This window comes from Acipenser ruthenus, chromosome 4, assembly GCF_902713425.1.
Source record: "Acipenser ruthenus chromosome 4, fAciRut3.2 maternal haplotype, whole genome shotgun sequence".
Lineage (NCBI taxonomy): Eukaryota > Metazoa > Chordata > Actinopteri > Acipenseriformes > Acipenseridae > Acipenser > Acipenser ruthenus.
The window spans coordinates 87,736,248-87,839,733 of NC_081192.1; the positions used below are offsets into that span (position 1 = coordinate 87,736,248).

A 103,486-nucleotide genomic window follows, 5' to 3' on the forward strand; every position below is an offset into this window, starting at 1 on the left:
CAGATTGCAATCGGACCCCCTCCCCTCTGCAGCTCTGCTGACCAAGCACTGGATCTCCTTCGATTATAAGCACATGTTCAGATGAGCCGTTACTCATCTCTGGATGCACAAGGAAAAACTACTGAGAACTTTAATATAGCATGGAAATCTTTCACTTCACCCCACCTAAACCCCCATAAAAATGATTCTATAACAAAACCAACAAATAATCGCAGATTAAATATGAGTGGGTTTAGTTGTTTTGATCACAACAGGTTCTATATTGAACCACAATGTCAGATTGCTATTGATTGAGCAAACAGGGAAAGTTTTATTTTACATTGTGTAATTAACATGTTTTATTCATTTTTGTAATACCTACATATTTAAAACAACATGTTAAAGGGAATTACCTATTACCCATTTTCCACCCCGAAACCTGAATGAACCTGCTTGCAGAGGGAGGGGAGGGCAGTCACTGGGACAGCACAGTGCTTTACTACCCATTCTCCATACAGACCTGTGCACCTGGACAATTATGTGCATCGATGAATTGCGATACTTTCTTTACATGATATATCACATCTTAAAAGAGGTATGCATCATTTTCATTGTGATGCAAGATCACACCATAGCTCATTGTAGCTCACAAAGTGGTTCTTGAATGATGAATTAGTGTGTTTTATAGTTGGTGTGAATACATATTCTCCCCCGATATCATGTAATTTGTTGTTTTAACAAAGTGGTCCATCATTAAATTATCATTTGATCTTATTATGCATCATACTAACAGCCCATCAGGGTCATCACAAACAGAATATGTATTGTGACATCAGTGTATCATGACGCCCCTAACGATAATCAGGCATGGGTTTAACTGGTTTCAGATTGAGAGAGCTAGTTCTTCAAACTGTTCTTGAGGTCCCTGAGTAGGCAGTAGAGTTTCTCTGACACAGCTACCTGCAGACAGAGAGACAGACAGGACAGGCAGGTCAGTGCAATGGAATAAGAGCAGTGCAGCTATGGCGACTCACAGACAGGAGTCAACTCAACTGTAGCACAGTCGTTCTGTAGCATGTAAAGATTTAGTTAAGTGCACACACACGCCAGCGACCATCTACAGACAGCACAGGTCACTAATGTTTCACAAGGATGTTTCTGACACACTTTGATGTATGAATGCATAAAAGGTTGCACCAATAACAGGAAAGCCACACAGTATTTGTTGAACAGCTGCATTTCACAAAGGGGTGTGATAAGAGCGAGCACATGATTGATTTATTGACAATAAATCAAGTTAAGAAATTCTTCCTGCTTCCTGTGTGCTAGTTGAAGGTATTGGCCGTACTGTGGTTGCTGGGAGACTGTGGAATGTATACAGGCAGTCTCAGATTATGGGATGAGTCACGCCAGCTTGCTTTGGGGGCACTGTGAGGTGGATTTATGATAGAAAAAACACCACTCAAAAATAATTTCAAGGAAAATATAGGGGTTCTCTTATTGTGCTTTGAGGATTTAACACAAACAGTGGTCTGCATTTGCACGCATGATCTATGCTGTTAAATATACATGTTTAGATTCTGGTTTTCATGCAGACCTGCGGACCACTTATTTGAACCCGATTATGCAGATGTAGATTTAAAACACTGACGCACACACACACACACACACACACACACACACACTAGAGCTCTTCACCTTGTATCGCTCCGGCTGCTGTAGTCTCCTCTGTCCTGGGTGGAGCGTGCTCAGTGCAGCCTGGACTCGGGTTCGGATGTCAGCAGTGCTTGGAAGAGTCTGGCTGATCTGAGGGAGAGGAGGAGGAGAGCTAAACAAGCATGACTAACTCTGGACAGACAGACAGACAGACAGACAGACAGAGCTATGGCGTACCTGCCCCTGTGTGAATGGATGTCGTCCTCTATGGACAGACAGACAGAGCTATGGCGTACCTGGCCCTGTGTGAAGCACTGCTGATGGATGCGCTCCACGCGTGCTGCAGTCACCGTCTCCTCCTCCCACCCTCCCAGCACTCTGCACTGCACTGCAATCCCCTCCGCCGGGACTGGCTCCTCCCTCAGAGCCAGCAGGTCCAGGAAAGCGTGACCTGTCCAGCACACAGAGTCACCAAGAGCCACACAGAGACACCATGTTACTATAGAGGTACTACAGAGTTACACAGAGACTGAGAGTTACTATAGAGATACTACAGAGTTACACAGAGACTGAGACCTACTATATAGGTACTACAGAGTTACACAGAGACTGAGACCTACTATATAGGTACTACAGAGTTACACAGAGACTGAGACTTCCTATAGAGGTACTACAGAGTTACACAGAGACAGACTTCCTATAGAGGTACTACAGAGTTATTACAGAGACTCTTGAGTTACACAGTCAGACAGAGCCTCAAGTTTAGAAGACGTTGTGAAGACATTGAAAAAGACTTCTAGTTGAAGCATCTGTCATTGAATTCAGTACTACCACGTGTTTACTACTTAGGAATGATATATGTTACACTGAGTTACAACATAGTTACACGCAGCAGATACACAGCACCAAGAGAGTTAGTCCTGCTCTGTGTCTGTGCTCACCGTCCTGGCTGAACAGCCTGTAGACAGCCTTCCTCCCGGGCAGGGTACTCTTCCCAGAGTCCTCAGTGAGCTTCATCCGCGGGGCACCATTCACCTGAACCAGCTGGGACAGGGGAGAGGGAGAGGGAGAGGGGAGGGGGAGGATGCCCTGTTCCATTATCTATGGTCTATAAGACATGTAAACTCCTCTGTTTAGTTAACACCAATAAACTCATAAAAATCCACAAACTATAAACTATCACCTAAATGATCATTAGTCTCTTATGCCTTTTCCCCCCTCTATTTCCCAAATCAAGAAATCTCCTAAAAGATGTAATTCGACCCCTTTAACAATGAACATGTATACAGCACTGCACTGTTCTGTAAATACTAGAGATTTTCTATGACACCAGGGTAAAAGGGCACAGCACACAACAGGACAGGTTAACAAGGGGCTGTTCAGATAACAGAGGCGTTTGGATAATCTGGGTTTTACAGTTGAATAACGAAAACTGAATGAACTGACTGGCTGATATCTCAGTGACTGGCTAAACGATCACAAGCACAATGTTCCATCTTTATTTCCCTATCTCGCTAACACAGTGAAATACTGAAAATTGCATTTGTGAAGGACTTATATAGTAAGGTATAGGACTTGTTACATTTGCTCTCAACATGGCCTAACAGTGAATTAACCCAATTCGTGAATTATCTAATGGTGGAGTATCGAGGGTGCGCTGTACTAGTAAACTAAACTGGAGCGTGGTAGCATTTAAACTTGTTGTCGCTGCTGCACATCTAGTTCCCGTGGAGGGGTGTGGGTACCTTGTAAACACAGCCCAGCGAGGGCTGCAATGGGCAGGTCACCAGATGGGTCCCAACACCAACAACGTCAATCTCATTCTCCTGGAGAATGAAGCAATATACACTGAATACGAGACATAGACAACAGCAATAGACATCACAATGCAATACACAAAGACAACAGCAATAGACATCACAATGCAATACATATAGACAATAGCAATTTACATTACATATAGACAATTCCAATAGACAATAAAACAATACATAGTGGGTATCGTAGCACTGGGATAAATATGCTTCTTTCCTGTCATTAACCAGCCAGCTGCTTCCCCTATTGACTGACATGCTTTCAGCCACTAACATGACCCAGAAGACACTGTTGCGGTGACCCTTAAAGTGCAAGTGTAACAGATGTCCTGAGAATAAGGCACAGCAACTGATAACTTTCTTTAACCTACTGGAGTAGCAGAGAGCAGTCTTACCTGCCCATTCATCTCCAGCAAGGATTTCTCAGAGATGTTGTTGCTCCCAACAATCAGCAGAGACTGCAGCTCGGCTACCTGAAACCTGAGAACACAGCAGGAGCTCACTACTGCCACCTAGGGACAAGGATGGCTTCAAACACTGCCGCCAGTTAGAACACTGTGTCCAATTCTGGTCACCACATTACCAAAAGGACATTGTAATCCTGGAGAGAGTCCAGCGAAGAGCAGCCAGACTAATCCCAGGGCTTAAAGGCACGAGATAGGCTGATAGAACTGAATCTATTTAGAACAAAGAATTATAGAGGGGTTTGATTGAAGTCTTTATAATCTTAAAAGGAGTTGACAATCTCTAACCAGCATAGAAAACCAGGACCAGAGGAAACAGTTGAATATGAAGTCACTCAGGACAGAGGGTAGGAGACGCTTCTTTACACAGAGTGGTGAGGGAATGGAATGGGTTTCCATGTTGTTCATACTGAATCATTGGGATCCTTTAAGATCCCACTTGACACAGTTTTGAGATCAATCAGCTACTAGGAACCAGACAAGCACTGATGGGTCAAATGGCGCCCGCTCGATTGTAAATGTTCTTCTGTTTCTTATGTTCTTTGGGACATGGAGGGTTTTTAAATCACTGAGCACACATCTTTCAGTACTCAATTAAACAGTAAGCTGCTACAAAGGCCATTTCCTTAGTTTTACTGCCCCCTTACCTCTTTATGATGTTTCTAATCACTCGAGTGGTATTACTTGCAATTACTCAAAGACGGTGTCAAGGTACTTTCACCCGAGTTCAGGAGCTACTCTTTAGTTCTAGTTGCTTGTCGTAGTTATATGTAATGTAGGCAAGATCAGCCAAAATGTCTTCATAGAAGTAACCATCAGCGTCATCTAGTGATCTTGGAAACAAGTTTCCTTTAGTTTTGCTGGCAACACACTGCTATGCACTAGATCAGGGGTGCACAATTCCGATCCTGGAGGGCCGGTGTCCCTCCTGGCTTTTGTTCCAACTGTGTTCTAAATTACTTAATTAGACCAATAATTGGTAATAATTGGTCCAATTAAGTAATTTAGGGCAAGGTTGGAACAAAAGCCAGGAGGGACACCGGCCCTCCAGGACCGGAATTGTGCACCCCTGCACTAGATGGTCCTGCCGCTTACTAATATTAAGACTCTTTAGCTGATCTAGCCTAGATTACATATGTCTATAGCAGGCAACTAGAACTGAGAAGCAGCTCCTGAACTCAGTCAAAGCAACAGAGACTATTTGAGCAATTGCAACAAGAACCACTCAGAATTATTGCAAGGACACAGAAATATAAAAAGAAACTGAAATGTAAGTTTCTTTTAGTATTTCTCAATTCAGCATGATTGAGTGTTTAATAGTTATGGATAACTGCAAGAACATCAAAGAAAAGGGGACAGTAAACAAGAAGACTTGTCCACCAACCTGGAGCTGCAGGCCAGGAATATTCGGCGCAGTTCCACTGACTGCCCGCAGAGGTCCCCGCTGTCCAGTCGAACCCCGATCGGCTGGTAGTGCAGCTGGCACAGCGCCAGGGCGACGGCGCAGAAATTCAGCACCCCGCTCCTGAGGGTCATAGCAGGGAGGGGAGAGGGAATTCGCACAGGGTCAGGGCTTTACAATGACAGGACAGGGAGGAGACACTCCTCCAGCACTGATGTGCTGCTAACTACTGAAATAAACCACTCCCCTTTTAGAATAACCACGGTAACACACAATGCAAAAAATCAACAGCAAACTTGAAATAAGCGCAAATGTAAAACAGAAAGATGACTGTAAATACTAAAGCACTGGAAATGTGTGTGACAGTTTAAACACAAACGGGTTAGACTTTTAATCTACAGCCTTAGTTTAAAAATAAATAAATCAATGACAAATAACTGACTGAAACATCTCAGTATTATTAACAGAGATGTGGTTCGATTCGTTTTCATTTTATAATAAAGATATTATTAGAAATGACTAGGAAAGTGCACATAGCATTATCAACCAAGAAGATAAACCCTGAATTTAACAGAAGTCACGGGTCCCCCTGTAAGCACCGACTCAAACTGCAAGCTAACGTACATGCGGTCCGTGCCAGGGGTGTTACATCGCTGATTTTCCAATGGTATGCTTTGCATTTTGCTTTAATCAGACGTCTCTGTGCTGTACAGTGCTTGCCTATGCTTTACCATGCTTTCACTGTGCTTTATTAATTTGCTGTGCTTTTACTATGGGAAACTTTCATAAAGGTACATTGTGTTGGTTAAACCTTAAGAATAAACATGCTGGCCATTTTTGTAACTAACCAAAAAAAAAAAAAAGAAAATCCCAATTAGAAGCCCTTCAAGAGCGCAGTTATTAAATATTCTTTTCTTTCAAGCTTAGAAATTCACGTGCTCAACAACTGAGCTGCAGTACCTGTCTTGGTTGACAGGTGACAGCAGAGGGTCTGGTAGAGCACAGCAACAATCTGATCATTATTTTTCAGTATTATATTGGATACTAGAGACAAAGGGCTGTATTCATAAAATGACAAGTTCTGAAATGTTAAGCGGGGGTCCTTATCTAGGTCACTTAAGTAGACTCCTAACTTGCTGGAGTACTAAACTTTAATTATACATAAACTTATGATGTTTTATAGATATGGCTCAAGGGCTAAGATTCAGGTTTGTGTGAAGAATTATAAACTGCCATTCAATTAAATATACAACCTCCTTCCAGTGATTGCAGCCAACAGAACAGCTCCATAAATCTCTCCTGCTTTGCATTTCCATTAGTTACATAGGTCTCAAATGTGCAGTTTTGAAAGTATCACATGTTATAGTAAACATGTATTGTCATTTTAAAACACGATATCTGACACTAAGTTAAACACATTTATCAGTTTACATGCCATACTCAGGAAATCTGTTACACCTGCACTTTAGGGGAAGCAGCAGCTGGTTAGTTAATGACAGGGGTGACCAAGCTATCTGAAAGCAAGGTTTGCATACAGATTTCTTTAAGCTAGTGTACTACCATATTAAAATAACAATAGGTGGTTACTATAACATGTGTTTGTTTACATTTGAGGCCTATATAGTTTATTAGCTAGAACATCTTTAATGCCACCCATAAACAAACCTGGAGGACACAGATTCATGCTCACCTGGGTGAAAGTGGAAGATACGCCTGTCTGTCCGCTAGGTGTGCAACGATACAATAATGTCACTGCTGTATACCTATCACAATGTGCAGGTCACGATATGCTAGGTATCACAATACATGTGATAGTCCAGGTGGGCAGCTTGTATGATGCATAATAAGATCAAATGATGATTTAATATTATTTTGTCCCCTGCCACTATCGCTCAGCAGTGTCCTCACGTACCTCATGACGCTGTAGCTGTCAAGCAGCACCAGGAAGTTCCTGGGGAAGGTGAGTGCATAGGAGATGAAGGCAGCAAGCTCCCCCTCGTTCACCTCACTATGCGTCACCTGCAGGAGGGAGCAAACCCGGGGCAGCCAGGCCTGACTCAGAGACACCAGGTCAAGAGCCGGGCCCTCCCCCAGGGCTGGGGCCAGGGTCTGGGGAGAGACAGAGGAGAGGATGGGAGAAAACTCTTCACAGCCACAAGAACTGGGCATGCAGTCACAAAGACAAACCCGCTGCCTACTCTACTGGATCACAATATGCATCGCGATACACGTTCTGGTCATTGTGGGCTGCTTTGTGTAACAACATCATTAACGATGCACTGTTTTTTAAGCTTAAATGACATATTCATACCAAATAATATATAGTTATCGTTCAAGAATCATTCGGTTGACTCTAAGTAGCTTTGAGTGCTTTTGCATCGTGATATATCTGTCTAATCCCCCTTCTTTCCCCCCTCATCCACCCTCTCCCTGCCCCTGTCCCTATCCTCTACTCTCCTCTTCCCCTTGCTCCCAGGTACTCCTCTTTCCCCTGCCCCCGCCTCACTCCCCCTCTTGCCCTCTGGCCCCCTTCTCTCTCCTCCTCATCCCCTCTCGTTTTTATCCTCAGCATGACGTACGCGATGCCGCACTTCCTCCAGGGAGGAAAAGGAAGTGATGTAAGAGTGTGCCATGGTCCCTGACACTGGTATTCCAAAGAGCTGCCCGGCGAGCATGTTGCTGGTCATGTCAAACCCTGAAGAAACAGTTAAGGATTTGTCAGAAATTCCAGTACATCTTATCTTGTGTATAAAACACATTACCGTTACTGCCCCCCAGTAACATTAAAGGAATAAACATACTTTACCTTGTTCAGATTGCAGTCATTTAATTTCTTCCTTTTCTATTTCTGCAATGTTGGTAATATTTTCTTAAAAGGTATAAGGTATGTATGTTTTTTTGTTTTGTTTTGATGTTTGAACATTGGTATTAGGTGTGGTGTTCTATGCACGGGATGACAACCTGTATACAATTTTGGCAAATACTTCACTGTGATTGGTTGATTTCTGATATGTGATTTATGTAATTCTGAGCACAGAACATACAGTCATTTTTGTTATTTATAATAAGTTCATATGTTGGTGTGTGGGGTGTCCTAACTATAACAGAAATTATTTGGCACAGAACCCAAACTTATTCGATTATTGGGCTTGAGCGCTCCACAGAAATCAGATGTTGGCAATCGGGCAAGGTTAGTTGGTGTTGATTAGGCTAACTTACCATTCAAAATGAAACAGGAAACATCTGCTTGGCTCACCAACAGCAAGCCACACAAATCCAGCTGTTTCTTCACTTGTTTCTCTTGGAAAGGTAAATGAGCCCGATCAACACCAGTGGCCCTCACCTGATTGTCAGTATCTGATTTCTGTGGAGAGCTCGATCCGAATAATCAGTTCTACCCGACACATGCCGTACTGACTTATAGAAGAGCCCAGGATTAAGACGAGGTCCCACCCCAAGTCTTTCTGCACCCCTGTAGTGTGTGTGTGTGTGCTGTGTAGAGGGGGGGGGTTCTCTGACACTCACCCCCGATGTAGGAGTAGCGGGATGCAGACAGTCCCCCGTCCGGCCCCTGCGCTCTCCTCAGCCCCATCTCTAACATCCTCCTCTTCGGACCTGCGGCCAGACGGAGCCTCGCAGCGTTACTGGACACCAGGCTGAGACACACAACTTATTAACTCGACTTATTTAGACAGATCTGTCAGTAACATCCCATATTAAAAGTTTCCCACAGTAAATTTATAGTAAAGTGTAATAAAGCACAGTGCAAATATGGTAAAGCACTGGTATGCAAAACTGCAAAATTACTGTGCAAAAATAAAACTGCACATTTCAGGCATACTGTGCAAATGGAAGTGCACGGACAGTAAGATTTCTGGAATTCTTTTGTTAGCTACAACCATTTTAAGTTATGTTCAATTTAGCAAAATCAGACACAAAGGGATATAAAGGGAAGGCCAAAAGATAAAGCAAAGAGGTCTGAACAAGTGTAACAAGCAGGCTTGGTTTGGGTACACGAGGATCTGAATTGTGATTGCAGCAACAATATAATGAACACTTTGACCAGAAAGAAACAAATCAAACACTAAACATCCATTTTTATTTTAAAACATAATATCTGGTACAGCAGTTGGTTAACACAATCTCTGTTTGCACAAGCCATGCTTTCAGTTAGTCTTGCACTGGTTTAGTCCCCTGAAGGGTAAAACTGTCCCCACCCCTTCATGACCTTTTTTCCTGTCAATAACTAACCAGCAGCTTCCCCTACTGACACATCCTTTCAGCCAGAAACACGGCCCACCTGAGGTGACCTAAGAAGTGCAAGAGTAACAGATATCCTGCCAACAAGGCATAGAAACTGAGAACTTTCTTTAACCATGTGTATTTATTTATTTATTATTTATTTCTTAGCAGACGCCCTTATCCAGGGCGACTTACAATTGTTACAAGATATCACATTATTTTTACATACAATTACATTATTTTTTTACACATTATTTTTTACTTACAATTACCCATTTATACAGTTGGGTTTTTACTGAAGTAATCTAGGTAAAGTACCTTGCTCAAGGGTACAGCAACAGTGACCCCCCCTGGGATTGAACCCACGACCCCTAACCACTACTACACACTGCCAGATATGTTCTAAAATGAAGAGACAAGTGTGCTATAACTTGTGTTTCTTTCCAATCTGCACATTTGAGATCTATGTAGCTAACGGAGTGCAAATGGAAGATGTAAGGGATGGTTTTGTTAGCTACAATCACTTTGAAGGTAAGTGCTGGTCTGGCTCACCTGGCGTAGTTGACCAGACAGAGTAGACTGGTTTCCAGCAGCTGCACCACGGCCAGAGGCCCATTTACCTCCATTAGGGGCACCTAAACAAACAGGATGCATTCACACAGGGGCTCTGAAAGCCCTACAAAGCACCTGGAAATACTAAAAGAAACGTAGTAAGTTCAGCGACAAACATTTAGACTGGAAGTCTCTCAATCTTCAATGTTGAAATGAGTTTTGATTCCCATTTATTTATCACTGGGTGCTGTGGAAATCCACCCTACGATTGATAAAGTGTGAGGGTCTCTTAACGGTCTCATTAACAGGAAGGTGCGTGTGCTGACTGCATGTACAGTGCCTATAGAAGTCTACACCCCCTTTCAAAATTCTCATCTTTTGTTGCCTTATAGCCTGGAATTAAAATGCATTAAAATATTTTTATTTTTTTCATTTATCTACAATTCCTACCCCACAACCTACAAATTAAAAAGAAATATTCTAGAAATTTGTAGAAAATTAATTAAAAATAAAAACTGAAATCGCTTGGTTGGATAAGTGTCTACCTCCCTTGTAATAGCAATCCTAAATCAGCTCAGGTGTAACCAATCGCCTTCAAAATCACACCAAGTTAAGTGGCCTCCACCTGTGTTAAATTGTAGTGATTCACATGATTTCAGGATAAATTCAGCAGTTCCTGTAGGTTCCCTCTGCTGGGTAGTGCATTTCAAAGCAAAGACTCAACCATGAGCACCAAGGCGCTTTCAAAAGAACTCCGGGACAAAGTTGTTGAAAGGCACAGATCAGGGGATGGGTATAAAAAAAATATCAGTGGCCTTGAATATCCCTTGGAGCACGGTCAAGATGATTATTAAGAAGTGGAAGGTGTATGGAACCACCAAGACCCTGCCTAGATCAGGCCGTCCCTCCAAACTGGATGACCGAGCAAGAAGGAGACTGATCAGAGAGGCTACCAGGAGGCCAATGACAACTTTACAAGAGCTACAGGCTTTTATGGCCAAGACTGGTCAAAGTGTGCATGTGACAACAATATCCCAAGCACTCCACAAATCTGGCCTGTATGGTAGGTTGGCAAGAAGGAAACCATTACTCAAGAAAGCCCACCTTGAATCCCGTTTGAAGTATGCAAAAAAACACTCAGGAGATTCTGTAGCCATGTGGCAAAAGGTTTTGTGGTCTAACAAAACTAAAATGGAACTTTTTGGCATAAATGCAAAGCTTTATGTTTGGTGCAAACCCAACACAGCGCATCACCCAAAGAACACCATCCCTACTGTGAAGCATGGTGGTGGCAGCATCATGTTATGGGGATGTTTCTCATCGGCAGGGACTGGGGCACTTGTCAGGATAGACGGGAAAATGAATGGAGCAAAGTACAGAGAAGTCCTTGAGGAAAACCTGCTGCCCTCTGCAAGAAAGCTGAAACTGGGACGGAAGTTCACCTTTCAGCATGACAACGACCCAAAGCACACAGCCAAAGCTACACTGGAGTGGCTAAGGAACAAAAAGGTAAATGTCCTTGAGTGGCCCAGTCAGAGCCCCGACCTAAATCCAATCGAAGAATGGTCAAATATTGCCAAATCTAGGTGTGCAAAGTTGGTAGAGACCTATCCCAACAGACTCACCGCTGTAATTGCTGCCAAAAGTGCTTCTACCAAGTATTAACTCAGGGGGGTGCGACTTATCCAATTATGATCTTTCAGTTTTGTATTTTTAATATATAATTTTTTTCTCAATAAAAACTTTTTTCCCCTTAACAGTGTGGAGTATTGTGTGTAGATAAGTGGGAAAAATCCTCATTTAAATGCATGAAACTCTGAGGCAAAAAGTTCAAAAAAGTTCAAGGGGGAGTAGACTTTCTATAGGCACTGTATCCGCCTTTACCGGATGCACCACTCGGGAGCCCTATTTGACGTTAACCTAGCTGGTTCAAACGGCACTAGCTCAGTAACAGTCGTTTTAATGAATGAACGTCAAGAATCAAAGGCAGACTATCTTAAGAACATGGTTCAGTAATACACTATGCCTGACAGAGTAAGACTGCGCTAGTCTACACATCTCGTAGTTTGCAGGCTCCTTGGCACTTACTCTGTCGAACACCACAGATCCCTCGGGAAAGGAGCAGACAGAAACTCCGCTGGCGTCCATGGTGAGCAAATAACGGAAAAAACCTTCCTCCGTCGTACTGGGCAGAACACTTTTCAGGAAGGCGACATCTGAGAAAATTAAACAAAAAATAATAATAATAAATTAATCAAATATAAAGAATACTGCATAGGGTGCTGTACTACACAAGCCGATATTCACTCCAGGAAAGGTCTGAGCAGCTTTGCCATGAATGGGCTTACTGGCCGCTCTAACTTTGATTGGGTGAAAATCAGTTTGTATTTTGGGACCATAAATATCTGCTGTTAAGGCAAAAGGGGGGGACGTTGACTCAGAGAAGGGTGAAATTACAGGCATTATTGCAGGGGGAGTATTATTAACATGTGGTAGATAGAAGACGTTTACAATTAGGCATGCTTAAAATTCAAAAGGTAGAGCACAACACATAGTCATGCTAAACCATCAAGAAGTGCAGTTAACATATTTAATGACTGGTGAAATACAATTCAAAGCTGCTGCAGTATGTCCACTGTTTTGTCATTTCAAATCTTTTCACAAAACAAACATTAACCTTTAAAGCTACAGTGTCCAATGAAAAAACACATTTGGGTGTAAAATGCTACAATGAAATCCGCTACATTTAAAAAAATATATAAACATGTAAAATTTTCGGTCCACTAAAATAAAGGGCTTTACATAATCTCTGTAAGCAAAAAATTGCAGTGTCCCATGTGAAAAAACAACACAAAATAATAAATTAACACCCAAAGTAGCACTATAGTATTAAAATGTTCAATACAAGCTCTTGCAGTGTCTAAATATATACAGTTGTAGTCAAAATGTTACATACCCCAATGGAAATTTATAATTTCTAGAAATTTCTCAAAAACAAATAATTATAGGAAAAATCTTTTGTAGCAAAAGTTTTGCTTTTGTGGATGAGGAAAAAAAGTTACAAGAAATAGATGTCTGCAATTATTTATTTCAGCAATTTTTTTTAGCAAAAATGCTAATTCAAGGGTATTCATACCCTGACAAGGAAAATGAAATGAATAGCTAGTGGAGGCACCTTTAGCAATAATAACCTCTATTAAACGATTAGGATATTTGTCAATGAGCTTTTGGCGTGATTCTTTAGTGATATGTGACCATTCTTCAATGCAAAATTGTTCCAGTTAATTCAAATTCTGAGGACCTCTTGTGCACAGCCTTCTTCAACTCATACCAAAGATTCTGAATCAGATTTAGATCAGGACTTTGACAAGGCCATTCCAGAACCTTGATTTTATTCTTCTTTAACCATTCTGAAGTAGATTTTGATGTGTGCTTTGGATTGTTGTTGTGCCAAAGCTGAAGAAGATGATGCTGGATGATGATCCTGAGATCTACCTCATCACATTTGAGCGGGTGGCAATGGTGGCCTCGGGAATGGTGGGCCACCCAACTTGCCCCCTGCTTGATCGGGGAAGCACAGGCCTACCGAGCCATGGCGGATGAGGCCGCCCTGGATTATGATCAGGTCAAGCAGGCGATCCTCCAGCGACTCAGCATCACTGGAGAGACCTATCGCCACCAGTTCCGGGAGTACCAGCGTGCCCCTGGAGTCAGACCCAGCGTGGTGGGGCAACAACAGAAGGATCAGCTGATCTGGTGGTTGATGAGGTGGTTGAACTCATGGCACAGGAACAGTTCAATCATGTGGTGGGAGCAGAGATGCAAGCCTGGGTCAGCCACCACAAGCCACGCTGGAGGAAGCCATAGGCTTGGCCGAAGCCATTGAGGATTCTCTGCCTTCGCATCCAGGGCACCTCCTCCAGTCCTGAAGACCCCTGGCTCTGCACCCCCTCGAACCCCAATGGGCGCCCTCCCTCCACAACACTGGAGACCGAGGTTGGCCCCCAGCTGGGGTAGAAGAGGGCTCCCCACCCTGTTGCCGGCCATTGGCGCCCTTCATCCCAGTCTGCTACCAGTGCCATGAGTCCAGTCATGTCATGTGGAACTGCCCTGCAGTTATGGAGTGTGACGTGGCTTCCCGATTTCTGATACCAGAAGTAGGTAAGCATTGGGGTAATGGTTGGGAGGGACCTTGTATGGTTGATTTAAGGGTCAGTAGTGTGAGTACTCACGCATTAGTGGACTCCGGCTGCGGGCAGACTTTGATTAGGACTGCTCTTTTGGTGGGAGTGTCTTGGGAACCACAGGGAACTGTGGTTATCTCCTGTATCTATGGGGAAACCAAGACATATCCCACCATTAAAGTTTATTTGACTGTCAGAAGTCAGACAGGTCGCGTAACCGTGGCTGTCGCTCAAAAGTAACCATAACCTGTAATTCTGGGTCAAGACTTACTTTAAACAAATAATGATTCAAAAAGTTGTGTCAGTCTCCCATAGGACCCTCTGTTTATTTTTTTTCGGGCAGATCCGAGAGTGGAACAAATCGGCTTGCCGCAGGAAAATTTAGCCGCTATAGCTGGAAGCTGATTGGCTGTTTCCTAATAGTCAGCTAATCACAGCCTGTCAGAATGACTGGAGCTGGAGTCAGACACAGCATCTTTCAACAATAGCAAACCGAGACAGAGACAGTTCAGTAATATTGCTCCATTCAGATACCTGGCACTGTCCAGATAAACTATAAGCAGGTCTGACAAGTAAAAAAAGTTATTTGTTTAATATAGTGACTATTAGAAAATGATTCTGTATCATAAGCCAATCAGCTTCCAGCTGTAGTGGGCATTATTATTTGTTTATTTAGCAGACGCCTTTATCCACGTCGACTTACAGAGACTAGGGTGTGTGAACTATGCATCAGCTGCAGAGTCACTTACAACTACGTCTCACCCGAAAGACGGAGCACAAGGAGGTTAAGTGACTTGCTCAGGGTCACACAATGAGTCAGTGGCTGAAGTGGGATTTGAACCGGGGACCTCATAGTTACAAGCCCTTTTCTTTAACCACTGGACCACACAGGCTTCCATTAATACACAGTAGATACCCACTGGAACATCACCGCATCACCTGTGAATCAAATTTAAAATCAATCCGCGCAAGTACTGGCTTTTTCATTTTGATTGGCTATATTTTTAAGCGTAGATCACATCTATTGGACAGTAAATACTGAACAAAAAAACAATTGGTCCAGATTTATTTTGCATCGATGAATGCAACCAATCCTGTACCTGCAACTGCCGAGTCAGCCAATCACAGCCTGTCAGCTCGACTGGAGCTCAGACACAGCATGTTTTACAACAACAAACCAAGACATGGACAGTTCAGTAATATTGCTCCATTCAGATATCTGCCACTGTTCAGATAAACTATAAGCAGCTCTGACAAGTAATGTGTTTAATAAAGTTATTGAGTTTTTTTCTCTAATTATGTATGTGATCCTTTACAAGTTCAAGGTAAATGTAGGTTTTAAAGGGTTTTTTTTTTACAGAAAATAATGAAAAAAATAGTTTTCTTATAGCAATAGTGCCCTCTTGATGAAGGAACTATCGCGTGGTAGTTAAACTTGACTTTTGTTCGCACCCTCACCTTTGGTTCGAGACCCGACTCCAGTCGTCTTTATATACAACATGTACATACCCAGCCTTTCAAATCATAATTATTTATTATTATTATTTATTTCTTAGCAGACGCCCTTATCCAGGGCGACTTACAATTGTTAAGATATCACATTATTTCTACATACAATTACCCATTTATACAGTTGGGTTTTTACTGGAGCAATCTAGGTAAAGGTTACAGCTCAAGGGTACAGCAGCAGTGTCCCCTACCGGGGATTGAACCCACGACCCTCCGGTCAAGAGTCCAGAGCCCTAACCACTACTCCACACTGCTGCCCTGTCATTTCTACAGCACTATGTGTGCACGCCATTAATTAAGCACAGATAAAGGTCCAAAAGGACAATCAACCGCGTGCACATAGACCTCTAGCAACAAGCTCTTTGTCATACCTTCTACAAGACCTTCTAAAAATCACACTAGCCCTGGGTTTCAGAACTGCCCTAAATAAAGTCTGTCATTAAAACAATGAGGAGCCAGGAGTTAGAGCAAGATTAGAAACTCACATTAGCCCTGCTTCGCCCAGTCCTGGGTTTTAGAACTACCCTCAGTTACGTCTATTATTGAAATGATAAAGAGCCATGAGTTTAAGTAGTTTTGAGACGGTCCCTTGGCTTACCCTTACCTTGCTCCGTATACTTGAAGTTTTTCAGAAACAGCAAGCAATCTGTGAGTCCTGAAAAGAGCGAAAACTCGCCTCCAAAGGGATTTTCACGGAAAAATAACTCGAACACGGCCTCATCCTGGTGTCGGCCGCTCTTCCAGTACGTGTAAGCCATGGTGAACTGGTACTGGTCAGTTAGCATTGGCGGAACCCGCTCCCTCACATATTTCTCCAAACTCGCTGCACTTTTGCTAGCCATCTTTGGAGTTGCCAAACTACAACCGCTAGGCGGTCTGGGAGTTGTAGGTTTTTCATTTTTTTCAAAACGCAAGACCAATCAGTACAGTGTTTACATACCCCGACCATTGTTTCTTAGAACCACTTGGCCTTATTTGAAATTAATTCTTAAAAACAAACTCCTCACTGGACTATATGTCATTTTAACTGAAGGAGTCGTGTCCAAAAACGCCCTAGAAACTTATGTATGTGTTGTACTTCGTGCACCTTTACTATTAATTACACGTGTGTGTTTTTTATATATTTGAGTGTGCATTGCAGGAGTCGTGCGTCAGAAATGAAACTTGGTGTATGCCCGAATTTCTGACAATTTGAAACAAATGGACATAAACCCCGTGTAAGGTCCACAACTCACACACTCAAAATTCTACCAACTTTCACATCCTTGACCTTTATTATAGTAATATAAACAAAACAAAAATGGGGAAAATAAAACCATTCTAAACTTATTTACAGAAATATAGTCAAACAAAATACTGCACAGCTGTACCATATGGCTCTCGTTGCGCTCGCGCAGTGGTTTTATTTATTTATTTATTTTGGAAACCCAAACAAAAAACAACTCTAGAAAAAAAAAACTGTCCTTAAACGGGATATCTTTGGCAAATCATATTTTTTAAACCTTCTTCCCCCCCCCCCTTCAACATAACTATTGAACTTCATTAAGTCGGTATCAGTAAAATGTATCCTGCTGCCCCCCCCCACAAGCAAAGATACTTGCAATCTTAGCAGTGTCTGAGGAAGATCATTTCAATCGATACAGTATTTTGATAATGGGTTTGAAGTAAACTGTCAACGACGCCAAGAAGTTTCAATATCTCAATTTTATTTACAGTATTCAAACTTTTTTTTTTTTTTTAGGTAAGTGAATAAATATATTTTTTGTACAAACTCCACGTGTAATATAATCGGAAGCTTATTTAACATCAAATAACATACGTTTTTAGCATAAAGTACATTTTAATGGTGTTGCTATACACTATTTTATTTATCCCGTGCCAAAAATAAACCACTCATCTCTGCTCTTAACTAATAGCCTGTATCGGTAAATATATTTGTATTTTAAGCAATATAATCGATCATTCTCTAATTGTGTTTACCACCAGCTGAAGAAAGTACTTTATTTATTTTACACGATAACATTTTTCTAACAAACTGCTGCACCACGTTGTTTTGAGCAAATTATAGATCTTAATAATAGAATAATTCATACTGTGGTATATATTGTGCAACTTTAGGGTTCTTTTAAAGTTTTTAAAACTCTTACATAAAATACATAAAATTGCTATGCCTTTTTTCAGCTTTTTGGTGTAGTAAAATATGAAATACGAAAGTTCAAATCATTGTGTGAAAGGAAGTGTTTGACAAGCGCCTGGATACACAATCATTACACAACAGAAGCACATCGGCTCGGTGTGCAGTACGGGAGTTGTTCTTTTTAATGAGGTGGTGGGAACGCAAAGGGTCTTGTGCAGGGCTAGTTGTGTTTTTCAGTGCTGTACAGATCATTATTAACCACGAGTCGAATGGGTCAAAGTTCAAGTATATTTTCCTCTAGCGGAACGATCACTTTTTGACGTCACTACTGTGGTATTATCACTTTTTTTCGAATGGCTCAGGATGCAAATGTAGCTTTCATCCGTGTATTATTTACAAAATATAGCAATACAAGATACAGCAGTACCGTTGGTCTATTAACTTTTTGAACACCATATGTTTGCTCATCTTTTGACAAACTAAGGTAATTAACAATAATTAAGAACAACTGTCTTTCGTTGTGTGTGACGTCAGTAGCACGGCTCAAAAACAACCCAGGCTCTCCAACTGCACAGTGAGGGCTCAGTACGGCCCCAGCGTGGCTCGGTTGTACAGTGGAAAAGAGGGTTCGGGTTAGACATCTGCTCTCAAATCTTAAATTGAATAAGTATACCGTATATACACCACAGATTTAATTAGAAAAGTAAAACTAAAATAAATGTGTGTATATTTATATTTGACCAAAATTTGAAAAACACTTGAAACACATTGAAAACTGGAAAAATGAAACGTAAATTACAAAACAAACTTGAATGCTATTGGGCTCTAAACAGAAACTTTACCTTGACAGAATACCTTGTCAGAGTAAAAAGACTCAAAACAATGACAAACTCTAACCAAGTAAAGACTCTGTGACCACAGCCCGACCATTGAAACAGGCCGGCACAAAAGAAATCCTGGAATGCCAGAGAGAACAGGCCGTGCTATAACTGTGAGCTGGGAGAGGTGGAGACAGAGATGCACTGTTATCTTGATCCAAATACAATGAAATAAGGGACAAGTATTTCCTTAAATTCTCAAGTCAGATGACCCAATTCATACACCTGTCTGACAACAAAACTACCAATCCTGCTAGGAGAGCAGGTGCAGACAATAGCTGTCGGCCTGCCACAGTCTGAGGGACAGTGTAGACTTTTCACTGTGACCTGTGAACACAGCTACTGGTGTTACTGGGGTAACAGAAGACTGACAAGGGGGAAAAAGAGTTATATATGGATGTATATCTATATATAATAAAGCAGTGTCTGTTTGTTTATATTGGGAGATTGTTCTAAATATGTATTGGGAATGAGGGTTTTATTTGTTCATTATGTGTGTGGACATTATTGATTTCTATTGTGTTTAAATGCTTTGGCAATACAGGAGCATCCCTGTCATGCTAATAAATCTTATTTGAATTTGAGAGACAGAGAGCAATTCAATAAATAATTCAAAATTATGTAGCTAATTTTAAATGTGCTGTCATTTCCAATAGTAGGAATAACTGGGGTCTGTGAAACCAGCTGTAAATATAAAGCATATTGTTAACCACCAGTAGAACACCACAAAATGCAGGATCATAAAAGTGTAAACCCGTATCCAGTGAATCAATGTCTAAAGCATAATTTTGTCATTCAATATTCTTTATTATATAATGCTGAGGATCTTTCAACCATTAATGTCAACCATACCACTATTTAATTATTATTATTATTTTTTTACTGTGCTGCATTCTCTATATCACAAAAAAACACACACACACACACACACACACACACACACACACACAAGGTAACGCCATTCAACTGCAAAATCAGTTCAAAACGGTGACATCACAATCAGGAACCTACCTCAGCCAAGTACCTGAGCTGCAGCATCATTGAGGGTGCAGTTCATATAGTGGAGGTGGTCGCATTTGCGTGTTTCACCCTACATATTTTCCCCATATATCTGGAGAACTGCTTATTCAATTGCGATGAAACGTAGCATGAACATGCTTTAGCAGAAGATATTGGGAGGACTGGGAGGATTGTAGGGACACATGGAGGCGCCTGCCTGTACGTCACACTTCCATTTTTACATGCATCTTGAGAGCACAAGAAGTTGTTCCACATACTGTAAATCCATCATTAACAGACTTTACTATGATACCAACGCCTAACTTGCTTACGTAATGACATCTAGATCTAAAATACCACTTACCCAATTTTCATTAAACTATTCATTGCCATTTCCTATTGCATACTATTCTGTACCTACTTCAGCTTTCGTAATACTGATAACTCCCATTCTGAGTTTACAGCCGTGGTGAGGGATGGGTGTTTTCATGCTTGTTTTTGCACTGCAGCGTTATCAGGAAATACTTCAAATATATTAAGAATAAAATAAAAAACTAATTCAAATATAAAAACATACATTTTGTACTTCTTGGTTTTAAATCATTAACAGTAGCAACATTATAATCTGCATCTTTATTTGAGCACATCTCACAAGTGAATGTATGCTTCCTTACTAAATTATGCAATAGTCCTTTTTAAAACAAGTAATTTTTAATCCCTCGGCTCCAACCACGTGACCACACTGCCTCCCTCCCAGTTTAAGAATAGGACTCCAAATAAAACCACAATGAAACACGCAAACAAAAGGCTCTTGTGCTCAAATACTGAACCGTTTATTCGTGACAGTTTCCCAGGCAATTACAGAATATGGCTTTTTAGATCTTGTTGAAAGCAGCAACGTCGACGCTCTGCACCTGAAAAACAAAATAAAATGCAGATATGAGCACAGAGAGAAGGTACCAGCCACATATGATGGGGGGTGGGGTCACAATAGCACCTCAGAACAAATAACCACAAGCACCAGATGCTTTTTGTTTGGCTCTAACTGCCAGGTAAACTGTGGCTCTTCTAAAAGGCTGGGCAGCTCTACACCAAGGCATGTATTGAGAGAGACAGAATGAGAAACACACTTACGAGGTCCTCGAACTTGGTGATCTCCTCTTCCAGCATGTCTGTGCCGACCTTGTCGTCCTCCACCACGCACTGTATCTGCAACTTCTTGATGCCGTATCCTACTGGGACCAGCTTAGAGGAGCCCCACAAGAGACCTTCCGCCTGCACCGAGCGCACACACTCCTCCATCTTCACCATGTCCGTCTCGTCATCCCACTGATGAGGGGGGGGGGGGGGGGGGGAGGGGAGAAACCATAGTATAACAATTAGAGGCATCTGTGTTGGGAGTTAATTACTCTGTAGCATCATTTAAAAAAAAAGGGGGGGGATTCGTTTCTATAAACAAAAACATAAGTCAGATTGGATTACTTCCCAAGCGCAGAATGACTGACCAAATCTTTCCTTACAGACGCCGACTACCAAATAGTACAGCGGATATGTGAATGAAGTGTGCTGCCTTTAGCGATACAAGCATGAAATTTGGCACCCAGCTAGAGCATGTCCGAAGGAATATTTTTAGCTATAGGGCCACTGCAGATTTTTCCTGTGGCGGCAATGGCAGCCATTTTCCAAGCTGTCCACCATCCGTTCCTATTTTGCCCATAATCTGGTAGACTAGATCAAGTTGTGGGGTTGCAAACATGAATCGTATGTATGATTTAAACGTTATTTATATTTATAATGCTCACCAAGGATCATACAAGCTAATACAACCGATCTATGTAAGCGATAGTACCGTTGATGAAGGCTCTACCACGTGATAGATGATCGAGTCTTCATCGGGAGGGCTCTAAATCGGTATTAGAAAATCATTTACTTAATAGTGTTTTTCTTAAAAAAAAAAAAAATAATAAATTTTAAAAACTTAGGATTTACCTTCAATATAATATTTCGTCAGGTAACCTTCCACTGAGGAAAATAGTACTATACATAAGAAAATAGTACTATACATTACGTACTTACAATGGAAAAACACACATGTACAGAAGAATATAATATTTTAATAAATCAGATATTTTATTTATTGATTAATTTATTTTTGTCATGTTATTTTAGGGTTTAAGCTTTTTTATTGTAATTCATCTGGACACTTCCAGAGAAAGTAGTGTTTCTTTAGCAGACAGGAGGTTGGAGCACATTCTCCACCACAAAGGCAAACAGCAGTGCACTAGAGAGCTGCCTTGAGGCATTTGCACTGTCCTCTGCAGCCCTTCTTGCAATTGCAGCGCAGGAGTTCCCAACAAGCTTTCATAGCTTTTGGAAGAGTTGTCCAGCATATTTCCCAGCCACATTTGTCGTTCTTGTTCCACCCCCACTCACTTGGACGTGGAAGCCCAGGAGCCGCAATCATCTGGGCCCAGCAGGGACCAGCCTGGTACGCAGCCCTTTTCGTGTGCTGGATGAGTGCTGCCTTTGTCGGGGGAAGGCCATCAAGTGCTCAGGAGAGTGAAGAGCTGTTTGCGAATCTGGTTGACACACTCCCGGCTGCTGTTATGGTCATACAGTAAAACAACAAAAGCACTCCAGTGGTTTAAAACTAGTGTTCTATGGAGTCTGGTGTAGCACCCAAAGCACAGAATGCTGGTGTGACCTCGTCATAGGTTTTCCATGTGTCCCATGCAGTCTTCTTCCCCCTGCCTCCAAAGAATAACACTGTGTCACACCCAGTGAATGCATGGAACATTGGCAAAGAAACACATCGGTCAGGACACAGTGCCCTGGCAATTTGGTGAGCTCACCATTTGGCGTTCTTTCCAGTTCCAAAGACAACCCAAAACTCAGGGATGTCGAGGCGCTGGGCTGATGTCACTGCCAGAATTACCACAGCCATATCAACTGTGCGTACTGACACATTGGTGTGCCCTTGTTTCACGGCATCTTCCATGTGGAAGATGAGTCATGTATCTTCCTCTTCATGATTTCATGGAGCAAGACCTGACACATCTCGGGGCCCGAGTGCTAATGACTTGTTTGTTGGTGTCCATGGCTGCTGCACTGGTCGCCAGGAAGGAGGAGAACAGCTCCATCTTGTTGTCATAAATTCTGAGAAACTAATGCCAGTTTCGAGGAACTGCAATGGATGGCTCCATACGTCTCCGAACTCCCTTCCCTCTCTTGCTTCGTGTACCTGCTTTCAAACTCTCCGGGAAGTGCTCATCCCACACAACACCTACCCGGCTTGTTTGCTGCAGCTGGGATTCGATGTACGGCAGAAACACTTGTGTTGCATAATGATTGAATGTCTTGGTAAGGCCAGGTTGTAGCATGTTGACGATAGCATCAAGGATAATGACTTCAGTAGTGGGAATGGGAGCACTTGTGCAGGGACCAGATCTTCCAAGCAACCTACCAGGTCAGATTTCGTTCCAGTTCTCAGCTTGCCCATTTGTGATAACACGGGTGGACATGCCTGGTTTTCATTCTCAAAGAACTCATCAAGGTCTTGTGGCAGTCTGGCTCGCAGTGGTGACGTCACGGACCAGGAATTAGAAACCAAAACAATGGTTGGGCGGTTAAAGCGTATTTATTAATAAACAAAAATAAAAGATTTAAACAAAACACAAAACAAAAGGGCACGAGGGCCAAACGAATGAACAAACAAACAAGTAAGTGATGTGCTGGGAAATCCAGCACGTCTTAGCAATTGTTTTTCTAAATGTGGCTTTCTCTCTCCGCTCTCCCGTACTCTCCTCTACACTCTCAACCTAGAATGCAGAGAGCTGCAGGCTTATATACTCTGGCCGAGGGATTAACCAGTTGGTAATTATCTTATTATCCCTCGGCCAGAGTCTGCACGCGTTTGGTAAGGATGCATGACTGTCAGCTAGTTAAATAATCAGTAGCTGATCAGCCATGCATCCTCACGGGGTTTTTAAATATAATAACAAAAGACGCGGCGCTTTTACCCGCGCCGCAAACAAAAATACAAATAATAATAAATAGGGGCGGGACACTCCGCCACACATGCCCCCCCTTGTGCGCAGCACACATGGCCTTTTCGGCCACCTCCCCCCTTAGTCCCCAAAGTCCCGGTCAGCAGTCCCGGCGCAGGAACAGGGGCAGCAACGGGCCAAAGGTGGCGGCCACGGTGGGATGTCCTCCTCCCACCCAAACAGCCGTAGTGTTCCAATGGCCCGCGCACCGGCCAGCTCCTCTGGCCAAAAAATTTTTGGGGGTGGTCTCCACACCTGCCCCCCCTTCTTCATGGCCGACAGCTCCCCTCCGTGGGGCTCTGGCCACCCTTTCTCCTGCAGCGAAATTGCTGCGGGGGAAGCTGGTCTCCTGACCTCCCCCCCCTTCTTCATGGCTGACAGCTGCCCTTCACGGGGCTCCAGCCACAGTATTTCCTGCCGCGAAAGTGCGGCTGGGGGAGCTGGTCTCCTGACCTCCCCCCCCTTTTCCATGGCTGGCAGCTCCCCTTCGTGGGGCTCTGACCACATGATCTCCGGCCGCGAAAGTGCGGCTGGGGGAGCTGGTCTCCTGACCTCCCCCCCTTTCTTCATGGCCGGCAGCTCCCCTCCGTGGGGCTCCGACCACAGTGTAGTGACCCCAGGCGAAGCAGGATCCCTGGCGACCCCAGGCGAAGCAGGATCCCTGGCGACCCCAGGCGAAGCAGGATCCCTGGCGACCCCAGGCGAAGCAGGATCCCTGGCGACCCCAGGCGAAGCAGGATCCCTGGCGACCCCAGGCGAAGCAGGATCCCTGGCGACCCCAGGCGATGTGGAACAGGCAGCCTCAGGCGATGCGAGGCAGGCATCCCTGGGTGGTGCGAGGCAGGGCAGGAGCAGTCCTTCCCATGACGGTGGATGTGGAACCAGCAGGTATTCACCCTCTGCTGGTGGAGGTGGGAGGGGAAAGCAGTCCTCCCACAGCGGCTGAGACGGAACCAGCAGGTATTCACCCTCTGCTGGTGGAGCTGGGAGTGGCAAGCAGTCCTCCCACGGCGGCTGAGGCGGAACCAGCAGGTATTCATCCTCTGCTGGTGGAGGTGGGAGGGGCAAGCAGTCCTCCCACGACGGTTGAGGCAGAACCAGCAGGCATTCATCCTCTGCTGGTGGAGGTGGGAGGGGCAAGCAGTCCTCCCACGACGGTGGAGGCGGAACCAGCAGGCATTCACCCTCTGCTGGTGGAGGTGGGAGGGGCAAGCAGTCCTCCCACGACGGTGGATGTGGAACCAGCAGGCATTCACCCTCTGCTGGTGGAGGTGGCGGAGGCAGAGGCAGCTCTTGCTGCTCTGCTCCTGGTGATGGTGGAGACAGAAGCAGCTTCTGCTGCCCTGCTCCTGGTGGTGGTGGAGACAGAGGCAGCTCCTGCTGCTCTGCTCCTGGTGGTGGTGGAGGCAGAGGCGATGGGGCGGATGCTGGCCACTCAGAGGGAGGCTGTGGCGGTTCTGGCTCCCTCTGCTGTGGCGGCTGGGCTGGTGTGTGCCGTGCTCCCTTCAGCAGCATAAATAGAGGCTGCTGGGGAACATCAGCATCCTGCCCTTCTCCCCCCCAGAAAAATTCAGGGGGTTGAGCCTGTAACTCCTCCCCTTCTGGCTCTTGGGACTGCAGCTTGGGTCCTAAGGCTGTGGAAGCACAGACTTCCACCTCTTGGGCTATGGACGCACCGACTCCCCCCTCTTTGGGCTGTGGACGCACCGACTCCTCCCTCTTGGGCTGTGGACGCACCGACTCCTCCCTCTTGGGCTGTGGACGCACCGACTCCCCCCTCTTGGGCGTAGGACGTTCGGGCTCCTCCCACTCGGGCGTAGGACGTTCGGGCTCCTCCCACTCGGGCGTAGGACGTTCGGGCTCCTCCCACTCGGGCGTAGGACGTTCGGGCTCCTCCCACTCGGGCGTAGGACGTTCGGGCTCCTCCCACTCGGGCGTAGGACGTTCGGGCTCCTCCCACTCGGGCGTAGGACGTTCGGGCTCCTCCCACTCGGGCGTAGGACGTTCGGGCTCCTCCCACTCGGGCGTAGGACGTTCGGGCTCCTCCCCAGGCTGTGGAGGCGAAACCAGCAGGCATTCTCCCTCTGCTGGTGGAGACGGTAGCGATGGCTCCTCTCCCTCTGATGCTGGAGACGGTAGCGATGGCTCCTCTCCCTCTGATGCTGGAGACGGCAGCGATGGCTCCTCTCCCTCTGATGCTGGAGACGGTAGCGATGGCTCCTCTCCCTCTGATGCTGGAGACGGTAGCGATGGCTCCTCTCCCTCTGATGCTGGAGACGGCAGCGATGGCTCCTCTCCCTCTGGCGCTGGAGACGGCAGCGATGGCTCCTCTCCCTCTGGCGCTGGAGACGGCAGCGATGGCTCCTCTCCCTCTGGCGCTGGAGACGGCAGCGATGGCTCCTCTCCCTCTGGCGCTGGAGACGGCAGCGATGGCTCCTCTCCCTCTGGCGCTGGAGACGGCAGCGATGGCTCCTCTCCCTCTGGCGCTGGAGACGGCAGCGATGGCTCCTCTCCCTTTTGTGCTGGAGATGGCAGCAGCAGGGTCTCTCCCATATCCGCAGCCAGGTAGTTGAACACCATGGCTGCGATGTCTGGGAGGGAAGCTGGGTGGTGTTGCTGTTCCCAGGCCTCCCAGCGCTCCCCATCTCTTGCCCACAGGAGGTTGATCACTGCAGGGAGGGCTTCCTCATAATCCCTCCCCGGCTCCACCAGCCAGTCCCAGACTCCCTCAGAGGAGAGTGCATTCGTCCTCTTTGGAGGATGCAGGTCCTCCCTCACTGGACGCTCTGGCTCCTCTTTCTCCTGCCATGGAGGGGGTTGGTCTGGTGCCACGTGCCCAACCTCACCAACCGCGAAGCACCACTCCTCACCCTTCAGGCAGGTGAGGCAGATATCCAGTGTGGCAAGGTAAGGCTGATGTTGCTGCGCCTCCTGCTGCTGTTGTTGCTGCTGCTGCTGCTTTCTCCTCCGGCTACTTTTCCCCATTTTTAATTTGAAAAGAAAAACACGAACAAACAAAAAAAACGCACTTTTCAATCCTGGTCCGGCTGTTGGAGGCGTTGTTTGTCCCACGCAGGACACCATATGTGGCAGTCTGGCTCGCAGTGGTGACGTCACGGACCAGGAATTAGAAACCAAAACAATGGTTGGGCGGTTAAAGCGTATTTATTAATAAACAAAAATAAAAGATTTAAACAAAACACAAAACAAAAGGGCACGAGGGCCAAACGAATGAACAAACAAACAAGTAAGTGATGTGCTGGGAAATCCAGCACGTCTTAGCAATTGTTTTTCTAAATGTGGCTTTCTCTCTCCGCTCTCCCGTACTCTCCTCTACACTCTCAACCTAGAATGCAGAGAGCTGCAGGCTTATATACTCTGGCCGAGGGATTAACCAGTTGGTAATTATCTTATTATCCCTCGGCCAGAGTCTGCACGCGTTTGGTAAGGATGCATGACTGTCAGCTAGTTAAATAATCAGTAGCTGATCAGCCATGCATCCTCACGGGGTTTTTAAATATAATAACAAAAGACGCGGCGCTTTTACCCGCGCCGCAAACAAAAATACAAATAATAATAAATAGGGGCGGGACACTCCGCCACAGGTCTCCATCTCGTATCTGTGATGCAATGTACAGCCTGGAGAAGAGAGAACAGTCGTTCTTCAGGGTTGACAGCTGTAGCTGTGCTCTTCTGTTGGACTGGAGGCCGACTGAAGAGGGGGAGGTTGTTCCTCTTGATGGGATCAGCAATGGGCTTTGTTTGGTTGACAAGGCACTCTGATATAGGTGTCATACTGCTCTTGTCCAAGCTTCTTAATCTGGCGTACAGCGTCTATGACAGCTGGTTAGGCAAGTTCTCTGCTGTCCAGTACGAGGACATCATTACTGTCATCACCGAATGGATTCCCCATCTCTATGACACCTGTTAGCGATTTGACATAAAAAAAACACACTACACAACTCCAACAAAGGGAATATATATATTTGCCTGCTTTAAAGACTTTACTACAATCAGGAATAGGAGGGAAAATGTACACTGCTTTGCTACTCAGTGCAAGCATATTCAACAGGGAAAATCACAGCAAATGAAGCGTGTCAATCATACGCAATACTTTCCTATTGTTGAATTAATACCAGTATCTCCGCCCCATCAACCATTGTGTGTCGTCAGCTCAGCTGGTCAGAAACGACAAACTGAAAGTGGCAAAAGCTCACTAACAGGTTTCATGGTATTCCAATGAAGAACACCAGTGAAATACTGAAAGCTGAGTGATTTACTACAGTTATTTTGCGAGCCCCTGTCAGCAAGCCTACAGATAACCCAACACACCTCAACACAGAACCCAGGAGACAGACAGGAGGGTGGGAGGACAGAACAGGACGTACCGGCTTGACATCAAGCAGGATGGAGGACTTGGCAATGAGGACAGGCTTTTTTGCCTTCTTGGCTGCGTACTGCTGCAGTCTCTCCTCCCTGATCCGAGCTGCGTCAGCATCCTCCTCTTCATCGTCACTGCCAAACAGGTCGATGTCATCATCATCATCATCTTCCACCTCCTCCTTTTTCACCTCCACCTGCAAGGAATGACAAGTCAGTTCATAATGGCACCGAAAACACACAGCAGGGAATTCAAGCAGTTGTAATAATGCTTTCAGAAATCTTACCACTCACTACATAAGTCTCAAATGTGCAGTTTCAAAAGAAACATGATATCACAAGCATACATTTTTATTTTAAATACATGACATCTGGTTCAAGAAAGTTCTCAGTTTGCTTGCCTTGCAGGAAGTATACCGAACATCAAAAGAAACTTATCACTATTATAACACAAAGAACATACCTAAACCAGGGACGTTCTGAAACCCAGGACTCTGTAAAGCAGGCTTAGTGCGAGTGTGTCTGTCTGCATGTCTGACTCTCTATGTCTGACTCTCTCATTTCAATAACATACATAAACACGGGGAGTTCTGAAACCCTGCAGGACTGGGTGCAGCAAGGATGGTATGTTTCAAGCCCTGGGGATGTGGCTCAGATAGCGAGAGCCTACCTTGGTGCAGGGTGCTGCTGCTGCAAGGGTCGGTCTGCCCCCTGCTGGTGATTTCTCCAGCTGTGACACGCGAGTTTCCAGCTTCGAGATGGCCAGCCTTAGGTCTTCCACCACTGCAAGGAAAAAGATCATTTTGCACTGAAATGGCACTTCCATCTCTCCTGATATAAACAAAGTATGTTTGTTTAAATTAAGGCTGTAAAGGTTTAAATGGTAAACGGATATAAAAATGCTAAATGGCTGTAGAATTTTACTAAAACATTTAACGGAATGTAGATTGCTCAAGTTTCTTCATTTACAGGATCAGGATACATAGTAAAACAGTTTCAATTACCGTATGAGCAAATCAATGTCAAATTTGAAACATACTGAAAATATTACCAAAAATAATTACTTTTTCATGTTGATTTACATTGACAATGTGTCAGGATAGCTTAAACAGAAAACCGCCAACACAAAAGGCATAAAACGTTTAATCTTAAGCAGATATTTACAGCCAGCACTGCACACGGCAGGAGCCTACCAAAAGTACAGGGTGATTAGAAAGTAAGTTTACCACACTTACGTTCTAATCACCCTGTATATCAGCTGTATCAGCTGGGGCAGTGACTGTAAAACACCCACTGAATTTCTAAACATGCATCACAAAATCTGTCAAGCATATTTGCTAAACTTATGTTTCCGAGTGTGTGCTTTCCAAATCGAAACAATAAGAGCGTTTCCAATCCAGACCACGTTTTACAAACTGCGATCCAAACTTGGCTCAGCACTGCAGGTTTTACTATGAGCTTGATTAGCCCCAGCGTACAGGTACCAAGCTCAGATGGGTTTTACCAAACTAGTAAAACCAAGAATACATCAAACCGCTATGCAAAGAGAGTCCTGTTTCCATCCTTGTGGTCACGAGTTGCGATGTTCCAGAAACTCCTGTGGACATCCTTGCAAATGACTGGGGGAGATGCCAAGAGGCAAGGCCACACAAGTTACACTCCATATTAAAAATGAGTCATCTAACATAGTACCCATTCACAGAACAGTTACAAAACACAAGTGCACTCCAGTGTAACAGTAGCATGTGGTTTTCAAATGAGTTTTAAAAAAATCAGAGATTTAAATAGATGGCAGGGATTAAAATAAGATTGTTACTGCATAGCACTTCAATCCATTCCTGGTTTTACCAGGAGTTTAAGCTGTTATGATTGATAGAGATGTTTTTAATGCAGTTGGATGATCAGGCCAGGTTCAGTTTTTGCTCCAAGAACACAAAGTACTAGGACATAGGGACCTTTGAGTAAAACAGTATGTGTTGATTTAGACAGAAAAGGGACTATTCAAGTTTAAACTATTACCGCTGTACAGACTGCGGTTCTCCAGCTCCAGGCTGTTGATGCGGGACACCAGCTCGCTCTGTTCTCCAGCGGTACACCCAACGCTCTGCAAGACAAAACACTCGAGAGTTAGAAACTCATGCTAGCCCTGCTGCACCCAGTCCTAGGTTTCATAACTCCCCAAAATGAAGTCTGATGGAAATGATCAGGAGTCAACATGGAAATAAACTGAACTTGTGAAATACAGGGAGTGCTATTATGAGCACATCATCTGTTCTCATACCCAAGCACGGCTGAGGAAAGGGGAAGAGCATACAAAACAGCAGCTCCGCAGTGATGGAGACCACTTGCCTTGCCTTACAGGAAGTATGTTAATGCTTTAGTTCCAGGGGCTCACAAAATACTGTAATAAAATCACTCACCTTTAGAGTAATATTTATTTAAGCAGAGTACTTTATTGAAACATTAACTGTAAAAAGCACTGCAGGGCTTTTGCAACCTAAAATGTGAGAATTATTTTTTATTTTTTTTTGCTTTGGACTAGCAGCTGATCAAGTACAGCCAGAGCGGAGCTATCCAAGCTAAGGAAAAAATCAAATGAAACAGGCGTCAACCATACCCAACACTTTCCTATTGTTGACATCGGATGCCAGTATCTCTGCTCCACTCAATCATGGCGTGTCGTCAGCTCAGCTGGTCAGAAACAACTCCTGGTTCAATTTGTTATATAAAATTGAAAGGTTTCGTGGGGTTCCAGTGACGAACCCCAGTCAAATACGTTACTCTAAAAAGTCTATTACGGTACATTGTGAGTCTCCGAAAACAAAAAACGCTGAAAAGCCGCCTTGTGAAAAAAGCACAGAGAAAGGAAGCAGGGAGCAGATCCGGTAGGTGGCAGTGGGTCTCTTGGGTCAGCCTGGTGATCATCATGGTTTGCTCTTGGCTGCAAAAAGATCAGGCTTCCCCTAGCTTTAGAATGGCTTCCTGTACTTTCACCTCTGTCTCCAAGACTTCCTGAACCTGTCGTCTGGCATCTCTAAAACAGGAAACCCATTCACAGTAACTTTCACATTATTATTATTAAACTATATATTTCCTCAAACTCAGAATAAACAAAGAAATAACTGAATAGTGAGCTCTAATTATACTGTCTGCCAACTGTTTTGGGACCTCTTCCGAATATCAGGTAGGGCCATCGTTTACCCCGATCGCATCATTGACATGGCATAGACGCCACAAGGTGTTGAAAGTATACCAGAACATGCACCCGCCAGGGCAATGCCAAATCTTGTAGACCGGTCCTAATAAAAAGCGTCCAGACAGGATCTCCTTTCTTCAATGTAGGGCTAAAGCAACTAGACTGTATTACAGTCTACAGCTATCAATAGCCTCCCTGTGGGTGTGTGGTAGAACAACAACTTGAGCTCACTCAATACAAACTACAGCATGCGTTCTAAAAAAAACAACTGTATCAAAAGGTTCAAACAGTTTGGTACAAGTACTAACTACCTTGTGCCTGGAATCAGCTTCCTGCAAACTTCATAACTAGACTTTGAATCCCTCACTATCAATTATTTTAAATGATTCATTTAGGGATACTTTGGAGACTTCTTGTCATTGTCATGCTACAGGTGCGGTTTGTGTCCCTCATAATATCTCTGAACTGCTTAACTGCTGGTGGTGCTTTCTCTCCTTACTCATTTACCAGTTTTGTATGTTGTAACAAGTTCTGCTGCGGAGATGCAGACTGATCTGATCCGTCTGTGTGCCAGCGTAAGGCATGGAAACTGAGAACTTACTTTAACCTGTGTGGTTTTTTTTAATACATTGCGTTAATTCTAAATTCTGCTGCTGCTTCTGCAGAGTTGCTGATTGATCTAACCGAGAGTCCCTGGTAAATGAGGCTTCAGCCTTGATGGGTATTCTCCTGGTTTAATAGATAATGAAATGACATGAAAAACAGCATGCTAAAAAGGGAGAAAGGGCACTTACAGACCGAGCAGAGTGGCGGGGGCCCTTTGCAGAGACAGAGGGTGCTCCAGTGGGGTGTAAGGTGGTCTTCAGCTGGAAAGTGGATGGGGGTGAGGTGGATGGAGGTGAAAGAGTTGCTTAAAAGCCAATGACAGCAAAGAAAAGACAAGAGGCAGAACTAGGACAGGCAAACCACATGCAGATTGAAGTTTACACAAAAAAAAGGAGAGAGAGCGAGAGAGCGAGAGAGCGAGAGAGCGAGAGAGCGAGAGAGAGAGCGAGAGAGAAATCCCCCCCTTCCCCAAATAAACCAAATCACACCAGTCCACTGTTGCAAGAAGAAATGTATGGCTGAATCTTAAGAAAATCAAACAAAGCACTGCTCTTGTGCCTCCCCCTTGAATATTTTGATTTTTCACTCAAAGCAAAGCAAGCACTGTGCTATCATACCACATAGCACTGGGGTGCAAAATCATCAGCTCTACCAAGCAATCATTGAGCCTCCTAAAATCAACACACAAGTTCAAGTGACCATACACCAACATAATACTGATTCAACAGAACTAAATAAATAAATGACTTTCCGCCAAATCTGAAATCACAGTTTCCCCATCTCACAGCAGAGGATTAAAGCAAGCAGGCAACAAACAAACAAACAAAACACACACACACACACACACACACAGGTGATAAGCTTCTAAAAATTATCCTGGGAGCCGTAAATGGATGACAATGGTTTTAGTGGGACGGTAAATTGCACTCAAACTACAACCAGGCTACAAGTTGCTGTTTTTGAAAACTCACGAACTAAAATGACCCAAAATCTCTCACGTTTAGTCTTCCGTTAAAATAAAATGCAGGGAAGTCAATTTTCTAACAGGGTGTAGCAGTGGTGAATAAGCATTCACAAATAATGCTTAGAAAACAGTCACTCGGAACTGAAACCTCCCTTCATCTCCCCTGCAATGCCAACCCCACTTAATGGAGTTTTACGCTTGTGTTCTCCCTCTGTGCAGGATGCAAAGTTTATTGTTTGAATTTACTGAAACACGCTTTTTGAAGTGTAAAGACATTTTACAAAAATGTGGAGATTTATACTGGGTTACGACCCTGACTGAAGATGTCATTAGCAAAGGGGGCCGCTTGTACCAACGAGTTCAAACAGGTCATGTTTTACTAAACATTTTAAAACTAATAACAATAACAAACAATTACCGTAACGAACATTATCGTGGTATGTTGCTTAAAACATTACAATATATTCATAATAAAGTTGAGTTCTTATCTATAAACAGTAACACATTTAAAGCTTGGCGGTGTTTACATTATCGTCAGCATATTTTAAGTGCTTGAAAGCTGAAATTACTTTTTTTAAAACACGCTTTTCTTATACCAATACAGTACTGCGGAGCGGTAATCAGTTCGTTTGAAAACCAGACTTTAATCACTGACAATAGGTGCACAGGCGGTGATTCTGTGCACGCTCTGGGGCTCAAGCACCAATGGGGGAAAATAAAGTCCTGCATAGTGCAAATAAATCACCTGTTCTGTCAAATTATAGCGTGGATGCTTCACAAGCAGAACTGTTATTGCAGCGTTTAAAAATATAAAATTTATTTACACAAAGTCTCCCTGCTTTCTTGAAAAGATCTGCGGTTCCCTCGTTTTTCTTTTGTATTTGTTATGCTCTCATTAGCATCTAAACCTAGTAGATTCAGTGTTGTCATTTCTGGCAGATTCTACTGTACTTGCTGAAGCAGTTTTCACCCACTGCTAATTTAAAAAAAAAAAAAGCTACCTAGCTAACAATTTCATCCCGAGGGCTACAGTGAAAAGCGCAGTCTTTAAATTGGGACTTTAGTGAAGACCGCATGTGTACAGGAGTACGTTTATTATTGTAGATAGTAATTCATAGCAAGCCAGCATTTTTGTAAATAGCAACACATGTAATGTACAATAAAATAAACATTCTATGTGTCATTGGTGTCAATTTCAGGCGGAGCTTTGTGGTCGGCAAGGTGACACAGCTGAGAGAATGTTTTCCTCTGTCATCCCGTCTGGTGCTGTCACTGTCAGTTTCTCAGCAAAGTCCAACTTAGACACTTCACATCAGGACTAGCAAATTTCAAAAGGTACTAGTCCTTTGGACTAGTAGCACAATATTGTTATTTTCTAACCCTGGGAATGTATATGTATGCGTGTACGCCATGTGCATGTACGTGTTAGGCTAAGCATGCACCAATATAAAATAGCGTTAGCAATCAAACATGGATTTGAGGCTCAAATCTGATTGTAAAAAAGATATTCTGAAAGTCAATAAATACATTTTTGTGGGCATTTTAAAAAAGGGGGTCAATGATAAAACATTCTAGTTTAAAATTTAGGTTTTAAAACGATAGGTGCGTATGTATGCACTGAACACGTGTGTACGATTGAGAAAGTGCGCACACAAATGGTTTCATGATGGTGGATAGGGGAGGCGTGACAAGCACAGGGTGGCCCATTGTTTTGTATCCATGGGGAATACTTTTTCCTTGGTTTGCATTTAAACAGCAGGAGCCGTTTCAGGTCAAAATGGGTAGGCAGGGGATCCAGTCCAGTACAGGTTTTTAATCCTACCAAGGCCTACTTGTATGATGCATACCAAGTTCAAATGATCACTTAAATGACGGAGCTCTTTAAAAAGTTCATACTAACTATAACATACACACTTATACTTTGGTGAACTACAGCAACCTATGTTGTGGTCTTCTATCACAATACCATCGACACACTCCTCTATTCCAATACGATACATCAAAGCACAATGAATAGTTACACTCCCAGGTAATTAACTTCTGAACTGTCTGGCACAAAAACCCAGCTGGAACGCAGTGCTGCACAAACAGATTATTCGGATCGAGCTCTCCACAGAGCTCAGAGAGACAAGTGAAGAAACAGCTGCTTGGATTGTGCGGATTGCTGTTCTAAGCAAATCAGCAAGCACCACATACAAGAAGCTGTTCCTTCACTTTGAATGGTAAAATTAGCCCGATCAATCCCAATAAAATCGGTTCCTGCAGCTCTACTGGAAGGGATTAGGAGTGCTAGAATTGTGAGGTGCAGCTTCATGGGCTCCCTGCTTGCGTGTGTATCGTGGAGTATGGGCAGTTGATGTCCACGGCGCAGTGCATGTGTGCGAGGAGTGTCAGTGGGTCACGCTGCATGCACACAGATGTGAGAATGAGAGGGAGGGGTGTGAATGACAACGACAGATGGGGGAGATCCTGCTAGGGTGAGAGAGCGCAGTACTCACTCCGGCTAGCGATTTCTGGATATTCTCCCTGGCTCTGGCAATGTCTTGCAGGATTGTATTTGCGCCGTTCTCCTGCGGGGGGTGAGGGGGAGGGAAGAGGGGCAGAAAGAAGCAAGTCAAGCACAACCAGGCAAACGACTCTGCAGAAGAAACCATTCACACTACTGCTGCAGAGCCCCTACCAGGGCCTGCACAGAGACTCCATCCACTCCACTGCAGGGCCAACAATCCCAGGCCCTGCTCTACCCAATACAACAACACAACAAACATGTATTAACCCTGGCAAAGAGACACAGAGAGTTTCCAAATCAGGATGTCCAGTGGCCAAGTTCCTCAGCTGCTAGAAACTTGAACTTCACACACAATTAAATATCACACTCCTTCAACCCAGACTCTTTCCAGCTGCAGGACGGTATTTTAAATATATGGTCAAAAACAACAAATGAATAAATAGCAACAGAATTAAAAAGCCAACAAACAACCTTTTGTAAAAAAACAATGGTTTATCTACGGCATTAAGAGCTTTGCTCATTTAAAAAACAAAACAAAAAAACACAACAGCACAAAAGGCAACGGTCAAGTTTTAGTTCTGCATAAAACTACAGTTCTGATAATCACAAAAACATGTATTAATTCTCAGTTGGGCTGGCATTTTGACAGTAAACTTTGCATGCGCTGTACCAAATAGTCACAGGGATGCGTTGATTTTGCATCGCTTTAAATTCAGCAGCTGATCACACCAATTACATAAAGCATGCGCACACAATACAGTTCTGAAGGGCCGTGTCAGCTAGATCATGGTGATAACAATGGCATGGCTAATGACTGATTGTTTAAATATTACAATGCGCTACAGCATCAGTCAAAACTATGATGTGCTGGTGCCAGGCGGATGCCTGTTGTCTCATCATGCATGCATAGTACAGCAGTGGAGCCAATCCATAAGACAGGGAGGAAATGGGTCTCCTATAGAGCCCAGCCACCATACAGGAGAGAGACAAAGCAGAGAGACTTCAGAACACACAGGAGACAGAGACCCCAGTCATTGTGATTTTACATTTGAACAACTGTATTCATTTCACAGGAAATCAAGCTCATTTAAAATAAATGAAAGTAAAATACAATTACAAAAGCGGAACATATGTGCAAAGCAATGTTTATGTAAGATTCCTCATGGCACCAGCGGTTCACATGCCAAAACACCACCCAGATTGCTACATATAATAGATTAAAAATATCTGACAATCAACCAAGCTGGCCAGACGCTGGCAGCACGTACATAGCACAGCAGGTACATCTGCTTCCCCTTCGGCAAAACAGGCAAAATTAGAAAAAAATAATGAAATAAAAGAAATGAAAGGTGAAGCAAAACAGACTTGCCATTAAAAGTTACCTGAAGTATACTGCAGTTGGTACAGGTGGCACAGTTGTTTGTTGTACCTCATCATAGAATACCAAGCATTAAGGGTGCGTCAGTGGAATTGCACTGCTACAGAGTTGATTGGTTTACGTATACTGATGTATTTATTCATTTTATAATTGTCACCGTTTCTTTTCATTTTGCACCGCAGCCTAAATGTGGATGAGTACAACAGTAAATATGGAAAGGACTTAATAAATAGATCAGACTGTATAAACACTACAGCTGACCTCCATCTTTGACAATGATTAAGTTTAGAAAAGTTTTAACTAGGGATGCAATAGGGAGTTTAAATGTTTTCCTAGTGAAAAATACGCATGTCAGAATAAGTCAGCTGTAGTGTTTATACAGCAGGATGTGTGCAGTTTAAGGTTATTGAACTCTGTCTCGCACACTTTAATGTTGCAGTGCATCATAAAAATAAGGTGTACAGGACTTCTCACGATGGCTTTCACAGATATTTCCCCAATATGTTTAACATTATACATTTAGGAAGCTAAACGCAATCTACCACCGCTGGTTTAAACTCTGAACTAGGAGTATCCATCCTCTCCCCGGTGTCCTGTGGCATACCTGTGCAGTCTGTGTGCGGCCTGCAGGGGTGGAGGAGACGGGTCCGTTCATCTGCTCGTAGTACCGTCTCTCGGCATCGTCGTACCGGTACTTGTCGAACCAGATGTTCTCCTCAGCCAGGTGTTCTGCGCTCATGGTGCTGCCCGGGTTCAAGAGGAGAGCACAGTTAGCAGCATTCTGCAGTTCAACACACATCTCCCAGGACAACACTCCTTTAAGGTGTAGTCTCTCAGGCACATTGTGCCCAGATTCATCATATTTATTGGAGTTTTTACAGTCCAACAATTTATTTGGCGAGCAATGCATCCGATTAATTAAAATATCGACAAGCTAAAACGTGTCACTGCTAGCCAAGTCCACCAATCAGAACAAACTGGCAAGTGATGTTCCTACAAAAGAAATTGGAGGAGTCTGAGCCTGTTCAGAGTTAGTCAATGAGACAGAATGAATTTGGAAGGTCTGTTTTCACATGCCAAGTTGCTTTGAAGAAAGACACCTTTAAAGCTAAGGGGACCCTGGAACAACAAAGCAGTGTATTCTAAACCACAAAGCCACTCGCCAAAAGCACCAGATTCCAAGACATTTCAATGCATCTTATTTGAAGTCGTCTCGTGCTACATTAACTACCATATTGTGCTCTTCTCTTAATTAAAATACAATTGATAATAAAGTTAACAGGTACAGAGGACCCTGTCTCTCATGGTATAAAGAGCATCTTTTAAATGTCACACTTTGCCCACCCAAAGTATTAACCAAGGACCACCGTCCTTTATGCCAGCAGACCCTGGAACAGTAAGAAGTGCTCTGCTCTAATCTCAGACGAATCCCCTAGCATTTAATGGAACTCAGGTTGTACAGTTCTAGTGCGTCACTAGTTATGCTGTCAAATAAAAAGCAGAGGTTCATCGTTTTGGGCTCAGATCAGCCAAGGGTCCCCAACCAAACAGCAGCTGTCCTCTATGGTGGCAGCTCTGTCCTCTAAGCAGCAGAAACGGAGATCTTGCCTGCTTTACAGGTACTAAAAGACTTCAAAAGGTCTAACAGCAAGCTAAACAATCTCAACATTTTCATTTTCCAAAACCCTACAAAAGGGGAAATACAAATTTAAACTTTTTTTTAGTTCTATTCAAATAAAATTCTATTAAAATATTCTATATATACCTATCAGAATGCCCAAATTGCCTCTCTCTGGTGTTCTGGCTACAGGTCACAGCTATGCTATACCGTGCTCACTTAACAGTAACAGTAAACTGTAGCAGCACTATTTTACTTTACAAGGAAAGGCCATTCACCAAGTCAGATAGTGAAACAGAGTGCTGAATTACACTGTTAAATATAATCTGAATGGGTTTTGCTTCAGTGCAGACAAACAATTTAAAATAACCTACTCTTCCCCCACCCCTACCCAACGTTCATTGTTCTGTTTTATTCCAAAAGCCAACTCAGCATAGACAGAAAAAACTCCAGCACATCAGATTAGAGCAGCCTGACTCAACCATTTGTTTTATATCTGCTGCTTTCCCCTCTAGATGCTGGAGCACCAGGGCTTGAAACCAGGGCTCTGCTGCACCCAGTCCTGGGTTTCAGAGCTCCCCTTGTTTAGGTATACTACTACCGAAATTAAATGACCAGGTAGATGCCAGGAGTATGAACAATCAGGCATGAAAAAGTCTAAACAGGGACCTGATTGCTCAAACTCCTGGCACCTCATCATTGAAGTATACTCTACTTAGGCTAGTTCTGAAACCCAGGACTGAGCGCAGGACAACTGGGGGAGGAGTCCACATAATTAAGTGAATCAATACTCATTCGACATTGAGAAAGATTGAACTATTCAAGTTGTATGATGCAACTGAAAGGTTCAATTGGAGTACATTATGAATGTTAGTTTTATGGTAATTTATCAGTATTGCCAAATGTGTCATTAATTAGTAATTATAATAAGAATACCAAAAAGATAAAAGGGGAGGAGGTAGACAGTACTGGGGATCTGACAGCCAGCAACTCAACACAGGTAACTCAGTATTTGATCAGAAGATGCAGTAATCACATAGCTGACAGCTCTTCAGACGCACAGAGCTAACCTCGCTTCTTTAAAAAGTGATTGTAGTGAACACAATCATTTCATAAATCTTACCTGTTGTGCACTTTGATTCATTAAACGGGTCTCAAATGTGCAGTTTTGAAAGAAGCATGTGTTCTATATTGTATATTAATCTACAAACATAGATTTTTATTTTTAGCACATTGATGCCTGGGGTTTTGGACTTGATCATTTCATTCTGTCCTTGGTACATTCAATTTCCCTGCATGGAAGAACAGCAGATTGGAGTAAAAAAAAAAAAAAAAAAAATGGTATTTTCATTCAACTACTGGGGTCGTCAGGAGATCTGTGCTATAGACTACTCATGTAGCAATTAAAGCACCAAGAGTGAACGAATTTAAAAATGATCTTGAACAGAAAACTGTGCCATTCAAATAATGTGCAGGTTATAATATCAGGTGCCCGTCTCCAAGTACTACATGTTGCGGCTAAACGGCCAGGAGGGCGGAACCCACTATTCATTTATTCTTCATAACAGCAGTGTGGGCACTTGTCTAGAAAACTGAGCAGTACCAGACTGCTACATTTACCATATATGGCTATATAGGAGCATTTTAAATGAATTTCCACATGCAAACACCTTTAGTGATAATGCGATTTATTAACAGCTATTACTTAAACGTACATATGAGTGCCTTAACCAAGATAGATAAATCAGGATTTAATTATGCGTACAAGCAAATCAAGTCATTTATTTTGCTCACAAATAATAGAGACAGGTGACCAAGCAAGCGCAAGACTGTCTTAAAAGGAAGGCATGTAAACCAAGATTTATTTAACTGAGTGCAATACCAAGTATGTTTTAAAACGAAAAGAGGTTTGCCAAAACATAGGTTTCTTTCAAAACTACACATCTGAGACCAACGTAGTGCATGGGTGTGCATAGCATAGGAAACTAATACAATTATGGTGTTAGATACAACCTTAGGAGTGCAAAAGGATTGAAGGAACAGAAACTATCCTACTTTGCTTGCTGCCTGGGTGCCGGAGCAGCCAGCCCTGGCATTGAGGCCCCCACAGTCGGTCTAGCGCTGGACCTGCTGGCTTGATCAGAGGCTGCTTCGTAGTACCTCTTCTCCGCTGCGTCAAACAGGGGCTTGTTAAACCACACACGTTCGCTGTCCTGATGCAGGAAGAACCGAACGGATGCCTTGGAAAGGTGGCCTTGGACAGAGAGAGGGACAGATATCACATTACTCTCTGCTTCTTTAGCCTTTAGAACGAGCCGTCCGTCGTCCTCCTCTTCCATGGTCCCTTGTGAAACGCTGCCATTACTGTCAGCCACCGTCGCAGAGAAGCCAAACCCGTTATTACTCTCAGACCCCGATGTACGGTTGCATGCTCCGGCCTCCTTGCTGGCCTTCTTGTTCCTCCTGTTCTTTCTCCCCTTCTGCATGGAGGCTGCGGGGGAAAAGCCATCGCAGAGGCGCTCATAGTAACTCTTCTCAGCCTGATCGTAGATTGGTTTCTCCAGCCACACCCCGGAGACTAGCTGTCGTAAGCAGCTAGGGACCTGGGGCTTCCCGTTGATGGACTGGGTGGAGGGAGCGGGTAAAACCGGAACGGTATGGTTCGAGTGATCCAGGAGGGAAAGGCCCGGGGTGGCAGGCGTTGGGGTAGCGGTCAGGTAACCCTCGTCATCCGGGGTTTGCATGGCAGCAGTAGTTGAACCAGCTGTGAGGGGCACAATAGCCAGAGAGGTCGGGGTGGAGTAAGGAAGCAATCTTTCCATGAAACTGCGCTCCGCATCATCAAAGGCAGGCTTGTTGAGCCAGACGCAGTCCACTACATGGTGGCAGGCGACCACATCCCTGTTTTTGCAATGTGCCACGTTACAGTTTGCCTGGAGCTTAGGCTCCGGGGCCTTTGGAAGAGCAAAGTGGGACCGATAATCTGCCAGCTTCTTCTGATAAGCGCACTCCGCTTCCTCAAAACGGGATTTCTCAAACCAGACGGTTTCAGACATCATTCCAGCCAATGCCTGGCCTAGCCTGGCCTGCTGGCTCTTGATTTTGGGCGATCGTTTGCGTCTTCTTTGCTTCTTCTTGGTCGGCTCTCCGTTGAGGCTTTCTGGGGAAGACGCCTGGACCTCCCCACCACTGCCTGTGGTGAAGCTCTCCTCCCGCTTCTCGACATTAGTTTTCTCTCCCCCCTCCAGGGCAGCAGACGTGGCACATTCCTCGTGGTAGAGCCTCTCTGCCTCGTCGTACTTGGGCTTGTCTATCCATACAGTCTTCAGCAGGTAGGGATGCGGCTGCATGTTCATCTTGTTCCAAAGCGCAGCATTAAGAGGAGACAAGCACAGTGACATGGACTGGCTGCAGTAGCATTAGTATTACAATTCATTTTACTAGACATGCAGAGGAAAACACTGTAGATTTGATCCAGAAGTCTGGGCTCTCTTACCATCAAGAAAGAATCAATTAAGGGCAATTTGTTCCATCATAATTGAAGTCGTGAGTTTCTAGGCTGCGCAATATGCTTTCTACAGGGAATTATGCTCAGGACTGAAATGTGAAAAAGGTAGTTAACATTATCCGACAACTTTTCCCACATAATAAAAGGTTAGCACAATAGAGAGCGAGAGAGTGAGAGTGCATTGTACTTGCTGCACAACATTATATAGCTTTCCTAAAATTAGGGCTTAAGAACCACAAGATGTTACATTTGTTTCCAGGCAATATGAATGAATAAAAAATAAAAAAACACATCAAGTACATTTAGAATGTTGTCCTAAAACCCCACTTCTGGATCAAACCCAATACACCATTTCCAACAGGGAAGATGAATAAGAATGCTTTTTGCAACAAAACTGAGTATACGGAAATAAAACACTATAACACAGCCATTAAAGTAATGAACCTTTTTTTGCTTACCAGTGACAAAGAGAACATATGACACCCCAAAGCCAGACATGACAGTACATGTCTGTCTGTGTATATGGCCAAAACCTTGCGTCACCCTATAATAGTCTCAGTTTGATTCATAAATGTATGTGGTAGTCTGGCACTAGGGTATGATACACTTAGCATTACATTAACTCCTAAAACCAGATTAAACCTACTATTAATTAATATCTGGTGCTACTCAAGGTTTGTGAAAACAACCATTACTTTTTGTTTTGTTGTTATAAGTATTATTAGCATTTTTAGGGTTATTGATATTGAGGAAAAAGTGGTACAAAACTACCACCGCTTTCCTCCATATATAAGCCTGGCCACTGAAAGAGAAAAGATTCAATCCCACAGAAACAGAAAAGCAAATGAACGGAAACACACAATTCAACAGAAATCGTGATGACAATTAATGTGACAAAAAAAGCAAACTATAACAAATTAAATAGAAAATGCACAAAACATTAAATAAATGTACACTAAACAAACAATATATACAGGGCATGCCTAAAGCCAATTGAGTTAACATCCACACACAGTGGCTTCTCTGGCCGATGAAGAGTGCTGAATTTTGGTACTGGCATAGAACAGGCCATGGAAACAAGAAGTATCCACTGATGATGCCAATACCACATGGCCAAATACTACAGCTGCGTGCACACAGGGGTGTGCATGCAGCTCTAGTATTATATTTGAGAAAGTTGTTCTATTTGAGAATGCAATTCTTGAATTGTGTGAACATGCTTTGTAATATATTGGTTTCTGATGCATGCTGAGCTCTCCACAGAAATCAGGCGAGGGTCACTGGTGTTGATTGGGCTCATTGACCATTCCAGGTTTAACAAGTGAAGAAACAGCTGCCTGGATTTGTCTGGATTGCTTTTCTCCACAGAGAGAAAGAAAAGCAGCAATCAACAGAAATCCAAGCAGCGGTTTCTTCACTTATTTCACTTTGAATGACAAATTAGCTCAAACAACACCAGTGACCTTCACCTGATTGCAAGCACCCCATTTCTGTTGGGAGCTCTATCCAAATCGGTTCATGCAGCACTATGAAATACAATCAGAGTGATACTATGCTGAATGGATGAGCGAGAGGTATCAAACGCAGAGCTTTATAGCTACTCATAATGATATGCATTACGGTTGTTAAGAGCTCAGAGATTAAATGTTTAGAATGTTCCGTTATCAAAGAGATGCATGTCAAAATGGAAGTCAGCTGTGGTGTTAAATACAGTAGAGATGTGTGCAAAGTGTTTTATTTAACATTTTTCTATGTACACATCAGTGTTATGCACATGTAGCCTTGCACATAATGTCTCAGTGCATCACAGTAACAGCACCCTGGTGGAGTTGCTTCTCGTGGTGGTGGCCTTTTCTGATTGGTTACAAACATTCCCCAATATGTTAAACTTGCAACATTTAAAGTGTTTGTCTAATACAAACATTTAGGAAGATAAACAGAATCCAACATCCTTGACATACACGTTTTATTGCATCACTGTGTTCTCCTTGGCACTCTACATCGGCTAGATAACCGGCCACAGCATGTCCAGATAAATCCAAAGCCAAGAGACTTCATGCAAGCCCTGTGTACTGCGCAAGGCATGCTGCACCCACTCTTCATGTTCTTCAAATCCCATGCATGGCACGGAGCAAAAGCTAAGGCAATAACCTGGCCTACTGGGCCAATTCCTAGAGTACTTAACTCCAGTCTGTAAGTCTTCGATTTAACATCCAACTACAGACTGGCACTGGGAATCATGAGGATTGGCATGGAGAAGCTCAGTAAAACCCCACTGCTTGTACAGCTCAAATACCGGAGGCAGGCTGGTGTTGAAATGCAGAACAGCAGCACTGCTGCAGTGTGGACACAGGATGGGCTTGGCAATGCAGTGCTCCCCCCTTCATAACACTGCAGGTGGGAGCCATAGTTATGCCTTCTAATGAGAATGAAAGTCCTAGTGAAATGGCATTATGGGGTAAATGGGAGCCACGAGCATGCCGCCTCATAACATACAAAGTATAAAAGGGCTGCCTTCTAAAAAGGGGAGCACTATTTTCTGTAGTTATTTTTAAGTTATGGTGGGCTATACATATAGCAACTTAAAGCTACTGCCACCTGTTAAACTGAGCAGTTACAGAACCTGCATCAAGGAGACCCAAGGATATAATACTTACCTTTTCACCTCCTTTGGAAGCATTGAAAGGGGAAAAGAGAAACAGTGAAGAGGTGAATACAAAAAGAAAACGAAGACCTTCACCTGACTGCAAGCACTCAATCTGAATAATCGGGCCATGCAGCACTGTTATAATACCATCATGGAGTGGTGCGATTTATGATTTATCAAAGCCCCCTCCTCATTCACAGTCTGGACAGTTTTTATTAAAGTTGCACAGAAAATAGTCAATAGCAGCTTTCCCACGAATGGCAAAATGTAAAAACAGGAAAACAGAAATAAATCAATTACTGCGTTAAATTCGTCACAATGAATAGGTGAATTACGCGCGGTATTGAGCACTACTGTTAACCGACACAGGTCAAACCCCAATTCTTGAGTGATCGTGGCAGCCTAAACCGCTTTTTTAATTAAATGTGGGGTCCGTCCGTTGCTAGAAGCCCTACACTACAATACGGTACATCAAAGCACAATCTGAGAATACTGCAGTCAGACCATGGCAGATGCAGCTGCTTGTTACAATAATGCAGCGTATCATGACGCGGCCAAAATAATGCAGGAAACTGATCTATAGTATAGCCAAGGAGAACCAGGAGCCAAAGTACTCAATCACTAGACATAGCTAATGAAGAAGAAAAATAACCGATAACTTGCTATTTTAAATATTAGCTACAACGTTTCGATTTCTGCCTTCTTCAGACGTATCTATGCCTCGCTATTGTTACCATGTAATCTAAACACAGCAGTATAAATGGAGGCAACGTGCGTAAAGAAATATACAGTGGCCCGGGACTTTTGCGACACTCCCTTGCTTACGGCTCTGACACTCACCTTTATAAAAGCACACTTCAAGAACCACACATTAAAAATTCTTATAAGCCATACCCAGCGTGGCATTATAAACACCAACCAACGCTTTTCACAATGCTAGACTTATTATTTTTACTAATTATTTATTTAATGGCAGTGTCCTCTTACGTTCCTAACCGGACTACTCCTTACAGACGACCCCTGGCTCCACGCACACCGCGTGAAGATATGACAGGCCAGTTTCGACAGCGGCAATGGCAAAATAAAAATAAAAACATAGAAAACTAAGTTGCCGACCCAACGATAACCATAACCACCCCTACAGCTAGGCCGGTTCTCCCCGCACCTCCGGCACCCTAGTCCCATTTCGCTGTACTCACACTTAGCTGTTTTTCTGGGTTTTCTGTGCAGAGAATAAAGTGGTATAACTCGCCGACTGCTAGCTGAAGAGGAAAGGGAAGAAATAGGGCCAACCAAATCACCTCATTCACGCATGGGGAAGCCAACAACTTACAAAAATAATATTTCCCCGTATTTCTCAGAATTTACCACCAAAGGCAATATATCTTATTAGCATCAAATTAGTTATCTCGTTTCAAATGCATAGAGCCACGTATTTTGTTTAAAGGTATGATTATCTCTCCCCCTCCCGAGGTTGTTGGTACGTTCCGTGCCGATGACAGCACAGCGTGCAGCCTCACTATTTAAAGGTGTACACGCCATGTATCAACCATTGCGTCAGGTGTTCATTTGTAAATAAATTATATACAGGATATAGAATATAGAAAATATATGGTTAGACAAACTTGATGTTATTGTGTTTCTATCCGGAACAAAACATCTGTAATTGTTTTTTGATCGTGTCTGCCTGTCTTTCTGTCTGTCAAACACTGTACACGTCTTGATATTGCGCTATTTCATCCACCAAACCTTTATCATACACGCCTAGAACAAAACAAAGGTTTTGGCGGATGGGTCACCTCATCCGCCAACACAGCCTCATGTTTCACTCCTACGCTGATGACACCCAGCTCTACTTAAAACTCGATCCTGGTAGCACCTCTGCCATGGTCTGGCTCTCGGCTTGCATTCAAGACATCGAGCCTGGATGTCTGCCAGTTTTCTTCAGCTGAACACTAGCAAATCTGAAATCAAATAGGATCTAAAACTCAACTTAAGAATCTCAATATAGCTGCCCTGAACCTCGGAAACTGTCTGCTGCTGTCTTCCCCCACAGTACGAAGCCTTGGTGTACTTCTTGACAGCAACCTCTCTGTTGATGCCCACATCTCCTCCGTGGTCAAATCTTCCTTCTACCATCTTCGAAACATCTCCAAAGTCTGTCCCTACCTTCAAGAAGCTGCTTGATGAGATTCTGGGATCAATAAGCTACTAACAACCAAACGAGCAAGATGGGCCGAATGGCCTCCTCTCGTTTGTAAACTTTCTTATGTTCTTATGTACAACTTTATGTATTATGCACTGTCCACTGTATTTAATGTATTAAGCCTTTTCTTTTTTACTGTTTCATGTATTATGTATTTCTCTGTGTTTAAAGTATTATGGATGTTCTTGTTGATACTGTATCTTGTAAAGTGCTTTGTGATGGTGGTCCACTATGAAAGACGCTATATAAAATAAATATCGATTGATTGATTACATAATAGAGCTCCACAGAAAACACTATTTTTGTTTGATTTTATTGTATTAAGTGCTGGTCTGTAAACACAGTGAATGGATGGGGCCAATGTCCCTGTAAGACAATGTTCGGTCCTGAGACTAAACGGCTTGACAGAGAGCGAATTAATCTGAATCAACAATCTCCCTCCCGTCCTGGGAGGGCGCTGTACAACAGGAACTGTGGGCCTCCAGGGTCAGTCGGAACAAATTATTATTTCATACGGTCAAGGCGACCATTTGACAAGAAAATAAAAGGTCTTGAACTGTGAACTTTGTGTTTGTCGTTGACTGGAGCACCTGCATCACCCCTACATCTACGCACTACCGTGCACACGTTCAGTCCTATAACAATATCTCACGCTGATTTAGATTCATGTCCTGCATGATTAACCCTGAACAGGTCCCCATTTTAAAGTGTATGTCTCTTCGCTACGCGTCCATTTTTCAAAGAAACACATTATAGCAAACATGTATTTTCTTTTAAAACATGGTATTTGGTATTACATTTGGGTAAAGAAAGTTTATATGCCTTATTTCAGTTATACTTCCTGAGTTACCTCAGCAGTGTCCTCTGGGTTTTGTTACTGGCTCAAAGCATGTCAGTCATTAGGGGAAGCAGCTGGTTGGTTTCTGACCAGTACTGAAGGGGTGGGGACAATTTCACTCTTCAGGTGATCAAGAAAGTGCATCACTATCTGAAAGCATGGCTTGTGCAAACAGATTTATTTGACCTGGTGTAGTACCAGATATTAAATTTTTAAATAGATACATTTACTATAACATCTTTCTTTAAAAACAGGGCATTTGAGGCCTAAATAAATGAAGTATGAATTATCAAATTCTTTTATTTGCCACAACCACATGGTCCCTGCCGCACAGTGAAGCATATTAAACAACATGGTAAACCATGGGAAACTATGGGAAACGCATTGTATAACTGTGGGAAGAGCATGGGGACACTGCAGATTTACTGTGGTGAACTTTACGAAGGGACTAACACATTCATGGCTTTCATGTTGAATGAGTCAGTGTGAAGGCAGAATGATTTCCAAGGGGCTGATCTGCCCTATTTGCCCCCCAACTCGCGGGCCCTCTCAGTTGCCGCCTCCACAGCCCCCATGGCTGCAGCGCGAAGCCCCCCTCTCTCCAGAGCGTGCAGCCCAAAGATGGTGGTCCCACCAGGGGTGCAGACGTCGGCCCGCAGCTGTGCTGGGTGCTGCCCAGAGTCCCTCAGGAGCCTGCCGGCGCCCTGAAACACACACACACAGAGGCAGAAAAGTAACAAATTCAATCACAAGCGTGTCCTCAATGTTTAACACACACACACACACACACACACACACACACATGCAGAAATGTAACAAATTCAATCACAAGCGTGTCCTCAATGTTTAACACACACACACACACACTTTTATTAAAGAGCAAACAGTACTTCAGTTTTAGTTTCTTTTTTCACCTTTCCTTTGCCTTTTTGTGCTGTTTGCTATAATGCTGAGTAGTTCTGGCTACTGATCCATGGGGTTAAAGAGAGAGAGATCAGTGTGGTAAGCTGTGACAGTAACATTGATAAAAGACCACAATGAAGTACTGCAAACACATTACCACTTTATTGCGTCCTCTTCTAAAATTGTCCTGCGTATAATCCCATGCATTTATCTCTCGTATAACCACACACCCTATACATAAGCGAATGCACCTATTTGTGCCATTATATCTTATGTTAACACCCACAGCAACCACTCACCAGCACTGTCTGTGCTGCAATCCTATTGGCCAGAGTGCTGGGCATGCCCATCTTGACCGCACCCTCAGCCATCGCCTCTGCCAACATATACACCTAGGGGCGGCGAATCAGAACGCAGGATTCCAGAGTTAGACACTTGCACCAGCCCTGCTGCACCCAGTCCTGTTGTTCAGAACTTCCCTTAATGCAGGCTATTATTGAAATGATCAGGAGCAGGGGTTTGCATGGCCTCCTCTTTTATGCAGGGGAAGGTCAAGGGCTATGTTTGGATCCAAAATTTTGACCCCTGGGGTACTTTATTTAGTAACCCAATTGCTGGATCACTACAGTAGCCATGCATCTCAAATTAAAGAAACCCACAAAACCAAAAAAATAAATACAAAGAACAAAAATTTTAAAGTCGTAATTTTAAAGCATCTGGTACTGCACTTCGTTAAAGAACTTCCCCAATTTGCTTGCCTTACCCTGTTTCTGCTGCACTTCCAAGGTGTGGGGTACTCACATAGGCCACGCCGCTGCCACTCAGTCCTGTGTGGATGTCGATAAACGCCTCCGGCCCCTCCTCCACCAGCCCGCAGGAGGCCAGCAGCTCGCGCAGGAGCCCCGCCTCACCTGGCCCCGCCCGAGTCCCCCGGCAGAACAGCAGCGCCCCCTCCTGAACCACACAGGGCAGGTTTGGCATCAACCTCAGGACCATCGAGCCAGTCGGGAGCAGCTGAGAGTGAGGGACAAACAGGGAGAGAGGGGGAGAGAGAGGGGCAGGGGAGAGGGAGAGCAGGAGAAAGAGGGGAGAGACAGGGGCAGGGGAGAGGGAGAGCAGGAGAGAGAGGGGAGAGAGAGGGGCAGGGGAGAGGGAGAGCAGGAGAGAGAGGGGAGAGAGAGGGGCAGGGGAGAGGGAGAGACAGGAGAGAGAGGGGAGAGAGAGGGGCAGGGGAGGAGGGAGGATAGGAAGAGACGTGGGCAAAGGGAGAGGTAGAGTCAAGGTCAACTGTAGATATGAAGTTATTATAAATTATGTTTTAATTAAAAGAAAATAACACAGTACATGATATATGTCAGAATTCTGTATAGCTGGGAGCACTTCTAACGGAAAAATAAAATTGCCTTACCTTAAATATATAATAAGACAAAGAATTTGAATACTAATAAGAAGAAATTAAATTTTGTGTTTCTGGCAGAGCTTCACCTAGCGTGGGCAACTGGTCTAGTCTGCTAGCAACGCAATCAATCCGTCTGCAAGACGGGCTGCTCGGGTTTTTCAGCTGGGCGGCTGAAAAGTCCTGGGGAGAACCCTGAACACATTAAGATGTTCTGGGATATTCTGAATTCTGGTGTTTTCATTGGTTGTGACAACTGACAGAAGTGTCCAGTGTCTGATCTTCATGTTAATTCCAGCAGCTAGGAGCCCAGTCTCTGGTTTCACGCGCTGCTTGCTTGACTGGTCAGTTTTATAGGGTTCCTAACTTTGAGGTTCTCCTGTACTATGTTACTAGGGGTAGTGTACCCTGTGTGTCGCCCACTCACCCGCTCCAGGGTTGCTACAGTGACGCCTGCTGCCACGGAGATGATGATGTGCTGAGGGGTGATGACCGCAGAGACCTCCTGGAGGACGCTGGGAATTATGTGCGGCTTCACGGCCAGAAAGAGAACCCGAGTGACCCGCACCACCTCTGTGTTACAGTGTGTGGTCCTGACACCACAGTCCTGCAGGACAATATACAACAAGCAAGCACTTCACTGGTCACTTACAACACAGAATGCACAGAACAAGGGAGAAAAGCAGATCAAATACCAGGAAAACAACTTAATTAAAAACACAATTACAAACTGGAAACCTATAAAGCAACCCCAGTAGCATGTCAAATCAAATGGTTTGTTGGCGTGGAAAAAGATCTGCATCATCACCGGTATGTCCAGAGGTTTCAAAACAATGTGGCAGGGAGAGTGTTCATTTCTCTTCTACAGTGGTAGGAGGCTGTGTGGTCCAGTTGTTAAAGAGAAGGGCTTGTAACCAGGAGGTCCCCGGTTCAAATCCCCCCTCAGCCACTGACTCATTGTGTGACCCTGAGCAAGTCACTTAACCTCCTTGTGCTCCGTCTTGCGGGAGAGACGCAATTGTAAGTGACTCTGCAGCTGATGCATAGTTCACACACCCTACTCTCTGTAAGTCGCCTTGGATAAAGGCATCTGCTAAATAAACAAATAATAATCAGCTGTAATGGAACTTTATTGAGAGAATCATAGAATACAGCTTGTAAAGACACTGCCTGGAAGACAGGATGGTAGTGAAAGGTGCAGAGTACAACTCAAAGGAGGTTAGGATGAAGCACTGGTTAGAGTACTGTGTCCAATTCTAGTGAAGGGTACTGAAGGGATGTGGCCCTGGAGAGAGTCCAATGAAGAGCAACTAGATTTATCACAGGGCTTAAAGGAATGAGCTATGAAGAAAGGTTGTGGTAACTGAATCTATTTAAGAAGAAGGGGGGGGCTTGATTGAAGTCTTTACAATCTTAAAAGGAGTTGACAAAGTTAATAATATTTTAACAAGAGGAACATGCCCCCTCACCCCTCACCTTGAACTTCCCCAGATTGTTCAGTGAAGGTGCGCTCACCATCACATTGCCAGGACACACTTTACCTGATTAAACAAAAAATAGTTGAACAGTTTTTACACACCAAGCTACAAGCACACACACTGAAGGCACAGCAAGTACTACAATTACTCCACTACAGTATCTTAATATATAAAGAAGAAAGTTTGTCTGTCTGTCTGTTCCTTTATGCATTCGGACCCCACAGAAGCCAGAGCAACCAAACTTTGCATGGCCGCCTCTTTCATCCAGGGGAAGGTCGAGGGCTATGTTTGGATCCAAAATTTTGACCCCCGGGGTACTTTATTTAATAACCCTATTGCTAGATCGCTAGTAGCCATGCATCTCAAATTAATGAAACCCACAAAACCAAAAAAATAAATAAAAATAACTTTTTTTTTTAATTAAAAATGGCAAAAACCAATAAATAAATAAATAAATAAATAAATAAAGGTAAAGGGGTCCGAGCGCACTGTGCGACACCCAAGATCGGTAACTTATACGAAATCATAATGTTACCGTTCCCCAATTTGTCATGCATGAAATATTGAATTTCCCCGGGCAACGGCGGGTATTTCAGCTAGTTTACCATATGTTGATTAATGCCGGTGCGTGAAAGGAATCCGGCTTTCACCATTCAACGTTGTCATGTATAGGGCACCCACCCTAACAATGCAAAGTAAATATGGTACTTCTTAAAAAAGGAAAGGTGCAGGGTGCCCCTTACATAAAATTACTGCAGTATTAATACTGCGAACATTTAAAATATATTGTGTCCAAAACAGTGCATTGAACTGCATTATCTGGTGTAAACTGTTTAAAAGCAGGGTTTTTTTTACATACACGCATATCGTTTGCAGCTCAGCAAGTCCTATTGTTAGCTCCATTCAGTGTAATCATTGTATTAACGTAATGCTGTTTTTTTTCAGTAGATGTTCTTATAAAGGTAAGTGCTCATTGCTATCTACTGTACGTTCCTTTAAACCTTACATAAAACACAAAAATACGAAAACACGTGTTTTACAAATAGAAAATCAACATCAAGATAAATAAGCAAATAAACAGCAATGATGCTGTCCACTGTTTAGTGTTGTTGCTGCTGCGCGCCTTGATCGACGTGTTTGAATTTCTTACTGTTCTGACTGTATCTGAAATGGCTGCCCTGGTATGGAAAGGGTTAATCAAGTGGTTACGTGTTTAAAATATTAGCAGTGATGTGGTTTGATTACCGGCACTGTAAGAGGTGCATCCCTGTTTAATCCGCAGAGTGGGGATTGGAAACAAACCAGACAGCCAACAAGAACTAGGATGAAGTACTATACTGTGCTAGTGTCACGAAGTGTAAAAACTACAAAAGAATGGGGTATGACCACACAGCAAGGAATTCTATTTGAGAGTAAAACTGATCATGGCTGTGTGGGGCTCTGCCGCTTTAACCTGTGTGTTCAGCCCTGCTTGCTGTGGCTTGCCCGCTGAGGGGTACTGTCAGACACGAGTCTAGTTCTGTACTGTACAGTCTGGACGGGTAGCCCGAGTTCGCGGCGCTAGTAGTATTACCTGACAGAAGAATTCCCTGGGCGATTCCATGAGCCATCTTCCCTGCTCCGATGAAGCCCACTTTGATCTCTCCGAGGTCCTGCTCCATCGTCGGTTCAAATTTTACAGGTTGACTGCAGCACGTTTGGGAATAGGTTCAGTTACTTAATGTTACTATGAGTCTTGTCCCGTTCGCGGCTTTATTCAAGACTTAAGCCAGTACTACTCTTGATAGGCGTAATGCAACGTAGATGAAACCTGGATATATATATATATATATATATATATATATATATATATATATATATATATATATATATATATATATATATAGCCGGTGTTTAACTATTACTAAACTAGCACTGCCTAGCGACGAATCACAATTATGTGGCAATATAACTGAATGATATATCAGAGGGCGCGACAGCGTTTATAATAAATATGATTTGATTTGGTCCAAATTTGTAATCGAGTTGTTGTACTACAACACAACATTTAGAATGTCTCTGAAAAGTTACATCACATTGTTTGCTTCAGAGAGAGTCGTACAGTAATACTACTGGCTACCGCTACAGTAAATTACCCTGTCCCAAGTCTGAACTAGTTTTTGGGATTCACAGAATGGATTTTGGAGAAAAGATCACAGCGATCACGTTTAAACTTTAACTCGGAAAAGACACAGGTTTCCCGGATACCCTTCCCCTTACTGCTATAAAACGATACACGTGTGATTTGGTTGGACAATCAACGTATAACCCTGGAATTCAGACTTGTCAAAGCCGGCTGACGAGTTTCCCTGCGTTACACGTACGGAAATGAAGTACTGTACTGTATATCTATGTCTTAAAAGAATAAACTAACTAACTAACAAAAACGTTATTTATAAGATTTATAATGCCAGACACACACCTTAATACTAAAAGTTTAAGTTTTGTATTTTTGTACCAACAGGCCTTGCCGTACCTTCATTTATATGCTCAATTCTGATTGGCTCTCCACCAGACATTTAATATTTTCCCGGGAAATAAGAATTTTGCACAGGTGGTGCTGGTGATGTCAGTTCAGTCTTACGTCAGTTTGCAGAGAGCCAGCTTAAGAGTGTGGAGTGGAGTGTGCTGACCAGGTATTTGCGTGTTGGTTTGGGGTTCAGTGCGTGCTTTTCTGTAAGAAAATAAAAAAACTGCAGCTGTTCTGGTGAGTACTGTTGTTAGATTAAACTATTGGTAGTCTTTGTATGTGAAAACCGTTACTATTTATTAATTTACTCGGAGGGGTAAATCTAAATGCGTGTATATTTTACCGTGCACAATTATATAAGTGTGTTAAGCGATGCATGTTAGTTTCGGTACATTTGTTCTGCCAATGATAATGGTCAATCTTTGCAAAGAAAGTTTGATGTTGTGTTACTTTGTAAAGTAAATGATTGACTCACAGCGACGTGCTGGAATAATTCTATCTATCTATCTATCTATCTATCTATCTATCTATCTATCTATCTATCTATCTATCTATCTATAATTTTGAATAAACCAATTCTGTTTGTACACATTGTAAAATGCCACCTTTTTATATTTGATTAGTCAATTGTAAAATATATTAAAATAAACTTTATACATTTCCACCGGCGTAGATTTAGCTAGGGACCGTTGAATTGTCCCTACCAATAATTTTGATTAATCTGAAACGTCTTTTGTCAAGTCATTGTATCTGCTCCACAAAGGGTTAACTCTCTCAAGCCCCCCCCTCCTTACTCCTCCCTCCTCCAAAAAAACAAACAAAAAAAAAACCGCTAATTTGATTGGCTTAGGCCCTTCCATAATGCATCACTGTAACACGGACTCAGTGCGTGGCTGAGGTCAGGGACCAGCAGAGTGTGTTGTTTTCATTGAAGTGTGAAAGTGCACAAGGACTCGGGAGTGAAAAGTAAATCTCTGGGTTTAAAATAAAAAAAAATTCTAGTCATTCTTAAACGGTGTATATTGTGCCACAATTTTCACATTTATTTTAAAAAATAAGAATAAATATAATCAGTTTAATTCGATATTTAGTTTGTGTTTGTTGGTTAATGCGTTGTCACATTATTTCAATCCTCCTCTTTCCTCCCTTTGTAACTAACTTACTCCTTGCTTGATATTTTTGTATCGTGTGTGTAAAAAGCGAACACGAACATATGTATTTGATTGAACGGACAGTGTGACTATCCAGGCGGCTAAATAAATGCACTATATTATATAGGCAGTAATAAAAATATATATATTAAAAAGTCAAATTAAACGGGGGAGGAGGGGGGGGCAGATATACAAATAAATTTCAGTGGGGCGTGAGTAAAAAAAGATTGAGAACCGCTGGCTTAGGCTGGACTCTGGAAAGACGCTCATCTGATGTTGCCGCTTGCCGGTCAGTCTGATAGGAGTGTGAGTCACTGACTGAATGAAAGCCAGGTGCCGGGGCTGAAGGTATTGTCAGCTCGTCAGCAACATAGTTTGAGTGAATAAACCTACCGACCTACCTACCTACCTATTACGTTAGCGACCCATTGCTAGCTGCTAACCCCACGTCCTTGGTGGCTAGCTAGCTTGTTTCACAGCTAAATCATTGTGTGTGTGTGTGTGTGAGAGAGAGTGTCAGTGTGCGTGAGCATGTTTTGATATCGTCATCCAACTAACGTTAGCTAATCACTTCAATTTGGCTTTAGGTGACTAAAGCATAATAGCAACCAAAAAAAGAAAGATGGACATAAGGAAGTTTTTTTTTTACAAAAAGTCGAAGTGTAAGTAGGAAGATGTTATTAAAGTAATAAACACAATTGATAATGATTCTCATAGCAAATGAAAAAATAATGTACTAATGAAGTTAGCAGAGTCATACTTTCTCTCTAAACAGCATGCATCAATTTATCATTTTATCAGGCGAGTGAAGCAGTGCAACCTGGTAAAAGCAGTACAGAGGCAGGTGGAGCAACAGGGTCGCAGGTGAGGTCTGTAATGGCTTAGTGATTATAACAGTGAAAGTGTTAAGACTCAGTTTTGAGATATATTATTGTTTGAGGCACATTGTGATATGATAGTAGGCTAATGCTGTACAGTAATACTCAGCAAATAAAGTTAGCATAGCCATATATTTTCTCTCTATATGGCATGCATTAATTTATTATTTTATCAGGTGAATGAAGCAATGCACCCAGGTACGAGCAGCAGCACAGACACAGGAGAGGCAGGCAGAGCACGTGAGCGTGCATGTGCTCATGCTTGTAGCGCCAGGGGTATTGGTAGCTTACAGTAAGGCTGGGATAGGTTATAATTCAGGTTATTAGTAATTCTATAGCAGGGATGTCAAACCAGCTTCCAGGAGGGACACTTTATCATAGTGTTTTAAGTGTATACCAGCCAACTTCATGTCAATCAGATTGTCCTCGATTCATGTCCAGCATTCATTTCAAGCCACCAGAAGTTACCATTTAACAGCTGTCTCCTAAAAAATTTCTTCCCGGGGGGGCATGCATCGAACCCCCCTAGCGACTGTGACTCCGCCCCCCTAAAAAATTGTGTCCCCACCAATGTTCAAACCAAACCTACGCCCTTGTACATTTCTGTTCTCAGGACATTGGATTTTTAAGATGAATAAAAAGGATATAGGTTAGACATCCTAGCGACCCCAATTGTGTCATATCCGCAGTACTTCCATACCAAATATAGGGTTCAAAAGGATTTGTTTGATTTTTTAGCAGTACATGTAAGCGCATTGGGAACATTTTAAGCATGTTTTCAGTAAGGTCCCGCGCAACAAAAGTAGATTTTTATATCTGTATAATGCCAGTTATATCTCTCTATATGAAGTCCCAATGTTACAGTAAATAATTTGACAAGTAGCATTAATTCTCTATTTACATTTTTGCTGAACAAAAGTACACCTTTTATAAAGTGTACGGTCTGACCAATCGAGGTCCGATCTGTGTTCCATGTGTCTCCAGCAGGTTGAGGATGGCATTCTGTGTAAATTCGTGTCTCCTTGACCGGGCCCTGGTCCTCGGTGTGTTGTGTGGCCGTGTAGGTCTGGCCGTGGCGTTTTTCGGCTGGATGAAGGAGACGCCCACCACTGTGGAACCCCCTCCCGCGGTCGTGTCGGCGAACACGCACGGGGAAACTCCGCCATTCGAGATGACCACGGCAGACGACCGCTTCCTCGCCGAAGCCAAACAACTTGAGCTGTCCCCTCTCGACAGCTGTCACTACAAGGTAGCCTACCGCCGCTGCACACAGCACGGCTTTGCTGGAAGCTCGGTTATTAGAATATCCATAATTGCTGTTTATTGGGTGATTCACCAACCTCCACAATTCCCCTAAAAAAAGCATGTGTGTTTGTTTTAAGATTTTCACAATCTGCAGTAGTTGGAGAGATTGAGTTCTGCCAGCCGGCAATATTAACGGAGGCTGACAAACATAGTCCCTATTGAAATCGATTTGAACTCAGTCTGCTGCTGATGGAAATTAACAAGTCTGGTTTCAAAAAGCATTTGACTCTAATTTTAGTACAGCGTTACTCGGTGATGGTACAATATTCTATACTTTTTTTTCTGCTTCATTATCCAGACCCGATTACAGATCACCTGCAGACATTGTGAATAGATCACGTGATGTGTGGACATATACGACTATTTCTTGAAAGGTTAACTTTTAAATCTGCACTTATAATATTATAATGTCAAATTAGTGTGTTAAACATTTGATCATGGTTGAAATCCAATAGTTTACAGTGTTCTGCTTTTACTGTCAGTGGAATCTACTCTGCTGTTTCATAAGTCAAACCCTTTTATTATTATTATTATTTATTTATTAGCAGACGCCCTTATCCAGGGCGACTTACAATTGTTACAAGATATCACATTATTTTTACATACAATTACCCATTTATACAGTTGGGTTTTTATTTAGGTAAAGTACCTTGCTCAAGGGTACAGCAGCAGTGTCCCCCACCTGGGATTGAACCCACAACCCTCCGGTCAAGAGTCCAGAGCCCTAACCACTACGCCACACTGCTGCCCTTTTAATATTGTGTCAAAGAGATTGAGCAAAAAATGACTGGTGTCCAGCAAGATAAGCACCAAAACACAAAAGTACTGAAACAGCAAATTCCTTTTCTTGTTGCAGGTATTGTGGCGTTGATTACAGAAGTGTTCATTAATACCATGTGATCAGTGTACAGTAAACATTGCCTGCACATTGTTCTGTATGTTACTTTAGATGTCCTAACACCAATACTTTCATGTAAAACTTTTTCTGCTTTTATTTCCCAGTGGGGGATAGAAATTTGCTGTATGGCTGATATGTCAATCATATAACCAGTGTGACAATAACCAAAGCGATTCTTGACAGTATGATAATATTGTGTTGACTCGTTATATTCTGGCAGGGACATTTTAATGGGGTAATAAAAAACAGATGGTAACATCTCCTCCTTTTTTTTAAAGGTTCTCCATCGTTCCACAAGGTTAAACTTTTGTCTCAGCTTTTCAAAATAAGTTCAATATGAAATCCTAGATACCAAGAGTAAAACATCAGACCTGATTGAACCTGCTTGCAGAGGGAGGGCAGGGCAATCATTGTAACAGCGCAGTGCTTGTGGAGAAGGGAGTTTGTGGCAGTGGAAACGCCTTGAGTTGAGTAAACAGCAGCGGTAACCAGGCACTGTTCCTCTGGCGTTTCCTAGGTGATTGCCCAGCTGAAATCCTCCTGCAGTGGCCTATCGGAAGAAGAGATTGCCAAACTGGGCGTGGTCTTGTTCAACTGCCAGGCAGAGGTGGAAGGGCGCAAGACTTACCCCTGCACCCCAGAAATGGTACAGTTCACGTTCTCACATTCCAGCTGACAAGAAGCTAAGCACCTCTTTACTGTTGCAATCTACTTAGTATATAGTGAATAGTTTAGTGATGATTGGGTAAGTGGTATAAGAATTAGATGTCATTGGGTAAGTAAATGAGGTGTTAGTATCATGGTAAAGTATATTAAAACAACTGGTTTTACAGTATGTGAAATAACTGTAATACTGTGTTCTCAAGATGCATGTAAAAATGTAAGTGCGGCATAAAGCTGGATAAATGGGCAGACACACTGCCATATATCCCCCAGAATCCGTCTGCTAAATAATGTGAGTGCCAAGTTTCATGACAATTGAATATGCAATTTCACATGCGTACGCCCACCTCCCCTCTATCTCCTTTAATGGGGAGCTCCTCCACTGCTAGGGATAATAAGTAGGAAATTAAACAATTTAAACAGTTTTCTACTACAGAAAGGGTTTAGCCAGCATGCTTTCTGGTGAGCTACAAGCTATCGGCACCCATGTTCCAATTTGTACCCTTTAAGAAATCATAATTTTTCCCTAATGTTGCCTAGGTGTGACAAACTGGTAGTACTCTTGTTACTGTTAATTATAAAAAAATTCTTTAGAGGGCCTGACAGTTTAAAATGTGAATCTGCAATCCAGATGCTGACATGATTTTGTCGTGCCGTGTATATTTCACTGTAGAGCATAAACAACCCTTCAGGGGCTCATCCTCATTCCTGCAATAACTCCAGGACTGTATGAACACTCCCGGTGTCTTCTCTATTTACAGACGATCAAAGAGTGCACAGAGCCAATGGATGCAGACACCTGGAATGCCTACCACATCGTGAGCAACAGAGCGCGCTCTGTGTGCTACACCACGCGCCAGCAGCACTTCAAGAGGAGGGCAGAGATGACTGTCAACTCCCTCGTCGCCACGGCAACCAGCCAGCTGGAGGCCATGCGTGTGCTCAAGGTAGGACTGGCCTGTGTTCCTCTCTGCTGCGTTTCAGAAGTACCCTCAGTGAAGTAGATTATTGAAATGATCAGTGGCCAGGAGTCTGTGCAGTCAAACCCCTGTTAAATAATGTGCTCCCCCTTATTGCATGAACATCTATGGGTAAACCTACAGACTCTCAGGTGTCTCGTGCTGCAATGAGAATCAGTTACTTCGGAGCAGATCTACCAGAGGCAGGATTGAACAAACTCTTGTCACCTACCTGGGCATTTCAATAATATACCTAAACATGGGAGGTCAATGGCACTACACTCTCCAGATAGTCTGCAGGTGGGTGTTAAAGATGATGTCGCTTGCAGTGAACACAATGTAACAGCTGTCTGCCCCATAGAGGTGTGTAAACCGGGTATAAAAGGAGTCCAGCAATTCTTTAGACCAAGTTCAGTACCAAGTCGTATACACAGCACTGTTAAATGTATTCCCAAGTGCCGGTAATTCAATTAAATGTAATTTAATATAACTGTCCTATAAAGTCAAGGAGTGAAATATTCTTTCATTTTGTAATTGTATCTTAAAAATTAAGTTAATGTGCAAGTATGTCGCTAAAACCTTTTATTGATGCATAGGAACTATTTCATTCCATTGCTCCAATGTGTAATTCAGAACACGTTTAATTCTCATCACGAAATTCAAACCCAAATATTACGAAGTTACTTTGCCTTTTGAGAATGTAACGCAAGAACTAACATTTATTGTGTTGTGATACATCTGTTATTTGATCATTTTGTGAATTCCTTTAATGTACTGAGCAGCTTCAGTGTTTAAACACTGCTGGATTAGCAAGCTTGCTGGAGTTATTGGCACCTTGTTATCTATATCAGTTGCCAATGCATAATGGTCACTTTCATATAAACATAATTACGTTTAATTTCTTGCAAGGTCTTTACAGTATTATATATATATATATATATATATATATATATATATATATATATATATATATATATATATATATATAAACTGTTAATAAACCATATATATAGGAGGGAACATAGATGAAATACAAAATCATTCATTCTGCCCCTCTCCCTCACACTTTCCCAAACAGGAAGGGAATGATCAGTTGGGGGCTTGGGATTAAGGTAGTACAGAGTTTGGTATTAAATGGAGGTGATCCTCCAGTAGTATGTACTAGCTACTATGCTGTGATTCACCCCCCCCCCCCGATCCGTACTAAATTCAAAACTACACTGCAATTGACCCAGGCAGTTTTAAAATCCAGGACTGGGTGAAGCAGTGCTTGTGCGGTTATCTAACACTGAAATAATGTTTGTCCTGCAGGATGGCCAGGCTGAGCTGAAGGAGCTGACAGCCTCGTCTCTGGAGAAGGTTCTGAGCAGTCAGAGTTCTCTGCTTGAGCAGCAGGGGGCGCTACAACAGGGGCAGGATGAGCTGGAGTCCTCCATCGACATCAACCTGGAGCGCCTGGCTCAGGAGAAGGCGCTCATCGCCAGTGGGCACCAGCTCGTGGTGCAGCTCATCGAGGGCATCACACACCACATGGGTGGGTGAGGGAGGGGGGAAAGTCTGGGGTCAACACTGCTATGGGGAAGGGGAGTCTGGGGTCAACATGGCCACTGCCATGGGGGAGGGGGGAGGCAACAGTGAGACGGAAGGACATCTACTCCAAGATAGATACAGACCTGCACCCCCTCAACTGAATTCAATACGAGGACCCCCAAACACGATGGGGGGGTGGGGGGGGGGGTCACCTAACATGCCTTCGTTAGAGTTGTGTAGCTATATATATATCTGACATTCTTAAGCAATGATCAGGATCCCTTTTGTACAAATAATTCCTGAAAACAGTCATTCTTCATATAGGTTAAACAAGAAGTTGAAACTCTCTCTCGTCGACGGCGGGCATCGTGGAGGCGGTCGTACGTGTATGTCTGTCTGTTCGTCTGTCTGTATGTCGTAATTATATTTTTGCATATATAGTATCTAGAAAACCTCTTCTGCAATTGTGATAAATTGATATTTGCAATAATTTAATTCCTAAAACCAGGTTCTGGAGATGCAGAGTGGGACAAATCACTTCATATTCTGGTGGCCACTTGGCCACTAGCTTTCAAAACCTGGTGGCCAAGTGAACCTTTATAGTGGCCAACATTTTCAAATGGGGACAACATGAGGAGACGTGTATATGTTGCACACATGTTGCTTTTGTATGCTTTGCTTTCATGTAATGGGTGTTTTTTTTTTTAATTGTGGGAGGGATACTATATACAAACCATGTGCCAGAACTCCATAAAATTTCTAGGGAACTATTTACATAAAATGCCAGAAAATAGAACTATATTAATCAAATGCCAGAGAAGATAACTATATAAAAAAATCTGAGATCAACAGGGTGGTACAGATTCTGACTGTTAAGCAGAAAGCCATTATTACAGAACTGAAGTTCTGTTGTATATTCTGTAAACGCTTAGTCGCCGCTGTGGCGACTGGTAAAATCTACTGGTAAAATGGAAAGTCAGATGGGTGTTTGTCTGTGTCAGAGGTTGATCTCCTGTCTCTCTCCTCAGACTCAAACCTGTCTGGATTCCTGCGTTATCAGAACCGCACGACTCACTACTTCGTGCAGTTGATGGGGAACCTGCAGCGCATGAACAGCACGCTGGGGACGCTGCTACACTACATGGACAGGATGCAGGGCAGCGTGGAGAGCAGGCTGCAGCACATCCAGGGCTTCATCAGCTGGGTCGGTAAGGAGAGGGAAGAGGGAGGATCGCGGCTGCAGAGGGGTGTTGTATTATAATTAAAAGTGTCTCAAACTGTTTATAATTAGTGCATGTAATAAGGCCCGTTCGGGTGTCCGTATACGTCGAAATATACTGACGCCTCGGTGTTGTGCGGCACGAGACGAAGTCAAGTGCCTTCAACCCCCGAGAAGTCTGTATATTTGACGTATACAGAGACCCTGAAGGGCTTTATTGCATTTATAATCCAGGTCAAACAGTGGATTTAAAAAAAAAAAAAAAAAAAGTTGATTTTTATTAAATATCCTTACGCCAATAACGGGACCACAAAAGTAGTTCCATTCATAACTTAACTACAAACCAAGTTAAACCTGAGTAAGTAAATATTTGAATTGTACATTGCCATTGAAAAGATCCACCAGGAGGCGGAGATGAGATGACCTTTTTTTTTTTTTTTTTCTCTGAGTGAGAAAGGGATTGAAGTAATTTTTAAAGGTCTGTGTCGGAGAGGGTCGATAATGTGCACAAGAGTCTTTTTGTGTTTTTCTTCAGCGTTTACAAACCACTAAATACATTATTTGAACTGACAAAGTAGTGGGGAGAATATTAGATTTCCCCGGTTTTGTTTTCATTTAGATAGTGGTTTATTCCAGCTCAGACTCATGTAGCTTGAAATGTTATAGATTTCTCTATGAGCATTTCCATAGAAATCCCTTGGTATTTTATAAAGATTATTAAGATGTGTGTTTTCCACAGTTAATTTGAAGACTGGCTGTTTTGCTATCTTCCAATTAATTTAATTGTTCATCCAAATCGGCATGTGTACTTACTACTTTGGTATTTTTTTATTTTTTTGCTGGTAATTGGTCACTGTTTTACAGCTACTGTACATCTGTAACTGTAAACAAGATGGCTACCGGTACTTTAAATTCTGTGAGGCAGCGCAGTGATTTCTAAGGCTCCAACTGTCTGTATCCATCCAATATATGGACAACTGTAACCTTGCTTGACCAAGCACATTGCTTGTTTCATGTTCCATTGCCAGCCCTGGATTTTATTTTATATATATATATATATATATATATATATATATATATATATATATATATATATATATATATATTATATTTTTTTAATATCTATCTATAGATAGATAGATAGATATACACACACAATATAATATATAATGATTCCATGAATCTTGCCTGTTGTATCTTTAGTAATGGCTCCCAAGCACCCATGTTCTCTCCACCGTCCTGTGCTCTCTCTCTCTCTCGCTCGCTCGCTCGCTCTCTCTCTCTCTCTCTCTCTCTCTCTCGCTCTCTCTCTCTCTCAGGCGTTAACCTCTCTGCAGTGTCCACCTGTGTCCTGCACACTGGCTACTTCCTGCTGGCTGCTCTACTCATGACTTTCCTGCAGACTCCTGGCCTGCCCCGCGCCATGCTCCTAGTGCTAGTTGATCTGAACGCGCTGTCTGAGCTCAACCAACAACCCGCCATGGACTTCCTCAGCCTCACCATCCTCCTGGTGCTCGCCACCATTGATAAGGGCCACAGGGTGGGTACTGGGAGTCATTTCAGCCGTGTTGTAATAAAGGAATAGGTCAGTGTGGTTTGATGGCTGGAACGGACTCGTTTCTCTTCTAGCACTTTTGTCTAGAACTTTAAACACGGCCTTAAAATCTGCTGTTAAACCAAGCTGACCAGTGCCTTTCCTGCTGTGCTCTTTAGACAGTGGTGGCTGGCGGTTTGAGATTATGCTTTAACTGCTTTTGCTCCTGCTGCTGTGCTGGCAGGTAACTGGTTCCTGCTGCGGCTGGTGAGCGGTTGTTCTGCGGTGACCCGTCGAAGATCCCAGGCCGCCCTGCCTGCCTCCAGCAACGTCCCCTCCTCGGAGACCCTCAGACCTGCGGGCTGGCCCCTCGCCTCAACGCCAAACAGGTGAGGGGCTTTAGGGTGATCCAGCATTTGTTTTTGTGCAGTTGAGATCTTGAGGTTGAACCAGAGAGGTGAAACTCATGTTTGTCATAGAACAATTGGCAGTGTAAAAACATTTGGTGGCAGGGTTGTAATCTCTTTTAAATGCCGTCGTGAAGGCTGGGTGCAGACCCAAGCCAGTGGACTTGATCCTGCTGAACGAGTTGTGCATTTCCACGCCTTGCACCCCCTTGACATGCTTCTGTCTCTGCAGGGACCTGGCTGACGTGAAGGATGATCTGTCGGCGCTGGAGCAGTGAGGTTGTGAACGACAAAACCACGACCTGCAAAGCGGGGGATGGAAGTAAGACTCCCATTGCATAGCAGTGTGATCCATTCCTGGTTTTGCTATGAGTTTAATAGGACACACCTGAGCTTTGTTACCTCTATACTGGTGCTAATCAAGCTTGTAATAAAACCTGGAATGGGTGAAACTGCTATGCATTGTGGTCTTTTTGCTGTGTGTCTTGCATGAATGCAGAATACTAAGTGTTCCAAGGTTGTTACAAATAACAGATCAACTATTTCTCTCTTCTTCTTTACCCCCCCCCCCTCCCCAGATGAGGCGGACCTCTCTCTGCAGGGGGCTGAGCCACTGCCACCTCGGTTGTTGAAGATGCGCCCGCGATCTGAGGGGACCCCCAGTCACTCCACCCCACTGCTAAAGAAGAGAGCCAGCCTGCCTGTGGTGAGATAATGTGCTCCTTCCATAATCCAATAGTTTTGGTTAATTCGCTGCTGGGCCATGTTGACAGTAAATTGTACGAGTCCTATATTTTCCTGTACAAGTGCCCATCATGAACAGTGAGTTAATCAGTATTTGATGCAAGTCGGATAGTGAAATTAAGCAGGAGCTCTTCAACAGGTTATGCTGTATAACTATATAAATTGCATTGGTCACCTTTTCCACGTTGCTGTTCTTGGTGAAAGATTGTTCCTGGAGATGCCTCTTGAGAAATGGTTTGTCCTCCTGCCCTGTTAGATGGCGCTAGAGGGAGTTCCCCAGAGACACCTGGGCTCCCTTCTTGATGGAATCTCAGAATCCAGGCTGGGCAGCCCCAACCAGTCCATTGGCAGCAATGGGTGAGCGCACTGCAACTGTCATCATAATTGGTGGCTTACTTTGAATACTTCAGCATATGTATATTTTTATACCATTGTAGCTAAACTATAAATACATTATTTTGCGAAGCATACTGCATATCCTTTAAAGCAAACCATTTTGCAAAACTTAATTTACGAAATACTTCATGATGAAAGTAGACATCGGGTCTGAAGAATGCACTTCCATACACCCAGATCGCCTGACTGGGTCGACAAGCTCTGTAGATTACCTTGCAGGACCTTCAAATGCATTAGGGGGAGCTACAGGACAGTACTGATTTATGGCAAATGTAATCATTTGTGGCATAAATGCGATATGTCATTCGGAGGTGGGGTGGAAAGGATGATATACGGCATTCGTGTCATGGGCACTGAGTGGTGGAACGATGATAAACTTACCCGAAGGCTGGTTTTGTTTTCACCCCTTCTGCTCATGACACAAATCCTGTATCTCGTGGTCTTTCATAACACATCCTCTAAATGAAACCTTAGCAGTGTGTGTGAGATGTATTGAAGCACATTAAATAGAACGAATGGTCATTGTGAGTATTGAATTCCCCTTGAAAGGGGATGGACTGACCCTGGCTTGTTTTTCCTGCAGGTCTATGTCCTCTATGTCCGGCAGACAGTTATGCAGTGGCATCACCAAGACTGGGCTGCTCTGCAAAAAGAGAGCGGTGAGGGGGTGGGAATTCTGTCATGTGCATGAGGCTGGACAAGCATCCTACACCAGCTAGAACCTGCCACTACAACCTGCTCCACCAGACAGCACAGCTACGACCCTGGAGAATGAGATCCACACACGCAACCAACACTCCAGCACTGCTGTAGGCCAGGGTTGGAAGCTCTTGCTAGTCCTGCACCCAGTTCTGGATTTCCAAGAGGTTTAGGTATATTATTAAAATGACAAGCAATCGGAACCCTCTGCTAATCTGAACTGATTGCTCTTCATATCACAGCATGTCTTGCCTTTTTGAATCTGTAGGTTTGCTTATTGGGAGGTGCTGTTCGTGGAGCTATAGGGGAGGAACTGGTTTGATTACACAAACTCCTGCCTCCAAATCATTTCAATGTTATACTTGATTGAAGTTGTTTCTGAAACCCAGGACTGTGTACAGCAGGACTAGTGGGGGTTCTAACCCCATTGTAGGCTGAACTGACACCCTGATTTTGAGCTGGAAGAGAAGAAAGCCCTACAATTAGAGTGTGTAACTCAAGAAAAGTGATGTGTGTTTTGTAGTCTGTGTGTAAAAGGGAGGGTTTGTGGTTTTACTGATCTGGGACAAAGAGGACTCTTGCTGACTAGTGCACACCAATGGGCTGCAATGTAACTGGCCATACTGGACTGTCTTGACTCCCGGTTGTGCTCTGGGAGAGACTGCCACTGGTTGTGTTGTATCCATGTCCATGTGTTGTATAAAGAATTTTAAACTTACAAGCTGTAAATATGCCTGTCTGACATTCATCCCATCATCACACTAAATACAACATTTGTGCTTTCAGTAACATGAACAAGTAAAACTGCTGCCTTCTACCTCCCCTCCCTCCCCCCGATTCTGATAATTGGTAAGTTTCAATACAAGTGGTGAACTCATTTGTTTAATTAGACCTTTAATTGTTTTCAGCTCTTAAACTGTTGCAGAGTTCAAGTTACTTGTAAAATGTTACAGCTAACTTGAAATATGCAACTGTTTAAAGCTGAAAACAATTCAATTCAAATTAAGCAAACGATCGGTTCAATTAAGGGTCTCGTTAAGTAATTGAGAGCTCAATTGGAATGAAAACCAGCAGACAGAGGGGGTCCCCAGGAGCAGGGTTGGGAACCACTGATCTAGATAGATGCAACACAGAAAGGTGGTCATTGGCAAGCTAAAACAGTACAAGAATATCCAATTCTGTTGAGCGTTTAATAGATGACCCTTAGCAAGTTTAATTGGACAAGACTTTCTAGTGTACTCTACCAGGGTTATATCTGAAGCTCAACCAGGTGACTACCTTGTCTCTAAGGCTCACTTGGTTATCGTTACATGCATACTGCAACTACTGCAGCACACAATCCTGCAGCAAAAACTACAAAGGTCTTGTCTGTGTTGCACTGAATCAATTCTATGGTAAAACTATATCTGAACAGCCCTTTACTAACCTGTCTTGTGTGCAGTGCTGTGTCATAGGAGATGTGCTGTTCACCACTCCATCTTTGGTATGTAGAGAATAGTGCAATGCTGTATATTATATACAGTAAAGAATTGCATGCTATGTATACAGTGTGTGTGTGTGTATATAATTTTATAATAAAATACTTCCTGCTACTGAAAATGGAGTAACTACAAATTACATAATAACTTTAAGAAAATCACTTTGAAGAAATTAATAAACTGTTTTTTTCCCCCATTACTTTTATTAATTAAAATAAAACAATCCCATGAACCCAAGAATCTGTATTTAAAACACAAAACTACACTTCCCATTATCCCTTGGTGCTGCAGTGGATTCAAACTTCCTGTTCCTGCTGAAGACAGGTCTGGGATCAGTAGTTCGAGGCTCCACGGTGGTCAAAAGCTCACATACACAAACTGAGCCACACGATCATTTAATAAGTCCCTTGATTTGATTGGTCAATCCCAGCCCCTCAGCCAGCCTCCTAATTCATTATGGGCTGTTGGGTTCTTGCCATCGTCTGTCTTTCTACAGTGCACGCATAGACATTAGAGATAATATTTAATAAACTACAAACAGACGTTTTTCTGAACAAAAACATCCTGGTGGCATAATCTAAGGGAGTTTCCACATCTGTTTTTTAAATTTTTTTTCATGGGCTCGCCCTTTCGAATACATATTTACATTGGAACTCCACAAAACCTGTTAGTCACACAACAGGTTTCACCACTTTCAGTTTATGAGTCGTTTCTGACTAGCTGAGTTGAAGACACACCATGATTGAGTGGGGGCGAGCTAATCAAAGTCAACAATACAAAAGAGTCAGGTATGAGTGACACCCGTTTGATTTTCATCTCCGCCCAGTTCCTGCAACACAATGAGCAGTTTTAATCCCAATGTTTCAATAAAGAACATGTTGCCCTCACCCCACCACTCCCCATCAGAACAAGCCATTACAGACAGACTTCACATCAACTGCCTGGTCCAAACGATTTTAATCTTGTTGTTTTATACATTTCCCTTTCTGTAGAATTGTGTTCCTCTTGTGAGTTTCTGAATTCTAAATGATTTTGTGAGTTTCTAAATTATTTTTATTTTTTTTTATATTTTTTCCTTATAGCTTTCTCCAAACAGGCTTTCAGCTCAATTCAGAGTGACTGTGGAATGCTAAGCACCTAATTGTCCACGTGAGGCCATGGCTCCACTTATTCTTATACAAGTTTACCACAATAAATTTGCTCAGTAATTTTGGAGCTTTCCCACAGTTACACTATTAAATTTACTACAGTTTGCCGTGTTTTTTTTTATTTTGCTTAAACATACCTCTCTGGGCTTTACAATGCTTTATTACACTTTGCTATGCTTTTAGTAGGGTTGTATAGAATATACAGTTATAATAATAAAAACCTAAGCAACAAAATTTTCATGGTAGTTGAAGTCACATCGCCACTCCTCCAATAGGGGAGCTGGATCTTCATTTCCTGGCTGTGTCGTAGTTGGTGACAAACCAATCACACGTCTCCTTCATGGCTGAAAGAGAAAAACAAGCGACAAGCATGTCAGTGACATCACCCCTCCTCGCCCTGGCTGTAAATAGAACACGGGGAACAAACTGCAGGCATGTGTGAATGATCTCTAGTGGAGAACATATTGCTACGAACCAGGCTGAGCTCAAACTTTTAAAAATATGTTTCAAGGCTGTGATGAGAAAAAAGGAAGCAATCTGTGAATTGGAAACCGAATAACATGTGGCTAAGAAAATTAGTTCTGTACATCCTGTTTATTCTACCTTTAAAGTAAATGCAGAGTTTATGAATATAATATGTTACTAGTTATAGCAGGTCTGAAACAGTGTGTCCTTTGGATAGTTTCATAGTGTTTTCTATGTGTGTTTGAAATACAGAATATAGATATCAAAGTGGATGGGACATAGCCCGCCCCCTTACCTTGTTTGAAAGGAGTGAACTTAAACTGGGGGAGGTACTCCCTCAGCTTTTTGTTGCTGGCAGTTTTCTTGAACTGCCCGTCGGATTTGGTCCCATCATACTGGGCGGAGAGGTTAAGGAGGGAATAGGTTGCATGCAGCCTCCTCCCAATCACACCTCCACACTGGCCTGTCTTTGGAATGCATGTTAACGTAATGTTTAATGTCCAGGAGACTCCCGCAAAAGCATGATCGCGAGGACTGAGATGACTTTCAACAGCAACGAGTTTGTATGGCACCCAAAAATTGGTACTTAATATGGATTGTATAGGTGCAGTTTCAGAAGAGGAATTATATCGCAAATGCATTATGAAACATTACAGCTAGTACCACACTAGATTAAAAAAAGTTCCCAGTATGCTTGCCATGTTTCTATGGAAATGTTACACTTCCTAAGTCACCTCAGCAGTGTATTTGGGGTCAAAGCATGTTACTGGTTGAAATGAAGAGTCAATCAATAGGGGAAGCAGCTGATTGGTTAATGACAGAAGCTGTTGATGGGGTGGGGACAATTCACTCTCCTGGTGAAATAAGGAAGTGCAACACCATCTAAAAGCAAACAAATTTATTTAACTTAGTGTAGAGTACCAGATATATTGATAAAAAAAAAAAAAAGTTTGTGTGTCTCTTTCCAAAACTGCACATTTGATTCCTGCCTAACGAATGGAAGTGTGTAGCAGACAAACAGCTCATCTGTGACTCTGTTCTCCCCTCTGAACTGCTTTCTGAAAAGGATACGACAAGCTCGCCTTTCAACGCCATGGCTTCCACAATGCTTTCAGCTGCATCTCTGATAGACACCTCATCTTCCTCGCACACTGAACAAAACAAAGGCAGAGTCATGAAGACTGGCAGTGCTAACAGTTTAAACGCTAGCCAGGAATTTAACACTTAGGATTTTTCATAAACGTTCAACCACTATCTAGAAGATGCACCTTGAACAGAAGTTTTGGACTTGTTGTTTACATTATAGTAAATGTACAATGCAAATCAATATATTTCACTATTTCTTCACTTTGTTCCATATAGAGTTCAATGCTGCGCACATATACATGGGGCAGTCATTTATAAAAAGGGATGGAGGGCCTCTTACACACTTTCACAAGTATGTTCAAGTTTAAACATTTAATGGAACAGAAACTAGTCCTGATGTGCCCTGTGTGATACGTCTCTTGCATTGACACACAAGCTTGGGAAGACTGATTACGTTTACTTATCCTACGTGTTTGAACCTTAGGAATTAAAACACATCTAAAAACATGTAAATGGTAATGTATTGGGAATGAAGTGTGGGTGTGGCCTCACCTGAGAGGATGATTGGCTCCACCTCCTGGTATTCCCTCAACACCCACAAGAAGAGGCGGGCCAAGTCCTGCAGAGAGAACGCAACACGAGAACCCTGAGCACTGTGAGAAGTGATACAGCAGGGCACCCTGGAGGAGGGGCGGGACGACTATCAACGAAAAATGATCAACATAAGTTAAACGATGGTCATTTTTTCTTCACAACAAAACATCCAATTAAAGAGTTGCCGCTGGGAGCGCAGGATGAGTCATACAGTTTGGACGGCGCCAGTTCGCGTCCGGGCTGTGCAAAGAGGCAGCAGGAACTCCTTTGTGCAACAGCGAACCCTACTGGCCAGACACCAAGCACATTCAGAATGGATAAGAGGCAGGGCTGATCTCTGTTCTCCGGGATCGGTAGCCTGCCCACCTCTGCTCTGGATTGCTCGGCGTAAAAACAATTCTGGCTTTAGGCTTGTGAGATCGGAGGACGCTCACATGCCTTCAGAACGTCTGTGCTGTGTGGGGACTCACTGCGGTGAGGAGAAAAAACATAATTGGACGTTCCAAATTGGGGGAAAAACAAATAAAAATAATATTTGTTCACTCTAAATAAAAAGTTACCATGCAGAGCTGCACAAACCAATTATTCTCTAAGATCGAGCTCTTCACAGAAATCAGGTGCTGCCAATCAGGTGAGGGTCACTGGTGTTGATTGGGGTTAATTTACCATTCAAAGTGAAACAAGCGAAGCTTGGATTTGTGATGATTGCTGCTTTTAAGCCCCTTTCACATTGGCATGCTCTACCCGGTTACTTTTGAAGAAGCAGGGTCGACCTGGGTGACAGAAGCAGGTACACAATGCGTATACACAATGTCCCAGAAGCAGCAATGTTCATGTGACCACCTTTTCATCTGCTCAGCAAATGTTTCTTCATCCCTGCTGCAATCTCGCTCACAACAGAAATATGGCTAAACAGAATAAACAGAAATGTTCCTTGTGGAAGTGAAACCTTCACGCAGGCGTGGCTGTTCGTTACTTCGTCCACTTACGAACGACCATCATGCATTTTGTCTCACTTGACCCGGGTCAAAGCGTGTCAACTCACATCCTGAGGCTCCCCTGACTTTATGACTCACCCTGCAGACCACGCGGCCGTGCTTTTACTAGGGGAGGCATTCGGGGACCCCCTAGTGGAGGAGGTTCCTGACGTACCAGAGAGTAAATGAACTGTCTCCGTGGCTTGCCCGACCCCCAGACTGTCAGTGATGAACCTTCCTCTGTGAACAGAGAGAGAGAGAGAGAGAGGAAGGGTTAGGACCTACACGCACTGCTAAACACTCAGTCCTTTTAGTCCTGGGATTAGTCTGGTTGGGATTAGTGTGGTTGCTCTTCTTTGGACTCTCTCCAGGGCCAACAAAATAATACCTGTTGTGCTCTGATAGTAAAGTGTCTCCTTCAGTTTTAGCACATTCTAGACAGGTGTCACACAAGAACACTCACTCTTTGCCAGGTAAGCCTTGTGTATCAGCCCCGGCAGGACGTGCCCATCCTCCATGTTGAAGTTGTCATGAGGTCCGAAGACATTGGTGGGAATAACGGCAGTAAACTTGCAGCCGTACTGCTGGAAATACGCCCTGTCGAGAGACACACACACATACAGGCAGAGAGAGCGACTGAGAGAGAACACACAGACAGCAGGGAATCCACAATGGACTTGGTTGCTTGAACATTTTATTGGTGTGCAAGTATTCCTGTCAAGGTCTTTAAATCTGCCACTGTGCTATAAACTGCAATCACACCCAGACACACTATATCCCCATTTTATCCGCTCTCAATCTCTCACAGAGACACCTTACCTGTTCTGCACATCAATCATTCTCTTTGCATAGGAGTAGCCGAAGTTGGAGCTGTGTGGAGGTCCATTGTGAATCTGGAAGATGAAACAACTGTGATATCAGATAATCTTGTCCTATTGGTTCATCAGCTTGAAACAATGAAACATAATATATATTATATATATATATATATATATAAAAAATGAGAACTGTATTTAACAATGACTCATTCTTAAGGCTGCTACATACTGGACAAGCGAATATATGCTGTGATGCGACAAAAATAATAGAGCTTGTAATTTTGAGAAGAACCTTTCACACTGATGTCAAGGCCGGGGCGACACTGGAGAAACGCAAAATAAGACTGTATCCTATTTTTTTGCAAATTTCTTGCTCTGCAGATAGGGGACCGAGCAATCCCAATAATAATAATAACCGTTTCAAACGAGTCCCAGCTACATGACAAAGGCCATTCAAATTAAAATGACATCTTATCAATTACAAAATGTATTTTTGGTACTATGACTGTCATTGATTAAGCATTTAAATGAATGGATTATGAATTGCAAAAACCAAAATGTAGAGTCTTTTTTATATTATATATATATATATATATATATATAATATATTATATATATATATATATAACCAATAAATCATGTTCCACCAAAAAATTGAATTATTGTAATACACGTCGATTTTAATACAGAGGAAATCTGTCAATGAGGCAGGGGCTGCGTCCCTGTACCTGTTTTGAATGCAAATAAAGTTGCATGACTGAATGGGAGAAAACGGAGCTGAATGTAATTTCTGTAATGCATAAAGATATTTCTGAATTTGAAATAGTCATGTGACAACAGCAGCCTGCTGGTCTGTGGATTTCTTGGCAGCCCCCCCCACCATGGTCTCATCGATGGGGTAGGTGGTCTTGTCGGGGAAGATGCACGTGGAGAGGCAGGAGACCACTTTCTGGACCCCCAGCTCATGAGCGCAGTGCAGGACGTTGTCATTGATGTGCACGTTGTTCCTCTGTGAAACACACAAGAATGGGGAGCAGCCATTAGAAGCACATACTGTACTTGGGACTCAATTCAGGTCCATTTCTTGTCTTGGAATATGAAAGTAACTAGGAGTCCTCTAAGCTGTGTGGTTACATTCAAAACATATCAGTGTACTGGAGGAAGTATGAAGAAATGAAGTCAGATCCAGCTAGTTACTGTAAATGTGAGAAGGCTTGCTCAGCTTTATTTGTTTTTGAAGAAGAAAATAAGGTTACAGAAAAACTAAAAAGCATGATTTTCTGTCAGACATTTCTTCATTACTTCTAACGTGTTTTCCTGAGCAGATGCAATGCTTTCCAAGACTAATATCTGAGAACAGCACATGAGTGAGGCGCAATACGTGGATTTCACCTTTCACACATCTATTGTAAATCCTAGTTCAGAGGTCAATCGAAGCCAACAACTGTGAAATTCAACTATTTCAGTAAGATCGTCTACGCTTTTAATGTTAAAATAAAAAAGTCAATTGAAACATTTTCACCTTGTTAGTTTGCTCTCCAGCAGCACCCCAGTGGAGTCTAATTTATAGCAGTGTTTAAATAAAACGCCTTTACATTCTTTAGGAACAGTGATCTGCCTGTCTCGCAATGATGAGCCCCAATTGACCACACTTTGTTTAAATTCTGGCTCAAACGCATCAGTAGTGTATTGTGTCTATGGCGAGCGAGCCTGCGGGAGGCACGTACCCAGAAGTCAAGGTTGTACTTCATGTTCCTGAAGAGCCCCCCCACCATGGCAGCCAGGTGGATGACGTGGGTGGGCCTGTGCTTCTCAAACACTGCCCTGGTCTGCTCCGCGCTCCTGCAGGCAAAGAACACAAACACACAACCCACACACACACAAACACACACACACAACCGTCACTCAGACTGCAATGCACGATGAGACCACTGCAGTGACCGCAGTGCCGCTGAAAAAACACTCAGCACACATTTGATGCCATATCCCCATTATAACGTATTAGAATCAATTAAACTTATTAATAAATTAAACTAGGCTTGCTCCTTTTCAGTGTTTATTTTTCAGGGGCTCACAAAACAACCGTAATAAATCGCTCACATTTTGGAGTAACACATTTGACTGGGGTTCTTCATTGGAACACCATGGAACCAATTAATTAAATCAACAGGTTTCACCACTTTCAGTTCATGAGTTGTTTCTGACCAGCTGAGCTGACGGCACACTGTGATGGAGTGGGGCAGAGATATTCAAAGTCAACAGTATGAAAGAGTCAGGTATGACTGACATCCATTTCATTTGCTGTGATTTTCCTCAGCTTGGATATATCCACTCCGGACACATTTGTTCAGAAGTAAAGAATAAATTGAAAATGATCGCACTGAGTAGTTAAGCCTCTGCAATCCAAAATTAACAGGTTTCATGATGTTTCAATAAAATGTAGGGTTAGAGTAACATATGTGACTGGGGTTATTCATTAGAATAGTTTAGGTGTTGCTCACTTGATGGTTCCACAGCTTGTCAGTGTATCTGTTGACTGATATTTGTGATTATCAGTGTATTGTGCATTTACTGATGTTATTTTGTTAAAACAATAAATAATTTTTTTTTTTTTAAAGAACAGTTTATGAGTTGTTTCTGACTAGCTGAGCTCTTGAATAATAAACTCTTAAAAGGACCTTTTTTATAGCTTTGCAGTCTCGCACTCAGAATGTCAATGACAACACAAACCTTTAAACCAACACATTCTATATGATTAAACACGTCAGTATCAGCTTTCTGCTATATTTCTTATTTTGATTTACTGACTTGTATAACTGTGTAAGTGTACGATGGCTCCCTCTAATCAAACCGAGAGTGCATACAAAAAGTGCAAAAGAAAATACTCTCTGCTTGATTAGAGCAAGGCTTCTCAAACTCAGTCCTGGGGACCCCGTGTCTGCTGGTTTTCAATCCATCTAAGCTCTCAGTTACTTAAATATACCCTTAATTGAACTGCTAATTTGCTTAATTAGATACAATTAATTTTTTACATATTTTCAGCTCTTAAACAGTTGCAGTTCAAGTTACTTATCAAACGTATTATTATTATTATTATTATTATTATTATTATTATTAATTTCTTAGCAGACGCCCTTATCCAGGGCGACTTACAATTGTTACAAGATATCACATTATTTTTACATACAATTACCCATTTATACAGTTGGGTTTTTACTGGAGCAATCTAGGTAAAGTACCTTGCTCAAGGGTACAGCAGCAGTGTCCCCCACCTGGGATTGAACCCACGACCCTCCGGTCAAGAGTCCAGAGCCCTAACCACTACTCCACACTGCTGGAGTAGTGGTTATAGCTAACTTGAAAACTGCAAAGTGGTTATAGCTAACTTGAAAACTGCAACTGTTCAAGAGCTGAAAACAAGTAAAAAGGTCTAATTAAGCAAATTATCAGTTCAATTAACGGTCTAGTTAAGTCATTGAGAGCTTGGTTGGAATGAAAACCAGCAGCCACAGGGGGTCCCCAGGACCGAGTTTGAGAAGCCCTGGATTAGAGGGAGCCACTGATCACTTAGAAACAGACATAGAAGACATGTTGCAGGGTTAGAAACTTCCACTTGTCCTGCACCAGTCCTGGTTTCAGAACGCCCCTTGTTTAGGGATATCATTGAAATTACCAGGTGCCAGGAGTTTAAACAATCAGGCCCCTGCTAAATCTGCTCTGAATTGATCACACTGAAATAAGTCTCACATGCATCTGTAGGTTGACTATTAGGCGATGTTCATGCCGCTATAAGGGAAGGAACAGTATTTAACAAGGGTTGCTCAACCTCCTGGCTACTGAATCATTTCAATAATAGATTTCATTGAAACACAGGACTGGGTGTAGGGCTAGTGTGAGCTTCTAACTCGGTGCTGGACTGGTGTATTTTGTTATCTTTAAACACAGAAGTCAGTATCCAGCATCAAGCAGTGTGGAGAGGGGGTCAGAGAGAGTCTGCTCAGATCAGTCCTCACGTTAAATCAGCATCCCTGGACGAGAGAAATATCCAGTCCTCATCCTCCCTGCCTTCCCCCTCGCTCACCACCTTCGCTATCGCTCGTCCCACCAGCCCCGAGCCTCCCGTCACCAGGATCCGCTTCGATTTCTCAACACCACTACCCTCGCCTGCCATCTGAGAGAGAGAGAGAGGGACGGAGGGAGGAAGGGAGTGAGATCTCTGCACAGTATATTGCAGCCCGCAGCCACCTCATTTGAAGTGCAGAGTAGAGGTCTTTCAATGCATTTACTTGTTCTGTTAAATATTTGCTGTAGATTTACTACAGTAACTTTGGCAAGGCTTGTATGATTTGACATGACAATAAAGACCACTTGAATTTGAGAGGAAGAGGGAGACGGAGGGAGAGAGGGAGACAGAGAGAGAGAGAGAGAGGGGTTTACTTTTTCCTTTTGCTTTTTTGGCAGTACACTGCTGTTGTTATTTATTATTATTTTTTATTTAGTAGACGCCTTTATCCAATGCATCAGCTGTAGAGCCACTTACAACGTCTCACCGAAAGATGGAGCACAAGGATGTTAAGTGACTTGCTCAAGGTCACACAGCGAGTCAGTCTGCTTTTTATATCTCCATTCAGACACAGTGTCCTTGAATATCAAAGCTTTTCCGACAGTCGAGGAGGGCTTTTGTGGCTGTGTTTTAACTTTATGTATATGTCCTAATGGAGGTGGGAACCTAGTTCAAACAGGCTCTGTGCTAAAATAAAAAGGTTCTGCTGTGGGTGGAGTGACTCTTTGACTTTACTATGGTGATGGAGCCCTGTGGGACCCCACATGTAACCTTTGACAAAAAAGAAGTCTCCTTCTCAATAAACAAATTTGAAGCCTGTTTTGAGAGATAGGATCGAAACCAAGACAGGCCACAACCTGACAATCCTACCATATTTTTAAGGCGATCAGTTAATACAGAATGATCAATAGTGTAGATTGCAGCAGTTCAATCTAGTATCAGATCCGAAGGTGAGCCCATGTCAGAGGGTAACAGCACATCATTTACCAATTGAATAAGTGACGTCTCAGTGCTATGAGAGGCCTAAACCAGGGATGGAAATAAGGCTCACACTGCATCACAGTTTGATCCATTCCTTGTTTTATTATCAGTTTAATAAGACACACCTGAGCTTGTTACCTATACAGTGGGGCTAATGAAGCTCATACTAACACCTGCAATGGGTGAAACCACTACGCAATAGGAGTCTTTAGCCCCTTTCACACTGGCACTCTTACCCAGGTCCGGACCCGGGTTCTGGCTACCCGGGTCACAATCCTATGTAGTGTGAAACCACGTACCCGGGTCGTACCCGGGTTAACCCGGGACCCAGCGACCCACCTCAGCATATGGGTTGACACACTTTGACTCAGGTTGAGCGAGAGACAAAATGCATGAAGGCCGACAAAATAACAAACAGCCACGTCTGAGTGAAGGTTTCACTTTCACAAGGCACGTTTTTGTTTATTCTGTTTAGCCATATTTTGTTGCTTGAGACACACCATGATCCAGATTGCAGTAGGGATGAAGAAACATTTGCTCTAATCAACAGGTCAACCCTGCTTTATCAAAAGCAGTGTGAAATCACGTAGCCGACCCGCATGACACCGGGTCCTGACCCGGGTAGCGCATGCCAGTGTGAAAGGGGCTTTATTTTCATTCCTGTCTGAATTATGTTCCATTAAATGTATCTTCTCTTGTCTCTCCATATCTCCTGAAACACACATCTGTTTCGTCTTTCTCCGCCTTTAACTTTCAATCCCACCTGTCCGATTGAAATCCTGAAATCATTTGCTTCACTAACATAAGTTTCTCATTATTATTATTATTATTATTTATTTCTTAGCAGACGCCCTATAAACTCAATAGTTATTCTGTCACCTTTACGTAAAGTGTACCCATTCCACTTTTCGGAAAACGGCAGAAAAAGGTTTAATTTTATGATGGAAACAACGTTTGGAATAAGATTCGGTTTGGAGACAGTGAGTTTCAGACTGTCAGAAGACACTTGATATTCAAGACCAGATAACGTCACAAAAGTTTATTTAAACCCACCAAGTCTTTCGTGTGTCTGTTTTTCATACGTAAATACAGTATTTTTATGTACATTCTGTACAATTTTCCATTATGTTTGCAGGTTATGTAGGTCTTAAACAAATATCAATAAATAAAGGAATGCATACATTTTTTCAAGGAAATAATCGCCAGCACTATGCTAATTTACTAATTTAATGTGCTGTGCCTGAGCGAAGATGACAACTTTCCCATTCTCGCGATGTGCTCGCATTTGTTTCAAATCGCATTTTGTTTCTTACCTCAACTTTGTTTTTTATCCAACACGTTAATACCTGTCTTCCCGGATTCTAGGCTGCAGCGGAGGTATGACACAGGTCCGGTTTTTGAGGTGGAACCGCATAACAGTCTCGCGTTTTGATTGGTCCATGTCTGTCACATGAATATGTCGTCACACGAGTGGAAAAGCTTGCAGGCATTTTTAACATTGTGATCAGAGAGAGAGAGAGCGCGAGATATTAGATTTCCACAGCTTTTTAATTAAAATATAATGTAGCATTTCGCTGTACTAATATAACAAACTATGGGTTACTACTTTATATGAATTATCGTGTTATGCACGAATGTAAGAATTGGCTTTCTGTAGTGGTGTACTTTTTAGCATATATCTATAATCGTTTGCGCGATATAATATAAAATGTATACACTATTGCAGTTTTGTTACAGAATACATTAGTTTATCTCTAATATAATCACAGTTTTACATATTGACTGCCCCTGTTTTCATTTACGTCCCAAATTCTGGACCGCTCTATTTTTCAAATAACGTCCCAAATTCCGGGCCGCAGATCTGGTTTTTAGATAAAGTCCCAAATTCTGGACCGCTATTATTATTATTATTATTATTATTATTATTATTATTATTATTATTATTATTATTATTATTATTTATTTCTTAGCAGACGCCCTTATCCAGGGCGACTTACAATCGTAAGCAAATACATTTCAAGTGTTACAATACAAGTAATACAATAAGAGCAAGAAATACAATAACTTTTGTTCAAGCAAAGTACAAGTGTGACAAACCACAATTCAATAATACAGCAGATAATAGTGATAGTTACATTAGGATATGATTAAATAGTGATAGTTACATCAGGATGTGATTAAATACAAAGTACTACAGGTTAAACACTTGGCAGATTACAGTATTCTGAAGTACAGGATTAAATGCAGTAAAATAGGGGGCAGGTAAGAGCAAAATAAAGCACTTTTAAATGAAGGGTGATAGTGTCCCAGGATACAAACAGAGGAGTTCTACAAGTGCTGTTTGAAGAGGTGAGTCTTAAGGAGGCGCCGGAATGTGGTCAGGGACTGGACAGTCCTGACATCTGTAGGAAGGTCATTCCACCACTGCGGAGCAAGGGTGGAGAAGGAGCGGGCTCTGGAGGCAGGGGAGCGTAGCGGAGGTAGAGCTAGTCTTCTAGTGCAGGCGGAGCAGAGAGGTCAAGTGGGGGTGTAGGGAGAGATGAGGGTCTGGAGGTAGCTGGGTGCAGTCTGGTCATGGCATCTGTAGGCTAGTACAAGAGTCTTGAACTGGATGCGAGCGGTGATCGGGAGCCAGTGGAGCGAGCGGAGTAGAGGAGTAGCGTGGGCGAAGCAAGGCAGAGAGAATACCAGGCGGGCAGCAGAGTTCTGGATGAGCTGGAGCGGACGGGTGGCGGACGCAGGGAGGCCAGCCAGGAGGGAGTTGCAGTAGTCTAGGCGGGAGAGTACCAGGGCCTGGACCAGGAGCTGGGTAGCATAGTTGGTGAGGAAGGGTCGGATTCTTCGGATGTTGCTCAGGAAGAATCGGCAAGTGCGTGCCAGAGTGGAGATGTGCTGGGAATAAGAGAGGCAGGGGTCCAGGGTGACTCCAAGGTTCTTAGCGGAGGAAGAGGGAGAGAGTGTGGTAGATTCCAGAGGAACAGAGATAGAGAGATCAGAGGAGGGGGAGGAGGAGGGAAAGAAAAGGAGGTCAGATTTAGAGAGGTTGAGTTTGAGGTGATGCGAGTGCATCCAGGAGGAAATAGCAGACAGACAGGTAGAGATACGGGAGGAGATGGTGGAGTCAGAGGTGGGGAAGGAAAATCTGAGCATCATCAGCATAGAAATGGTATGAGAAACCATAGGATGCGATGAGGGGGCCCAGGGAGTGGGTGTAGAGAGAGAACAGGAGAGGACCCAAGACTGACCCTTGGGGGACTCCCGTTAAGAGAGGGTGAGGTGTGGAGGTTGCTCCACGCCAGGTTACCTGGTAAGTGCGGTTGGAGAGGTAGGAGGAGAACCAGGCCAGAGCAGTGCCAGAGATCCCCAGGTCAGCAAGAGATGATAGTAGAATAGAGTGATCAACAGTGTCAAAGGCAGCAGAGAGGTCGAGGAGAATTAGGACAGAGGAGAGAGAGGCAGCTCGGGCACACTTAAGTGAGTTGGTGACAGACAGGAGGGCGGTTTCAGTGGAGTGAGCAGAGCGGAAGCCAGATTGGAGAGGGTCAAGCAGAGAGTGGTTGGACAGGAAAGCAGAGAGCTGGCGGTGTACAGTCCGCTCGAGGGTTTTGGAGAGGAAGGGTAGGAGGGAGACAGCACGGTAGCTCTGGAGGGAGGTGGGGTCGAGGGTAGGTTTTTTGAGGAGGGGAGTGATAGAGGCTTTTTTGAAGGCAGAGGGAAAGATACCAGAAAGTAGAGAGGTGTTGAGGAGGGAGGAGATGAAGGGGAGTAGAGCAGGAGCAGCAGCTTGAAAGAGGTGAGTCGGGAGGGGGTCCAAGGCACACGTGGTGGGTTTGTGACCCTGGAGCAGGGAGGAGAGGTCAGAGTCTGAGAGGGGCAAGAAGGTGGAGAAGGAGGGCGAGTAAGTAGGGGATGTAGTGGGTGTAGGGGTTGGAGCAGGAGGGGGTGCGGGGGAGGGAGAGGTGTTAAAGAGTTTGCGGATATCTGAGATTTTAGAAGAGAAGAAGGAGGCAAAGTCATCAGGGGAGATAGAGGAGGGAGGAGGAGGGGGGGAGGGTTTAGGAGGGAGGAGAAGGTAGAGAATAGTTTACGTGGGTTGTTAGTGGAGGCTTGGATTACAGATTGGAAATAAGCACATTTAGCAGAGGAGAGAGTAGAGGAGAAGGGGGAGAGGAGAGTGCGGTAAAGGTCTAGGGCAGCAGGGAGTTTGGTTCTCTTCCATTTCTTTTCAGCAGATCGCAGTGTGATTCTTGCCGAGCAGAGCGCAGAGGAGAGCCAGAGATGGGGAGGGGAGGGGCGAGCAGGTCGGGAGGTGAGGGGACAGAGGGAGTCGAGGGAGGAGGTGAGTGAGGAGAAGAGGGTGGAGGTAGCAGAGTCTACGGAGAGTTGTGAAAAGGAGTCGATAGGAGGGAGGTGAGAGAGAGCAGTGGAGGCAAGGACAGAGGGGGAGAGAGAGCGGAGGTTACGGCGAGAGGTGACAGTGGGGGTAGGAGGAGCAGGGAGAGGGAGGAGAGACAGAGAAAAAGAGATGAAATAGTGATCAGAGAGGTCCAGGGGGGTGACAGAGAGGGTGGAGGGGCAGCAGGCCCTGGAGAAGGTGAGGTCCAGTTGACGGCCAGCTTTGTGGGTAGGAGGGGACGGAGAGAGACAGAAGTCGAAGGAGTGAAGGAGAGGGAGGAATCCAGCAGAGTGGCTGGGGTTGGAGAGATGGATGTTGAAGTCACCCAACAGGACAGTCGGGGTAGACAGAGAGGGGAGGGAGGAGAGTAGATAGTCGAGTTCATCCAGAAAGTGAGTGAGAGGCCCAGGGGGGCGGTACAGAACAATGAGCAGGAGTTGACGGAGAGGTTAGTTGGACTAGATTTTCAAGTTCAGTCTAGTTTTTGTCATGCATGCACAGTTTACCATAAGCTTAACCCTTAGTACATGAATCAAAATTAATGTATGTTTTACTCTCCCCAGAAAACAATTTTTTTTATGAAGAAACAGAAATAAAATGTAAATGTTAAAAAAAAAAAAAAAACGTATTTTGCGTTGCCCCAAAGGGGTTTTATAATGGGATTTCCCATATACATTTTCAGGATGCTATATCTCGGTTTCCGGGGCTCCCCGAGACTTGAAAAATCGGTACTGGGGTCCACCTCGGGGCCCCTGTCGATCCCTCCAAGCGCCATGTCCCCAGCTGGAAAGGACACCAGTTTAGACTTTTTTGCCAACCTGCAGCTCATAAGCTATTGAAAATCCAACCTTGACCCGCCATCATGCTGAAAATTTGTTGAAAATGTAGCATTTGAAAACGGGTGGCTCCCTGTGCAGTGCAGGTTTGGTGTAAAAGAGGGGGGCGAGGGCATATAAGGGGATACAAGGAAAATACTGGGAAGGGTAGGGTAAAAGAAAAACTAATTCAATAATTTATTTTCACTTTCAACTCCCAGTCCCCTTTTCCTCACTCTATGATTTTTATTTTGATTATTTAATTATTATCAAAATAAACGACCTTCATCTACTCACGGTTAGAATACCATGTTCCTTCCCAAAAATGTGTTTTAATATTAGCCTTTATTTAATAAAGGAAAACGACTGCTTTAATTAATTTTCATGTATCTATTTCAGTGTAATGCAGTTTCCTCATTGTAATAAGAAATACGTTTTTTAACATTTACATTTTATTTCTGTTTTTTCATAAAAGAAAATAATGTTTTCTGGGGAGAGTAAAAAATACATTAACTTTGATTCATGTACTAAGGGTTACTCTTAAATGAATTCACGATCCAGTTTATGGTAAACTGTATGCATGACAAAAACTAGGCTGAATTCGAAAATGCAAAGTGGCCCAGAATTTGGGACGTAAATGAAAACAGGGTCAATCTATATGTAAAACTGTGATTACATTAGAGAACTAATGTATTCTGTAACAAAACTGCAATAGTGTATACATTTCATATTATATCGCGCAAACGATTATAGATATATGCTAAAAAGTACACCACTACAGAAAGCCAATTCGTACATTCGTGCATAACATGATAATTCATATAAAGTAATAACCCATAGTTTGTTATATTAATACAGCAAAATAACACATTATATTTTAATTGAAAGGTTGTTGAAACCAAATCACTCGCTCGCTCTCTCTCTCATCACAATGTTAAAAATGCCTGCAAGCTTTTCCACTCGTGTTTTCACGTGACAGACATGGACCAATCAAAACGCGAGACTGATGCGGTTCCATCCCCAAAACTGGACTCGTGTCATACCTGAAGCAGCGGGGATGCCGCTGATAAAGCAGGAGTAGGGTCAGGGGGAGAGGCGGGCTGTCTGGCGCGGGTGGGCGGGCTTGTAGTTTTTTTTAGCATTATAGGTAAATAAAAGACTCCCAACAAAAAGAAAGTATTGTACTTTAGTAGCGGTTCTAAATTATGTACACGATAAAATAATACACGAATCAGCGTTTAACTATTAAGTAACCAATATGCTGGAGTTTTTTTTTACATTTATTTTTAGATTCTTATTCTCTGAGGAAATCTTAGTCAAAACGACGTCCTCATGTCAAAACAAACACACACACAGGCACAATTTCCCAAACCACAGCCCCAATTTGTATCGGGCCCAGAGCTCCAACCAGTGGTAACGTGGCTACACCCAGAATAACGGGATGCACCGCTACGGTGCAAATTATTATTATTATTATTATTATTATTATTACCTAGCCTATTATTGTTGGTGTATAATAATATGTTTAGTTAACCGCTTGGTTTCATAAAATAGTTCGTGAGATGGCAAATTTACCATTACACCAGACGGTTAATAATAATTAAAACAAAAAAAACAAACAGCTTGTTTGGAAAGTTAAGGCCCTCTCTAAACCAATCCGCTACGGGGCGGCAGTCACGTGGCTGGCGGAGTCATATGACAAGCAGAATGGCTGCCTCTGTGGATACCATCGTGAAGGTAGAGTTTCCGTGGAGTAAACAACGAGTCCACGAACTCATCGGGCTGTACGAAGAAGAGGAGGTACTCTGGAATGTCAAATGCAAGGATTATCACAACAAGAACCAGCGGCAAGCCGCCCTGGAGCGGCTCGGTGTCAAACTCAACGTGCCTGGTGAGTATATTATTCATCTCTGACACACCATCAGTAACAAACAACGAATGGGAAACCTCCTCCTTTTCCTACTTGATTGATGGGTGTCACTGAATCGCTGCCTTAGCCGGGCCAGTATTAAGAGATTCCGGATTGTGTGTACTGGTACCTACTCATTTTCAACTTAATCGGTATAAACAATACCCTCAGTTTTAGGCCTACTGGAATTACACAGTGCTACTTGTAATAGTGTGAGTCCTTCTAATCACGATACAGAATTATCTGTGTTAGTATTAGTAGTGGTACATTGTTTACTACTTTCACAAGGCGAAATATGTTGCTTTAGGCAACTGTTTAAGTGCTTTGGTATACTGCAGTATGGAAGGCGCTATATAAATAAATACACTTACCGCATTACAAAAAAAGAAAAACTGTTAACTTCGCTTAACTTGGCTTAAAATACATAAAGTGAAAACAGATGCCTACAAACTGCAGATAACTTTCGATTACTGTTCCACAATTGGGGTTCTCAGTAACAGCTAATAATCACATTAAGTCCTACAAATAGCAGTGTGGAGTAGTGGTTAGGGCTGTGGACTCTTGTCCAGAGGGTCCTGGGTTCAGTCCCAGGTGGGGGACACTGCTGCTGTGCCCTTGAGCAAGGTACTTTACCTAGATTGCTCCAGTAAAAACCCAGCTGTATAAATGGGTAATTGTATGTAAAAATAATGTGTAAAAAATAGTGTAATTGTATGTATAAATAATGTGATATCTTGTAACAATTGTAAGTCGCCCTGGATAAGGGCGTCTGCTAAGAAATAAATAATACTAATATAAATAACCCACTTGACGCGCTTAATGTGAAAAACGCATAATGTGCTTAAATTCAAACCAATTAAGCCTGTTAAGCGTTTTTCACATTAATTGCAGTTAACATTACGTTGTTGTAGGCCTTGATGTGATTATTATCTTGTTATGTTAACGAGAAGCCCCCTTTTTGGATCCGTATTGGGAAGCGTTTATCTTATTTGCAGAGTTTCGAGGGATTTTGTTTGAATGTAAATAGTTGGTATACCGTATTTACTGTACGTTTTGGGCTCAGTTTTAAGTGGTTTGTCACACAGAGATTCCCTTATGAAAATTCACTACGGGTTATTACTGTTTACTGTTCATCCACCTGTCTCTGTCACGCATACATTTTAGCATATATCTTAGAACCGCTTACAACGTGGCCATGAAACTTGCTATTAACATTTTTTGGTAAGTTGTGGAGTATCAGATTCTGGGGATATATGGAGGCATGGGTATGTTCATACATCAGACAGTATGTCACACTTGCGTTTGTGCATGTCTTTGTTAATTCATGTATACTATTCTGTACATGCTGTTGATCATTATGGTCACTAACTGTTTTCATCATACTGGTAGTTTTAATTTTGCATTCACAGCTAGGACGAGGGAGGGATGTAACTGACATGCTTGTTACATCTCTTGAGTTTATGGATCACTATTAGGTTTAACAGCTGTTGATGACTTGACTTTCATATGAATTTAATAATATGAATATTGGGGACGGCCTTGGTCGTGAAATGTGAAATGTTGCTGCTGCTCTTATTTCCAGTGAATGAAGTAAATAAGAAGCTGATGAATCTGAGGACCTACTACAGTAAAGAGCTGGCCAAGGTGAAGAAGTCGAGGCTGATGGCAGGGGACAGCAGGGAAGTGTACCAATCGCAGTGGCCCTTCTTCGATCACATGAACCTCTTCCTCAGCGCACAGGTCGTGCCCAGGAAGGCCACCATCTCTGTAAGTGTCCCTTTCAGCATATGTGCCGTTGTGTAGCTGTTCTAAGGTAAACGTTTCCTTCTGTTAGGGTGTCACCCCCACTGCCGTGGAGACTCGGTCTTCAAGGAGAAGTGACTCTACAGTGGAAGCAGGTAAAATCCCAGCCAAAATAACTTAGTACAGGGACGAACATGTTTTTTAATGTCCTAATATTCCTTCAAAATGTGTATATAGATAGGTAGATCAAGATACATATGTTGGGGGTAAAAAAAAAAATCATGTTTCCTGTTCAAGAAAGGAAATACAATGTGTGTTATTTTTCAGATCTCATTATGCATTGGTTTCCTTTGCATGATAATGTTTTAAAACAGTCATAAATTCTGTTCTGTGAATGAATATGAACATGGTCATTTTTGCCACCGAATACCTTTCAAGCAGTGTTGGTATTTTATTTTAAAACATGATATCTGGTAGTTCACAAGGTTAAATAGATTTGTGTGCAAGTCTTTCTTTCAGTTGTTGGGCTATTTTCTAGTTCTAGACACATTGAAATACTTTATGAACACAGTACACATATAACATAATATGAACATACTCCATTTCCGCTGTGTTTGTCACTTTGAGGTTCCGCTGTTGCATTAAGACCTCTTAACTGTGTTTCTGCAGGAGCTGGCTGAAGAGAATGGGGATGCTGGTGATGACAAGGGTAGTAAACCCTACAGAGAAGACTCCAACCTGGGGGCCAGCTCTGTGATGAGCAGCAAACGGAAAGCTCCTAATCACCTGAGCGCCCACAAGAAGTTTCGAGAGGGCCTGCTGCTCCAGGAGGCTGTCCAGGCATACAAGGCAGCCTCCCTGCCCACCACCCCTCTCCCGGCCCCGCGCTTCGATGATGAGGAAGACATTTTTGGAAAGCACGTGGCCAACGAGCTGCGGCTCGTCAGCAACTTGAGGGCCAAGCAGTTCGCTAAGCTGCAGATCCAGAACATCCTCTTCGAAGCGCAGTTCGGCTACTCCGAGCCGCCCCACTTCGTGTCGAGCTTTGAGTCTCCCGAGGGTCCCTCTGACACAGAGAGTGCCCCCGATCTCCCCCGAAAATGCCTCTTGACCCACAAGGAGAAGAATCTGTCCCGCCTGTGCAGGGATAAAGACCCTACAGATTGATACTTCACCTGTGTGAAGGTTTTTAAAAAGCAACACTGAAGGAACCGTCCTACCTCAAATGTAAGAGCAGGTGACGATGGGCTTTCCGCAGGTTATTATGAGAAGCCTTTGGCTGCATTCACACTGGGTCTGTTTCGTTTGAAACAATGTATCAGTGTGCTCGCTGCTCACATTTATCTGCAAGTAAAGGGACCGAGTTCATTTAGATGGGAGCTAAAGTTCTTTTGTTTGGTCCTTTTCCAACTTTTTTCAGGACCGAGTTTGTTTGTGTTCACAACGCAGTTTACAGGTGCACTCGGGTCATTTTTATGGTCTGTGAACCGGGTGTTTACAATGTTCTGCAAGGTGTCTTGAAAGATGGCAGCTATTAATGTAGTACTCTGTTTTTTCTAATAACATGTTTTAGATTCTTGCATATTGTTGTGGAAGAAAGCACTGCAGGAGCACTTTTTAATTCGTTTAATGAATACATTTTTTGAATGCCTGTAGTGCAGTATTCAGTTAAGCAATACTGCGCGATTGTTCTACTGTAGGCATTAAACAAAGTCATTGTGAGCTTTGTCCAGTTCAACTTTGATTTTGGTGTCTAACCAAATTTCTATCGGAGCTTCAGTTTCTCGCACTGTTCATGTAGTTTAGGGTTACCACATTTCCAGAGTGAAAAACTACAGGGACGTGTGCTTTTAATTTACTGATGTCTTTAAAATAACAGTATATGATAAGACAGTCATGATTTAGAAAATAAATATCGGGTGTATGTACTGCAGATCATAACAACTCATTATTTTCATTGTCATCTAATCAAAACATGTTAAATGTACAAAAAGCCAGATTAGAAAAAAATAGATTTAGCTATTGCTGGTTAAACGTGCGATATACACATAATCATAAGATTGTTTTATTTGAATGTTGCTAACACAGCCTAATACATGTGCTGTTAACTTGCTGAGCACACTGATGAAGTTTGGTACTTTTAAAACAAATGTGAATACAATAGCAAAACTGGGACAAGTTAACAATTTTACTATTTCAAACCGGGACAAAAAATTATCACCGAAAACAGGGCGATCTGGTAACCCAAATGTAGTTCCCCTGAGACATTTCGATTTTTGCTCAACTTGTTTCCTCAGAGTATTAACTAAACTGTGAACAAACTGTTTACTTCTGATTTTAAGGTTACCTTGTATAGTTATTTTCCTATGTGCAAAAGGACAGAGTCCAGCAGTTTTTCACATTGAGGTTTAGCAACGGAACCAGACTCTGCGTTTGCCAAACGGAGCGAGACCACCTCTTTACATGGACTCGGTACGGTTCGTTTCCCCAAGCGGACTTTGTTGTTCACACTTCACACCAAACGTGCCGAACCATACCGAGTGCGGACCAAACCCTCTAAACGGACCCAGTGTGAACACAGCCTTTTTTTAGTTTAGACTGCACATTGTCATGCTAAAAAGGAACGGCTTATCGGTACAACTTTGGCATTTACTACATCCAGTAGCTGTAGTCTGTGCTGCCAGCTTGTTTAAGTTCTTTGACCCTACTGGGGTTTAAAACTACGCTAAATATTGATTCTTTGAGTTAGAATGCATAATCGGAACGTGTGACACCCCCCCCCAAATGAAAAGCAAAAGCTTGGTTATACAAGGTCTGGTATCTATTAAGTGCACAATATTATTTACTGTAAATCTAAATTTATGTAGCTCATTATTGCCCAAATTGCTCCTATTTTTGTTCATATTTACTTTTAAAATGTTTCAAAAAACAAACGGGAAACGCAGTCCATACAGATAAATTTGAGTGATGGGTTTTAAAACCCAGTCTTTATTCCAGATGTGAACTGGTGCCAAATTGACTGTGCATAAAAGTCTGCTCCTTTTCAATGTTTATTTTTCAAGTGCTCACAAAATACAGAATTAAATCACTCGCCTTTTAGACTACGTTAAAGACATTGAATACGTTACTCGAAAAGGTGAGAGATTTATGATTGTATTTTGTGAGCCCCTGAAAAATATACATTGAAATGTTAGTCATTGCTCTGGGTCCAGTATAGTAAGTAGTATCCACACTATCAACCTTCATCCCTCTGTTCATTTCAATGAAAGTTGCCATTTTCACACTGAATAAATACATATTTGTTTGATTTAAAAAATATATATATGGTATCCAATAAGTCAGGCATCATATATTCTGCTATTTTAGGATGTTAAATTGGCAGCCACACATCAAACTGATCTGAATTCACTCCTCGTTAGTTGAAGACATTTCACACAAGAAAGAAATGGAGACGACCAATATTAACAGTTCTACCTGTGGTACCTGACTTACTGCACACCCTGTATATGGAGATTATAAAACTAAGACCCTACGCTGTGACAGGTACATTAGGAGCAGTTTGTATTTATTTATTTATTTATTTATTTTTAAAAAAGAGTTGTTGCACTCACTATAAAGGTATAATAAATGGGGACCACAAACCGAAATTCATTTCTTAACCATGTATCATTCATGTTTTTCTGATATTGCTTCTGTTTTTTAACCACATCATTGAAACTTTTTTTTTAAAAGCTCAGCACGATTCATAGCGGTATTATTATTATTTATTTATTTCTTAGCAGACGCCGTTATCCATGGCGACTTACAATCGTAAGCAAATACATTTCAAGTGTTACAATACAAGTAATACAATAAGAGCAAGAAATACAATAACTTTTGTTCAAGTGTGACAAACCACAATTCAATAATACAGCAGATAATAGTGATAGTTACATCAGGATATGATTAAATAGTGATAGTTACATCAGGTATATACAGGTATGTTCTCTACTAAAGAATATCACAAGATGCTTTTAGTTATTTCATCACAAAGGCTGTTTGCATCATTAATGTGAGATTCATTTGATTGTTACTTTCACCCAGTGCTCCAGATAAGGTTTTGGGTTGTTGAGTAATGTAAAAATTTTGACACTGTGAGTAAAATGTATTTTGGGTAAAATGCAACATTACCTTGAAGTCATGAGTACTTTCAATAAATACTGTATCTATGGCTTTCCTTATTTTCCACCTGAAAAAAATCCAACAATGTCTGTGAAGTTGCTGCTCTTGATGTAGTTTGCCACTGCATTCACTGAGGCTCCTTCCACTAGTACTAGGCTGTTACAGTTTTTATAGCGTTTTTCTGTAAATCTTTCTTTCTCAGTTTCTTGTGCTCTCCCTCGACAGAGACAGCTGGCTAATGTTATTTTAGGTAACGTAGTCCAGGATTAGTGCTTTGTGAAACCAGATGTTAGTCTCGCATTGACAAAAAAAGCAAAAAAACAAACTAGGAACACGTTGTAATGGGGTTTAGTAGAGAAGACTTTGTTATAAACTATGCTGAGCTCAAACGTTTGAAGGATGTGGAACAAAACAAGAATGGGAAACCAAATACCATGAATGATACGTGGGGGAGAGAAGTGTATGTATTCTACTTTTAAAGTAACACCAATTGCATAATGCTCGTAGTGTGTGTGATTTCTAAGTCATTCAGTAGTGTGTCGGGTCTCTTATTGTTGCATATTAAGAAGCAAAGCTGTTTAAATGGTGCAAAATGATTTGTGTTAAAATAAATAAATGCCTTTCACACTTACTGTAAATCAAACAAATGAAGATTGTACTCATGAACTGCTGTTGTTGCTTTTTTAACTTTACAACTATGCTGTATGTTCAGTGCACAGGATGAGATGTACTGGAATTCACCCGTGATTCATAATATCATGTGAACCCTGACCCTCATGTCATTGGATACAGGCACTGAGGAAGAGATGGTAAGGACACAGCAACAATCATTGTGATTTTTTTAAATATTATTTAAATGAAATATGCAGGAAGAGATCTATCTTCAGACTGACTTTTTTTTTTTTTTTTTTTACATTTGTCAGAAGTTGGCATTTCCAGTTTAATTTTGCCGAACTGTGTTTTGTCCCGCGTATGTACAATACTGTTGGCTATATCTTATTTTGTATTAAAAACCCATTGAGAAATGTTTAATGTGTTACTGATTCTTTTGTCATGAGGTGTTTAGGCAGAGGTGGTGGTTACTGTGTATTTCTACAGGGACCGAGTACCCCACAGGACCCCATACGGATTTGAAAGTCCTGAATTTATACATATTTAAGAAGGATATTGTTCTTCAAATATCAGGTCTCGTAGGGTATTTCCAGCAAAGTGCTGACATGTAAAGTAGTTTGCTTTCTTAAGCTAAATCCAAGCTTGCCGGTCGCAATCCTGTTCATCTGCTGCTGTAGGTACAGAGTTGCAGGAGCATGACTTGGATGTGATGAAATGCTTTGAAAGAGAGAGGGGAAGGGGTTAAATAATGTGTTAATACCAAGGTTCATGTCAATTGGAGAAATGTTTCTCCGGTGTGATCTGAAACCATTGCACGTTACTTTCTGGTGTTCTTGTAAGAACATAAGAAAGTTTACAAACGAGAGGAGGCCATTCAGCCCATCTTGCTTGTTTGGTTGTTAGTAGCTTATTGATCCCAGAATCTCATCAAGCAGCTTCTTGAAGGATCCCAGGGTGTCAGCTTCAACATCATTGTACTTTCTAGACCATTTAATCCAGACAGTGCAATTGAGCACCACCCTTTGTAAGTGGTTGGTTTTGCTGGTAAAATATTTCAAATGACTAAAAACTATTTTTCTTTTTCTTATAGCACCTTGGAAAAAAAACAAACGATATGCAATTGTAACTGAACTGCAGAGTATCAATTGCATAGCAGTTCAATCTGTTCCTGGTTTTACAGTGAGTTCAATAGGACACACCTGAGCAGGTGTTACCTATACACTGTGGCTAATCAAGCTCGAAGTAAAACCTGGAATAGGTGAAACTGCTATCTAATATAGAAGTCTTATTTCCATCCCTGTAGTGTTCAGACAAGATGACGTGGAAGCTTGTGTTAAAGAAAAGTACCTCCTATTCATCGCCACAAGGTGGCAGTCAAAGTACTAATCATTAGCTGAAGGTGGTACCATCCCTTATCTCTAGTCATCCATTTTACACTTCAGTTATTAAACATGATAATACTACAGTTTTTAAAAATCTTTTAAAATGTAATTTCATCACTAGGCAGCAATATAACTAAATTTTAATTTATTTTAATTTATTTTAATTTTTTTCCCCAGTGGGAACCATAGGCGCTGAGCTGAAATGACTTAGACCTACACTGCTGATAACTACTGGCAAACTGTTCAGATAGTGTGGTACCAGTACCATAGCTATTGTGCTGGCATAATAATAAATAGCAATGAAACTTCCTCTTCTGTAACATCTTTCATCACAAGTAATTCCAAGTCACTACACAATAAAATCATAAAAAAGAAGTCATGAGGGAACCCATCAAAATGCTTCACAGTAAAACAAACCAAACCAAACCAAACCAAACCGTGAGTCGGAGTGATAAGGTGTCTGGCACCCAGGGATAGAAGGAGGTGAGAGCAAAGCCTTCGCTCTCCAGCCCTCGTTGTCACACACTTGTTCTGATGCCATGACATAATGAAAAGGATCAGCAGGAGATTGTTAAACTCTTAAACTTAATATAATGTGTATATATATATATATATATATAGAGAGAGAGAGAGAGAGAGAGAGAGAGAGAGAGAGAGAGAGAGAGAAACAAAAGAAGAATTGAGAGGGACTTGATCGCAGTATTTAAAAGTCTTAAAAAGGAGCTGACAAAATAAACTGTAACCAATACTTTAAGCACGTACAGAAACCGGAACCAGAGGCCATTAAGTGGAGATAGACTTGAGACAGGAAAGGAGACACTACTTTCACACTAATCCCTTCTCCTTAAACACAATATACAATATTTAGTGATCTTTACTATGTGAAGGGGATGTGTACCCAAGGTATAAAAAGTGATGGGTTTACTGTGACGTCCTGCAACTGTTAAAGCTGCAGAAAAAAATATTTATGTTTTTAAACTCTGTGCAGGAGGGCCGTGGTGTCGCTGAAGAAGGGTGTGTCAAAGGGACAGTGAGTGGGGTCTGGCCAGGGGATGATGTCATTCCAGATGGAGGAGGAGCAGGGAGCAGGTGCACACTGTCAGGTGTGTGAAGGCAGAGCTGTGATTGGAGGTGACAGCCTGTAATTACTGCCAGTCAGTGTGAGCATAAAGTGTGAAGTGTGTTTGGTTTAATTAACACATTCTCATTGGAAAGCTGACAGTCACACACAACAAATAATTTCATCTGCTCCCTTCTCTTTAATCCCAGGTTTTCTAGGAAGGAGCTGAAAAGATAGTTTGACTGGATGTAGCCTACAACAAAGAAGAATTGCGGGGGAATTGATTGAAATCTTTGACAAGGTTAACCCTGACCAATACTTAAAGTGCAGCACAGAAATCAGGACCAGAGAAATAAAGTGGAGACAGACAGGGTAATTATACAATGAATCCCATGTTTACAATAACACCACATACATACTGTATTCTGAAAGTTTTTTTCTGTATTAAGTATACATCTTTTCTTTGTTCTAGTTCAGGGGTGTCCAGTCACAGTCCTTCAGGGCCATTCCGCTCCAGTTTTAACAGGTAACATGATATAATGAACTATTTCAGGGTCTGGATGCAGGTTTAATTGGTTCAATTAAACAAATTAGAACAGGGTTGGAACAAAGACCAGGAGTGGCGGGACACACTTTGGCCACCCCTTCACTAGCAGAAACACCTGCACTCCTAATGGCCCTGCTCCTCTCTCAGCTCAGTGAAACCTCACACATACACACAGTGTAGCAGCCTGCAGTAATTGGATTACATCACATAGTACCTGCAGAGCTGCCAGGGTGGGAGGTATTGATTGGAGTTCAGGGATTTAATCATCACCACCAATGTGACAGAGCCAGTGGGACAAGGGTTAATACACAGACCAACACACTCACATGCGCACACACACACACACTCACACCGACACACCCACAGTTTCAAGTTTCAAGGATGTAATAAAAAGCAGAAGCAATATAAGAACTGGAAACCCAATGATATGCATGAAACGTAATTAGAATTATTAAATTGTGCGCACTCTATTCTACCTCTAACATACTTTCTGTTCTCCACTGTAATCTGCATTTTAATCGTGCTTTTACTACACTGCACCTCTTTGAGAAAGTCATCATAGCATTGTTACTTTAAACAGCAAGGTTATTGATAGCGTGGCTGTCCTCTTTTTAAAACACCCATTCCATCTCTTTGTCAGCTTAACTTCAGGGTCTAAATATTTAATGTGATCCTGCTCGTGCTCTTCAAAAGATCAAGAAGTGTTTTTCCAGGCTGTGGCGGCTGGTTGCGAAGTTGGCTGTTATCGATTCAAGTCGGTTCATTAACTCGATGATGAGAAGGCACTGTGATATGCATCTCCTTTACAAGGAAGACAGCAGCGGCAGCACACAGCCTCACCAGGTTACAAAGGCTCTGTGACAAAGAGAGAGTGAATTCTTGTTTTAGATCTCCCTTCCGACCGGTGACGGTGCTGGGGAGGAGGAGCAGACATCCCCAGGAGAGGTGGAAGCCGGCCATCTTGGAAGGGGGGCGGGTCCACGGTGCGCAACGTCACCAACCCAGACGGGGAGCGCTGTGGCAATCGCGCATTGGTCAACGGTGGTTGCCCGCGCTGCCCAATGGGAACGGGACGGAGCGTACAAAAGGGGGCGTGGCCCGGAGTTCTGTTCCTTCTGGCAAGGTACTGCGTGAGAGACGGCGAGAGAGAGAGAGAGAGAGAGAGAAAGGAAGTAAACGGACGGAGTACAAATAACGAGGGGAAGGGAAATAAGAAGGAAGGTTGTGTGGCACAGAGGTTCCCTGTTAACCCCTTGTTTTATTGCACCCATTAGAGCACTAACGGGACGCTCCGGAGTGAGACGGGAGGAGCGCAAACCCGGAAGTGCTGCACTGGCTCCGCCCTGTGTACCTGGGGGAAAGGAGGAAGGACGGACTGTTGTTTTCTTTTGGGTTTATTGACATTCTTCGTTGTTTTTGGTTTTTCCAATTTCCCCCTGTTTGTTTTGCTTTTTGGTTGCCGGGTTACACATCGTTGTGTATCCCGGCTCCATTATTTTCTGTTGTGGCACAATAAAGCCGCGGATTATAACTAAAAGCCGGGATTGGTCTCTTTTATTCTTCCCACCACCCACTCAGCCATTCCTGTCACACGTGGTGTCAGAAGTGGGATGGACCCCACCACTTTATCCGCGATTCTGGAGGCGTTGGACAGCCGGAGGGAGGCTGAGGAACGGAGGAGGGAGGAGCGGTACATAGCCCTCATCGAAAGGGTCGGGATGGGGATGACGTCGGCGGCAACCGGCCCCGTGATGGTGGCCCCGAAGGCCCGGGCTCAGAAGATGACGGCGGAGGATGACCCCGAAGCCTACCTCGTAGCCTTCGAACGGCTGGCTACCACCGCAGCATGGCCCCGGGAGTACTGGGCAAGCCAACTTGGCCCCTGCTTGATGGGAGAAGCGCAAGCAGCATACCGGGCCATGACTGATGAAGACGCCAGCCAGTACGAGTTAGTGAAGCAGGCTATCCTCCGCCGCCTTAATATCACGGGGGAGACCCACCGAGTCCGCTTCCGGGAGTTCCAGCGACCAGCAAACACCCGGCCCAGGGTGGTGGCCCAACGATTGTGCGACCACATGGCGCAATGGCTGAACCCCAGCCAGAAAACTGGGATCCAGATGGGGGAAGCCATTGTAATGGAACAATTTTGCCATGTGGTCGGGGCGGAGACGCAAGCGTGGATACGCCGGCACAATCCCACCACTCTGGAACAGGCCGTGGCCCTGGCGGAGAATTTTGAGGACTCCCTCGTGTCCGCCCGCTCCACGTTGCTGGACTGCACCCCTCCCTCCTCTACCAAAGGACCACCACCGAACTTCGCTCCCGGACCACGACCCAGCAAATCACCAGTCCCGTCGGGTCATCCAGCCCCCTTACCGTGGAGGCAGAGGTTGGCCCCCAGCTGGGGTAGAATGGCTCCCCCTGCCCCGCTGACATACCAACAGCGGGACAGATACGTACCATCCTCACCCTCTGCCCCTCCAATCTGTTTCAGGTGCCAGCAGTCGGGACATATCGCGAGATACTGCCCGGCCGCTATGGAATGCGATGTGGCTGCGTGTCACCTGGCGTCTGAGACAGGTAAGAAATGGGTAAATGGTCGGGAGGGCCCGTGTATTGTTGATGTGGCGCTGGGGAATGTGAGTACCCACGCATTAGTGGACACAGGGTGTGAGCAAACTCTGATTCGAACAGCTCTCCTTGGCGGTATGTCGTGGCAGCCACAAGGCCAGGTGGCGATCTCCTGTATCCATGGGGATACGGCGACATACCCCACTCTAAAAGTATACTTATCGGTAGGTCCGATAAAGCGCCACCTAGTAGTGGGGGTGGCCGAGAAGTTACCACACCCAGTCATTCTGGGTCGAGACTGGCCGCAATATAAAGATTTACTAAAAGCATCGGCAGCCTCGACCACACGTGTAAACACGGCAGATTCCCGAGGAAAGGAAGTCATTGGCACCGTTTTTCCTTTCCACGCCGAACTGTTTTCTCCCCTTTTCCGTCCTAGGAAAACACGTAAGGAGAGACGGAAGGAAAAGTGGGAGGGCGCATCGATGAGACACGGCTGGGGACTGGCGGGGGAAGGTTCTGATGGTCCCAAACGCCAATCGAAGGGAGTGGGGACACAGTGTGACCGGGCGGGCGAGGTTACTGGACCCTCGAGGGCAGAGACTGCTCCAGCCCCCGTCGATATCCCGGACGTGTGGGCCTCAAGCGCGGACCTAGTGTGGGAGCAAAACAACGACCCCACACTGGTGCACGCTTGGGAACAGGTCCGGTCTATCGAGGGTAAGGATGTTGATGGCATTGGGACGCTGGTATATCCTCATTTCGTTGTAGAGGGGCACTTGCTATATAGAGTAAACCCCGCCCCGGGCACAGGACAGCCTGTCAAACAGTTGATGGTTCCCCCGTCCTGTCGACCAGAGGTCATGAGGCTGGCGCATGACGTCCCCTTTGCAGGACATCTTGGTGTTGACAAGACGAGGGACAGGATACTGGCTCGATTTTATTGGGCAGGGCTCTACACCGAGGTGGCGAAATATGTAGCTACCTGCCCGGACTGTCAGAGAGTAGCGCCGGGTCGAGTGCGCCCCGCCCCTTTGGTCCCACTGCCCATTGTCTCCATTCCCTTTGAACGCGTTGCAATGGACATAGTTGGGCCAGTGCTGCCTTCTGATTCCGGGTACACACACATATTAGTGATGGTGGATTATGCGACGCGGTACCCGGAAGCAGTTCCGCTGCGGTCCACTAGTGCCACTGCAATTGCGAAAGAGTTAAGTCAGATTATGGCTAGAGTAGGGATCCCAAAAGAAATATTAACTGATCATGGAACGAACTTTTTATCGAAAACGCTACAGCAAGTGTATAAAATTCTAAAAATACGTCCCATCAGGACGTCGGTTTATCATCCCCAAACGGATGGACTGGTGGAACGTTTTAACCAAACTTTGAAGCAAATGTTGAGACGGTTTGTGAGTCAGGAGCAGAAACATTGGGCCACTCTTCTCCCTTATCTCCTCTTTGCAGTGAGAGAGGTGCCTCAGAGCTCAACGGGATTTTCCCCCTTTGAGCTGCTGTATGGCCGGCAGCCACGGGGCATCCTCGACCTGTTGAGGGAAGGTTGGGAAGAACACAAGGGCTCCTCTAAAAATGTAGTGCAGCATGTGCTCCTACTGCGTGATCGCCTTGATTTAATTGGTCGATTGGCTCAAGACAATCTTAGATCGGCTCAACGTCGGCAACAGCAGCATTACAATACTAATGCACGAATTCGAACTTTTCGGCCCGGAGATAAAGTGATGCTGCTTCTCCCGTCATTGGAGTCAAAACTGTGTGCTAAATGGCAGGGGCCATATGAGGTGATACGGGCTGTAGGATTAGTGAATTATGAAATTAGACAGCCTGATCGCCGGAATAAAACAGAAATTTATCACGTCAATTTATTAAAGCCCTGGAAGGCAAGGGAGGTCTTATTCATAGCCCCAGGCGAGATGGAGGATGACTTTGGACCCTGTATAGAGGCCCCTAGCCCCAGCCAGATTTCAATGGGGGGACAGTTACTTCCGGATCAGCAAGTAGAATTACGTAAGTTGATTGGGAAATTTGGGGATGTGTTTTCTGATGTGCCCGGCAGGACTAACCTTACCAAATATGCTGTTATTACTCCGCCAGGTGTCACTGTTCGGGAGAGGCCCTACCGGATCCCAGAAAGTCGGCGGAGTGGCGTCCAGAACGAGGTGAGGGCGATGCTTGAACTTGGGGTCATTGAGCCTTCCAGAAGTGAGTGGTGCAGTCCTATTGTTATCGTGGCCAAGAAGGACGGCACTAATCGCTTCTGTGTTGACTTTCGAAAGGTCAATGCTATCGCCAAGTTCGATGCCTACCCCATGCCTCGGATCGACGAACTCCTCGACCGACTGGGAACGGCCAGGTTTATCTCAACTCTGGACCTGACGAAGGGATATTGGCAGATCCCTTTGACTCGTGATTCATGTGAGAAAACTGCATTTTCAACTCCGGATGGTTTGTTCCATTTTAAAACCATGCCGTTTGGGCTACATGGTGCGCCCGCTGCCTTTCAGAGACTGATGGACGAGGTGTTACATCCCCATCGTGAGTATGCAGCAGCGTATATTGACGATGTGGTTATATATAGCTCCACCTGGAGAGAGCATGTAATTCGACTGGAAGCCGTCCTTCAGTCTCTAAGGGCTGCTGGGCTAACAGCTAACCTGAGGAAATGTGCGTTTGCTAAATTAGAAACACAGTATTTAGGATTTATCATGGGGAATGGACGGGTGAAACCCGTGGCCACCAAAGTCCAGGCTTTGGTGGATGCGGCTGTCCCCAAAACCAAATCCCAGGTGAGGTCACTATTGGGATTGGCTGGTTATTACCGCCGCTTTATCCCCGAGTATGCCACCGTGGTCAATCCTTTGGTAGACCTCACTAAGAAATGTGCACCAAATTTAATTAAGTGGTCAGAAGAGTGTCAGGGGGCGTTTGAGACCATTAAACAAAAACTGTGCCAGGCTCCTGCGCTAATAGCACCAGACTTTAGCAAGAGATTCCTCCTCCATACTGACGCGTCAGAGGTCGGTTTGGGGGCGGTCTTGTCCCAGAGAGTTAACGGGGTGGAGCACCCCATTCTGTATATCAGCAAAAAAATGCTTCCTCGGGAGCGCAACTATTCGGTTGTGGAGAAGGAGTGTTTAGCCATTAAATGGGCAACTCACTCCCTTAGATATTACTTGCTGGGACATTCATTTGATCTGGTCACGGACCACGCCCCACTCAGATGGTTAAGCACTATGAAGGATAGCAATGCTCGAATAACTCGGTGGTATTTGGCATTGCAGCCTTATATGTATCATATGGTGCATCGTGCTGGGAAAGATCACCAAAATGCGGATTATTTTTCCCGGGAGGGGGGAGTAATGGGAATGGTAGGTTTGGCCGAGTGTTCCTTCGGCTCCACTCTGAGCGGTGGGATATGTGACAAAGAGAGAGTGAATTCTTGTTTTAGATCTCCCTTCCGACCGGTGACGGTGCTGGGGAGGAGGAGCAGACATCCCCAGGAGAGGTGGAAGCCGGCCATCTTGGAAGGGGGGCGGGTCCACGGTGCGCAACGTCACCAACCCAGACGGGGAGCGCTGTGGCAATCGCGCATTGGTCAACGGTGGTTGCCCGCGCTGCCCAATGGGAACGGGACGGAGCGTACAAAAGGGGGCGTGGCCCGGAGTTCTGTTCCTTCTGGCAAGGTACTGCGTGAGAGACGACGAGAGAGAGAGAGAGAGAGAGAGAAAGGAAGTAAACGGACGGAGTACAAATAACGAGGGGAAGGGAAATAAGAAGGAAGGTTGTGTGGCACAGAGGTTCCCTGTTAACCCCTTGTTTTATTGCACCCATTAGAGCACTAACGGGACGCTCCGGAGTGAGACGGGAGGAGCGCAAACCCGGAAGTGCTGCACTGGCTCCGCCCTGTGTACCTGGGGGAAAGGAGGAAGGACGGACTGTTGTTTTCTTTTGGGTTTATTGACATTCTTCGTTGTTTTTGGTTTTTCCAATTTCCCCCTGTTTGTTTTGCTTTTTGGTTGCCGGGTTACACATCGTTGTGTATCCCGGCTCCATTATTTTCTGTTGTGGCACAATAAAGCCGCGGATTATAACTAAAAGCCGGGATTGGTCTCTTTTATTCTTCCCACCACCCACTCAGCCATTCCTGTCACAGGCTCTCAAACTGGGGAGCCCCAGGAAATTCTGGAATCTTCCCATACATATTTAATGAACAAAAATATGCCTTTTGACTGTTGGGGTTTACTTTATTGTAATGGTAGTTTTATTGAAGGTGAAACATCTTCCGCAGTAAATATTTCATATTTTTCTGTCATGTGTGGGCATCCCATCTTATAACCCCTTGTCCTGTCTCTGCCTGCACACAGTGGAGTGAGCTCAATGCTTCCCTCTCTGGAGGTAGCTAGCTGTGCTGAGTCATGTCAAGCAGCTCATTCAGAATTATTCAGACCATCTGTCAGTCTATCATTAATAGGAAACAAAGCCTGTCACCCAGGGGTCACTCTCTGCTCTAGGACCTATCTTAATTGTGTTAGAGAAGCAAGATGGTTAGTGAAAGTGCTGGTCTCTACTGTGGAAGGCAGTGGGTTTCAATTGCTTAGTGCTTGGTGCTGGGCTGCAGTGTGGAAGGCAATGGGTTTGAGTTGCTCAGTGGTTAGAGTGCTGGAAGGCAGTGGGTTTGAGTTGCTTAGTGCTTAGTGCTGGGCTGCAGTGTGGAAGGCAGTGGGTTTGAGTTACTCGGTGGTTAGACTGTTGGACTGCAGTGGGTTTGAGTTGCTCAGTGGTTAAAGTGTTGGGCTGCAGTGTGGAAGACAGTGGGTTTGAGTGGCTCAGTGGTTAGTGTTGGGCTGCAGATTTATTTCACATCTTTGTCAAATTGGGTCTTAAATGATCCCAGTGATTAAGCATCAACAACATGTCTAGGAGGGGGGCTCCAGAGTGGCGCATACTGTAATGGCACTCCGCCCAGAGTGCAGGATGTGCCCTATAGCTTGGAGATAGCCGGTTCGAATCCAAGCTATGTCAGTTCCGACCATGGAAGGGAGTTCCCAGGGGGCAGCGCACAATTGGCCAAGTGCTGCCCAGGCTGGCAGGGGTTAGGTCGGCTAGGGAGTCCTTGGCTCACTGCACATCAGCGACCCCTGTGGAACAATTCAGAACTGCATGGTCCTCCGACGCTGTAAGTTCTGAATATGGCTGCACGGTGGGCTTGCAGAGCGAAAAAAAGCGGACGGCTGACGGTACTCATTTTGGAGGACGCGAGTTAGTTTGTGGGTTGCAGCGGTGAGCCAAGTTGAACAATAATTGGACATTCCAAAATTGGGAGAAAATTAATACAAATAATTGTTAAAAAAAACAACATGGCTATCTCAAGTTGTAATGGATAGCATAAGCATAAGACCTGTTCTTATATCTCGACTGTCAGCCCCCCCCACAGTAACATGCCCCCCGCCCAAATCAGACTGCTGTGATATTTGTTTGCTGGGCTCAGAATTAATCTTGGATATCCCATTTGTATCTGCTCAAAGAGGATTTGCTCTGCTGCTCTGTCTATTTAGGAATGTAATTACCAGCTGCTCTGGGAATCAGAGGGAGAGAGAGGGAGAGAGAGAGAGAGAGAGGAAACCAAGGAGGGGAATAAGAGAGACATGAGGCAGGTGAGAGGAGACTGGGAAGAAGAGTGGGGGAGAGAGAAGGAAAAGCCAGGGGGGAGGGGGTGATAAGCAGAGACATGGGAGGAAGTGGAGAAAGAGGGGAATGGGAGGCAGAGGGGTGAGGGTGGAAAGGAGCAGCAGGAAAAAGGGAAATGAGAGAAGGACATTGAGAAAGAAATGGAGAAGTGGGTGAGAGAGAGAGATATCTTGTGGTATTTTTGTAAAATGGGATCAGCAGGATATTCAGCTTTTCTGTTTATCCCACACTCCTCCAAACAGGATAACATCCACTCAGCCCTGCTGCACTTTTATCTCTGATCACAACACAATGACAAAGGTGCACAGAGCCTTGCTCTCAATTGTGACTCGGAATGGCCTGATCTGGGTTGTCCTTAGCAAATCTCTTACACATTTTGTAGAGAGTCCCCTGTCTTGAGCATGAACTACCCATATAAATGTTACCCCCAATAAATTTGGATGGTAATTCCTGCTTGCAAGCTGTGCTTTCAGATAGTCTTGCACTTTCTGGGTCACCTCTGGAGGGTGAAATTGTCCCCACCCTTTCAGGGCCTTATTTTCTGTCATTAACCAACCAGCTGCTTCCCTTAATGACTGACATGCTTTGCAGCCAGT

The 103,486-nt window shown here is 43.5% G+C and overlaps 7 protein-coding genes across 14 annotated transcripts; 2 read left to right on the forward strand and 5 right to left on the reverse strand.

The window, feature by feature from the left end:
• Positions 1 to 216: 216 nt before the first annotated feature.
• On the reverse strand, positions 217 to 16,681 carry naprt (nicotinate phosphoribosyltransferase). Of its 2 annotated transcripts, XM_033999266.3 has the most exons (14): positions 16,407 to 16,533; positions 14,342 to 14,439; positions 12,198 to 12,325; positions 10,110 to 10,192; positions 8,841 to 8,971; positions 7,895 to 8,010; positions 7,228 to 7,424; positions 5,298 to 5,438; positions 3,845 to 3,929; positions 3,381 to 3,461; positions 2,577 to 2,679; positions 1,932 to 2,086; positions 1,678 to 1,785; positions 217 to 939 (listed from the first exon to the last, which is right to left on the reverse strand). In XM_033999266.3, exons 2-14 carry the CDS (start codon positions 14,343 to 14,345, stop codon positions 877 to 879), a joined length of 1,395 nt encoding a protein of 464 aa, XP_033855157.3. In that variant the 5' UTR covers positions 14,346 to 14,439; positions 16,407 to 16,533; the 3' UTR covers positions 217 to 876. The 2 variants fall into 2 exon arrangements, with proteins under 2 accessions (XP_033855157.3, XP_033855156.3); XM_033999265.3 differs by lacking the exon at positions 14,342 to 14,439 and having other exon boundaries at positions 16,407 to 16,681.
• A 3,944-nt stretch (positions 16,682 to 20,625) lies between these two features.
• LOC117400135 (elongation factor 1-delta) lies at positions 20,626 to 46,025 on the reverse strand. Of its 5 annotated transcripts, XM_059023038.1 has the most exons (10): positions 45,868 to 45,959; positions 40,569 to 40,767; positions 37,500 to 37,638; positions 35,507 to 35,578; positions 32,233 to 32,304; positions 30,262 to 30,346; positions 28,913 to 29,025; positions 28,251 to 28,439; positions 20,951 to 21,145; positions 20,626 to 20,730 (listed from the first exon to the last, which is right to left on the reverse strand). In XM_059023038.1, the coding sequence occupies exons 2-10, from the start codon at positions 40,607 to 40,609 to the stop codon at positions 20,692 to 20,694; spliced, it is 945 nt and encodes a 314-aa protein (XP_058879021.1). In that variant the 5' UTR covers positions 40,610 to 40,767; positions 45,868 to 45,959; the 3' UTR covers positions 20,626 to 20,691. The 5 variants fall into 5 exon arrangements, with proteins under 5 accessions (XP_058879021.1, XP_033855479.1, XP_058879022.1 ...); XM_033999588.3 differs by lacking the exon at positions 40,569 to 40,767 and having other exon boundaries at positions 45,868 to 46,025; XM_059023039.1 differs by lacking the exon at positions 35,507 to 35,578.
• LOC131737020 (uncharacterized) lies at positions 40,653 to 45,851 on the reverse strand. Its single transcript, XM_059023441.1, has 3 exons — positions 44,679 to 45,851; positions 40,743 to 41,869; positions 40,653 to 40,683 (listed from the first exon to the last, which is right to left on the reverse strand). Exons 2-3 carry the CDS (start codon positions 41,867 to 41,869, stop codon positions 40,653 to 40,655), a joined length of 1,158 nt encoding a protein of 385 aa, XP_058879424.1. The 5' UTR covers positions 44,679 to 45,851.
• Positions 46,026 to 47,770: 1,745 nt separating the features above from the next.
• pycr3 (pyrroline-5-carboxylate reductase 3) lies at positions 47,771 to 53,317 on the reverse strand. 2 transcript variants are annotated; one of them, XM_034001018.2, is made up of 6 exons: positions 53,063 to 53,314; positions 51,488 to 51,552; positions 50,439 to 50,618; positions 49,417 to 49,629; positions 48,915 to 49,007; positions 47,771 to 48,416 (listed from the first exon to the last, which is right to left on the reverse strand). In XM_034001018.2, exons 1-6 carry the CDS (start codon positions 53,148 to 53,150, stop codon positions 48,234 to 48,236), a joined length of 822 nt encoding a protein of 273 aa, XP_033856909.2. In that variant the 5' UTR covers positions 53,151 to 53,314; the 3' UTR covers positions 47,771 to 48,233. The 2 variants fall into 2 exon arrangements, with proteins under 2 accessions (XP_033856909.2, XP_058879023.1); XM_059023040.1 differs by lacking the exon at positions 48,915 to 49,007 and having other exon boundaries at positions 53,063 to 53,317.
• A 680-nt stretch (positions 53,318 to 53,997) lies between these two features.
• Positions 53,998 to 67,845, forward strand: LOC117400078 (protein brambleberry-like). The gene is made up of 13 exons (XM_059023442.1): positions 53,998 to 54,235; positions 55,951 to 56,013; positions 57,015 to 57,276; positions 58,748 to 58,876; positions 59,655 to 59,840; positions 61,164 to 61,386; positions 62,411 to 62,590; positions 63,921 to 64,145; positions 64,380 to 64,524; positions 64,794 to 64,864; positions 65,121 to 65,248; positions 65,543 to 65,643; positions 66,266 to 67,845. The coding sequence occupies exons 3-13, from the start codon at positions 57,022 to 57,024 to the stop codon at positions 66,399 to 66,401; spliced, it is 1,779 nt and encodes a 592-aa protein (XP_058879425.1). The 5' UTR covers positions 53,998 to 54,235; positions 55,951 to 56,013; positions 57,015 to 57,021; the 3' UTR covers positions 66,402 to 67,845.
• Positions 67,846 to 68,905: 1,060 nt separating this feature from the next.
• Positions 68,906 to 79,410, reverse strand: LOC117399275 (GDP-L-fucose synthase-like). Of its 2 annotated transcripts, XM_033998361.3 has the most exons (11): positions 79,305 to 79,410; positions 76,961 to 77,118; positions 74,675 to 74,789; positions 73,828 to 73,956; positions 72,949 to 73,022; positions 72,593 to 72,726; positions 72,305 to 72,369; positions 71,111 to 71,177; positions 70,544 to 70,623; positions 69,768 to 69,867; positions 68,906 to 69,351 (listed from the first exon to the last, which is right to left on the reverse strand). In XM_033998361.3, the coding sequence occupies exons 2-11, from the start codon at positions 77,116 to 77,118 to the stop codon at positions 69,296 to 69,298; spliced, it is 978 nt and encodes a 325-aa protein (XP_033854252.2). In that variant the 5' UTR covers positions 79,305 to 79,410; the 3' UTR covers positions 68,906 to 69,295. The 2 variants fall into 2 exon arrangements, 1 of the variants encoding a protein (XP_033854252.2); XR_009328555.1 differs by lacking the exon at positions 68,906 to 69,351 and having other exon boundaries at positions 72,229 to 72,369.
• A 5,434-nt stretch (positions 79,411 to 84,844) lies between these two features.
• Positions 84,845 to 90,505, forward strand: LOC117399894 (uncharacterized). The gene is made up of 3 exons (XM_033999328.3): positions 84,845 to 85,093; positions 86,694 to 86,878; positions 87,524 to 90,505. The coding sequence occupies exons 1-3, from the start codon at positions 84,898 to 84,900 to the stop codon at positions 88,019 to 88,021; spliced, it is 879 nt and encodes a 292-aa protein (XP_033855219.3). The 5' UTR covers positions 84,845 to 84,897; the 3' UTR covers positions 88,022 to 90,505.
• Positions 90,506 to 103,486: the final 12,981 nt, after the last annotated feature.

Coding starts and splice junctions, on each gene's coding strand:
- LOC131737020 (XM_059023441.1), bottom strand. CDS start 41,869: ATGAACATGCAGCCGCATCCCTACCTGCTGAAGACTGTATGGATAGAC. Junction 40,684..40,742: donor CTTTCCAAGGCATCCGTTCG/GTTCTTCCTGCA, acceptor TGTTTGACGCAG/CGGAGAAGAGGTACTACGAA.
- LOC117400135 (XM_059023038.1), bottom strand. CDS start 40,609: ATGCCAGGGCTGGCTGCTCCGGCACCCAGGCAGCAAGCAAA. Junction 37,639..40,568: donor GCACCCAGGCAGCAAGCAAA/GTAGGATAGTTT, acceptor GAACCCGGGCAG/CACCATGAGCGCAGAACACC. Junction 28,440..28,912: donor CAGCAGCACCCTGCACCAAG/GTAGGCTCTCGC, acceptor CATTCCTTGCAG/GTGGAGGTGAAAAAGGAGGA.
- pycr3 (XM_034001018.2), bottom strand. CDS start 53,150: ATGGAGCAGGACCTCGGAGAGATCAAAGTGGGCTTCATCGGAGCAGGG. Junction 50,619..51,487: donor ACAATCTGGGGAAGTTCAAG/GTGAGGGGTGAG, acceptor ATTGTCCTGCAG/GACTGTGGTGTCAGGACCAC. Junction 49,630..50,438: donor CTGTAGCAACCCTGGAGCGG/GTGAGTGGGCGA, acceptor CCTCACTCTCAG/CTGCTCCCGACTGGCTCGAT.
- LOC117399894 (XM_033999328.3), top strand. CDS start 84,898: ATGACAAGCAGAATGGCTGCCTCTGTGGATACCATCGTGAAGGTAGAG. Junction 85,094..86,693: donor TGTCAAACTCAACGTGCCTG/GTGAGTATATTA, acceptor TCTTATTTCCAG/TGAATGAAGTAAATAAGAAG. Junction 86,879..87,523: donor CCAGGAAGGCCACCATCTCT/GTAAGTGTCCCT, acceptor GTGTTTCTGCAG/GAGCTGGCTGAAGAGAATGG.
- naprt (XM_033999265.3), bottom strand. CDS start 16,644: ATGGCTAGCAAAAGTGCAGCGAGTTTGGAGAAATATGTGAGGGAGCGG. Junction 3,930..5,297: donor TTCCTGGCCTGCAGCTCCAG/GTTGGTGGACAA, acceptor CTGTGTTCTCAG/GTTTCAGGTAGCCGAGCTGC. Junction 2,087..2,576: donor CAGGCTGTTCAGCCAGGACG/GTGAGCACAGAC, acceptor TGTGCTGGACAG/GTCACGCTTTCCTGGACCTG.
- LOC117399275 (XM_033998361.3), bottom strand. CDS start 77,118: ATGGCAGGCGAGGGTAGTGGTGTTGAGAAATCGAAGCGGATCCTGGTG. Junction 73,957..74,674: donor AGTACAACCTTGACTTCTGG/GTACGTGCCTCC, acceptor TGTGTTTCACAG/AGGAACAACGTGCACATCAA. Junction 72,370..72,592: donor CAAGGCTTACCTGGCAAAGA/GTGAGTGTTCTT, acceptor CTCTGTTCACAG/AGGAAGGTTCATCACTGACA.
- LOC117400078 (XM_059023442.1), top strand. CDS start 57,022: ATGGCATTCTGTGTAAATTCGTGTCTCCTTGACCGGGCCCTGGTCCTC. Junction 61,387..62,410: donor GGGCATCACACACCACATGG/GTGGGTGAGGGA, acceptor CTCTCTCCTCAG/ACTCAAACCTGTCTGGATTC. Junction 64,525..64,793: donor CTCGCCTCAACGCCAAACAG/GTGAGGGGCTTT, acceptor GCTGACGTGAAG/GATGATCTGTCGGCGCTGGA.